This window comes from Nycticebus coucang, chromosome 9, assembly GCF_027406575.1.
Source record: "Nycticebus coucang isolate mNycCou1 chromosome 9, mNycCou1.pri, whole genome shotgun sequence".
Classification (NCBI taxonomy): Eukaryota; Metazoa; Chordata; class Mammalia; order Primates; family Lorisidae; genus Nycticebus; species Nycticebus coucang.
In genome coordinates, this window is record NC_069788.1 from 92,063,412 (window position 1) to 92,175,566 (window position 112,155).

The 112,155-nt window shown below is 38.9% G+C and overlaps 4 protein-coding genes across 10 annotated transcripts; 3 read left to right on the plus strand and 1 right to left on the minus strand.

Annotated features, from left to right (window-relative positions):
* Positions 1-3,951: 3,951 nt before the first annotated feature.
* CPSF2 (cleavage and polyadenylation specific factor 2) lies at positions 3,952-59,574 on the minus strand. 5 transcript variants are annotated; one of them, XM_053601199.1, is made up of 18 exons: positions 57,967-58,042; positions 57,125-57,227; positions 55,044-55,102; positions 51,195-51,254; positions 48,901-49,082; positions 47,012-47,171; positions 46,793-46,898; positions 45,475-45,604; positions 42,115-42,230; positions 39,535-39,722; positions 38,328-38,618; positions 23,268-23,368; positions 22,396-22,596; positions 20,263-20,415; positions 18,770-18,995; positions 17,406-17,705; positions 15,370-15,504; positions 3,952-14,977 (listed from the first exon to the last, which is right to left on the minus strand). In XM_053601199.1, exons 5-18 carry the CDS (start codon positions 49,047-49,049, stop codon positions 14,885-14,887), a joined length of 2,349 nt encoding a protein of 782 aa, XP_053457174.1. In that variant the 5' UTR covers positions 49,050-49,082; positions 51,195-51,254; positions 55,044-55,102; positions 57,125-57,227; positions 57,967-58,042; the 3' UTR covers positions 3,952-14,884. The 5 variants fall into 5 exon arrangements, with proteins under 5 accessions (XP_053457174.1, XP_053457175.1, XP_053457173.1 ...); XM_053601200.1 differs by lacking the exons at positions 57,125-57,227; positions 57,967-58,042 and adding an exon at positions 59,057-59,467; XM_053601198.1 differs by lacking the exon at positions 57,125-57,227.
* On the plus strand, positions 24,797-24,949 carry LOC128593801 (thymosin beta-4-like). Its single transcript, XM_053602140.1, has one exon. It carries the CDS (start codon positions 24,797-24,799, stop codon positions 24,947-24,949), a length of 153 nt encoding a protein of 50 aa, XP_053458115.1.
* A 219-nt stretch (positions 59,575-59,793) lies between the features above and the next one.
* NDUFB1 (NADH:ubiquinone oxidoreductase subunit B1) lies at positions 59,794-67,649 on the plus strand. The gene is made up of 3 exons (XM_053601205.1): positions 59,794-59,918; positions 65,918-66,062; positions 67,533-67,649. Exons 2-3 carry the CDS (start codon positions 65,923-65,925, stop codon positions 67,567-67,569), a joined length of 177 nt encoding a protein of 58 aa, XP_053457180.1. The 5' UTR covers positions 59,794-59,918; positions 65,918-65,922; the 3' UTR covers positions 67,570-67,649.
* A 6,503-nt stretch (positions 67,650-74,152) lies between these two features.
* On the plus strand, positions 74,153-111,857 carry ATXN3 (ataxin 3). 3 transcript variants are annotated; one of them, XM_053601202.1, is made up of 11 exons: positions 74,153-74,227; positions 83,557-83,721; positions 84,330-84,374; positions 86,176-86,261; positions 86,958-87,024; positions 92,670-92,757; positions 94,930-95,062; positions 95,387-95,553; positions 99,016-99,112; positions 105,666-105,787; positions 111,508-111,857. In XM_053601202.1, exons 1-11 carry the CDS (start codon positions 74,204-74,206, stop codon positions 111,600-111,602), a joined length of 1,089 nt encoding a protein of 362 aa, XP_053457177.1. In that variant the 5' UTR covers positions 74,153-74,203; the 3' UTR covers positions 111,603-111,857. The 3 variants fall into 3 exon arrangements, with proteins under 3 accessions (XP_053457177.1, XP_053457178.1, XP_053457179.1); XM_053601203.1 differs by having other exon boundaries at positions 74,164-74,227; positions 84,333-84,374; XM_053601204.1 differs by lacking the exons at positions 74,153-74,227; positions 83,557-83,721; positions 84,330-84,374; positions 86,958-87,024 and having other exon boundaries at positions 86,179-86,261.
* The last annotated feature ends 298 nt before the right edge of the window (positions 111,858-112,155 follow it).

A 112,155-nucleotide genomic window follows, 5' to 3' on the forward strand; every position in this document is an offset into this window, starting at 1 on the left:
CTGAAGCCCTGTATGAATTTTCAAAAATCTGTAGGATGCTGACTTTGTAATAACTCCAACTAATTACCCTTTTTGGGATTAGATGTTAGGTTGAGACCTTTAGGTTTACCACCATTGAAAACTGATAAATCTGATTTATTATGAACAAAACAAGGTTTCAGTGTGAAAATACCTCCTGCGTACAGCCATTTGTACATGAAAGATTTTTCCCTGTTCAGGTTTTTTTTTTTTTTTTTTGTAGAGACAGAGTCTCACTTTATGGCCCTTGGTAGAGTGCCGTGGCCTCACACAGCTCACAGCAACCTCCAACTCCTGGGCTTAAGAGATTCTCTTGCCTCAGCCTCCCGAGTAGCTGGGACTACAGGCGCCCGCCACAACACCTGGCTATTGTTTTTTGGTTGCAGTTTGGCCGGGGCCGGGTTTGAACCTGCCACCCTCGGTATATGGGGCCGGGGCCCTACTCACTGAGCCACAGGCGCTGCCCCCTGTTCAGGTTTAAGGAGATCTACAGTAAATCCATCCAAAAAAAGGGATGTTGGCTGCAAGTACTAAAATTGTGTGCAGTTTTCCCCTTCACTGGGAACAGTGGGCTGAATTAATGTGGTATTTGTTTTCTACACATTTCTGATTGTGATGGTAACCAGTAAGGGGAAAGCCGTGTGGAGGATGACAGTTGTGGAGACCCCAAAAGGCATTCGTTGGCCAGGTCTTACATTTATTGCTAATTCCCCACAGTGTCCTGGATCTAAAAAACAGAATGGCATACCCAAAAGAGCACAATGTATTTGTCTTGGATGACCGAATTGTGATGTAGAAAAGGATCCTATGAATTATCTAGTTGAACCCCACCGCAGGTCCATTTATGGATAAACTGAGGGTTGGAAAGGACCAGAGACTTGGCCAAATCTCTAGTCAGTGTTCCCTCCACACTGAGACACTCTTTTGTTCTCACTCATCATACTTGTCGCTCACATTGGGTGGCTGAGGCGGGACAAGATCACAAATCCCATGTGTACGTGTTCTCACTTGAAACCATGTTCAATATTAAAACCTGTCCAGACTTTTTAAAGGGCAATGAGATGGGCATAGGTAAGACGACACTGTGATGCCTTCAAAGACAGAGGTCCATTTGATGTAAGGGTGGACAACAGGAGGCCAAGGGGCCAAGGGCAATGGTTCTGAGGGCGGTGGGTGTCCCCAGACAGCCTCCCCTGTCTCCCACTCTCCCTTCCCCACCCCTCTTTCCCCATCTCCTCTACTGCCTCTCTCCAGCTCCACTGTGTGCTGGTACTGAGGACAGGGGAGATTAGGATTTTCACGTGATATCACAGTTTCCTTTCAAATTATTCATTGAGGAAAAAGAATTAGTACAATTCATCAGTGTAACCTGGCTTATTGTACCCTCAATGAATCCCTAACAATAAAAATAAATAAATAAATAAATAAAAGAATTAGTACAATTTATTGAATATGTGGAAAATTTTCACCTTTAATGCAGATGTGGATTAGAGTCTTCCCTCAGCTATTTACAGGTCAGAGTTTTAAAAAATGAAATCATACCTATGTATTATTCTGTAACTTACTGGCATTTTAATATACTATAAACGTCTTTCCAGTTCAGTATTTAGTATCCATCTATCAATCTAAATTATTTCTTAATGTAAGTGCGAATATTCTGCAGTGTGAGTATACCATCATCAGCCCAACTACTCTTCTGTTCATGGCAAACAATGCAGTAATAAAATGTCCCGCTGTGTCTGCCAAACATCAAGTCCAAATCTCAAGTTCTCTATCTTCCTTGGCTATTTTGAAGCCTTCATATTCAGAAATGGAATTTGAACAGATGTCAAGGTTAGGAACCAGAAAGACCCACTACTAGGCATTTTGTACATCTCCCCTTGTTGATTTCATAGGTTTTCCTTAGATTCTCAATTTGCATTTAATACTAATCCTTTCCCTACTTTATTTCAAAGGTGGAAATCTCAAAATGTTAAATCTGTCTGAAACAGCTCTAACAGCGGCAGAAAAATGCTCCAAGAGTGGGACAGTAAAGCAGTGTCAGGCTGTGGGAGCATTTAGAACGGGGAACATCATGCGATTCTGAATTAAACCCCAGCTTTGACTAAGACATCCATTGCTTCTATTTTGAAATGGAGGTGAGGAAAAGCAAGTCAAAGCCCTGGAGATAAACAGAGCCTGAAATTTCAATCCAATGGACAGGGAAACATACAAGTTTCCTTTATAGATGGGCAGGAAATACCTTTGTCTTGTTTTATGATGTCTTCACATTCTAACTTTCAATCCATACAACTGACTCCTTCCTCTTTTGAATGCCTATTTGTTGCCTCATTAGGATAGATCTGTAATCACAGTTACTCCTTTGAAGTCCTTAATCGACCCTAGTCTAATAGTGTGAATTTTGGAATACTCAGAAATCGGGATTTGTGACCTATGGGTTTTTTTGGGTTTTGTTTTGTTTTTTAGAGACAGGGTCTCATTATGTAGCCCAGGCTGATCTTGAACTCCTGCCTCAATCTCCATACTGTTAGATTACAGGTGTGAGATACCATGCCTGGCCTACTAATAATTGACACCCACAGAAATTTTTTCAGCCTCCCAGAGTCTTCACCTCCTTGTGAAGTGGGGATAACTCATTAGATCTGGCAAGTTCTGGTATAGGCTATTATGAGGTGTAAACCAAAGCAATGGAAACACTGGGCCTGGTGTATTAAATAGCATATGACATGCTCTATTTATGGCTTGCAATTTATTTGTGTGTCACTGATTTCCTATAGAAGTTAAAACTTTCAGAGCACTCCAGAGCTAACTAGGCTGATAGAGGCCTCACATAGCAGGAAACAAAGTTATGGCATGAAGAATTCACTCAGGACTTAAAGAGCCCTGCTAGTTCCCAATGTGAAACATTTTTAATAATTACTAGCAATAAGGTAATGAGGAGAGTAACCAGTGTAACAAATATTTTTAAAAATTGTTCTATTTCCCCCTAGTTGATCAGGGTCAAATATGGTCTCACAACTTCCGAGAGAGAGAAATATTCAAAATTAAAAACAATACCAAACAAAAACAACCAACAGAAGGCAAATAGACATCATCCACGTATGTTAACACTAGAAGCAAATTCTTGGAACAGTAATGTTTTGGGAGATGGTGGTGGATAGGTTACTGTTGCCCTCATTTAACTGTTGAATGTTGCAGAGTACCACCTCTTCCCAAAGAGTGTTTACTTACATGTATAGCACATAAAACCAGTTCATTACTGGGGATGAAGGAACAAGCAATTTACCTGATGATCAGCTTCTTGGAGGCTTGTAGTGATCCTGAGTCCATTTCTTTGTAAGATACTCTCTCTCCCAAAAATGACCCCTATTGCATATTTCACCCTAAATATCCTTAGTTCCTATTTGCTATGGTTTCCAGGTCCCTCAACAAGCTGGTTACTTTCCTATGGACCTAAGTCAGTTATTAATGTTTGTAAAAAGTGGTACTTGGGCTGTTTGCAATTACTGTATTTGCTAGAGTTAATATCGCCCCTGATGTATGGCTTTAAATGGATGCACAAATGTCTGTATTTCAGATTACAAAGAAAAAACTGGAAACCATCCAACAAGTGGGAAGAGCTAAATAATGATATAGCCAAATCATGGAGTATTTGCAGCCATTCAAAGATGTTTACAAACATGGGAAGATTTTTCTGTAAAGGCACAAAATACAGAATTGTATACTCATAAATTACATGAACATTTCATTGAAAGAAGATGAAAACAGACCAAAATGATAGTACAGGCCATTTTTCTGTTTTGCTATGCCTCATAAACTTTAATAATATGCATTAGAGGGGAACCTTATAAAACAAAGGGGGGAATGTTTACTGCAGAACACCTCTAAGCAGGGTCTTTCTTACTAAAAGAATAAAGCAGGGCCATTACCACCTTTAAGTTTTTATTTTTTATTGATCCATAATATTTGTACATGCTTATGGAGTACATGTTATATTTCAAAACATGCATACAAAATGCAATGATCAAATCAAAGTGTTTAGAATATCCATCACCTCAAACATTTCTTTGTGTTGGGAACATTTCAAATACTTCTATTTTGAAATATACGATATATTATTAACTATGGTCACCCTACTGTGCTACTGTTCTGTGAACACTAGAACTCACTCCTTTTATTTAACTGTATGTTTGTGCCCATCAACCAACCTCTCTTCATCCCCCTTATCATCACACACACACACCCTTCCCAGTCTTTGGTAACTACCATTCTACTTTCTACCTCTATGAGATCAATTTTTTAGCTCCCATGTATGAGTAAAAACATGTGATATTTGTTTTTCTGTACCTGGCTTATTTCACTTAATATAATGACCTCCCGTTCCATCCATGTTGCTTACTGCAAATGACAGGATTTTATTATTTTTTGAGGCTGAATAATACATCAATGTGTATAATACATACTGCATTTTCTTTTATCCAGTCATCCATTGATGGACACTTAGTTTGATTCCATATCTTGGTGACTGTGAGTAACGTGGCAATAAACATGGGGTGCAGGTATCCTTTTCACTGATTTCTTTCTTTCCTTTGGATAAATAACCAGTAGTGGGATTCCTGGATCATATGATAGTTTTTAGTTTTTGAGAAATATCCACGCTGTTTTCTACAACGGCTGTACTAATTTACACTCCCACTAACAGTGCATAAGAGTTCCCTTTTCTCCACACCCTTACCAGCATTTACTTCTTATCTTTTTGATAACAGCCTTTCTAACTGGGCTCACTGTGGTTTTGCATTTCCCTGATGATTGGTGACATTGAACATTTTTTCATAAACCTACTAGTCATTTGTATATCTTTTGAGAAATGTCTATTCAGATCCTTTTTTTTTTTTTTTTTTTTTTGTAGAGACAGAGTCTCACATACCACCCTCAGGTAGAGTGCCGTGGCATCACACAGCTCACAGCAACCTCTAACTCTTGGGCTTACGTGATTCTCTTGCCTCAGCCTCCCGAGCAGCTTGGGACTACAGGCACCCGCCACAACGCCCGGCTATTTTTTTTTTGGTTGCAATTTGGCCGGGGCTGGGTTTGAACCCGCCACCCTCGGCATATGGGGCCGGCGCCCTACTCACTGAGCCACAGGCGCCGCCCTATTCAGATCCTTTTTAATTGAGATGATTTGGGTTTTGCTATTGAGTTCCTCATATATTCTAAATGTTATTCCTTGTTCAAAGAAATTGGTAAATGTTCTCTTCCATTCAACCAGTTTTTTTTACTCTGTCATTTCCTTTGCCATGCAGAAGCTTTGTCTATATATAGTCCCATTTGTCTACTTTTCTTTTTGTTGCCTATGCTTTTGAGATCTTAGCCATAAAAATCTTTAAAATCTTTGTCTAGACCAACATCCTGGAGAATTTCCTCTGTGTGGTCTTCTAGTAGTTTTCTTCTAGTAGTTTTATAATTTGGGGTCTTATGTTGAAGCCACCTTTATTTAAAGTCTATTAGTAATTACAGAGTCCATTAGTTTATTAGTAATATGGCCTTAGTCTATTACCTTTTTTTGGCAGCCACCTTTATGCTCAGCATAGACCAATAAAACTTTTTTTAGAACCTAGACTTCTAGGCTTTATCCTCTCCATCACGTTTGTGCCCTTGGTTTAGAAAGGTGACATTTCACTTTCTCACATTTATCCCACTATCCAAACGTGTCAGTATCCCTTTAGGTACCTACTTTGTTTTCTGTAAGAGCTGCTTCTTTAAGTAGAAGGTCATCTGCAAATTTTCTTAACCTCACCAGTATCTTCAACCAGAAAATTTATTAAACTGTAAAGTAAGGTGAGGATAGAGCCCATGAATTCAGACAAGCACAGATTCATCAACAAGGAACCTGCAGAAACAACTCTGGAAGGGTAAGAAACCTAATTGACCAAATCCTAATACAACCTCACTTTTCCTCTTATCCAAAGATTTTATGGAAAATTGTTAGTTTTAAACATTCCCCGGAAAAAGTTGCTTCAAGATTTGCATGCAGCCTATAGATTTTATTTTTGATTAACAGACACTATTTTCTACTACTCTATAGGAGTAGCATAAAATCAATAGTAAAGATGAAAGAGTATTTCTAGATTAATGCATTATGCATTGACACAAGAAAGTTTGCTCTGTTATACTTCATTATAGGAAATGTCTAAAGATAAAAACGTTTACACCTACATTAGGTCATATAGTATAAATTCCACTGTTATCCAGAGGAAATTCTGAGTAATACATTCAACGTTACTTTGAGGATTCTTGTTTAAAAGCTATTTTTATTAGAGCATTTTTTCTGTAGATCAAGTGGCATGGTGAAAGTACTGATTCACCAGTGATCAGCTAGCTGTGACTTCGAACAAGCCACTTGGGAAACCTGCCCCAACCCCCCACCCCCACCCCAGCAAGTTTCTTTAAGTTGTAAAAGTAGAGGTGATACTTAGCCTTTAGAGTTGTGATAAAGATGGAAGGGGGCAATGTGGCACTGAATAATCATCACCGTGTATTAAGATGCTCACCATAGGCCATACACTCCAAGTGCTTTCCCTGGTTCACATCATTTAATCATGTGACCCTAGGAATGGTATGACAACCATCCCCATTTATCTGAAGAGCTAAGATATAAAGCAACTGGCCCAATCACAACAGAAAGTGGTGGCCCAGGCATTTGAAGCCCCTGACTCTGGAGCCTGTGCTCTTAGCCACTGTATCTGTAGAGTGGATGTTTATTGAGTTTTTGCTTCCCATTCTCCTACCTTTTGGTAACAGGCCCTTAAATTCTTAGGGAGAATTCTCCCTATCTGTATCTAATTGGCAAGACTAACAATCAAGGTGCTCCCTTATCTCTCTCGCCAGAGTCAGCACATAACAAAAACCAAGCTGAAGCCAGCACATGGCTATATTCTCAGCTCCCCTGGAGACTAAGGTGAGAGGATTGTTTGAGCCCAGTAGTTTGAGTAAGACTCTATCTCTCAATTAAAAAAAAAGGCTGATTTCCTTCATGATATTGTATGTTGAGAGACCCAATTTGTAGCTGACACATTCCTTTAGTAGGGCTTTGAAAGACTGCCAGGCCTGAATCCCCAGAGCTATCTGAGGTTACTCTCCCAATAAACTCCTTTTTTTCCTAGTTAGCCAGAGATAGCTTCTTCTGCTCAAAACTGAGTATCTCTAATCAAAACCGCTACACACTGTAACATGTCACACTGAGAACTAGAGGACCAATGACAGACTCTAAGCTTCAGTTTCCTCCTCTATAAATGGGAGTTAATAACAGTACCCACACTGCCTAGTGTTACAATTAAGCAAGACATGTAAAGCACTTACATCATTTGGTATATCAAAGTATTCAATGACGGCTACTATTGCTAAGGGCTCAGTTCTTTTTTAGTAAAAGGGCACTTAAGCAGTTATTCCCATTAGGTGAAACAAATCTCTAAAATGGAAATAATTATGGTTATAGACTCCATTTTCTTACAGGTAGGAATAAGTTCTAATAATTATACAATTGCCCACATTTGTTACATAATTGGACTCCATCCTAAGCTTTCCAAAGAATCATTTGTCCAGGGGTACAATATTATTCCTCCCACAACAAATTGTTAAGATTGAAGAATAACTGACTGTTTAATAAAAGAACACCTCAGCACTCAGTATAGTGAACTTGGTCCTGACACTCCTAAAACTTAAGGGGGTGGATGATCCAAATGATGAAGTGACAGGCAAAGTTTTCTGCAAGGACAGTTATAAAGTAATATTAACACATTATTTAAGATCCTTAAGTGCTAATGTGTTCCAGCTTAGAGAGCATTTTGGATTGAGATTGCTATTCCTGCCATAACCATTACTCCTCTCAAGACTGGATTTATTGTTTCCTTTCTCTTTGTATTTTTCTCCACTAACACCACTCCCTATCATAATTTAGACACTTGCTTTAACATTATATACAAGTAACAAGGAAAACATTTTAATAAAATAAGCAAGACAAAAACCCAGACTATACAGTCCTAGTCAAAGCAAAAATCTTCAGTATCTATGCTTATTTCACCTTTGCTAGAATACCACACAAATTAGAACGTTTGTTTTAGCAATACCATCTGAGCCTAAGGTGCCTTCTTTAAAATACCCACTGTTGGGTTCAATTGGCAGGGTGCTGACATGGATCAGGGAAAGGGAGAGAACTCAGTCCTTGCAGCAACAATATGCACGAGGCTGGGAACAAAGGAGCCAGCCCCATGCTCGGAAGACTGGAAAGTAACAAAAAAGCAAATATACTGAAGACTGTGGGAGCCCAGTTTTTAAACACAGGGTACAAGTTACAAATGTGTAAAGGGAGAAGCCTGGGGCAAACTCTATGGAGTAGAAGTGGAAAGGAGATGAGTGTAGACTTGTGGTTTTTCATATACATAACTGGATGGATGAGGAAACAAACGTAGCTGCATGTATTTCCAAATTTGTCCACTGAGAGGACCTGGACAGCACAATGGCAATGATCACAGCATTGCACCCAGGTCTTGGTTCTAAACCATTCTCCCTTAAAATGAACCAGGACTTTAGGGGAAATGGCTGATTTCAGGACTGGAATAGAGAAAATGAGTCCGAAACATCTTGTGGTGCCCCAAAGTAAAGAAGTACTCAAAGAACCATGAGGAAGACACAGGAGCCAGCTTGAAAATGCTCCCACTAGCCAAATCTGAGACAACTGGAATATCAAAATAAATCACGATCATCCATGTTCTATACTGATAAAAAATTAAATAAGTAAATGGGGAAGAAAAGAAAGTGCTGTCTTACAGAATGCCCGCTAAATGTAGCGACAATGGTAGAATTAGAAAATCACCGTTTAAGGCTGGGTGTGGTAGCTCACACCTGTAATCCTAGCCTTCTGGGAGGCTAAGGTGGGTGGATAGCTTGAGCTCATGAGTTTGAGACCTGCCTAAGCAAAAGCAAGATCCTGTCTCTACTAAAAATAGAATAACTGGCTTGGCACCCGTAGCACAGTGGTTACAGCATGCCAACCACATACACCAAGGGTGGCAGGTTTGAACCCAGCCCAGGCTAGCTAAACAACAACAATACAACAAAAAATAGCCAGGTGTTATGGCAGGCGCCTGTATTCCCAGCTACTTGGGAGGCTGAGGCAAGAGAATCACTTAAGCCCAAGAGTTGGAGGTTGCTGTGAGCTATGATGCCACAGCACTCTACCAAGGATGACATAGTGAGACTCTGTCAAAAAAAAAAAAAAAAAAGTAGAAAAACTGAAGCAAGAAGATCACTTGAGCCCAAGAGTTGGAGGTTACCGTGAGCTAGATGCCATAGCACTCTACCCAGGGTGACAGCTTGAGACTCTGCCTACTCCCCCCCAAAAAAGAAATAGAAAATCACCATTTAGCAATAACTGATTCAGATAAAAATCATCAGTGGATACTCAAACTAGGGATAAAAATTTGAGAAAGAATAGAATATTGGCATAATTTCAAAATAGCTCCCCACACAGTAGCCCTTCCTCATAAACTAATACCTATAGTAATCATTTTGCTATGGATGGATATATCAAAACTCTTTAAATTTATACCAGAAAAAAAAAAAAAAGAAGAAACAAATGTGAGAAAAATAGTAATACTTAGTAACTTCATAGTGGAGAAATTCTGAAGCCATCATAAGCAATATTAAAAATTAATAGCACCAGTAATGAGAAAAATAGACACTATGTGCCTGCTAATAAAATGTGGAAAAGAACATGGCATCGCTTCTCTGGTATTCCTGCCAAAAATTCATAACCTGAACCTGCGAAGAAAACATCAGACAAAGAGAGGGCCATTCTACAAAGAAGAGTGGCCTGCATTCTTCAAAAACATCAAGGTTATAAATAAGGAAAAATCAAGGAACTGCTCCAGATTAAGGAAGACTACAGGGAAAACATAACAAAATGCATGCATTATCCTGAATTGGATCCTAGATCATAAAGGAAAGCTTTATCATCAGGACATTTTGGGAATAAATGACAACATTTGAATGAGTTTATGGATTAAATGGTAGAATTTTATCAAAGTTGGCTTAGTGGTTTTGATGGAAGTATTGTGGTTATACAAGTGTGTCTTTGTTTTTAAAAAATAAACATTGAAGTGTTTAGGACAAATGGAACATCATAACTGCAACTTAGTACCAAATTATTCAAGAAAAAATGTGCACAGAGAGAATGAGAAGGTAAATACGGCATAATATTAACAATAAAGGATTCTAGGGGAAGCATATACAGGATCTTTTAAACTATTGTTGTAACTTTTCTGGAAAAATTTAAAATTATTTCAAATTAAAAAGTTAAAAACTAGGGCCCAGGCATGCTAGCTCACATCTATAATCCTAGCACTATTGGAGTTCAAGGCAGGTAAATTGCTTGAGTTTAGCAGTTTGAGACCAGCCTGAGCAAGAGCGAGAACCTGTCTATACTAAAACTAGAAAAATTAAGGAGGCATGGATTACTTGAGCCCAGGAATTTGAGGTTGCTGTGAGCTATGATAATGCTATGGCACTCAAGCCTAGGCAACAGAGTGAGACTCTGTCTCAGAAATAAATATATAAAATAATAATAGGATAAAATAAGTGGGATGAACTAGATGATTTCATTTTAACCATGAAATCCTAAGATTATAAGTTGTAAATTTCAACTGCTTACCCTCCCCCATTTAAATTGATAAACCGATTCTAAAACGCACATGAAAATGCAAGGTGGGTGATGAATACACTAAAAACCCAGACCTCCTCACTACACAATATATACATGTAATAAAATTAAACATATAACCCCTGAATATATTAAAATTTTAAAAAGGAAAAAAATAGAAATAAAAATGTAAAAGACCCTCAAAGAGTCAAAAACAATCTTGAAAGAGAACAAAGTTGGAGAATTCACACTTCCCAATTTCAAAACTTACTACAAAGCTATAATCAAGACACCATGGTACCAGCATAAAGGCAGACATATAGATCAATGAAATAGAATTATGAGTCCAGGAACAAACCAAACATTTATGGGCAAGTAGTTGTCAATAAGAGTGGCAGAACAATTCAATGCAGAAATATAGTATTCTCAACAAAGATTCTAGAACAACTGGGTATCCACATGTAAATGAATAAAATTGAAATTGTACCCCTACCTCACATCACATATAAATATCAAATCAACATGAATCAAAGACCTAAGAGCTAAAACTATAAGACTGTTAGGAAAAAAAACTGGTGCAAAATTTCATGACTTTGGAAGTAGGAATGGTTTTTTTTTTGTAGAGACAGAGTCTCACTTTATGGCCTTCAGTAGAGTGCCATGGCATCACACAGCTCACAGCAACCTCCAACTCCTGGGCTTAAGCGATTCTCTTGCCTCAGCCTCCTGAGTAGCTGGGACTACAGGCGCCCGCCACAACGTCTGGCTATTTTTTTTTTTTTTTGGTTGCAGTTCAGCCGGGGCCGGGTTTGAGCCCACCACCCTTGGTATATGGGGCCAGCGCCCTACTGACTGAGCCACAGGCGCCGCCCAGGAATGGTTTCTAATACATGGCAGCAACAGTATAAAGAACCAAAGTAAATTGGACTTTATCAAAATTTAAAACTTTTGTGGGACACAATTATAAGAGGGACTTTGCCTAACAATCGGTGCAACCTAATTCTTTGTACCCTCAATGAATCCCAAACAATAAATTTATAAAAAAATTTAAACTTTTGTGTTTCAAAGTACACTATCAAGAAAGTGAAACATAAGCCACAAGTGGGATAAAATATTTTCAATCATATATAATGGTTTAGTATCCAGAACACTAAAAATCTCTTATAACTCAAAAAGATAAACTAATTTAAAAATGGACAGAGGATTTAACAGACATTATTCCAAAGAAGATATATAATCAGCCAATAAGCACACGAAAAGATGTTCAATATCATTAGTCACTGAGGAAATGCAAATCAAAACCTCAGTGAAATACCTCTTCACACACACTAGGATCATTACAAAGCACCATTCTTAATAATAGCCAAAAACTGGAAACAACCCAAATGTCTATCAATAAACTAGATAAAGTGAATGTGGTCCTTCCACACAATGGAATTACACTGATACATGCTACATCAACGAACTTTGAAAACATGCGAAGTGAAAGAAGTCAGATAAAAAAAGACTATATATTGTATCATTCCGTTTTTATGAAATGTTCCAGAGAAAGCAAATTCATGAAGACAAAAAGTAGATTAATGGTTATCAGGGGCTAGAAAGAAGGGAGAATGAAGAGCGATTGCTAAAGGGTATTGGGTTTCTTTTTGGGATGGTGAAAATGTTCTGTAATGTTTATACAACTCTGTAAATACACCAAAACCAATGAACTGCATATTTTTTTTTTGAACTGCATATTTTAATAGTGCATTTTATGTTATATAAATTGCATCTAAATAAAAAAAAAAAAAAAAAAAAGGAGAATGAGCTGCCTTAGAAAATTGATTTCTAGCCAGGCATGATGGCTCATACCTATAATCCCAGCACCTATAATCTCTGGAAGGCTGAGTAAGGAGGATCATTTGAGCTCAGGAGTTTAAAACCAGCCGGAGAAAGAGCAAGACCCCTATCTAAACTAAAAATAGAAAAAATTAGCTGGCTGTGGTGGTAGATGCCTTCCAGCTACTCAGGAAGCTGAGGAAGAAGGATTGCTTGAGCCCAGGTGTTTGAGGTTGCCGTGAGCTAGGCTGGGGCCATGCACTCTAGTCCAAATGACAAAGCAAGACTCCGTCTCAAAAAAAAAACACAGAAAATTGATTTCTTTACCTCCATTTCGGGCCACCTACAGACTCATGAAAAGACAGAAATGTCTGTAACAATATTTGATATTAATATCCCACTGCAACAAATAACTATAATTTCTTTTTAACTGAATTATTTGCAGATAATCAGCTGATAGTCTATATGTTGTACTTAATATCTTGCTTTTAAATAATGAAGGTCTGAAAATTCCTCTGAGTTCATGATTTATTTCACAGTTTTTAAAAATTATATTTTTCTTTTTTTTGGTTTTTGGCCGGAGCTAGGTTTGAACCTGCCACCTCCGGCATATGGGACCGGCGCCCTACTCCTTGAGCCACAGGCGCCACCCAAAAGTTATATTTTTCTTAAGTAACTGAAGCTAAGACAAAAGTCTTCATGTTAGAAATTTTAGTAATATTGTCATCTAGAAATAGGTACAAGCATTACTCTTGCAATGACATTATTTAGCACAGTCATCTTCAAGCAGTAATTTAAAATTAATTCCTGCTCATAGGACAATAAAAAGTCTAGGCAAGAAACAATTTTGCTAGTACAATGTAATACGTATAACCAGATGCTTTAAACCATGAAACAAATGTAGATTTTCTTGGCTCTGAAATAAATACAGGATTATAGGCTTACTCCATACAGTAGTATGAATTTAAGTGAAATTTTTTCAAAGTACTGAAGAGAAAACAAACTCTTTATATTCTTCTTTTCTAACATTGTTTTGTTTATCTGGATTTTTGTATCAGAAAGCTGTAAACTTTGAATTAGCACTATAATCCTCAATAGAGGTTTTGTAAGCACTTAAAATAGAATGAAATACTAATTCTAGTCTGATATCATTGGGTTGTTCTATACATAGTTCTATACATAAGTTAAACAGGAAGCTTGATCCTTCTAAAAATGCTAACTGTAGAGAGGAGGGATTAAATACTTGTGAAAGGAACATCAAGGTCTGCCATGATCAAGCTACTTTCTAAAAAGTCATCAACAGATCATAATAGCGTGAAATGGCTTTCATTGCTTAGCTCAACAAAAATTTCACGTATTGTTCTTACACTCTTGAACATAAGTGGTTTATACCATTACCAGCGTAGTTAGCCACAAGAAAGACATGAACACAGAAAGAATAATCTTACCCAACCACTGCTTGGGTAACCTTAAGACAGCAAAACTTAAGAGATAAAAAGATTTACACCTTTTAATTAAATTATACCGTTACCTTATAAAAATGTGAGGTTCAACATTTGTAGTCTTTAAAACTAAATAGTTTCCAATACAGTAACCTAGTTGATGGTTTACATGTGTCTAAAATGTATGCAGAACCCTTAAGACTTGAACACATTATGGAGTTCTTTTGAATTATGTACAAATGATGGTATCATAATTCAAACTGGAAAACAACACAATTATAATAGAACAAGATACAGGAGAAGTAAAAATTGATTTCTGAACCAAATGTGTACTGTCTTACGTCTAGAGTGAATCACTGGGAAATACGGTCATGGAACGGATATGTTCCTTGTCAAAATAATTGCATATTCAAATTAGAAGAGTCATAGCACATATGCTTTTTTCATTTCTTAAAAATAAATGTCAAAAAACTGTTTTACCAGTTTTGTTTAGTTTTTTTGTGGCATGACTTTTCTAAATAATTCTCAGTTTTCATTCCAGAAAATACAAGAAACAGTTTGCAAGAACTCATGCAAACACATTTCTCTTAAGGCCATGAACTGGTTTGCATTGTTTTATTCAAGTAGAAAGCCCTTCTAGAATAAGGGGTTTGTAAATTAGGAAACCAATCACCTTCAATTCTTGGGCCTATACACTTGCTAGGAGCTCTATCACTCTGAAAGCCAAAAGACAGAATGCTCATTTAAGCATTAGCAAAATGTTCTCTATTTACATTTTTAAAAATCTAATACACGTTAAGTTTTTCTGGCAGATTCTTTTTGTATGTTACAAAACAAAATAGCAAAAGCTTAGCATAAGAATCCTTTTTTCTTAGAAAGGTCAAGCACATACTTCTTGACATCATGTCCTTTACACAATGGCATATTGTTCATATAAAAGGTCTCTTATCCTATAAAAATCTTGACAAAGGCAGCCTTCTAATCCGATGCGACCAGTTTCCGTCTAGAAACCAAGTTAAAAAAAAATTCTTTAGTATATTTTCTATTCATTAATATGCAGATATAATAATCAGAACATATGAAATAGATTTTATGATTGGTCAGGAAATGGGTTTCTCTGATTCACAGAAGATGGATATAATATTTAAGTCATGAATTTTACATAGACATAAATGTCAGAGGATTCAAATTACAAAAATTTACAATAAAATTATGTATCATATCTTCCAGAACCTTCTAGTCAATAAGACTTTAATAAGTCTTCAAGGTCACCATTATGAATATAAATTACCAAACTTCAGTTTTGTGAAATTACCAAGCAAGAATTATAGAATTCAAAATGATAAAACATCCGAAGTATGTGTTTCATTTAGCCATTATTAAAAACACACTTACTCTACGGACTGCTACTTGATTGTTGCAAACAAGCACACCTCCTACAAATTCAGCTTGAATACCCTCCCTTAAAAGAACTTGCTTGAAGTCTGATAGTCTTGGTTCGTTCATAAAAACTGACTGATGTCCAGGAACCTTAGATAAGGGCAGGGGACAAGAATAACTTCAAATAAAACACAAGACACAAGATGTACTGACTTGAATAAAGTAAAACACCACATCATCGCTAAGATATTCTATTATTCCCTGAAGTCCTTTGACACATCATTTCAAGACTGTAAATCACATTCCAAGTTGTTATTCTGAATTTTACCCCACTATTTAACATTACAAAGCCCTTCACATTTTCTGAATGTTTCACCATCAATTTTATTAGTCATGCCTCATAATAAGAGAGATAGTTTGGTAATGTTATGCTCTTCACTCAACCCACTCGCCTAAGGGGGTCAACTAGAGTGCCAGGAAGCAGAAGTGAAGCAAAAACGCATTTTCCAGATCCCAGTAGAGGATAATTCTTCTCTAACCCCATTTCCACTGCCCCTCCATCCTCAGAAGAAATGCAACAGATGTTACAGGTTTTACAATGAGAAAAGAAAGTGGCTCTTACCTAGTGCTGCTCTATTGAAATTGCTTTAAGAAGCACTAGCTCTAATACTCAAAGAAAAAAGATAATTCCTCCTTCCAATTTCAAGAGTAGTATTAGCAGGAAATTCAATGACAGAGGCTATCTCTCTATTCTTAATTTCATTGCAGGCTAAAGACATCACTTGATGTGCACAGAGGACTCTTACGGTTTTTGTAATATTGTTTTAAGGTTAATTACCTAGAATCTTTGATAATTTACTAGATACTGCTTTGAGAACATGTAAATACTCGAATTATATCTATATTTAATAAAATATTTCTAACTATAACAAAACCACAAGTGATTTGAACTGAATTGACAACATTAAAAATGGAGTGCAACAATAAGATGTTCTTATAAAACTGTTAATCTCCTGATTGGAAGCAGGTAGGTGATCCTCACCACCACATTTAGTATTTAAAAATACATACTGTGGCCAGGCACGGTGACTCATGCCTATAATCCTAGCACTCTGGGAGGCTGAGACAGGCTGATTGCTTGAGACCAAGAGTTCCAGCAAAAGGGAGAGATCCTCTCTCTACTAAAAAATATAGAAAGGGCAGCACTTGTGGCTCAAAGGAGTAGGGTGCCGGCCCCATATGCCAGAGGTGGCGGGTTCAAACCCACCCCCGGCCAAAAACTGAAAATAAAAAAAAAAAAAAAAAAAAAGAAAAGAAAAGAAAAATATAGAAAAATTAGCTGAACATTGTGGCAGGTTACCTATAGTCCCAGATACTCAAGAAGCTGAGGCAGGTGGTTCACTTGAACCTAGAAGTCTGAGGTTGCTGTGAGCTAGGCTAATGCCATAGCACTCTAGCCTAGGGCAACAGAGTGAGACTCTTGTCTCAAAAAATAAATGAAATATAATAAAAACCCATATGGAAAAAAAAACCCACAAAATAATTATGTACCTTAAAAGACTGGCTAAAGATTTCCTTTAAATTATTACCTCTAGCCATACAGAACTGATACATACGTAGATGCACATACACAAACACGTCTTGAGTAATCCTTCTTAAGAACTCCAAAATTGGGCGGCGCCTGTGGCTCAGTGAGTAGGGTGCCAGCCCCATATACAGAGGGTGGTGGGTTCAAACCCAGCCCTGCCAAACTGCAACAAAAAAATAGCCAGGTGTTGTGGTGGGCGCCTGTAGTCCCAGCTACTCAAGAGGCTGAGGCAAGGGAATCGCCTAAGCCTGGGAGTTGGAGGTTGCTGTGAGCTGTGACACCACAGCACTCTACTGAGGGCAATAAAGTGAAACTCTGTCTCTACAAAAAAAAAAAAAAAAACCCTCCAAAATTAGGCTAAATATGACATATATTTTAAATAGTTAAAAACAAAAAAGGAAAACTAGAAGGATGACAGATTAAGGAAGAGACAGAAAAAGCACCCGCTTTTTTTTTTTTTTACCTCATGAGGTGGCAAGGGCTCCAAAGTAGGAATGATCTCACTTTCTTCACCTGTTTCTTTCTCATCATCTCCAAACAGACTTTTCATGGCCTTTTGTTGTGCTATAACGCTAGAATCTGAAGGAGCATCTACTTGCATTTCTGAGTCTTCTCCATCATCCTTCAGTTCTCCTTCTTCTAAAATAACTCCTGTGTCCACTTTGGAAACTCTCATGTCTAAGACACCATCTATCCAAGCTAATTCAGCATCTTTTGCTTTACAAAACTGAAGGGAGCTGACCAGTGAGTCTTTTAATCTCACCTAGATATGCAAAGGAAGAGGGAGAAATAAAACCTACAGGATACAGATTAACAAATTAAATATAAGCAAATTAATATCATTTTCTAACTCAGGTAATGTAATTAAAATTTGAAAATCTTTCACTCATTTATCTTCACAATGACCTAACTACCTTTAAGATCATTAGGGCCCCTGTCTACTTGCCAAAGTAGAGGTTCTTAACCCCAACAACAAATTGGAACCACATAGCAATTAAAGAAAAAAAAAAAAGAAAGAAAGAAAGCCAGGGCCTTTTCTCCAGTGTTTCTCATATAATCTGAGTTCCTTTGGCTCCCAGAAAAGCTTCCCAGATGATTCTCATGTGCCGCCAAGGTGGAGAACCACTGGTAAGTCTCATCTTCTAGCACTCGGGGTACTTCGGGAGCACTGTACTGCTTGTGCTTTTCTGAATATACCATAGAATTTCACACCTCTATATTTTTGAAATGTCGCTTCTTCCTGCTCTGCCCAGAATAATTTTCCTGAGTGGTAAGTTCCAATCCATTTCTTCCAGATACAGACATCACTTCTGTCTTAAACTGACTCAGGCTCCCTTTACCAGATTAAGAGTTCATCTCTCCATGGTGCTAGTCCTGTATTCTATACCTGCTTCCACTTGTTTCAATTAGAACCATCTATCTGTGACATCTGACATCTAAAACTTTTGAATTCTTTACACTCATCATTCTCCTCACCTCTGTATTTTTGCAGATATTGTTTTCTCTGCATGGGACACTCTTTCCTACTCTGTCCACCCAACAACCCACCTAATATCCATTAGGATTCTGCTTAGTTATCACTTCTTCTAGGAAACCTTTTCTAAACCTCTAAATTTAAGCGGGGTTCCTCCTCTTTACACTGTCATAGCATCCTAAACTCCTCTCTCAGGGGTATGACAATGTGATAAATGCTATTTCCTTTTTATAAGCCATAGACTGTCAGGGGACCATGTTTGTCTCACTCATCCCTATATTCCTAATATATCTGTCCTAATCTGCAACAAAAAGTATTTATTTCTACTCAGTGCCAACTACCAGCCCACCTACCTGGTAGATGTGTGTTTCACTAGTGGCATCAACTGTTTCATGTAGCTTTGGCATGTACACTTTAATATCTTTCCCACCAAAAGCACGGCAGCACTCAGCCAGATCTTGACTGGCCTCTGGTGGGCCATGGACAATAATCAACTGTCGTGGTTTCATCTGATTAATGATTTTTTTAATGGAATCTCCATCAGAGCGTCCTTCATAGTCTATGTAAGTAACCCTGGCTCTGTAATAAGACATGATTGATTATTCAAGATTACTTTTCTGATAAGTTAATTCTAAAAAATGGCTTTAATAAAATATATATAATATTAACATGAGAATTTGAGAAATATACATGTATTGTGTTGTTAATACATATTATTTAGGTTTTAGCTACACCCAAAAATATGTACTAAATGATATAACTGGACAAATAAACCACTTTATTCTCTGATGACAAAATCCAAAATGATCATTTACTCGTAATATTAATTGTACTAAGTAGAAAGGATGAAAGGGTTTCTTAAATACTTTGGATCACAGAAATATTTTCTAGACATTAGGGCACTACAGATGCATAAGTCAAGGAACATATTTTATGAAACAAGCAGTTACTCAAAAAAATTAAATTGGGGGACAGCGCCTGTAGCTCAGTGAGTAAGGCGCTGGCCCCATATACCGAGAGTGGCGGGTTCAAACCTGGCCCTGGCCAAACTGCAACAACAACCAAAAAAGATAGCCGGGCGTTGTGATGGGCGCCTACTCGGGAGGCGGGGGCTTTCACCTAAGCCCAAGAGCTGGACGTTGCTGTGAGCTGTGACACCATGGCACTCTACTAAGGGCAATAAAATGAGACTATCTCTTAAAAAAAAAAAAAAAGAAAGATAGAAATTGGGCAGGTGTAATGACTCACACCTGCAATCTTAGCACTGTGGGAGGCCCAGGTGGGAGGAATGCTTGAGGCCAGAAGTTGGAGACCAGCCTGAACAAGAATATGACCCTATTTCTACAAAAAAAGTTAGAAAAATCAGCAGGTATGGTGGCACAAATCTGTAGTCCCAGTTACCCAGGAAGGTGTGGCAGGAGAATGGCTTGAGCACATGAGTTTGATGCTATGATGACACCACTGCTCTTTAGCCCAGTTAACATGACAAGATTCAGTCTCAAAAAAAAAAAATAAAAGAAAAGAAAAAATTAAACTGTGAGTTGCACTATTGTCTGTCACCTGCTTCTAAACTTATTAAAAAGGCCAGAAATAATGTTTCCTTATATAAATGTACAATTTAATGTTCAACCTCCATCACCAATTCAATTACTTTGGCATTCAAATATCATTAATAAAAATACCACCACACTTCACAGGTCTCTTCATGGAGAAATTAAATTTTAAGAGCACAAACTTAATAAAGGATATTCAGAAATTTCAATTTTGAAGCTATGTAAATTATATAATTCAAATGCCTGAAATTTAATCTTATAATCTAATTGCAAAGTCCAACAAAAGCACTTACTTTATTTCAATAGACTCCGTAGTGGAAATACACTTAGTAGGAACATCAGATAAATCCTGATCCATAGGTTCATCTCCATTTGTCAAACCAGATTCTAATTTGCTTTTTTCTTCTTCAGTAGCTTGAAGTTCTGGCACTAAGAAATCCTCTGGTCTAAATAATAAGTCTTTAATTAGAAGCAGTAAAAAGCAAGCTAATATTATGTAACATGCAAAACTAACTAGTAGGTGGCATAATTTTTAGACTTCTCCTGTATTTCAAGATCTAAACATACATTTGATCCAAACACAATGCAATTTCCTAATATCAATTATCAGATGACTGGATAATGTTTTTCATAACCATTTAAGTGTGTTCTTTGAAACACACTATATGGACTGGTGAATGGCCCCTAGACAGGCTGTTAGATTAGTGGCTATTACAAGTACTGTTGCAACCTAGCCCTGTATTTTTTTTACTAATTCTTTTTCTCAATTTCTGTGATTTTCTTTGCCAAATTCCAATACTTAACAAATCTCAGAACTTCTCTGACATCCTTAAGACCGCCCCTTCGTTACTTCCTTCCTACCCGAAGAAAGTAGATGACTCTATCTGTACATTATCAAGAAGAGTAGGATAAAATATCATTCTCTCTCAGAAGCCTTGATCTTTATTTCAATGTACTATTAACACATCTATCTTCTCATTTTTACTTCCAATATTAGAGTCCTTTTCTAGTTTAAATTAAAAAAATTTTTTTAAAACATTCTCTCTCTGACTCCTGCATTCGTCATTGCCCCACTCCCACTCCTCTCTGAAAATCCAGGCCTGTATTCTCAAACACCCAGATTGTTACAGAAGCTTCTTAGCCCCTGGAGTACAACATCTCCAGCTGAAATCCACTAACAGCAGCAGCAGTAGCAACTACTTTAAGTACGTTTACTATGAGTCAGGAGTCAAGTTCTAGGCTAAGTGGCTTATAAACATGACCTTGATTAATTCTTATCCTCATTAATCAAATAAGGAAATTGAAGCTAAAGATCACTGTCCACTTTAAACAACTGGTCATTCATTAAGTGGAATATTAAGCAAAATCACCAGTGTTAAGTTGCTATGTTTCCTCTTTATTGTTTTGAAGGGTCAAGTAAACAGTGGAGTTTTTCTAATTAAACCAAAGAATGACCTAATTCCACTATATGCTCAAGATAACATTAGGAAGTACAAAAAATATATAACAAAGGGACCTGAGTGTGTTGGGAGACAGGAAAAGTTTCCAGTATTAACTGAGGCCACATTTAGGACCTAAAAACCTGGGAGGGGAAAATGTAATAGGGCCAAAAGAAAAACATGCAAAGGCATGACATAAAAAGATCACGTAGAGGGTGGCACCTGTGGCTCAAGGAGTAAGGCGCCGGCCCCATATACGGGAGGTGGTGGGTTTGAACCCGGCCCCGGCCAAAAACTGCAAAAAAAAAAAAAAAAAAGATCAAGTAGAAAGAAACAGAGAAAGCTGATACCACCAGAGTGGACAAAGCACACTGCAATATATGGAAGGAGAAACCAGACTGTGAAAGGCATTACGCATCATGCTAAGGCAGCTGACATTTACTAGGGAAGCAATGAGAACCATGAAGGATTTTTACACAAGATGGTAATGTTTTCAAAATTGCTATTAGAATATATGATTTCAGTTGTATTTTTAAAAGTAGGTATAGATTTTCCCTGGCTCCACTCATGTTATCACATATTCTTCTTAATCTCTTACCTCATGAAATTTGTGTTACTATTTGAGATAAAACTCATTCCCCAAATGTAATATCACCAACCATCAAAATTCTTCCTATCTCATGTCTTTCTCTTAGGCATGTCCCTTGCCTCTTAAGTGGGGGCAAAAAAAGTCTTGATCATCTTTCTAAACCTTTCACCCAACTAAGTAATAAAACTAGTAGTTTTCCCTTAATATTAATTCCCGAGATGTTCCTTGGCATTTCTATTTTTATGTTTCAAACTGTAAGTTTTTATATCTTTCAGGCCAAGGTATTCAGAAATTAACACAGTACTTAGTGACAAGAAAGCCCAAATTCACTGAGCTGAAATGATAACATAGACAATAACTCCAATTTGTAAGAATGAAAAGTTTCTTTGCTTACATACTTGATAATCTCTCCATATTCATCCCATTTAATTCTTTCTTCTGGGGCAGGAAACATAGGGTAAGACTTTTTTGCCTGTTTGAAGAAACTTCCTTTACGACTCCCTTCACCTTTCATCATCAGGTCATGTTTTGTCTTATGAGCTGACGGCTGGTCAATATCTTCCTCAATGTCGCTCTCATCACTAGAATCTATATCTGCCCTAGGAGGATTTAGGAACAGGTCAAGGTCATAAAATCCCACCTAAATTCTGAATATTTATAGAATTATTACTGAATATTCACAATTATTAATTCAATATTAATCCAAATGATAATACGATTATATGCTGCATAACATCTCCGTCAACAGCAAACCACATACACAAAGGAAGTTCTGTAAGATTATAATACTGTACTTTGTACTGTGCCTTTTACACAAATACTTAACCATTGTGTTTCAATGGCATACAGTATTCAGCACAGTAACATGCTGTACAGTTTTGTAGCTTAGGAGCAATGAGCTAGACCACACAGCTTAGGTGCATCACAGGCGATACCATCAAGGTTTGTGTAACTACATGCTATGGTATTCACACAATGACCAAATCATCTAAGGACACATTCTCAGAACATATCCCCATCATTAAGTTGCACATGACTAGAATACTATGCAGCATTTTGTAAAACGTAACATTAACTACCAGTTGATAAATATATCATAGTATTATCACTGAAAGGACTTTGATATTCTAGCCATTTGAAAGATTTATGTGACAAAAGTGACAAAGTCTTAAGAAAATTTAAATGTTTTTCAATTAAACATTTAAGTCGCAGAAATATATTCTTCTCAAATTATATACATAAACTTATAATCTGTCTCAAAATGACTCACTCTTTTGACTGCTCGAGTTTTTTAGCAGCTTCTTTCTTTAGTTTTTCTTTTTCCAAGTATTCCTCAAGTTCTTTCCCTTCAAGTTTCACACGCTTCCTCAACTGAAGAAAAATGACAGACAAAAGAAAATATCAATATTAAGGGATTTAGGCAATGGAATATGAGATATGTCATATCATTAAATTGATTCACCATCTTAAATTAAATTTACCTCTGAAATTAATGAAGTTTTCATTACATACAGTTACAGACCCTATTTAGATTAGTAATAAAATTGAGTTGTCACATCTTTAGGATGGGTTTAATTTAAATCAAACTGACTAAAAATCACAGTCAATCAGGAAAGGAAAATACAGTTATGTATTTTTATAGTAGATAAGGTCTATAAATGCAATAAAATCCAAAAACCATAATGGAAAAGGTAAATAAATACAGCAAAGTGAAAGAAATGAATAAAATCTCCTGTTGACATAAAGCTCATGAAATTTTTAAAAAACAAAATAACAAAAAGGAAACTGAAAAAAATATCTGCAGCACTTTAACCACGACATCTTCCAAATTAGTTAAGAAAAGATGGTCAGGCAGGGTACAGTGGCTTACACCTATCATCCCTGAAATTTGGGAAGCCACGACAGGAGAGCTGCTTGAGCCTAGGAGTTCAAGACCAGCCTGGACAACATAATGAGACCTTATCTCCACAAAAAAAAGAGCCAGGTGTGGTGACACATGCCTGTAGTTCCAGCTCCTGGGGAAGCTAAGGCAGGAGGCTTGAGCCCAGGAGTTTGAGGTTACAGTAGGCTATGATCACTGCACTCCAACATAGGTGGAAGAATATGACTCTGTCTCAAAAAAAAAAAAAAAAAAAACCCAAAAACATACAAAGGCAATTTACAAAATAAGACAGAAAAACGACTAATAGCCATAAAAAGATGTTTTACTGATAGTTTTTGAAAAATGTAAAAGTTATAATTGTTTTAATCTACAAAATTGATAGTGCTCATTACTACAGGAGGAAAGTGTATCCTTATCCATTGTCTATGCGAAAATCATTGTCACTGTGTAAGAAGGCAATGTGCTAACATCTGAAAATAAAAAAGCCATTTGTCATTTGATATACTATTTCTACTTCTAGGAATTTTTCCACCGAAACAATCACATAAATATGCAAAAAAAGCACAATATGACAATGTTTGTAATAGTAAAAAAAAATGGACACAACTTTAAAATCAATCAATATGGATGATTAAATCAGTAGTTCTTACACATTTATCTCAGGACTACCTTATGCACTTTGAAATTAGAGAACCCCAAAGAACCCTTTTATTATGGGGGTTATATTTATTAATATTCACCATATCAGAAATTAGAATTGAGAAATTTAAAAAACATCTGTTCATTAAAATATAATAAAACCTTACATGTTAATATTAACATATTTTTACAAAAATAGTTATATTTGATTCGGCGGTCGCCACTGTGCAGACTGGATCCTTCTAGCTCTCGCACCTTGCTCTGCTTCCTCCGTGACCATGTCTGACAAACCCAATGTGGCTAAGATGGAGAAATTCGATAAGTCGAAATTGAAGAAGATGGAAACGCAAAAGAAAAATCCACTGCCTTCCAAAGAAATGATCAAACAGGAGAAGCAAGCAGGAGTTGTACGAGGAGAGCGCCTCCAATAAGCACTGTACATTCCACAAGCATTTCCTTCTTATTTTACTTCTTTTAGCTGTTTAACTTTATAAGATGCAAAGAGGTTGGATCAAGTTTAATTGACTGTGCTGCCCTTTTCACATCAAAGTATCCAGAACTACTGACAAGGAAGGCCACACCTGCCTTTACCATCTGCCTGGCAGGGAAGGAAAAGAACTTGCATGTTGGTGAAGAAAGAATCAGTGTGGGATGACAGTGAAATCTAGAGTTAAAACTAAGCTGGCCCACGGTTTCTTGCAGGCTGTAAGATGCAGTTTAATCAGAGTGCCATTATTTTTTGTTCAAATGATTTTAATTATTGGAATGCACAATTTTTTAATAATGCAAATAAAGTTTTAAAACTTATTTTTAAAAAATTACATTTTCCAAAACAAAGAAAAAGTGGTAAGTATAGCATTGTTTTACATTTTTACAAATCTCTTCAATGCCTAGTTCAACAGAGATACCTGCATTCTCACATCTGCTACTCCACTCAATCTCTTCCAATAGTTGTTTTGGTAAAAGCACAAACACAAAAAGCCTCATACAGATAAGTAGTTTGAGAGGTAAAAATATTTAAATAGCCTTTTATGGATATATTTTTCTGATACTACATTAAAACTCAAAAGGTAGAGTCCTCAAAAAAAAAAAAAAAAAAAAAAAACTCAAAAGGTAGTAGTTTCTTAAAGGTTAGTTTTAACATAGAATCTGAAAACATACTAATAGATTTTTTTGTACTTGCTATATTAAAACGTATTGGCTAGGCACAGTGGCTCATACCTGGCATAGTGGTAATCCTAGCAGCGCTCTGGGAGTCCAAGGTGAGAAGATCACTTGAACTCAAGGGTTTAAGACCAGCACCTGAGTGAGAGTGAAACCTTGTCTCTACTAAAAATAGAAAAATGAGCCAGGAATTGTGGCAGGTGCCTGTGGTCCCAGCTACTCAGGAGGCTGATGCAGGAGGATGACTGCAACCCAGGAATTTCAGGTTGCTATAAGCTAGGCTGATGCCATGGCACTCTAGGCTGGGCAACAGAGTGAAACTATGTCTCAAAAATAAAAACAAAAAAACTTACTGATGTATCTTACATTCTGAATGGACCTTTCATGCATGTGTTATTTTGCATCATGCACTGGCTATTTGGAAAATACTGATTTACCAAGTTATACAAATCTTACAGATAATATTTTTAAAACCACATCTGTAAAATCATCACTAATCTCATCAGAAGTCTTTTCAGTTTAGCTGTCAATCTCAGTGATGGGGTATGAGGTTTTCAAAATTCCAATTTCCACATGAAAGTTGGAATTTCATCAGACTTAACAACACATGTTATCAGTTGTTCCCTTTAGATCAACAGGCTCAATTTATTAATTAAAAAACAAACAAACAAACAAACAAAACAGGCCGGGCACTGTGGTTCATGCCTGTAATCCCAGAACTCTGGGAGGCCGAGATGGGCAAATCGCCTGAGCTCAGAGGTTCAAGACAAGGCTGAGGTAGAGCGAGACCTTGTCTCTAAAAATAGCCAGGCATTGTGGTGGGTGCCTGTAGTCCCAGTTACTTGGGAGGCCGAGACAAGAGAATTGCTTGAGCACAAGATTCTGAGGTTGCTGTGAGCTGTGAGGCCATGGCACTCTACCAAAGACAGAGAAAGTGAGACTCTGTCTCAAAAAAAGGAAAGCTTTTTTCAAAATAAATATCTGCCAAACACCAAAGTCTGAATAATCATGTTATTATTTCAAGTAAATGGTGTTCTAAGAAAAAAAGTGGCTAGTTTACAAACAAATGCACAAGTATTTTTCTTAAGAGTCCACTATTAAGTATCCAACACAAATACTTTATGCATACTTCCCACCTTGCCAATAAATTATTTTTTTAATATTTTACTAAAAGAATTTAGTAATATTAACTTTTCCTGCTTCATCAAGAACATTTTTTTTATTTATTTTTTTTGAGACAGAGCTTCACTATTTCCCAGGCTAGAGTGCCATGGCATAAATCTAGCTCACAGCCACCTCAAACTCCTACATTCAAGCAGTCTTCTTGCCTCAGTCTCCCAAGTAGCTAGGGCTATAGTTGCCCATCATCATACCTGGCTAATTTTTCGACTTTTAGTAGAAACGAGGTCTCACTCTTACCCAGGCTAGTTTTAATCTCCTGGACTCAAGCAATTCTCCTGCCTTGGCCTACCAGAGTGCTAGGATTATAGGTATAGATCACCGTGCCTGGCACACTTTTTTTTTTTTTTGTAGAGACAGAGTCTCACTGTACCGCCCTCGGGTAGAGTGCCGTGGCGTCACACGGCTCACAGCAACCTCTAACTCTTGGGCTTACGCGATTCTCTTGCCTCAGCCTCCGAAGCAGCTGGGACTACAGGTGCCCGCCACAACGCCCAGCTATTTTTTTTTTGTTGTTGTTGCAGTTTGGCCGGGGCTGGGTTTGAACCCACCACCCTCGGCATATGGGGCTGGCGCCCTACTCACTGAGCCACAGGCGCCGCCCCCGGCACACTTTTAATATGTTTTTATTAATTCTATAAATGGCTTGTCCATCCTAATGGAATTTCTAGTAATTAAAATTTTTGAATTCAGCATTTCATATCTGATGAAACTGTTTCAAGTATTTCTAAGCTATTAAATAATCCGAAAGACAATATTTTAGGCTGGTATGCTTTCTCTGCATCTTTACTCAACAATTCTGTATTTATAGAAAATATATATCAAATTTTAGTTACTAATGTAATGCTTTTCTTCAGTAGAGTTATAAGACAAAGATGCCCTTACCACTTGCTTTTAATAAACTAAACATTGCTTAAAATGGCTGCTACGAAGACAAAATGAAAAGCTGTCATCTAAAACATTGCATAAGTCTGGCAGTTAGGAACCATCCCATTCAATTATCAATTGCTATAAATTTTAATAATACGAGGTTTGGAAAATTAATAGATTTAATGGACCAGTTACTAGCAAACAATCTCTTGGTGTATTAGTCATTTAAGTAATTGTCTCGCTTCTGTAATGGGAGATAAAGCGGCAAATGTGGTGCAGGAACAGGTTAGTATATTTAGTGATGGAAAGATAAAGGAATTGCTGTCTCACTTCTATTCTCCATTAAGTTTGAGACAAGGTCATGTGCTATGGATGAGAGCTGAGAGTTGTAGGATCTCTTAGGAAAAGGAATGTATAAAATTGCCATAAGAGAGTGAGAAAGGGATCACTCTACAGAATTTTGAGTGTTAGCATAGGATGCCCTTTTGAGATTTGACGTCATAAAGGTGAAGGGAAACCTGTCCACACAGTAGTGTCTAACTCTAGTAACATGAAGTTGCTGAAGCACAGGTACAGATTAAGCAAATGGTGTAACTAGGGTAAAGGCTTTTCTAGGTTAAGTGAAATAGAAAGGTAAAAGAGTTAAAGGTATTTGCAAAATTATGATTACTAATAAACCACTGACTCTAAATTAGAAGGTGAGCTTCATGACGGGAAGTCTCAACATGCCCAAAGAGTTCTGGCATGCAAGTAATAGAGAGAGTAAGATCAGAGTGGGATGTTTGAAGCAGAGATCTAGAGATGATTTGGCCATATCATGATAAAGTTATGGTATGACCAGGGGAGTGGACAGCATGATAGTGAGAATGGATGGCTAAGGAAGAGTAGAGAAAAATATAATTACAAAATAGATGTCAAGGAACTAAGAGAGTCAATGAACTGGACAGATCATACATCTGCATGTTAAAGTCATTAAGAATGGAATCTTAAGTACAAGTGGACGGGAAGGCTATGAATCAAGGTTTAACATCACCAATGAATGACAAAGAATGATCAGGAGGACAGTAAATGTCAGAAACAAGGAGGGGTCAGCATGTCATCAGGTGAGATGGGATGAATTGCAAAGGGAACAGAAATAGCTTGAAAGCTGCAATACAACAAGAAAGACACTTACCCAACTCAAAGTACATGAAATGAGAAAAGAAAAAAAGAGCACCTACTTGAGAGGGTTCTAGGGAAAAGAATATCATCAGGAAACATCCAGATGTAAGTTAGGGAAAAGACAGGAAAACAACTTTTCAGACAGCCTGGAAAAACAGTATGTATGTTACCCTCTGGGTATGATTCCATAGGGTTTCATGGAAGAGTTCAAGAATGAGAATTAAGGTGCATGTTAATGACCTTGGCAGTGACTGAGCTCATGGACCCTCATCACATCATCAGAGACTGCAAAGAGTGCACACAATCAGTCTGAAGGCCCAATTTGGCATGTGGGACATAGTGTGCTGACCCCTGCCCTGGCATGTTTGAGTAGCAGCAAGTATGGAATAAATGGCCTCAGCAGAATGCTTCAGATTCTCAAGATCACTGATCCTGCCCTCTCCCTGGCTTAGTCATTCTCTGGACTGTAGCCTCTGTGAAGGAAGAAACTAGCTGTGTAGGGACCCTCCCAGACCTCCAGAAGAGCTGCGCTGGGACCTGCGATAGGCACCCTCCCGGACCCCAGTAAGCGCTGCGCCAGGACCCTCCCGGACCTCCGGAAGAGCTGTGCAGGGACCCTCTGGGACCCCAAGAAGAGCTGCACAGAGACCCGTGACTGGCACTCTCCCGGACCTCCAGAAAAGCTGCACCCACCCAGACCCGGGCAAGAACTGCACCAGGACCCGCTACCCGCTACCCGGCTCACTGGGCCTCCCCACGCCCTGACCATGAACTCTGGGAGCCTTGCAACCTCGTATCCTCCCTCATGTACCCTCCCTGCCTCCACACCCACCCACTCGTCTGGCCAGGGACTCTGGTAGCTGCGTGCCCTCCGGAGCCCTTCTCCTGACCAGAGACTGCTGGAGCCTTGGGCCCTCTGTGCCAAAGTCACTGAGTGCCAGGAACTCCCAGTACCGTGTGCACCACCTCCTGTCCTGTACTGGATCCGGGGGTGTCACACTCGGAGCTGCTCCCACAACCAGAACTCCCTGGCTGGAGCAGCCCAGAAGAGCTACACAGGGTCACTCCCTACAAAGATCCGGCAACAATACAGTGATGCCCAAGGGGTCTATCTGGGACACAAACCACCCCAACTCTGAGGACAGCCAGAGGCAACTGTGAGAAACAATCATGAGATGAAATAAAAGGAAAAGCTCTGGCAATATGAATAATCAGAGTAAATCAACTCCTCCAAGGAACAATGGGGCAGACACAGCACAAGATCCCATACACAAACAAATAGCTGAGATATCAGAAATCAAATTCAGAATCTGGATAGCAAATAAGATCAAATTAGAATTCCAAGCAGTAACCCAAAAGATGTCTCAAGAATTCAACGAATTCAAAGACCAAATGACCAAAGATTTTGACACATTGAGACAAGAAGTTGCAGCCCTCAAAGATCTGAAAAACACAGTAGAATCCCTCAGTAACAGAATGGAGCAAGCAAAGACAAAGCTTTCGAAAGCTCCCAAACTCTCAAAGAGGAAGAGAAATGGAGGGTAAAAACAGATCGCTCTCTCAGAGAGCTCTGAGATAATTCGAAGAAAACCAGTATTCATCTTTTAGGGATCCAGGAAAGCAATGAAATGGCTTCACAAGACACAGAGTCCCTTCTCCATGAGATTATGAAACAGAACTTTCCAGACATGCCAAGAGATTCTGAATTTCAGATAGCTGACAGTTTCAGAACCCCAGCACGACTCAACCTGAATAAGACATCCCCCAGACACATCTTAATCAATTTCACTAAAGTTAACATAAAGGAGAAAATTCTGAAAGCAGCCAGCCGAAAGAAAACCATCACCCACAAGGGGAAAAATATTAGAATAACCATCACCCACAAGGTCTCCGCTGAAACCTTTCAAGCTAGAAGAGGATGGTCATCGACTTTTAATCTCCTAAAACAAAATAACTTTCAACCCAGGATCCTGTACCCAGCTAAACTGAGTTTCATTTATGATGAAGAAATTAAATACTTTAATGACATTCACATGTTGAAGAAATTTGCCACAACTAAACCACCTCTCCAGGATATTCTCAGACCTATCCTCCATGAAGACCAGCATAATCCTCCACCACCACAAAAGTAAATGCACCTAGAAACTTTTGATCAAATTCCAACTTCCACAGTCACAAAAGGATTACAAATGTCCGTCCACCAGACTCTTGAAAAGCTTATCAATATTCTCAATTAATGTGAATGGTTTAAATTGTCCTCTAAAGAGGCACAGGTTGGCAGACTGGATAAAAAAAACTCAAGTCAGATATCTGCCGCATTCAAGAATCGCATCTTATATTAAAAGACAAATATACACTCAAGGTGAAGGGATGGTCATCTATTCTCCAGGCAAATGGAAAGCAGAAAAAAGCAGGCATTGCAATCCTATTCGCAGACGCAATAGGCTTTAAACCAACCGAAATAAGGACATTTCATATATGTTAAAGGCAATACTCAATATGATGAGATTTCAATTATTAATATTATGCACCCAACCAGAACACACCAAAATTTATAAGAGAAACTCTAACAGACATGAGCAACTTGATTTCCTCCAGTTTCATAGTAGTTGGAGATTTTAACACTCCTTTAGCAGTGCTGGATAGATCCTCCAAAAAGAAGCTAAGCAAAGAAATTTTAGATTTTAACTTAACCATTCAACATCTGGACTTAACAGACATCTACAGAACATTTCATCCCAACAAAACTGAACACACATTCTTCTCATCAGCCCATGGAACATACTCCAAAATCGACCGCATCCTAGGCCACAAATCTAACCTCAGCAAACTTAAAAAAATAGAAATTATTCCTTACATCTTCTCAGACCATCATGGAATAAAAGTTGAACTCAATAACAACAGGAATCTGTACATCCATACAAAAACATGGAAGCTAAACAACCTTATGCTGAAGGATAGACGGGTTATAGACAAGATTAAGAAGGAAATGACCAAATTTTTGGAACAAGACAACAATGAAGACACGAGTTATCAGAACCTCTGGGATACCGCAAAGGCGGTCCTAAGAGGGAAATTTATAGCACTGCAAGCCTTCCTCAAGAAAATGGAAAGAGAGGAAGTTAATAACTTAATGGGACATCTCAAGCAACTGGAGAAGGAAGAACACTCCAACCCCAAACCCAGCAGAAGAAAGAAATAACCAAAATCAGAGCAGAACTAAATGAAAATGAAAACTAAAGAATTATACAACAGATCGATAAATCCAAAAGTTGGTTTTTTTGAAAAGATAAATAAAATTGATAAACCTTTGGCTAACCTAACCAGGAAAAAAAGAGTAAAATCTCTAATTTCATCAATCAGAAATGGTAATGATGAAATAACAGACCCCTCAGAAATTCGAAAAATCCTTAACGAATAGTACAAGAAACTCTACTCTCACAAATATGAAAATCTGAAAGAAATCGACCAATACCTGGAAGTACGCCACCAAGACTTAGCCAGAATGAAGTGCAAATGTGGAACACGCCTATATCAAGTTCTGAAATAGCATCAACCATACAAAATCTCCCTAAAAAGAAAAGCCCAGGACCAGATGGCTTTACGTCAGAATTCTACAAAACCTTTAAGGAAGAACTAGTACCTATACTACTAAAACTCTTCAAAAATATAGAAAAAGAAGGAATATTACCCAACACATTGAACGAAGCAAACATCACCTTGATTCCCAAACCAGGGAAAGACCCCATAAGAAAAGAAAATTATAGACCAATATCACTAATGAATATTGATGCAAAAATACTCAATAAGATCCTAACAGAATCCAACAACACATCAAAAAAATTATACACCATGACCAAGTGGGATTTATCCCAGGGTCTCAAGGCTGGTTCAATATATGTAAATCTATAAATGTAATTCAGCACATAAACAAACTTAAAAATAATGCAGAAATTATTGATGCAGAAAAAGCTTTTGATAATATCCAGCATCCCTTCATGATCAGAACACTTAAGAAAATTGGTATAGAAGGGACATTTCTTAAACTGATAGAGGCCATCTACAGCAAAGTTTAGATTTTAACTTAACCATTCAACTTCTGGACTTAACAGACATCTACAGAACATTTCATCCCAACAAAACTGAACACACATTCTTCTCATCAGCCCATGGAACATACTCCAAAATCGACCGCATCCTAGGCCACAAATCTAACCTCAGCAAACTTAAAAAAATAGAAATTATTCCTTACATCTTCTCAGACCATCATGGAATAAAAGTTGAACTCAATAACAACAGGAATCTGTATATCCATACAAAAACATGGAAGCACAGCCAATATCGTATTGAATGGAGTTAAATTGAAATCATTTCCACTTAGATCAGGAACCAGGCAAGGTTGCCCATTGTCTCCATTGCTCTTTAACATTGTAATGGAAGTTTTAGCCATTGCAATTAGGGAAGAAAGGGCGATCAAGGGTATCCACAGAGGGTCAGAAGAGATCAAACTTTCAGTCTTCGCAGATGATATGATCTATATCTGGAAAACACTAGGGATTCTACTACAAAACTTTCAGAAGTGATCAAGGAATACAGCAATGTCTCAGGCTACAAAATCAACACCCATAAATCTGTAGTTATAATATACCAACAATAGCCAAGCCGAAAAAACAGTCAAGGACTCTATTCCTTTCACAGTAGTGCCAAAGAAGATGAAATATTTGGGAGTATACCTAACAAAGGACGTGAAAGATCTCTACAAAGAGAACTATGAAACTTTAAGGAAAGAAATAGCTGAAGATGTTAACAAATGGAAAAACATACCATGCTCATAGCTGTGAAGAATCAACATTGTTAAAATGTCTATACTACCCAAAGTAATATATAATTTTAATGCAATTCTTATTAAAGTCCATTGTCATATTTTAAAGATCTTGAAAAAATAATACTTCATTTTATATGGAATGAGAAAAAAACTCAAATAGCCAAAACATTACTCAGCAATAAAAACACAGCAAGAGGAATCACGCTACCAGACCTGAGACTGTACTATAAATCGATAGTGATCAAAACAGCATGGTATTGGCACAAAAACAGAGAAGTAGTTGTCTGGAACAGAATAGAGAACTAAGAGATGAATCCAGCTACTTACCATTATTTGATCTTTGACAAGGCAATTAAAAATATTCAGTGGGGAAAAGATTCCCTATTTAACAAATGGTGCTGAGTGAAGTGCCTGGCAACCTCTAGAAGATTGAAACTGGACCCATACCTTTGCCCATTAACTAAGATAGACTCTCACTGGATAAAAGATTTAAACTTAAGACATGAAACTATAAAAATACTTGAAGAAAGTGCAGGGAAAACTCTTGAAGCAATCAGCCTGGGTGAATATTTTATGAGGAGGACTCTCCAGGCAATTGAAGCAGAATCAAAAATACACTACTGGGACCTGATCAAACTAAAAAGCTTCTGCACAGCCAAGAACACAGTAAGTAAAGCAAGCAGACAGCCCTCAGAATGGGAGAAAATATTTGCAGGTTATACCTCCAATAAAGGTCTAATAACCAGAATCCACAGAGAATTCAAACGTATTAGCAAGAAAAGAACACGTGATCCCATCTCAGTGTGGGCAAGGAACTTGAAGAAAAACTTCTCTAAAGAAGACAGACGCACGATCTACAGACACATGAAAAAAAAGCTCATTATCCTTAATCATCAGAGAAATGCAACTCAAAACTGAGATATCACCTAACCCCAGTAAGAGTAGCCCACATAACAAAATCCCAAAACCAGAGATGTTGGCGTGGATGTGGAGAAAAGGGCACACTTTTACACTGCTGGTGGGAATGCACACTAATACGTTCCTTCTGGAAGGATGTTTGGAGAATATTTAGAGATCTAAAAATGGACCTGCCATTCGATCCTATAATTCCTTTACTAGGTATACACCCAGAAGACCAAAAATCACAATATAAGAAAGACACCTGTACCAGAATGTTTATTGGAGCCCAATTTGTAATTGCTCAGTCATGGAAGAAGCCCAAGTGCCCACCAACCCACAAATGGACTAGTAAATTGTGGTACATGTATGCCATGGAATATTATGCAGCCTTAAAGAAAGATGGAGACTTTACCTCTTTCATGTTTACATGGATGGAGCTAGAACATATTCTTCTTAGCAAAGTATCTCAGGAATGGAAGAAAAAGTATCCAATGTACTCAGCCCTACTATGAAGCTAAATTATAGCTTTCACATGAAGACTATAACCCAACTATAGCACAAGACTATGAGGAAAGGGCCAAGGAAGGGGAAGGGAGGGGGGAGGTTAGGGTGGAGAGAGGGTGATGGGTGGGGCCCCACCTACGGTACATCTTAGAATGGGTACAGGCGAAACTTACTAAAGGCAGAATAGAAATATCTACATACAATAACTAAGAAAATGCCATGAAGGCTACGTTGAATAGTTTGATGAGAATATTTCAGATTGTATATGAAACCAGCACGTTGTACCCCTTGATTGCACTAATGTACACAGCTATGTTTAACAATAAAAAATAAAATAAAATAGATTAAAAAAAAGAAAACAAAAACAAAAAAAAAAAAACAAATGGTGCTGGTTGAACTGGCTGGCGATCTGTAAAAGACTGAAACTGGACCCACACCTTTCACCATTAATTAAGATAGACTCTCACTGGATAAAAGATTTAAACTTAAGACGTGAAACTATAAAAATACTTGAAGAAAGTGCAGGGAAAACTCTTGAAGGAATCAGCCTCGGTGAATATTTTATGAGGAGGACTCCCCAGGCAATAGAAGCAGTATCAAAAATACATTACTGGGCCCTGATCAAACTAAAAAGCTTCTGCACAGCCAAGAACATAGTAAGTAAAGCAAGCAGACAGCCCTCAGAATGGGAGAAAATATTTGCAAGTTATACCTCTAATAAAGGTTTAATAACCAGAATCCACAGAGAACTCAAACATATTAGCAAGAAAAGAACACGTGATCCCATCTCAGGGTGGCCAAAGAACTTGAAGAGAAATTTCTCTAAAGAAGACAGACACACGATGTATAGACACATGAAAAAAAAGCTCATCATCCTTAATCATCAGAGAAATGCAAATCAAAACTGCTTTGAGATATCACCTAACCCCAGTAAGAGTAGCCCACATAACAAAATCCCAAAACCAGAGATGTTGGCGTGGATGTGGAGAAAAGGGCACACTTCTACACTGCTGGTGGGAATGCACACTAATACGTTCCTTCTGGAAGGATGTTTGGAGAATACTTACAGACCTAAAAATAGACCTGCCATTCGATCCTATAATTCCTTTACTAGGTATATACCCAGAAGACCAAAAATCACAATATAAGAAAGACATCTGTACCAGAATGTTTATTGTAGCCCAATTCGTAATTGCTAAGTCATGGAAGAAGCCCAAGTGCCCATCAACGCATGAATGGAGTAGCAAATTGTGGTACATGTATACCATGGAATATTATGCAGCCTTAAAGAAAGATGGAGACTTTACCTCTTTCGTGTTTACATGGATGGAACTGGAACATATTCTTCTTAGCAAAGTATCTCAAGAATGGAAGAAAAAGTATCCAATGTACTCAGCCCTACTATGAAGCTAATTTATAGTTTTCATATGAAGGCTATAACCCACCTATAGCACAAGAATATGGGGATAGGGCCAAGGGAGGGGAAGGGAGGGAGGAAGTTAGGGTGGAGGGAGAGTAATGCGTGGGGCCACACCTGCAGTATATCTTACCCTGTTTCCCCGAAAATAAGACAGTGTCTTATTTTAAGGTGTGCTCCCAAAGACGCGCTAGGTCTTATTTTCAGGGGATGTGTTATCTTTCCTGTAAGTAGGTCTTATTTTCAGAGGATGTCTTATTTTCGGGGAAACAGGGTAGAATGGGTATAGGCAAAACCTACTAAATGCAGAATACAAATGTCCACATACGACAACTAAGAAAATGCCATGAAGGCTATGTTGAACAGTTTGATGAGAATATTTCAGATTGCATACGAAACCAGCACATTGTACCCCTTGATTGCACAAATGTACACAGCTATGATTTAACAATAAAAAATAAGTAAATAAAAATAAATAAATAAAATTACCTACAAGAGAAAAGGAAAAAAACCTTAATAAGATACCCTTTTACATTTATCAGAGTGGGTAGAATGAAAAAGACTGAGAACACTAAGTATTGGCAAGGATGTGGAACAACTGGAATTCTCCCACATTGCTGATGGAAATATAAGAGGAACAAATCACTTTGGAAAAGTATTTGACAGTACCTTGAAAAACTAACCATACATCTGTGTGTGTACTATAAATCTCTATACACCTATATACTGCACAAATGTGTGTGTACTCAGAAATGTACACCATACGTCTTGAGCATGATCGTCCACAGACAAGTATGCTAATAGTCATAGCAGGTTTATTTATAATAGCTCCAATCTGGAAAAACCCAAATATTCCCAATCAGGAAAATGAAGAAATTAATTGTCATATGTTCTTTCAATGGACTGTTATGCAGAGATGAAAAAGAATGAACTATTGATCTGCACAGAACATGGATGAATCACATATACATTATGCTCGGCAAAAGGAGCCACACATGCAGAGTGCCGCTGTGTGAATCATCTGTGAAGTTCAAAGCTAATCTACCATGATGTCAGAATGGCACTACCTGGAGAGATGGGGATGCAATGTTGATTTGAAGAGATGAGGAGAGCTTCTGGGGGGTTAGGTGTGTTGCACATCTTAATCGGGGGTGGGGTGGCTACATGGTTGTACCCATATGTAAAAACTCACTTATCTGTATACTTGAGATTTGTAAACTTTGCTGAATGTAAGATATATTTCAGTTTAAAAAAACATCCAAAAGGATGAAAATAAATTTGAATAACCCAGTGAAAAATAAAAAAAAAAAGAATGAGAATTACCAGTTAAGGACTTTGAAATTTGTGTACTTGGGCGGCACCTGTGGCTCAGTCGGGAGGGCGCCGGCCCCATATACCGAGGGTGGCGGGTTCAAACCCAGCCCCGGCCAAACTGCAACCAAAAAATAGCCGGGCGTTGTGGCAGGTGCCTGTAGTCCCAGCTGCTCGGGAGGCTGAGGCAAGAGAATCACCTAAGCCCAGGAGTTGGAGGTTGCTGTGAGCTGTGTGAGGCCACGGCACTCTACCGAGGGCCATAGGGTGAGACTCTGTCTCTACAAAAAAAAAAAAAAAAAAACTTTAAAAAAAAAAAATAAGAAATTTGTGTACTTAAAGGCTCTCCATTGTTATTCTGATTCTGATAAAACTACTAAAACAACTGTAAGGTTTATTTTTGGTTAATGATTTCTATATATCATACACAATACATCTCCAAACAGCTTTAAGATAAAATTCACATCTAAGTGCTTACCTCTATTTCTGTAATTTTTTCAGAAGGATTATCAATTAGGAAACGTGCTAAAGTCCCAGGAGTAGTTCTGTAAGTTAGAATAATTGAGTTCTTAGGGTCCTGACACCACTGAATAAAGAGATCCCTTGAAAATCCACATTCTAGGTCAGGTTGGCTTGCAAGTACAACTTTTGGGCTAGGTACTCGAGCCAAGTCAGAAAGACCATGACATAAAGAGAGATGGCGAAACTGAAATGGATTATTTCTTTTGTCTTCAAAACATCTCATCAATTTATCACTCATCCATTCTACCTAAAACAGGGAGAAAAGATGACAGTAATTAGAAAATACTATATTGTTACTTCATTACATTTTCTAACAACCAAGTAATTCAAGTTCTATTTTGTTTTAAATCATTTTTTCCCCTGGTTTCATAAATTTGTAGGTTGGACAAGCAGTTTATTTTCTACTTCTATTCTCCATTAGAGCTTCCCACTCTAATTATCCTCCCTAAAAACCTAATTTTGCATTATATTTCCCTTATAATTACCTTAAAGTCTTTTTTTAAAAACAGTGGGTATTTTGAATGAATATTTTACTTGCAGAGTTAGCTTATTCAAGAGAAAGAGTTCATTTAAAAGTAACAAGAACAATAAATTCTGACATTTATATCCTATAGGGTAGATTCTTGTCACCATTTTACAAATGAGATTGAGATACTAAGAACTAGAAGAGTAGCTCATGCCTGTAATCCCAGCACTCTTGGAGGCCTAGGCAGGTGGATCGCTTGAGCTCATGAGTTCAAGACCAGTCTGAGCTACAGGAGACACCATCTCTAAAAATAGCCAAGTGTTGTGGCAGGTGCCTATACTCTGCTACTGGGGAGGCTGAAGCAAGAGAATTGCTTGAGCCCAAGAGTCTGAGGTTGCTGTTAGCTATGATGCCACATCACTCTACTGGGGGAGACAAAGTGAGACTCTGTCTCAAAAAAAAGGAATTAGAAGAGAAGCAACTTGCAATCTCCATTCAATCAAATGGGGATGAAAATAGAAACCACTTCCTATAATATGTAAGGACTGAACACATGTAAGGTACACAGAACAGTAACAGATTATTACTAACAATCTCTTCAACAGAAAAATAAAATTCAAAGGGCAATTAAGATACCATATTCCATAAGCCCAATAACCATAGCAAATTTATTATAAATGATAACATGAAAACAAACCTGGGACTTAGAAAACTCCACCACGTTATAGCTGACATTATTTAAAAGTGCCAATGAGTAAACACCCAGTCCTGCATCTTTAGTTCTCCAAATCTGATCAAGAAGTTGAGCAAGTTCCAAAACTCTGCCTGCTGTGTCCACTGCTATTAATACATTTCCATCACCTCGAAGTGTTTCTAGGACATTTGCTAGAAAACAAGAAGGTAAATTCCCTATAGAACATAACAATACTAGGCTACAAAATTAAAGCTAACTTTATTTTCTTGTTATAAGACTGTACTTTATAAATAAGCAATTACTAGACCAGGTACAAAATGAAAGAATTAGGTCATCACAACTACTTTTGATTCTGTTGAATACGTAGTATATCTTTGTAAGAGTAGAAAGAAATACCATTAACTCTTAATTTTCTTCACTGAAAAATTATAAATCATTGTCCTCAACACCTGACACATCATAATACACATAGAAAATTCTATTTGTATCACTAGGAAAACTGAGTAACAAGGCCAAAGGCAACCAGCCTGGGTTTCCATGGTCTCACTTGACCACTCCAGTGAACTCTATGATGAATTCTTGTTTTATATATATATACACACACACAGATACACACAAAATTATATAGTCATTCCTCAGTATCACAGAGTATTGGTTCCGGGACCCACCTCAGGTACCAAAATCCACACATGCTCAAGTTCCTTAAATAAAATGGCATAGTATTTGCCTATAACCTATGCACATCCTCCTGTATATTTCTAATCATCTCTGATTACTTACAATACCTAATATAATGTAAACATTATGTAAATAGTTGTTATACTATATTTTTACTTGCATTATTTATTGTTGTATTGTTAATTTTCATATTTTTTTCAAATATTTTCAATCCACAGTTGCTTGCATACTGAGATGCAGAACTGGGAACACTGAGGGACAGCTGTATATAACACATATTTTATATGTATGTATACCTATAGAATAATATGTAGATCATGCTCCCATCCAGAACATCTTTATAGATTCCCTTGCTCTAGACCCACTGTGCTGCAAGCACACTGGTGTGCCATGAAAGGATCTTAGCTGTGCCGTGAAAAATTTCAAAAGATCATTAATTAAACTATTTCCAAAAGAAGTTCAAAGCACAGTAAGTATATTCTTTTTTTTTTTTTAACAATTTTTTTGATCAACATAATGTTAAGTGCACTGCAGAAGTTTAACTATAGGTTCAAGAGTGCCATGAGATATAAAAAGGTTGAAAAACAATGGCATAGATGAAAGTCTGCTTGGAAATACCTGGTAAACAAAACTCTAACGACAACAAAAAAACCCCCTAAGAATTGAAGAGCTTCTTAAGATTAGTGTAACACATTGTTCTAGTTATACTTTTTTAGTAGATAGTGGCAATAGTACCTTAAAAATGGATGCCAACTTTTCCGACTGAAATCCCATATACTCAATTCTTATAAAAAAAAAAAAATGTAATGTGAAGAAGCTTGAGTCAAAGCAGAAGCAAGCAGTAATGGCCCAGAGGCACTTCTTCATAACCAAGACTACTTTTTTTTTGAGACAGTCTCAATATGTCACCCTTGGTAGAGTGCCGTAGCATCATAGCTCACAGCAACTTCAAACTCTCAGGCTTAAGCAATTCTCTTTCCTTAGCCTCCCAAGTAGCTGGGACTACAGGCGCCCACCACAACGCCCAGCTATTTGTTGCAGTTGTCATTGTTGTTTAGCTGGTCTGGGCCGGATTTGAACCCACTAGCCTCGGTGCATGTGACTGGCACCATAACCACTGCGCTATAGGCACCAATCCCCAAGACTACTATGTAGTGGACTTCTTACATCCTCATTTCTCTCTTTTGTTTATTTTTCTTTTAGAGTGTTTTTCTAATACATTTTTATGACATCTTTTTATGAGGGTCATTATGAAAATTTTGAGATACACAAAAATCAAGAAATGTAAAATCAGCCAGGCATAGTGCTTTGTGCCTATAATACTAGCACTCTGAGAAGCTGAGATGGGAGGATCACTTTAGCTAAGGCATTTGAGACCAGCCTGAGCATTTCTATTAAAAATAGAAAAATTAGCCAGGCATTATGGCAGGTACCTGTAGTCCCAGCTACTTAGGAGGCTGAGGCAGAAGGAAATGTGAACCCAGGAGAGGCTGAGGTTGCTGTGAGCTAGGCTGACATCATATGGCATTCTAGTCTGGGCAACAGAGTGAGACTCTGTCTCCAAAAGAAAAGATAAAAAGAAAGGATGCTGCTGACTGTGTTTCCTGGAAATGAAATAATGGACCATAACATAGTCTGTCTCAAAACTTTCATAGTGACCCATATATATAGACATATACCCGTGAGTGCCAGGAAGAGGTAGCTATGTGCTGAATAGGAGGGAAAAACCATCCTTACACCTATTATACAAAAGTTAAATTTAACTAAAATAACTTCTTGTATAAAATACTGATAAGGCCGCATAATATTTACTCAAATATACTAGAATTCACCAATGTGTTATGACCAAGGAAAGTGTTCAACAGAATAAACAGTTCATTAAAAAGGACATTATATAATACATACTCAGAAGCTGCTCATCTCTCTGTTTTCTTCTAGGCTGCACATATGTAGCATTAAATGAATCTGTGATAAGCAAGGAGGGTCTGCTTAACATTTCCAGTGAACATCCATTTAAATGGCTATAACAAAGTTTAAAAAGAAGAATATTTTATATCATTTCAAATAAATAACAGCATCTTGTACTTAAAAAATAAGGGACTTCTTTTATAAGGCTTTCCCCCTACCTTTAACTATAAAAGTATATATGGTTTATCCCCTCTAACATATAATAATATACCAAATAAGAAATCTGATTAATTCAAAAAAGTATAAAGAGGAAATTAAAAATCTTCCAGAGTACCATTATTCAGAAATAATTGACAAAATATCCTGGTATACATCCTAAGCATAAACATTTTTTCTATGCATACATATTTACTTTATAAAGTTGACAATCCATATACACTCTTATATACTCAGTTCTTTTTGGGGGTGGGGGTGGGGGACAGAGTCTCACTATGTTCCCTTGGTAGAGTGCCCTAGAGTCACAGCTCACAGCATCTCAAACTCTGGGGCTTAAGTGATTCTCTTGTCTCAGCCTCCCAAGTAGCTGGGACTATAGGTGCCTGCCACAACACCCAGCCATTTTTTTGTTGCAGTTATCATAACTGTTTAGCAGGCCCCGGCCAGGTTCAAACCTGCCTGCTTCGGTGTATGTGGCTGGTGGCCTAACCACTGAGCTCCGGGCGCCAAGCCATATACTCAGTTCTATATCCTTATTTATCCCCATGACATGAAAATGTTTTTCTAAACCTAATTTTTAATAATTATAAAAATTTTCTATTATGTGTTATTACACTGTATTCAATTCGACCATTTCTCTTTATTGCAATTTAGGTCAGTCTTTTTGCCATTATAAATAAATAACCTTTCAAAGAGCACTTTTATGGAAAACTTCAATGATATTCTGCTTATTTCTTTAACTCACATTCCTAGAAATGTATTTATTAGTTTATATAGCATTGCTAAACAGCTTTCCAGAGAGATTTAGTCTTTTCCAGAAAGCTTCAACCATAAAGAATAACGAACCAAGTTAAGCCAGGTGTGGTGGCTCACGCCTGTAATCCTAGCATTCTGGGAGGCCAAGGCAGGTGGATTGCCTGAGCTCACAGGTTTGAGACCAGCCTGAGCCAGAGCAAGACATTGTCTCTAAAAATAGTGGGGTATTGTGGTGGGCACCTGTAGTCCCAGCTACTTGGGAGGCTGAGGCAAGAGAATCACTTACGCCCAAGAGTTTGAGGTTACTGTGATCTGTGATGCCAAGGCACTCTACCCAGGGCGACAAACTGAGACTCGGCTCCCCAAAAAAAAGAAAAGAAAAAATGACCAAGTCACTCTATACTTGCCAGAAGAATATCACCATTTAAAAAAAAAAAAAAAAAACCATTTAAATTGTTTTTTTTTTACTTTATAACTTTTGACCTTTTTGCAACTGATATATTTTCTTTTTTTTTTTTGAGACAAGTTTCACTATGTCGTCCTCAGTAGAGTGCCATGGCATCACAGCTCACAGCAACCTCAAACTCTTGGGTTGAAGCAATTCTCTTGTCCCCACCTCCCAAATAGCTGGGAATACAGGCACCTGCCACAACACCTGGCTATTTTTTGTTGCAGTTGTCATTGTTGTTTAGCTGGCCTGGGCTGGGTTCAAACCTGCCATCCTCGGTGTATGTGGCTACTCTTAGATATATGTAAGTCTTTGGCCAACTTTCTGCAAATACAGCAGAACCTCTATAAATTGACCACCCAATATCCTGTAACAAACTGGTCAATATATGTAGGTGGTCAACATAAGGAATTAGGCCTACTATACTAATACACATGTGGTGCATGTCTAGTCCATGAATTAGGTCAACTTAAGGAGGTAGTCAGTTATGGAGGGTCTACTGTATTTTCCTCAGTTCATTGACTTTTAAGTTTAGCTTAATGTTCTGGACATCTAAAATTTGTATGTAATCAAGTCTATCAGATTTTTCCTTTGTAACTTGGTGCATTACCTTTATGCTTACAAGGTCTTTCCCAAATTAGAGATAAGAGTCATCAATTCTATTTAATTCTAACCCATTTGAAATGTATTTTGCTATATGATAAAAAGATACAGATTTCTTCCCGCAAAGTGGTTATATTCCCTAATACCATTTACTAAAATATCCATTCTTTCCTCATTACTCTTGATTATAAGAATCTAAAATTAAATTTAATGTTGGGTGTGGTGGCTCACACCTATAATTCTAGCATTTTGGGAAGCCAAGGCGGGTGAATTGCTTGAGCTCAGGAGTTCAAGACCAGCCTGAGCAACAGTGAGATCCTGTCTCTACTAAAAATAGGAAAAATTAGCTAGGCATTATGGCAGGTGCCTATAGTCCCAGCAACTCAGGAGGCTAAGGCAGGAGGATTGCTTGGACCCAGGAGTTTGAGGTTGCTGTGAGTTGGGCTGATACCACGGCACTCTAACCTGGAGTAACAGAGTGAGACATCTCAAAAAAAATTTTTATTAGTCTTAAATATTTCTTAACAGAAAGATCTTGAGGACTATAATCCTAGCACTCTGGAAGGCTGAGGAGGGTGGACTGATTGAGCTCAGGAGTTCAAAACCAGCCTGAAAAAGAGAAGGACCCTGTCTCTACTAAAATAGAAAAACTAGCTGGGCATAGTATCACACGACCAGCTACTGGGGAGGCTGAGGTAAGAGGATTGCTCAAGTTCAAGAGTTTGAGGTTGTTGTGAGCTATGATGCCACAGCACTCTATCTAGGGTATCAGAGTGAGACTGCCTCAAAGGAAAAAAAAAAATCCTTGAGGCTACTATAATCTAATACAAAATAGCTATGAAATTACTTTACAGATAAAACAACAACAAAAAACTCATGAGACTAAACACCAGTAATTTTATAGTAATGCTGTGAATACCAAAGGAAGTGTATAAAATTATGACTAGTATTATGTCCCCTTTTAAAAGAAATCTGACTTTTTACAGAGTAGTTATATTAGATGGTAACTACTGACTTCACAAAACAAAACAAACCCATACACAAAGTTCTGCTAGAGAGGTCAAGAGTATACAAAATATAATTTAGTATATAAAAATCCATCTCCTTTGCAACATACTTATACATTTTATAGAGTACATACTTAAGTGTAAATTTAAAAAAATCTCTTTATGCCTTAAACCAAACTTTTCCCCTTACTATACAAATAATTAATTCTGAAAATATTCATTATTTGATAATTCCTGATCTAAAAAATCCAACTCTGATTTTATTTTTCCCTCCAAAGAATGAAATACCAATTACATTGCCTTTAGCTTTTGTTTCAGTATACCTACATCTCCCTCTTGTGGTTGAAGTCAACTGCATAAACAATTTCTTCCTCTCCATCTTTGACTATTTTCCATATTGTTCCACCTATCATATGACCAGCTGGCAGAGGTGTGATAGACAAGCCATGTCCTTTACCTGTGTCAACAAGATAATGACAATATTCAGGTTTCTTTTATAAATCTAAAGAAAGGTTATTTATTTTCATAGGTAATACTGTATCTGTGACAAAATTCAGAAGTAAAAATGCATATGGTGAAAAGTCTCATCCTCCTATCCCCCATCCCTCACTGGAGGCAGATACTCTTGTTATTTTATTATGTTCTTGCAGACATATTTGTGCTTATAAAGAGAAGGCTAAGATGGCTTTCTTGTTCTTCTTAAAGATGGAACTAAAAAGCTATCACACTGAATTACTTAGTATAACTAATAAATTTTAATATTTATATTGTATACACAATTATCAAGTATTTCTATTTTTGCTAACCTCTAAACTGACAGAATTAAGAATTCAAATTTCATTATGGTGAAGAATTTATCCTATAGAAAAATTAAGTACAAGGAAAATGATTAAAGACCATTGTGACTTCTAGGCTAAATCTTTAAGAGTCCATTACAACATCATTTTTTCAATGCTAAGATTCATTTTTATAAAAACCTCTAATATAATTCTCTCTCTAGATCAGCGGTTCTCAACCCCTTTTTAACAATGAAAATACATCACGGCATTAGGAAGGTTGAGAACCACTGCTCTAGATGATATAGATTACTATATGCCTTCCTAATCTAATTAAATAATTAACTTTCAATGCCTAATTGTAGACTTCAGTCATTTTCTACTCTGCTACCATAGCCCTTCATTTAGTTCAATCACTACATTTAGCCATCTCAGCTGCTGTCTCTTCAATCTAACTATAAGCTCAGAGGAGAAGGATCTGGCCGCATTAACTTTTGTACATTATACACACTAAACTAAGTAAGTCTTTTCCAGGTTAATATGAAAAAAGACCTACACAATTAACTTTTTTTTTTTTTTTTTGCAGTTTTTGGCTGGGGCTGGGTTTGAACCTGCCACCTCCGGTATATGGGGCCGGTGCCCTACTCCTTGAGCCACAGGCACCGCCCCACAATTAACATTTTGTTAGTAATTTAGTCTGAAATTATTGTAAAATTCTAATGAAGTTCAGAGTTCTATATCAAGATAGAATATGCTAATTTTCTATTCCTCAGACCACAGTGCCAGTTATTTTTCCAATGAATTCTCAGTATTTTTTAATAGGTTAAATACCACTAGTCCAACTATTTACCATTGGAAACATATTTTACCTTTCAAATTCACAATTTGAGAGAATTTTAGCTGCTGTATTTTATCAAATGCTGCATCCACATCATCTAATGTAAACAGTGTAAAGTCTTCTGTATTGTGTCGAGACTAAAAGAAAAACATATTCATGTGATTATAAAAGAGGAGAAATTAAAAAACACCAATTATAAAAAGTAATCACTGAAGTAGTGTTTAAAAATTTTTTTAACTGCTTAAATTACCTGGTAAAGATCATACATAAACATCTGTCCCATTTTATAAACAGGAATGGTTGCATAGATAGCACAGTTCAGACCCAGCTTTCCGACAGCGTATGGGAGAGCACCAAGATGGAGAGGATCCGGATGAGACAATAGTACTGCATCGATCTGGTGAACATGCCTAAGGACACAAGCAAAGTAACTACTTTCTCCAAACTTGTTTTTTCAGGGTATACACAAGATATTCAAAACTACTCAGGCCGAGTACAGTGGCTCACACCTGTAACCTAATACTCTGGGAGGCAGAGAAGGTGGACTGCTTGAGCTCAGGAGTTAAAGACCAGCCTGAGCAAGAGTGAGACCCTGTCACTACTAAAAACGGAAAAACTGAGGGAAGAAGATTGTTTGAGCCCAAGAGTTTGAGTGTTGTGAGCTACAACGCCATGACACTCTACCTGGGGCATAAGAATAAGTCTCAAAAACAAAAAAACCCCAAAACACCGTTCATCAATTCTGAATAGAGGACTATGCTGGGATGGAAGAGCAAACCTAAGAGCTAAAATTATGATACCTATGAATAAAATAAAAAAATGAAATAGAAAAATAACAAAAACCAGGAGACAACACAATTAAGTTGATTTTGAATAGATATCTTGTATACTATTAATTTAAATACAAAGAACTGAGCTAGAATTTCAGACTTTTTTTTTTGCAGTTTTTGGCTGGGACTGGGTTTGAACCTGCCACCTCTGGCATATGGGGCCAGTGCCCTACTCCTTTCAGCCACAGGTGCTGCCAGAATTTCAGACTTCTTTTCTGAGATAGAATTTTATTGTTGCCCTCCGTAGAGTGCTGTGGCATCATAGGTCACAGGAACCTCAAATTCTTCAACTCAAAGGATCCTCTTGCCCCAGCCTCCTGAGTAACTGGGATTATAGGTGCCTGCCACAACACTCAGATAATTTTAGAGATGGGGTCTTGCTCTTGGCTCAGGCTGGTCTCAAACTCGTGAGCTCAAGGGATTGCCTACCTTGGCTTCCCAAAGTGCTGGGATTACAGGTGTGAGACACCACAATTGGCCAATTTCAGACATTGTTAAAAAGAGAATTTTTTTTTTTTTTTTTTTGAGACAGAGACTCATTTTATCCCATGCTGTCCCAAAAAATCCTTCTACCTCAGCCTCCTAAGCAATTAAGACTCTAGGCCCAAGCCACCAAACCAGACTAAGGAGAGAATATTTAAATGGCCACGTATTTATTATGGATATTCATCAGCTTTTTAACATGGTGGCCAGCAGCATACTCATTATAATAAAACTTCAATTAATCAGAGAAGCATATGTTCTTATTGCCAAAAGAAATTAACAAGATGGCGGGGGTCGGGGGTGGGGTTTGGCTTCAAGTTCTAAGTTTTTAAAATATTTAAACTTTCCTCCCATAATTATTATAATACTGCAAACATAATTGAATTTTTTAATGGATTGGGATCCTTTTGTATTTCATGATCATTATTCTGAGAACCAATTCACAATTTTTAGCATTAAAAGGTAATAGAAAATAAGCCAATGTAATCCAGCTACTGAACTTTGACATGAAAATATTTCCTCTCCTCAAATTCTTACGTAGTCTTACTCTTTCCTAAAATTAGGGTACAAAAATTTCTACTGAAATCCATTAGCCAAGTAACAACTTAAGATTTTGCTCAATTTCTAGAAAAAAGCTTAAAATTTAATCAAAACTTTATAAGATAAAATGGTCACTATTTACTTTTTGGCATTAAGTAAAACTAAATCTTTTACCATAAACTAAATTAGTGCACAGAAGCAACTCTATGTAACATCAAAATAGTATTACATTGTAGCAAAGAAAAGCTGACTTAATAAAAGCCTAGAAATATGAAATGTAACTTACTTTCTCAGGGAATCTATAATATCCATAGAAAAGTGCTCATCCCAGCCACAGTCCAATAAAAATCTAAACTCATCAACTTGGAGAAGATAGCAAAGAGCAGATTCTTCTTGGACCCCAGACAGGGTAGTCAATTTGATAATAGATGTCATTTTTTTGGTCCAGTAATAACAAACTAAAAGATTCTTTAAAAAGAAATGAAATCACAATGAAACATAAAGCACAGTTTAACATATGTAATAGACACAATAAAATAACTTCAAGTTGTAGGTGTATCAAAAATTCCATAAACATGGAAACCAAACACTTTAAAATCCATTTCTACTATGGCCAAGTTAAAAAATATAAACATAATTTTACACTCTTTTGTTTACAATGAGTCCTTCAAGGCTCCCCAGTAGGGTATAATGAAAAGTAGTGGATTCTGTAGTCAAACAGACCCTGAAGTGAATCTACTCCTGTGAGATTTGGGGGTTAATTAACCTTTCCTCACCTATGTACCCCATTAGAAACACAGAACATTAGTATTAATATATACGTGAAAGGGATGTTGAAGGATTTCGAATAATGTATAAATTACCTGGGATAGAGACTACTACCACATTCAAGTTCCTAAATAAATGTTACTAAATTAATGCACTCACCCTTCAAAGAGAATTTGTTCTTTTACCTGTGGGCCCTCCCATTAGACTCAGTGGCTCACGCCTGCAATCCTAGCATTCTAGGAGACCAAGGAGGGTAGATTGCTTGAGTTCACACCAGTAATCCTAGCACTCTGGGAGGCCAATGCAGGTGAACTGCTTGAACTCAGGAGTTCAAGATCAGCCTGAGTAAGAACGAGACCTTGTCTCTACTAAAAAGAGAAAATAAAAAAAACTAGCTGGGTGAGGTGGCACGCACCTATAGTCCCAGCTACTCAGGAGGCTAAGACAAGAGAACAGAATTTGAAGGCTAAGAGTTTGAAGAAGTTACTGTGAGCTGTGAGGATGATGAGGCACTCTAACCAGGGTGACAAAGAGAGACTATCTTAAAAAAAAAAAAAAAAGACAGAAAAACCAAAAAGCACATACACATAGGAATACACAGAAATTCATGTATTTTTCAGAGCATTTAATGCTAAGAACACTTGCACTGGAATGTAAGCAACAAAAAATAAGACAGGGCCAGGTACAGTGGCTCACGCCTATAATCCTAACATTCTGGGAGGCCAAGGCAGGTGGATGGCTTGAGCTCAGGAGTTTAAGAACAGCCCCAGCAAGGATGGGACCTTATCTCTACTAAAAATAGAAAATTTAGCTAGGTTTGGTAGTGGATGCCTCTAGTCTCAGCTATGTGGGAGACTGAGGCAGGGGGATCACTTGTGTCCAGGAGTTTGAGGTACTGCAGTGAGCTATGATGATGTCCTGCACTCTACCTGGGTGACAGAACAGGACTCTCTCTCAAAAAAACAAAACAAAACAAAACAATAAAAGCAATGGTAACTTATGTTCGTAATTCCTAAAACAGAACCTGATGAACCCGACACATTTAAGTCCTAACATATATCTGGTTGAATGTGTGTTGAGATGCCTACTACATGTATTTCAAGAAAATGTAACATGAACACATCTACTGGGATTAGGACCTAAAACTGTGTGCTATTAAGCAAACGTTATCAAAATATTAACAAGGTTCAATTCCACAGAAACATTTCAGATTTTAGCTCCTCAAAATAAATTAGACTTTTTTGGTTAACTAAACAAGTAGGAAAGAAGGCCACCGAATTACCTGATGATCTCTCCCCAACTACCCAAAGTCATCAACAAACAAAGGTAAACTGGGCTCAGTGCCCATAGCTCAGTGAGTAGGGCACTGACCACATACACCGAGGCTGGTGGATTTGAGCTGGCCTGGGCCAGCTAAACAATGACAACTGCAACAGAAAAAAATAGCTGCGCCTTGTGGCAGGTGCCTGTAGTCCCGACTATTGGGGAGGCTGAGGCAAGAGAATCACTTAAGCCCAAGAGTTTGAGGTTGCTGTGAGCTATGATGCCATGGCACTCTACCAAGGGCGACAAGTAAGACTCTTACTCAAAAAAAAAAAAAAAAAAAAAAAACAAAAAACAAAACTAAGGTAAACTGTCAGGGGTAATCCCACTGTATCTTCCATATTTTTTACCTGGGTTATAGCCCCAAATCCAAGACTCTGAGGTTATCAATTATCACTGCTGTATACATCTCCTAATTAGACCCAATTCCTACCTCTTCTCCCTCCCAAATCCTTTCAGTGTGCTCTCTGAAACTACAATTATACTCACCTAGAACTTCAACTGCTCCTCTGGAAATTCTCTTCACCTGTTTGTCTTCACAGATGTTCCCTAATGATAATATTTTTGGGATTTTAAAAAAAACTCTTATATCCTCTATACCTCAAAAGCAGCATGTATGTGTTCCTTGCTCCTCAATCCACCTTTCAAACCACGTCTTCTTCCTCTTTCAAATACCTCAGTCCCATTAAAGCTTATGCCACCTAGAAGTTCACTACCACCTTTCCACATTTCCTCCTCACTGTGGCATCCATTAATCTGACCTTGTTCATTGACAACTTTAGCTCACCACATCTTCCTTTCAGTAACTTCAATGTTAAACTCTCAGTTCCTTGACTTTCTTAACTCTAATAATCTTCTTCATTTCACTTCAGTCCACCCCCCACCATGGTTACACCCTAGGCATTATCACTACCAGTACCTGCAGTTTTCCTCTGGGAACCAGGTTTGTAATGTAGTTTAAGCCAGCATTTCTGGACGGGCTTGTTGACCAGAGTTCAAGTTTCTCAAACCCCTCAAGGCTAGCACAGGATGTCTGGCACCTGGCAGGCTCAGAGCTAGGATTCTGGGGGTCTCGTTGACCACAGTTCAAGATCCCATGCCACCTTTTTTCTGGGCCACAGATGGCCCTATTGTTACCTGGTGGCTAAGAACAGAATGCCTAGCAACCAACGATTACTATCATCTGAGTCCTGCCCAGACATATATAGAAATCACTGAAGCGAGTTAGGAAAGTTTATCCTCACCCAATTTGTAAAGTTTTAAGTTGTAATCACATGGTTAGCCTACATGATTTTCCCTTCGTTTCCCTTCTTATAATTTTTTTTTTTTTTTTTGAGATACAGTTTTACTATGTCACCCTTGGTAGAGTGCCATGGCGTCACAGCTCACAGTAACCTCAAACTCTTGGGCTTAAGCAATTCTCTTGCCTCAGCCTCCCAAGTAGCTGGGACTACAGACACCCACCACAACGCCTGGCTATTTTTTGGTTGCCATTGTCATGGTTGTTTAGCTGGCCCGGGCTGGGTTCAGACCGGCCAGCCTTGGTGTACGTGGATGACATCGTAATCACTGTGCTACAGGTGCCAAGCCCCTTCTTGTGATTATTGATTACATGAGGTACCTTGCTTTGAATAACTCAAATTAAGTTTATGCATTTATTTTTGAGACTAAGAGAGAACAGTCTGGTGCTATACTTGCTGGCTGCACTTGAGATACTGCTAGCTAAGTGTATGCCTCTCACTGGCTCCCATCGGTTATTTCAGCTGAGATAACTGAGTCTGAGTTTTGTCTCTCGTCAACTACCCTCAGTGCAGAACCTGGCAAAGGTAGTGGGGGATCCAGGCCCTCACAACTTCCAAATTTCACCTTTAAGCACCCCACTCTATCACCTCCACCTTACTTACTCTAGCATTCCCACTGCAAAAATCCTTTGGATTCACTGGTATCTCTAAACACTGACCACTTTTTCAATATACATGAGCCCCTCTTTTTTCATGATCCTTTACGATTATTTTGCAAACACTCAAATAGCTTGTTCTTCTAGTCCCCCCTAAAGAATGTTGCCAGATTGAAAAACCAAAATCATGCAATTGTGCTGTTTGCTCTTTAAATTCATGGCCAAACATCTCAAAACAGGCACAAAGAACTACCTGTCAATCCTACTTTTCTTGGTAGGTCGACTTTTAACCCCTGAAACTACTATTTTACAGCTCTTCTTTTCTGCTCAAGCATCACCCACCCCAACCTCTACTCTTAGCTGATAATCTCCCCTCATTCATCAATCAGAAAATAAAATTAGACAGTGATTCCTCATTTTCCAGACACTGTATCTATTAACCTATCTGCACGTACACTGTTGTGCCTCCTATTATATGGCATAGCTCTGTTTCCATCCAACACCAATACCTGTATATGCTATTGATCCCAAAAGTCTGAAAGACTTAATTTCATTCTTTCCCCTGCATCAGTGTATCACTTGGGTTCCATTCCCATGAGTACATGGAGATACTCTCCCAACTTATTTATTTATTTATTTATTTAGAGACAGAGTCTGTCTTCATCACCCTTGGTAGAGTGGCATAGCGACACAGCTCATAGGAACCTGAAACTCTTGGGCTTAAGTGATTCTCTTGCCTCAACCTCCCAAGTAGCTGGGACTACAGGTGCCCATCACAACACCCAGCTATTTTTAGAGACGAGGTCTCGCTCTGGCTCAGGCTGGTCTTGAACCTGTGAGCTCAGGCAATCCACCTGCCTTGGCCTCCCAGAGTGCTAGGATTACAGGCATGAGCCACTGCACCCAGCCCTAGAATTTCCCAACTTATAAGAATCTTCTTAACCCAGCAACCACAGCATCATTTGTTTCCCATCCAAAGCAACATTTCTCAGAATATTTGTCTACAAATATGTCTCCACTTCCTCACCTCTCATTTATACTACCAAACTGAAGAAGCCAAAAAAATATCCATTGGCTTAAGTTGTACAGATATTTATCAATGACCTTTATAAAAATCTTCTCCTTTTATCACTACGGTTACCAAGATCTATAACTGGGCTTGGTGCCCATAGCTCAGTGGTTAGGGTGCCAGCTACATGCACCGGGGCTGGTAGGTTTGAACCCAGCCAGGACCTCCTAAACAACAATGACAACAATAACAAGAAAATAGCCGGGCACTATGGCAGGCTCCTGTAGTCCCAGCTACATGGGAGGCTGAGGCAAGAGAATCTCTTAAGCCCAAGAGTTTGAGGTTGCTGTGAGCTGTGACACCACACCATAGCACTCTACCGAGGGTGACATAATAAGACTGTCTCAAAAAAAAAAAATCTCTAACTGGTTTGTATATTTACCCTGCCTCCAATTTATTATCTCAGAGACATTCTCTGATCACCCTAAAGTCCTTTTCCACTACAGTTATATTTTATGACATCATCCTATTTTCCTCAAAATACCTAGTGCTCACTATAATTGCTATTTATTTACTTTGCCTCTTTTCTCCTCTTGACCTTCACACAAGAATGTGGACTCCAACAAGGTAAAGACCTTGTCTACTGGCTCGGTGCCTGTAGCTCAGCGGCTAGGGCACCAGCCACATATACCAGAGCTGGCGGGTTCGAATCCAGCCTGGGCCTGCCAAACAACAATGTTTGAGGTTGCTGTGAGCTGTGACACCACAGTACTCTACTGAGGGTGACACAGTGAGACTCTTGTCTCAAAAAAAAAAAAAAAAAGACCTTGTCTACTTTGAACACAGGTACATTCCAAAGCCTCCACAATACCTAACACATAATCATGGTCAGTGTCTCTTCTATGAATGAAGCACAGAAGGATTAAAAGAGCTTAGTGCTCTTACCACACCTATCTACCTGTATTTTCCTTGCTTGGGAAAGCTCTGAGTGCAGGACTAAGCTTAACCCATTTTTGTATCCTCAGAAAATGCCCTGCACATAGTGGTTGTTCAATAAATGTTGATTAGTTAAAATTTTAAATGTATTGACTTAATATGTTCTTATCTGAGGTATGAAAAGTACAAAGACATTATCTATTTGATGAAAAATGTTTAGAAATGCAATTTTGGAAAGGACACAGGGAAGTTCTCTGCAAAGAGCCTCCTGTGCCACAATTACTTTAATGCCCTAATAGAAATTTTTTCTACTCAAAGCTTCCTTAATTTCTACTTTCTTCATTTAGATTCTGAAGTAAAAATACAAAATATCTTACAGCTAGAATTGAATGAGTTCATGTTAAAACTTTTTTATAGAAAGCCAGAAAATGAAAAGACAGTTTTCCTACAATTGCTCATAATAAAGCTATATCATTATTAGACATTCATTACTTACTGATAACTTAGTTGTATATATGATGAAACACTCTGAGTTCAGAAGAGTTCTCTAGAAATCTAAAAAATAAACAAATAAGAACCTTATGAATATGGTATGATTTAGTTCTGTTTATCATTATGTTTAATTTATCTAAGGCACCAGGAGCAGCAGCAAGTAGTATAATACATGGCCCTTTAAAAAAATTGTCATAATACTAGGAAGCTTAAGCTTACATAAAACAGGAATAAAACAAAGAACACAAAAACATAAAAATAAAGAACAAAACTGGTTATAATCAAGAATCAAATATGCAGTTTAGAAAGTAACATTTCAAAATTGTCATTAGCTTATGTTATTGAGAATCATAGAAGAAGTGGGCTCTAAGATTATTCATTAAAGATTGGAAAGACCTGGGTATAAACAGAGAAAACCAGCGGTTTCTCAACCTGTGGGTCATGACCCCTTTTTAACAATAAAATATACATTCCTAATACATTAGGAAGGTTGAGAACCATTGTTCAAAACAAAGGAATAACAAGAGTATAAGCGCAAAACAGAAAACTTACAGTGTACCAGTGAAAATGCTAGCCTGGCATACTTTCACATAGCAAAAAATTATAGACCCAATGAACATACAAGGGCCAGACAATGAAGGGCTTTGGGAACTCTATGGTAACAGAGAAACATTTTTTTTTTTTTTTTTTTAATTTGGCCGGGGCTGGGTTTGAACCCGCCACCTCCGGCATATGGGACCGGCGCCCTACCCGCTGAGCCACAGGCGCCGCCCAACAGAGAAACATTTTAAAATTCATTACCAAGGCGGTGCCTGTGGCTCAAGGGAGTAGGACGCCAGCCCCATATGCCAGAGGTGGGGGGTTCAAACTCAGCCCCGGCCAAAAACTGAAAAAAAAATAAAAAAATAGGGCGGCGCCTGTGCCTCAGTGAGTAGGGCGCGGGCCCCATATACTGAGGGTGGTGGGTTCAAACCCAGCCCCGGACAAACTGCAACAAAAAAAAAAATAGCTGGGTGTTGTGGCGGGCGCCTGTAGTCCCAGCTGCTTGGGAGGCTGAGGCAAGAGAATCACATAAGCCCAAGAGCTGGAGGTTGCTGTGAGCCGTGTGACGCCACGGCACTCTACCGAGGGCAGTAAAGTGAGACTCTGTCTCTACAAAGAAATAAATAAATAAATAAAAATAAAAGTCATTACCAAGTAGAGAGTGGCATGATACAGATATTTCTGTATTTTAGGGAAAGCAGCAGTCATGTATGATTGATTGGATTAGAACAGTGGTTCTCAACCTTCCTAATGCTGTGACCCTTTAATACAGCTCCTCATGTTGTAGTGACCCCCAACCATAAAATTATTTTCGTTGCTACTTCATAACTGTAATTTTGCTACTGTTATAAATCGTAATGTAAATATCTGATATGCAGGAGACCCCCAAAGGGGTCGCACCCAGGTTGAGAACTGCTGGATTAGAAGATAAAGCAGGGAGATAAAGAGGAAGTATTTAGCACACAACTTTCTTCTCTAACTTGGCTGGTTCTATTTTGGGACTAAATATCTTTAGCCTCAAGTATATTTTGTAATTCTGTGACAGCAATTATTACTTAAGTAACCAACACTTGAAACTTCACATGCTGATTCTTCCCTTTACTTCTTAGACAGTCTGTTAGCAACTCCCTTTCTTCCCTCAGAAGGCCTTGCACACATAACAATCCCTCTCTATTCCTATTGCCAATACGTCAACGCAGGGCTTTATTACCTTACATTTGGGTTTCTCTGTCTCCAGCCTTTCATCTTTTTATTTCACCTAAATATCGCTGCCAGATAGATCTTTAGAAACACCCTTGCAGGGTAGCACCTGTGGCTCAAGGAGTAGGGCGCCGGTCCCTTTTGCCAGAGGTGGCGGGTTCAAACCCAGCCCTGGCCAAAAACCACAAAAAAAAAAACAAAAAAAAAAACAAAAAGAATGTTAGAAACACCTTTGCACATATTACTCCTTGCTCAGAAATCTTTGAAATTTTCTTAGTTTTTGAGAAAAACAAACTCAAAACTGAATCCCTTAACTGGCAATGGAGGGTCTCAGGAAGCTACCTTGACATCATTGCTCAATGACTCAAGGAAGAAATGTCTCAAGCTTCCAGCTCATATTTCTACTTCCTTACAAATTCCATCATTAGTCTAAACTGGAACAGCTCTGTGAACAGAAATACAATGCACGCCACAAATGTAACTTCAAACTTTATAGACACACTGAAAAGCAAAAAAGAAACAGGTGAAATTAATTTTAATATATTTTGACCCAATATATCCAAAATATTACCCTTTAAAAAATGTAATCATTTTAAAAAATGAGATAATTTACATTCTCTCTTTATACTAAGTCTTCAAAAATCCAGTGTATATTTTATATTTATAGTACATCTCAATTCAAACTAACTATGCTTCAAGTGCTCAACAGCTACATGTGGCTAGTGGCTACTGTAGCCCAGGTCGAGACTCTATCAGGGGTCCTCAAACTTTTTAAACAGGGGGCCAGTTCACTGTCCCTCAGACCACTGGAGGGCCGGACTATAGTCTAAAAAAAAAAAAAAAAACTATGAACAAATTCCTATGCACATTGCACATATCTTATTTTGAAGTAAAAAAAACAAAACAAGAACAAATACAATCACACCGCCTCATGTGGCCAGCAGGCCGCAGTTTGAGGACCCCTGCAAATGCTTTAGACAGCAGAGCACTGAGTTCTGTCACTCCTAAAGTGCAGGTGGACACCATTCTATTTTTATGTACATGTCTCAGATTGGATTTTAATGGTATCAGCTCAAGTCACCTTCTTACAAATTGGCAACCACTATTTGAATCCTATTTTAAGATTTACTTGATGTCTGATACCCTTTATGGTCCTACCTCCATGGAGGTACTCATTGCCTTACCTGACAGACTGCCAATTTCCTTTCATCTAGTTTTCCTGGTCCCAGTTGATCCTTCATACAGCTGTCAGAGACCATCCTAAAAAGCAAATATCCTCATGCCCACTCCATGCATGAAATATCCACCTGCTTCCTGCTAACTACTGAAAATCTAGACTCCTTAGGTGGAAATCAAGATCCTTCACAAGGTGATCTCAACGTACCTTTTGCTTCACCAATTACCCTTGCATTAAAAATGCTCCAGCACATTTATCTCCTCACTCTTCCTAAATATGCTAAAGCTTCTTAAAGCTCACTCTCCCTAAATATGCTAAAGCTTCTTAAAGCTCACTCTCCCTAAACATGCTAAAGCTTCTTAAAGCTCTGTATCTCTGTGCAGTATCCAGGCACAAACTTCTTTTAATCTTTTGTGACCCAATTCAAATATCTGACCCTTTATAAACGTTTTCATCGCCCCCAGGCAACACTGGTTATTTTGTGTCACACTGGGGGTACAAAGCAAGTAGAGGTAATCGTCTTTGTATTTCCAATATGTGCTCAAGGCAACATAAATGGATACTGAAGGAAGGAGGACTCCTCCTAATACTGTGTAAGTTCTTCGGGGCACTGATTTCGACTGATGCTAACTACTTCATCTCTAAGGATCTATCGCAGTTAATTGCTCTTTCAATAATGACCGTGCATATTAAAGACAACTATGCAAAAAAGTAGAGAAAATTATAGAATCGGGGTAGCCCTGGGGCTCAGTGATTTGGAAGGGTCTTCCCGGGTCAGTTCTGGAGTGGGGAGTAGCGGTTGCCTAACAGGGTCACAGGGGTTGCAAAATTAAAAATAAGGGATGGGCAAAAATGATAGCTCAGGTTCGTCTGGTCACGGAGGCCAGACCTGCCAGGGTTAGAGCTAGTCTGACTTCTGGTTTTCTGAAGAACACGTAAAATAGTATGAAGTCTTGGGAAATTGCAGTGATAGTGGAAGCACTCCAGGGTGAAGGCGGGAGGGCGCCGAGGCCAAGACAATGTTAGTAAAGCATCGGAAGGATATTTGGAGTCAACGAACTAAAAGGACGCCTACTCTGGCCCCAGTGTTTAGTTACCTCGTAGTCTCTCAACCCACGACTCGGAGAGGCTAGGCTGTGGCCACGAGGCGTAGGAACCAAAGCTGGAGTCGGGTTAACTCCTCCAGCCGCAAGAGTGAAAAGGCGGGGGAAACAGGAAGGAGGGAAGGAGAGCAAGGGAGTGAACCCAACGGACTGCCACAAAATAGCGGGAGTTGTAGACCCATAAAGAGGCCACTTCTTCCCTCGCTGAGCACCTCTGCCAGGAGCAATCAGGACAGTCGCAACCGAAGCCGCGGGGGCACGTCCTCTGGGTAAAGCGGGTAGGCAGTCAGAGCCCGGCTCTCCCGGAGAGTCAAAGACGCCCCTCCCCCATCCACAGGCCCTCTCCTTTCTCCCGCCCCACTTGCCTCGTCAAGCCTCCCCCAACGCCGTCCACTGCCCTTCCCAACCCCTAGACGAATCCAGGTTCAAGAGGGACAAAAGCTGGTGGCGTTCATTCAGCAGCACTCGCGGAGGTAGGCCGGCAGGAGGCCCTCCGTGGCTGCCGCCATTTTGGATCTGGAGGCGAGCCGCTGAGGCGGGGGAGACCGCGGGCCGTACCATCCTGCTGGGGGCCCGGGAACAAAGCTGCCGGAGGGCGACGGCACCTAGCCCAACGATTCTCATCACTTTGGACCGGAGTTTTAAAGACGAAAGTTATTTATAATTTTTAAAAGCTAAAAAATGAGAAGATTCAAACATCATAAGGAAGAAGAGGCATAACTTGTCGGTACCACCCCTCTCCTCCGCGCGGGCGCGGCGAGTGGCGGGTCCCGAGGTCGCAGTTTCCGCTGGCTGGTGGCTGAGCTGGTTCCCTCCAACCTTGGTCGTGGGGTTGTTGTCGGCAGCGGGGTCGCAGGTGCGTCTAGGGATCCAGGTTGGCCGCGGCGCCGCCGATCGCGGTTATGGAAGTGGGAAGGGTTGCAAGAAAGGTTTCAGTGGCGTGTTATGTAAAGGGTGGTCTTGGCTTCCCCACGGGCTTCTGAGCGAAGGTGACGGGGAAAAGAAAGGAAAATGGGGGTTTCCTTGGGTGGGTAACAGGTTCAGGTTTCCCACCTGGCAAAGGATAGTCTGAACCTGTCGTAACTGAAAACGTCTTTAGAGACGACCCGGTGATCTCCCCCAGCCGGATTGCAAAGGAGACTGGCGAGGATCTCACTCGTAACCTGCAGCAGGCGAGGGGCTGCTTCGCCGGGAGCATCTTACATAGGTCCAAGTCTCAGCCTTCTGTCCCCTGGCGAACCTCACCTTCATTTAAATCCCAGACCATTCCCCCCAAACATGCACTCACATTCTTTTACTTTTTAAAGACGTGATACTTAAATTGTGCCTGGTTTCAAGGGTGTTTATATCACTGAAACCTCAGAGTTTCACACCTCGAGGAATTTGATTCCATCAGGCATCCAGCACTGATTTCATAGGTTTAGTCAACACTTAGAGCAATACAGAGTGCTACGGGGGACAGAATCTATCTATTTCCAACCTGATTTTGGAGTGACTTACAAAAATGAGATACACAACAGATACAGTTTTCAGTTAGTAGTTAAGGGGGGGAGGTTCAAGAAAAATATTAGGAAAAATAAGATTAAAAATGAAGTTGATGTAAACGCTCGAGAGAGTAAAGCCCAGGAACTTGGACCTGCCGAGGCGGAGGTCGCTCACGCCTGTAATCCCAGCACTTTGGGAGGTCTAGGCGAGAGGATCTTGATGACAGGAGTTGAAACCTGCCTGGGGAACAGCCAGACGCGCCAAACCCCCAAACTTTGTTTACAAACAAACAAACAAAAAAAAAAAACGATAAAAATGAAAAAGAGAGCTGAGTATAGAGGTACTTCCCTGTTCCCCTTAGCTGCGAGGAGAGACCAGAGGCGAATCCCTTTGAGCCCAGGAGTTTGAGGCTGCAGTGAGCTTATAATTACAGCCACTGTGCTCCACCATGGGTGACAAGAGTTAGACCTTTTCCCTAAAAATAAAACAATTTAAAAAAGAGCGTGTACCGAGGAACCAGCAGACTGCTTGGGTTCTAGTTGCACCTCTGCCATTAAACTGCATCTATGACATTAGGTGAAATATTTTACCAGGATTGTCCCTGAATTTCTTTATCTGAAATAATATAAACCTGTTTCATTGTAGACCTATTAGTTGATACATTATAATAAGTATTATTGTGAGGATTATGAGTTGATTATGAAAAGTAGTAAAAACTGTGCCTGACATTGCTTTGAGATTCAGCTCTTAACTAGACTGTAGACAAAAAAAATTGGATCATTTTGGTATCCAAGGATACCTGACTGGGTACGTGATTCTTTGAGTCCATAAGACAAAACCCAGTTCGTTTTTAAGGGACTCCTTAGCTACTCCTGTTTCTGAAATAAAAGCAAAAGTCTTTTTAAAGAGTCTTCTTATAAAGAAGACATTCATAATAATAGTACAGTGCTCTAATGGGCAACCATGTGGATATTGCCCCATGAAAGAGCAGTTTGTCCTGTTCTATTAAGATCCTTCTCTCATCCAAAACCTAGGCTTGCCTCAACGGAGGGTACTTCACTGCCACTTGTCTGTCAGATACGGCTCTCTCAGGGTCTTGGGGCCATGACCAAGAGCCAGTCTATACTCCTCCCCCAATCCATTTGCCAGGAATCATTCACTTCTTTTTTTTTTTTTTTTGTGGTTTTTGGCCGGGGCTGGGTTTGAACCCGCCACCTCCGGCATATGGGACCGGCGCCCCACTCCTTGAGCCACAGGCGCCACCCATAATCATTCACTTCTTATGTCCTAAATCTTAGCCCTCACTGGTCATTCACTCCAAGTACAATAAACAGGATGAATTATGTTGAGTGCACTGTCCCAAAGACTTAAATAGAGATTGTACATTTGTTGTGTGAAATGCTTTTAGAACTAAGATTTATCATTTACCTCTTAGGGATGGAATCACGGTTCCTTCATGGTAGTTCAGTCCAACTCTGTATTGTAACTGTACAGAATCCTTTTATCTAACAGTCACCAGTCCTTTTATCTGGAGTCTCTGTAAAAGCCTATATGCAGCAAGAGCCACAGGGCTTGTCTCATCTCTTCTGCTCCAAACCACTTTCTTAGTTTCTGGTCCTGTTGAAAGAATGGCCAACAGTAATGGCTCATAGCCCGCAGGTGGCCAGGGGTTTATTTAAGACTGTCTTGGGCTGGGAATCAGAAGTACTTTTTTTGGTAGTGGTTAAATACAACAGTCAGCTGTGCCAAGGGTAGAATTGACCTCTCTTTAAGAAATGAGGATCCTAATAAGGACAGATGGCAGAATAGTAAGACCCTTGAGTTTACTGAACTTGAACACTGAAGGTCACATGAACACAGAGACTTAATATTGTCTAGTATTTTGCAGTTTAATGCTTTCAAAGTTACATACCATTTAAGGTGCTTATCCTTATTCCTATACTGGACTAGCTCAAGTCTATAAAGTAATTAAGCCACTAACTTGGTGGACACTCAGTATCACAGAAAGTATTCTAACTGCAAATAATGTTACTTAATGAAGGCACCATCTTAGGAAATAAGTTTAAAGTTGGTGTTACATTTTATACACCCAAGAACAATTTGCATGAAAATCAGCGGAGGAGTTCTTTCAAGGGCCTCACCGTGGAGGTAAGGCCAAGGAGACTTTTAAAAAAGGCTCCCCAGGTGATTTTAATGTTGAGTCAAGTTTGAGAACTCCAGCTGTAGACGATAGACTAAAACCTAAAACTGATACTAAATTGTAAATTATATTTTTAAATATGTCATTTACTTACATCATAATTTTCTAGATAAGTAATGTTCACACTAGAACTTACTGGGTGCAGTATTACACTTTATGAAACACAGTATCTATATTATTTGATTTAAATTTCCTGATCATTTCCTAATCTGGGGATAGTGGGTGTTTAATTGAAGTTTAAGAAATAATTAGAATTGTGTAAGCATGTGAACTACTGTCAGAAAGAAGGCAGGAATTCAGTCTGCATAGTCCTAGCACAGCTAAGTGCTAAGACCCTTTCATGACAGTAGTGTAGTAATCTCTTTCTAGGGTGTCATCCCATGTCTTCTCTGGCATTGTATATAATGCATTCGTTAGATGCAAGTGCATACAGTGTGGTTTTATTCCATCTGTATGTACAACATTTTACAGAACATTGGCCATTCGACTATGTTTTTATTGAATTAATGCAAATTTGCTATTTCCCACATGATAAAAATTACAAGTTTAGAATCCCTGATACAAAATGTCAAAATCTGAAATGTTCCCAAATCTGAAACTTTCTGAGCACAGATGTGTGGAGAATCTCACACCTCACCTCATTGATAGGTATAAAATTACCTTCAGACTAAAGTGTATATGAAACATGAATGAATTTCATGTTCAAACTTGGGTCTCATTCCCAAGATATCTTATGTGTACATAGATATTGCAATATCTGAAATCTGAAAATTTTCTGATCCCAAGCATTTTGGATAAAGGATAATTTAACCTTTAGTTCTAGTCTTCCTCCTCCTCTGTCTTTGGAAACTCTTAGAACTTAAAATATTTTAAACAGCATAAATATTGATGTGGGGAAGGGTCTCATAGAGAGGCAATGTGATATAATTAAAAGGGGCCAGAGCTTTGGAGCAAACCTGAATTTGAATTCCACCTCCGTGTTTAATTGCTATTCGGGTTTAGCTGTTTCCTTACCTGTGAAATGGGGGATAATAATAGTTATTTCACATTGTATATAGGCATATATGATGGCCCTGATGCCTAGTTTGTAGTTATTTAATTGATATTACAATCTCCTGTGACATTATTGAATATTGTTTTTTATGTTTCTCTTGTATCTTTTTTTTTTTTTTTTGTAGAGACAGGGTCTCACTTTATGGCCCTTGGTAGAGTGCCATGGCATCACACAGCTCACAGCAACCTCCAACTCCTGGGCTTAAGTGATTCTCTTGCCTCAGCCTCCCGAGTAGCTGGGACTACAGGCGCCCTCCACAACACCCAGCTATTTTTTGGTTGCAGTTTGGCCGGGGCCAGGTCTGAACCCGTCACCCTCGGTATATGGGGCCGGCGCCTTACCGACTGAGCCACAGGTGCCGCCCTCTCTTGTATCTTTTAATGTCCTTTGTTTGATTTAAATTTCCTGATCATTTCCTAATCCAGGGATAGTGGGTGTTTAGAATATATATTCTAAAATTAGTTTTCAGTAATTAGAGCTTTACCTAAGAAAGCCTCTTTTACAGCCTGAGCCAGAGTGAGACCTTGTCTCTAAAAATAGCCAGGTGATCATATCAATGTACACAGCTATGATTTAATTAAAAAAATAATAATAATAAAATAAAAATAGCCAGGTGTTGTGACAGGCACCTGTAGTCCCAGCTACTTGCAAGGCTGAGGCAAGACAATCGCTTAAGCCCAAAAGAGTTGGAGGTTGCTGGTAGCTGTGATGCCACAGCACTCTACCGAGGGGAACAAAGTGAGACTGTCTCAAAAAAAAAAAAAAGAATGCCACTTCTGGTAAAGTAGTATTATTAAGTTTGTTTTGGCATTGTGAATGGTCCTAAAGATATTTTATATATGCAAAAGTTCTAAATCAATACAAAGAAGGTGAAAAAAATCCGCTTTAAAGGTGGGGTGTAGTGACTCATACCTGTAATCCTAGCACTTTGGGAAGCCAAGTTGGGAGAATCTTTGAGACTAGCCTGGGCAACATAGCAGGACCCCTGTCTCTACAAAAAGTTAAAAAATTAGCTAGGCATGTTAACCATGACTGCAATTGCACCTAGTCAGGAGGGTAAAGCAAGAGGATTGGTTGAGCCTAGGAATTTGAGCTTTCAGTGTGCTATTATGATGCCTCTGCACTCTAGCTCAAGCAATACAGTAAGACCTTTTCTTGAAAAAAAAGGCTGGATGTGGTAGCTTACACCTGTAATCCTACTCTGGGAGGCTAAGGCAAGTGGATTGCCTTAGCTCAGGAGTTTCTTTTTTTTTTTTTTTTTTTTTTGTGGAGACTGAGTCTCACTTTATCGCCCTCAGTGGAGTGCTGTGGCATCACACGGCTCACAGCAACCTCCAACTCCTGGGCTTAAGCGATTCTCTTGCCTCAGCCTCCCGAGTAGCTGGGACTACAGGCGCCCGCCACAACGCCCGGCTATTTTTTGGTTGCAGTTCAGCCAGGGCCGGGTTTGAACCCGCCACCCTCGGTATATGGGGCCAGCGCCTTACCGACTGAGCCACAGGCGCCGCCCAGCTCAGGAGTTTCAAGACCAGCCTGAGCAAGCACGAGATCCCATCTCTACTAATAAGAGAAAAAAGAACTGGGTGTTGACTGGCATCTATAGTCTCAGCCACTTGGGAGGCTGAAGCAAGAGGATTGCTGGAGCCCAGGTGTTTAAGGTTGCTGTGAGCTATGACACCATAGCACTCTACCCAAGTGACAGAGTGAGACTGCCTCAAAAAAAGAAAAGAAAAAAAAGTAAACTGATCCCTTTCTATAGCTTCTGTGGCTGTCTTAAAAAAAAAAAAAAAAAGAATCAGCTTTTGCAAGTAGAATTTTTTATACTCTCCATTTCTCTGCTCTATATCATATTAGACCACTGGTGAAGCTAGAAATAAAATTGAATAAACAGACTTTAGTGCAATATAATCTTTATACTAATCATTGTCACCTATATAATCCTCATCAATTACATTTTAAATACTATACTATATTCTAATGCCAAGCAAATTTAAAGAGGTTTATTATGCTTTTAACGTCTCTCTCGTATCCAGGGCTATCTTCTTGTTTCAGATGCAATTTAAAAGATTTGAAACATTATTTCACTGTCTTTCTGTTAATCTGTTTTTTTCTCCAGCAATCATGGTGAACTTACTTATAGTTGTGCGTGACCACTGGGTTCATATACTTGTCCCTATGGGATTTGTCATTGGATGTTATCTAGACAGAAAGAATGATGAAAAGCTAACTGCCTTCCGGAACAAGAGTATGTTATTTAAAAGGTCAGTATGTGCAATTTTTTAAATCAGCAATTGGCCAGCTTTGGGAAATATTCTTTTTAATATTATATGTCCCAAAAAATCAGGAGGGATAACTTTTCCCCCTGAGGACCTAGATTCAAGTAATACTATTTTATAGTCTTGTTTGTTATTTGACCCTTGGATATAAAACTGCTATGGTTACCTCTGGAGTGGAAAGGTCTTCAGTTTATGAACTGGCTATTTCAGATATTTGAAAGTCTCATTGTTCAAAATTCAGAGTGCACTTTAACATAGAAGCAAAGTTTTAAACCACCTGTACATACATATACAGCTTTCACATAGATTGTCATATAGTTTCTTAAGTCATGATGTTGCTGAGATAAGCAACAATACCCAAGAGCTTTAGAACTTGGTGGTTAAATGATAGCAGCTAGTAGCTGCCTGGTCTCACCATGTCCCTAGACATGGCTCCTCTGGCAGCAGTCAGTTAAGAGTTAGCAAGGCAGGATATCTGTCTGCCTCCAGGTATGCTGCTGCATTGAAGGAAGCTCAAGGGGCAAGAGAATTGAGCAGCATCCATAGTCAGTATGTGGAAGTGGGAGAGATGGTTCACAAGTCAAGGATTTTGAGAAAGATAAAATGAGCTGACAGAAGTCTAGAAAACATTAAATGAACTCAGTTGAGTAAGATAATAGTTTTCATTTAAAGGTAAACTAAGAAATTACAGTTCTTTTTTTTTGTAATCAACACATAATAAGTATACATATGTATAGGGTACATAGTGAATTTTTTTTGTCTTTTGAGACAGAGTCTCAAGCTGTTGCCCTGGGTAGAGTGCTATGGCGTCACAGCTCACAGCAACCTCAAACTCCTGGGCTTAAGCAATTCTCTTGCCTCAGCCTCCTGAGTAGCTGGGACTACAGGTGCCTGCCACAACGCCTGGCTATTTTATTTTTGTTGCAGTTGTCATTGTTATTGTAACTGGCCGAGGCTGGGTTTGAACCCGCCAGCCTCCGTGTATGTGGCCGGCACCCTAACCACTGAGTTATGGGCGTTGCCCCATAGTGATAACCTATAACGTATACTGATCAGGTCAGGGTAATTAGCATATCCATTATCTCCATCATTTATCTTTGTGTTAGGAACATTCAACATCCTCCTAGCTATTTAAAACTGTATTATAGTTAACTAGAGTTATCCTATGGTGGTAAAGAATACTAGAACTTATTCCTCTTATCTAGCTGAAATTATAGTTCTTTCATCTAGAAAAATGAAGATTTGGTAAAAGTCTAAAATCATGAAAGAATAGCCTGAGTATGATCAACTGAGTGTAAAAAGTTTTAAATGGGTCTGTTTAGTAGAATATAAAATATTGATCTGCACAAATCTTGATGATAAAAAAACTAAAATATTGAATTTATATTCTTCTGACTTCCTATTTTATTTATCCCTTCATCAAAATTTATTTACTATTTTTTTCTTTCCACACAGGGAATTGAGACCCAATGAAGAAGTTACCTGGAAGTAAAAACTGGCTGAATTACAGAATGTTCACATTTTAAAAGTTATAAAAGAAATAAAAACATGTTTATTATTTAAAAATTTGAAGATTTTAGTATGGTTCTTTTTATACTGAGGTAATCTTTCAAGCATTATAACAAGCATACTTGGCTTAAAAAAAACTATTGGAGCCACATATGGTGGTGGATGACGGTAATCCCAGCTACTTGGGAGGTAATCTTTCAAGCATTATAACAAGCATACTTGGCTTAAAAAAAACTATTGGCGCCACATATGGTGGTGGATGACGGTAATCCCAGCTACTTGGGAGGCTGAGACATGAGGATCACTTGGCCAGGAGTTCAAGGCCAGACCCGTCTTTAAAAAAAAAAATGTACTTGATTGTATAAGTTGGTGTTAAATTTATAATTGGTATTTAATTTTTTGTTTCTCATTTTGTACTGCAATGCTATTAAATTAAATAGCCAATTTTTTCCTTAAGATATTTTTCAGAAAAAAATTTTTTCAAACCATGTGTTTCAAGAGAATTTTTAAAGGATGATGCTAGGATTTTATTTTGTAAAAGTCACTTAGCTGAAAACTTGAGTGACCTTGGGTTTGGCAAAGATTTTTCAGATACAAACACGAACTATACAAACATGAACTCAAAAAACAAAAACATGTTTTAAAAATCAGTAAATTGTACTTTACCAAAATTTAAAACTTTTTCTCTTCAAAAAACACTAAGGAAATGAAAATGCAGCTACAGATTGGGAGAAACTATTTGTAAAACATAACAACTTATATCTAGAATTTGTAAAAAATCTTTATAGCTTCATAATAAAACTACCTAGCTTGGCACACAGTATAGTGGTTATGGCGCCAGCCACATACACAGAGGCTGGTGGTTGGAACCCAGCCTGGGCCAGTAAAGCAGCAATGACAACTGCAACAGAAAAATAGCCGGGTGTTGTGGCGGGCACCTGTAGTCCCAGCTACTTGGGAGGCTGTGGCAAGAGAATCGCTTAAGCCCAAGAGTTTGAGGTTGCTGTGAGCTGTGACGCCACAGCATTCTACTGAGGGCAACATAATGACACTGTCTCAAAAATAATAATGATAAAACAACCTAGTTTTTAAATAAAAGTAAAAAATTTTAACATTTTACCAAAAAAGATGCAAGTATGGCAAAGCAAATGAACAGATGTTCAATCTCAGTAATTACATGCAAATTAATAATGCCTACTCAGTCCATTTGCATTGAACTGAGGGACCTGAGAGGCCAACACCAGCAAGCAATCTGAACCACCCTCCTGTGTTCCTGACTGGCTTTTGTTGAAATCTCAAGCATGCAAAAATACAGCATGGTGAATGCTTCAAAGAGAGAGTAAAGGTTAAAAAACAAGGAGTTTAACACTTAACACATTCTGTTTACTGCACTTCTGTCTTGCCTTTTTCTTATCACTGCTAATTTATTACTTAGGGCTGAGACAGTATGCTGTGTCTAGCAAGTATTGTTTTTAGTACTCTTGGCCAGCAGTGATACTTGGCTTTTTCCCAGATTTTGTCCCTAGTGCCTACCACTTTCAACCCTATGCTCTATCCTGCAACTAGGGAAATGCAAATTAACAGCATAATGAGAAAGTACTACACACCTATCAGAATGGTTAAAATTAAAAACTGACCTTGCCAGAGCAACTGGAACTCACATACTGCTGGCAGGAATGTAAAATGTTGCCACCAGTGGTTGAATCACTTTGGGAGTAAGTTTAGCAGTTTCACAGTTAAACATATACCTACCACAGGACCCAGCTATCCCCGCCTGAGATATTTACCAAAGAGAAATAAAAGCATATATCTACACAAAGACTTACATGAATGCTGATAGCAGCTTTATATGTAACAGCCAAACAGTAGAGATAACAAATGTCCATCAACAAACGAGTGGATAAGTTGTGTTGAATCCATATCATGGAATATTACCCCACAGTACAAAGAATGTTCAACTGTGTAGTGAATTTCTGGCAATCCCAGTACTTTGGGAGACCAAGATGAGTAGAGCATTTGAGACCAGGAGTTTCAGATTACAGTGAGCTATGATCATACCACTGTACTCCAGCCTGGGTGACAGAGTGAGAACCTGTCTCTTAAAAAAAAAAAGAATAATATGTTGATCCACAACATGGATGAATTTCAAATTAACTGTGTTGAATAAAAAGCCTGACCAAAAAAGAGCATACACTAATCATTCCATTTATATAAATACAAAATGTATAAACTGCAAACTATAGTAATAGTTTGCCTGGGAGATCAGGGTCCTGGGAGATCAGAACGGTGTTGGAAGAAAGAATTACAAAAGGGCATGAGGAAATTTGCATATAATGTGTTCATTTTCTTGACTGTGGTGATAAGTTTCATAGGTGTGCATGTCATCTGTTTGTTATATGTGTGTGTTGAGATTTATCAAAGTGTATGCTCCCACGCTTCTTTATTCTGCATACACTTCAAACGCCATAAAGGCAAGGATTAGCCTTGTTCACTCCTCTTCAAATTTTATTGTAGCAACATAACATAAAATCTACTACCAACAAAAAAAATTTTTTTTTTTTTTTTGGCCAGGGCTGGGTTTGAACCCGCCACCTCCGGTAGGCCAGCGCCCTACTCCTTTGAGCCACAGGCACCACCCTACAAACAAAATTTTAAAGGTACAATAAATATGTACTACTATTAACTGTAAGTACAATTTTGTACAACAGATCTCTAGGAATTATCTTGCCTAATTCAAACTTTATGCCCATTGATTAGCGATTTCTCATTTTCTCTCTCTTTGCCCAGTGCCTGGTAATCACCATTCTACTCTGATTCTATGAGTTTGGCTATTTTAGATAGCTCATAGAATCCTACATGATTCCATGTCCTTCTACTGTGGGACATTGACTGGCTCATTTCACAGTATACAAGGTATGGTGTTAACACAAAGGATTTTTCCTCGGTGAACTTTCTAGAAGCCGAGGGAAGAAGGTGGTGTGACTAGAATCGTGAATAACTGGTAGAGAAGGAATTTGGGGAGAAAAATTGGGACAGGTGGTTGGCCCAAATCATAAGAGCTTTTTAAGCCAGTAACAGGATGGCAATGGGAAGCAACTAAAGGATTTAAGAGGATATGTGTACTTATTTAGGAATCTCTCACAGTTTCATGAAGGTAAGACTGTCTTTTTTGACAGTCACAGTCCCATTGCCTGATACACCATAAGTTTTACTCATTAAATGAAAGAAAAACTAGCAAGATTTGCCTTTTTCTTTTCTTTTTTTTTTTTTTTTTGAGACAAGAGTCTCATTATGTCAATGTCACCCTTGGTAGAATGCCATGGTGTTATAGCTCACAGCAACCTCAAACTCTTGGGCTCAAGCAACTCTCTTGCCTCAGCCTCCTGAGTAGGTGGGACTACAGGCACCCGCCACAATGCCCAGCTATTTTTTGTTTAGCAGGCCCAGGCCAGGTTCGAAACCACCAGCCCCAGTTCATGTGGCTGGTGCCCTAACCACTGAGCATAGGCGCCGAGCCAAGATTGGCATTTTTGAAAGATCACTGACAGCACCATGAATTGGACATCTTGACTGGATGACCAGTTCAGAGATCCTTGGACTGGACTATACAAGACACCAAGAGGGCTTAAACTAAGTAGCAGCAATGAAGACAGAGAAAAGAGAGGAGGGGACACGTAGGGGACTTGTTGGAAGAAGAGGTGAGGTGGAGGAGTTGTGGGGAAAGAATCAAAGATTCCCAGATACTCAGTGTTATAGTTTGAATGTTTGTCTCTCTCCAAAATCATATGTTGAAATATAATGAATATAATCCCAATGTATTGGTATTAGAGGCGAGGCCTTTGAGAGGTGATTCGGTCATGAGGGCTAATGGGATTAGTGTCCTTATCAGAGGTCTGAGGAAAATTGTTTGCTTCTTTTCTCTGCTACCATGTGAGGACACAAAGAAAGTGCAATCTATAAGGAACAGGCCATCCCCAGCCACTAAATCTGCTGGAGCCTTGATCTGGGACTTTCCAGCTTCTAGAACAAACAAATTTCTATGTATATGTTATAGGCAATCCCCAAATTACAAACATCTGACTGATGTATAATTCACACTTACGAACGGAAGCTATTTAGGTAATAGGTAAATGTATCTGTGCCAACTTACATACAAATTCAACTTAAGAACAAGCCTACAAAACCTATCTCATTCTGGGGATTGCCATCCCCAGATTAAGGTATTTCATTACAGTACCCTGAATGGACTAAGACATCTGGCTTCATTAATTCATTTGAAAGATACCAAGGACAACTGAAAAAAACAAAGAAACAGAAAAAATCGTTTGCAATTTTTATTCACTTGATGAGATTTCTCTACAGGACTGTGAACTGTGCACAAAAAGATGTTGAAAAATGGCAACTGAATCCACCTGGTCCACACTGACAGTCTGCATTCTCCTGCCTCCCACTGCCCCTTCTGCTCCTCCAAACTGGTCTCCATAGCAACACCAGCACATGGACCCTTGTAAATCCTCATGTTGCTGACTTCTTGGATGCAGCTGAAACTGATTGCTCCTTGAAATTTGCCTTCCCAGGGCTCCAGCACTACTAGACTCTCCTGCTGTTCCTCCCTTCTCCTTCACTACTGTTCCTCTGACATTGGGACTCAGTTCTGAATCCTCAGTCTCTTTCTTTTCCCTTAGACGACTTTATGTATTCCTATGATTTTAGTTACCTTTTGATGCCAAAAACTCCCCATTCTACAGCTCAAACCTGCCTCCTGAACTCCAAACCAGTATCAAATCATTACTCACCATAATTACCAGAATGTCTCACAGGTACCTCAAACTCAGTATCTCCAAAATGTAAACTCTTTGTTGTCTTCTCTTCCCCAAACCTTGTTCCTCCTCTAGTGTTTTCGATCTCAGTGAATATAGTTCCTGTCACAGTGGCTGCCTACACCAGAAACAAGCATCATCACCCTACCACTTGTATTCCTCATTCTGGAATCCTCTTCAATCTCTCTACTTCCTAATTATCACTCAAAATGGTCTATTCCACAGCTACAGTGATCTAATAGGGGCATCTGACCATGTTTCTTCTTTTAAAATCATTTTACTACATATAGCTGCCCACTGCCTTTAAAAAGTACATCTTATTCTGGTTTCAAAGTGGCACCTTACTACCTCCACTCCCTCCCACTTTACCGGACACTCACACCTCCCAACTTGCTCTTTAGGGACAGAACGCTTACACTAGTAAGAAGCAGCGTGGATTTGAATCCTGCCAAGGCAACTTGCCACATGTATCTGATGTTCAATGCTATGCTGTTCTAAACCTCTCTGAGCCTCAGTGTCATGTGTACGTGATACCATACGTGAAACCAGAATTTCTCTCTTCAGTAGGTTCTTGGTCTTGGGATTCAAAGAATGAATCCGCAGACCACAGATCAGTGGTAAGAAAGGATTTATTTACAGAAAAGAATACAGAAGCGCCAGAGCTCCTGGCAGAGAGAAAAAACCCAAGTCAGGAGAGAAAAGCTCTCTCTCTCTCTGTTTCTAGGCTCTTTGTCTAGGGGAATATATATATATATATATATATATATATATATATATATATATATATATATATGCCGCATGGGGCACTGGGTAGTTAGATTTAACGGGGCTTGGTAGTTACATTGGCATGTCTCGAACATCGTGTCTGGGTCTCAGTAGTTACATTTAGTGGGGCTTGGTAGTTACATTTGGCATGTCTCGAACATCGTGTCTGGGCCTCAGTAGTTACATTTAGTGGGGCTTGGTAGTTAGATTTAGCAGTGTATGGGACATCGTTTCTGGGACATTTCTGGAACAACGTCTGGGTCGCAAATGAATGACGACAATCCCTTTCATTCCCAGGCTTAGGAAATGGGCCCCCACTGCGCACCCTCGAGTCCGCTGGCTTTGCTGCTTGCTGCCACCACACCAACATTGCCAAGGTGGAAGCAACTGGTCCACGCTCCCCTGCTGCATGACCTGGCTGGGATGCCACTTGTCCTGTATCATATGGTAGGAATAATATCCACACCTACATCAAAGGTTGCTGTATTAAATTCGTTACTACATGCAAAGCACTTAAAAAGTGTCTAGCCTATAGTAAAACATATAAATATTATCATTTTTTACACAAGTGCTAAGTTTGGGGAGAATACAATGACGCCTTTTTCTTACTGAAGATTTCAGTGGGGGAGGAGAAAGATATTAAGTAATTATATACAGATATAATAAGTAGAAAATACAAAGTAATGTGGAAAGCCAAAAAACATACAGAACTCGAATGGGTGGTCCAGACTTGTAGAAACCTAAGAATCCATACAAACCGCGGGAAGCAGAGATCCTCCGGGCAGCAGGCGGCGCTGAAGCACCCTGCAGATCGCCAATAACAAACTACCAACCATCTCATGTCCCCGCGTTTACCGCCCAGCGTCCGCGCGCTCTTTGCTGCACATGATTCATATCCTCGGGGGTGATTGGTCTGTGCGAGGCACGTGGGCAGGGGCGGGGCGGGTGGGATGGGTGGGCGGGGGAGTAGGTCTGGGGGGCGGGGCTGGAGGGGGGAGTTCGTGGGGGGCCGTTGGCTCCAGACAAATAAACATGGAGTCCATCTTTCACGAGAAAGTGAGTGTCGGCGTTCGGTGGGGAACTGTCCGCGGTGCGGTGGCGGGCGTGGAGTGCAGCATCGCCGTCTCCTGGAGGGCTGGGTGGGGCCCCAGGCGCTCTTATACCGACCTCGCCGAGCAAGGTGGGGACGTTCGAGTCGCCTGTTTCTTCGGCCCGGGAATGGGAGTTTCACCGACGGCCCCATCGCATCCCCAACCGCAGAGGCCCCTGCCGGGGAGGCAGGAAGGACTGCAGGCAGGGTTAGGGGCGTCTCAGGACGCGGGAGCGGGTGGCACCGAATGGGTTAACTTCTGCCTTTCTCCGCCACTTTCCGTCGTCTTTTCAGGGGATTCTTTCTCCCCTTCTCTCCCTAGGGTCTAGGTAGAGTCACCTCCGGGACACCTTCCTCGACTCTTCTTTCTCGGTTCCACTCTACTCCCGCAGTCCCGCCCCAGCAGAATTTTTCTTCTCTGGGCTCCTCGATTCTCTATTGGAATCTCCCATGCCCCTTAGATCTTTAGAATTTTGTTCATGTCCAAACCCTGCACTAGATTCGTGAGCCTCTCGAGGGCAGGAATCTTGGTTCGCCCATGGTGGGGCCTTGGCACTTAGTAAAGTGGGAAACCCCTCGTTCTCCTAAGCAAGGACGTCGTCACTACAGTTTTTATTACGGGATGTTTTGGTATACCCGTCTTTCCGGAGCAGGAGGCCAGGTTTGTTTTTAGGTATGAGGGGTCGACTGGAATAATTTTGTTGCAGTCTGCTTAGCTGTTGTGACTTTAGTTCCTCAGTGACCACGCACTTTAGGATACTGTGTGGTATGTGGAGAAACTGGTCTTTTCGCACGTACGATTATCAGGCATTTGGGTGTGAGTGAAACCTTCCTTAATCAGGACACCTTTGGCACGTGTTATCTTGTTTCATAATAGTTTCATGTCTGGAAAGGGTTGCTGGTAAGGCTGTTATTTAGTAGGAGGGTGCAGGGGTTTTTATTTTATTAAATACTTGTGAATGATCATTTATTTATTTTAGAGATTTAAAAATTAACACGCACATCAGTCAAAGACAAAAGCATGGTATAAATCTGTGGTGTGAATCTAAACAAATCGTTAAATGCAATGCTTTTCTTTTTTTTTTTTTTTTTTTGTGGCTTTTGGCCGGGGCTGGGTTTGAACCCGCCACCTCCGGCATATGGGACCGGCGCCCTACTCACTGAGCCACAGGCGCCGCCCTAATGCTTTTCTTTATAGAAAACATCAGAAGCTTTTGGAACTGGAACAGACTGAATTTTGAGTGGAGGAAGGACTCTTTAGTATAGTTACCACTAATTTTTGACTTTATTGACATTTATGAATCATGGATGGACAAGAGAGATTTAGTTGGTTAGCTAAAGAGATTGGTTGAAAAGTAAACATGTACTTACTTTTATTACTGATTTTTCCATGTCTTTGGTGTAGGACCATATTTCAACATAGAAGATTTTAAACATTACTTCATGAGATTTGTACAGTATATTTTGATTGTATCCAGTTTGGGTAGATTTCAATGAAAGTCCTCAACCATGATACCAAAAGAAGCTGACACCAGCCTAAGGAGTATCTACTTATTTGAAGGAAGTCACTCTTAATTATCATCATGTGCATAGCTTTAACTGTACTTCATAAATACATTTACTGGGGCCGGATGTGGTGGTTCATGCATAAATACATTTACTGGGGCCGGATGTGGTGGCTCACAACTGTAATCCTAGCACTCTGGGAGTCCAAGGTGAGTTGGATTGCCTGAGCTCATGGGTTGGAGACCAACCTGAACAAGAGCAAGACCCTGTCTCTAAAAATAGGTGGGCATTGGGGCAGGTGCCTATAGTTCCAGCTACTCAGGAGGCTGAGGCAAGAGAATTGCTTGAGCCTGAGAGTTTGAGGTTGCTGTGAGCTGTGACGCCAGGGCACTCTTCCGAGGGTGACAAAGCAAGACTGTCTATACACACACACACACACACACACACACACACATATTTACTAATATCAACTTATAAGTCCATAGCAAATGAACTCTTAACAGATTAAAGTTCTTTGATCATATTTCAAGAGTATGAACCTATAACCATTGGGTCCATTGGTAAACTCCTATGTAGTCCATTTTGGGGATGTCTGTGTTTAACATGCCATTTTCCAATGCTCCCTTCCACTCTACAATACGCCTATAACCCTTGTTATTCTCTGGGTTGAAGAGGCAGACAACCAACTTTGGTCCTAAAGAAGCTATGTAGGTGGGGATATCTGCCTACAAAGGACCTTGCAACCACTTCTTGGATTGATCATTGGTTTTATTTATTTATTTAAACAGAGTCTTACTCTGTTGCCCTGACAGCAACATAGTTCACAGCAAACTCAAACTCTGGGTTCGAGTGATCCTCTTGCCTTAGCCTCCCGAGTGGCTGGGACTATAGGTGTAAAACCAGCTGGTTTTTGTATTTTTAGCAGCAATGGGATCTCAGTCTTGCTCAGGCTGGTCTTGAATTCCTGAGCTCTGACCTGCTTCAGTCTCCCAGAGTGGTAGGATTACAGGCATGAACCACCATGCCTAGCCTGGTTTTCCCATTTTAGAGTCGTCACTTTGAGAACCTTTTATTAAGTTAAAATGTGAAGAGTTTTTCACTGATATATTTTCAGTGTCTGAGATAATAGTTGACACAAAGTAGGTGCTCAATAAATACTTGACTGGATCAAGAGAAAGTAGGTGCTCAATAAATAACTTGATTGGATCAATAAATACTTAAGATGCATGAGGTGCTGTTTATCTGAAGTCAACAACTTTTCTGTAAATATGTTAAGTCTTTGCAGGCCATATACCCTCTGTCCCGTATTCTTGTTTGTGTGTGTTTTCTATTTTTTTTTTTTTTAAGAGACAGAGTCTCACTCCATTGCCCTTGGTAGAGTGTACAGCTCACAGCAACTTCCAGCTCTTGGGCTCAGGCCGTTCTCCTGCCTCAGCCTCCGAAGTAGCTGGGAACACAGGCACCTGCCACAACGACTGGCTGTTTTTTGCTGCTGTTTAGCCGGGGCCAGGTTTGAACCAGCCACCCTCAGTATATGGGGCCGGTGCCCTACTCACTGAGCCACAGGCGCCGCCCTTGTTTGTGTGTGTTTGTTTTCTCCAGCCATCTAAAAATATAAAATCTGTTATTAACTATTGGGGTGGATTGAATTAGGTTCAGGGGCTAGAGTTTGCCAGTCCCTAATTTAAACCCTAGTAATAAATGACCCTAACTGCTGGGGGTTTTGTTATTGTTTGTTTTAGTTCTGGTGTCTGCTGTCTGTCATTTTGGTTATGACTTCTATTGCTAACTACTTTTAGTGTAACTATGCCATTTGTATTAGTACTTTTACTGTGAATTGAGAATGATAACCAAACTGGTTGGGCTTACGGTAAAAATTAGTGAGAAGTTTGAAAAGATGCTGAGCACTGACTTTATGACATTTGTCATTCCCTTTTATGTTTGCTGGCTGTTGGCCATCATTAGGATATTTGAGGTTCAGGAAAAGCCAAATTCTAAATAAGTGACTTGAGGAAGTAGTAACACCACAGACTTTGAAACCTCTGCCCAAGTTTGAATCCTTGCTCTGCCATTTACTAGTTGTATGATCCTTACTTCTTGATTAATATCTCTGTGCTCCATTTTCCTCCTCTATAGTATAAGGAAAATAACATGACTTAGAATTATTAGTACTTAGAGGGCTTCCTTGGCAGGTAGTGCTATAGAAATGCTGGCCATTGCCATTCCTCAGATGCTTGTGTTTGCTGAACCTCATAATAAGGGGTGGGAGAGCACTCAGAGTAGAGGAAGAAGTGCTGATGGATGGATTGTGTGTCCCTGGTTATCCCATTTCTCAGAGCCCCCTTAACATTTATACTTGGTTTCTGAACTAGTTTCAGATTGATCCTGAAAACTTGGGGGGTAGAGGGGGAAAGGTTCGGTTGTAGTTCCCTTTTATAGTTTTATGAAATATCTTGGTAGAACTGCAGTTCATTCATCCTCTAGCCAAAACATCGAAGTCTGGGTCTGAAATCTTGGAATTTTGATACTGCTGAACTTTGGTTATTATAGCTTTGGTTAAAACTTGATGAGAAAGAGATGGCTGGGGGATAATTTGAGGTGGAAGTTGGGAAGAAAAAATGCATACTCTCAGGTGAGGTCATTGTACAATTTTTTTGGTCCCTGTAGAATTTGATCCATCTTACGATGTGATTTTTAACTTTGGACTGAGCAGTTTTTTCTTTCCTTCCATTAAATAATATTAGAAAGACAAAAGTTAATACTTCTGTAGCTATATGGTTTTATTTGGACAAGGTTTGATTTCAAGTGTTTATTTTTCATAATATAAAGCTGTTTTGTATATAGTGAAATTTTTTTTTATTTGTTTTTTGTAGAGACAGAGTCTCACTGTACCACCCTCGGGTAGAGTGCCGTGGCGTCACACAGCTCACAGCAACCTCTAGCTCTTGGGCTTACGTGATTCTCTTGCCTCAGCCTCCCGAGCAGCTGGGACTACAGGCGCCTGCCACAATGCCCGGCTATTTTTTTGTTGTTGCAGTTTGGCCGGGGCTGGGTTTGAACCCGCCACCCTCGGCATATGGGGCCGGCGCCCTACTCACTGAGCCACAGGTGCCGCCCTGTATATAGTGAAATTTTAATCAAAATTTGGGTTTCTCTATTTCTTTCCTTTTTTTTTTGAGATAGAGTCTCATTGTGTAACCCTCAGTAGAGTGCTGTGGTGTCACAGCTCACAGCAACCTCAAACTCCTGGGTTTAAGCGATTCTCTTGCCTCAGTCTCCCAGTAGGCTGAGACTACAGGTGCCTGGCTATTTTTATTGTGGTTGTCATTGTTGTTTAGCTGACCTGGGCCGGGTTCAAACCTGCCAGCTTTCATGTACGTGGCTGCTGCCGTAACCACTGTGCTGTGGGCACCAAGCTGTGTGTCTTTATGGTAACCATAGTTTGTGAACCCCAAACTGAGGCATATAGCCTGACAGCAGGACAGAACATTTGTGTTGGGACTATTGCCAGAAAATCTAGTGTGTGGTCACCATATTAGGTAGCTCTTGATGTGAAGAACAGCAGAGGCTTTTTTCTTGTTTGAATTTTTTTAAATTAAGGATAACACATAGAGGAGTACACAAATCGTAACAGCTCAGTGCACTCAAAGTGGGTACGTACATGCCTGTAGTCCTAGCTACTTGGGAGGCCAAAGTGGGAAGATAGCTTGAACCCAGGAATTTGAGAGAAGCCTTGGCAACACAGTGAGACCCAGTCTCTTAAAAAATAAAGAAATAAAATAAATTACTTTAAAAAATAAAGAGTACAGGTGGCTCACACCTGTAATCCTAGCACTGTGGGAGGCTGAGGTGGGTAGATTGCCTGAGCTAATGGATTGGAGACCAGCCTGAGCCAGAGTGAGACCCCGTCTCTAAATAGCATAGAGTCCCAGCTACTATGGAGGCTGAGGCAAGAGAATTGCTTAAGCCCAAGATTTCGAGGTTGGCTATGAGCTATGAGGCCACGGCACTCTATGGAGGGTGAGAAAGTGAGACTCTGTCTCAAAAAAAAAACAAACCCAGAGTATAGCTCAATGAATAGTCTAAATGTGAATACACACATAAACAATACTTAGGTCAAGTAACAGAAAATTTACCTGCATCTTATAAGCCTCCCTAATGTGTCACAGATTAGTTTTGCTTGTTTTTGAGTTGCTATGAGTAGACTCATACAGTGTATACCACTGTTTTCCTTTTTCATTTTTTTTTTCTTTGAGACAAGCTGGGTAGAGTGCTGTGGTGTCACAGCTCACAGCAACCTCAAACTCTTGGGCTTAAGTGATTCTCTTGCCTCTGCCTCCCAAGTAGTGGGACTGCAGGCAGCTGCCACAATGCCCGCCTATTTTTTTGTTGCAGTTGTCATTGTTTAGCTGGCCTGGGCTGGGTTTGAACCCACCAGCCTTGATGCATGTGGCTGGCGCCCTACCCGTTGAGCTACAGGCGCTACCCTGTACCAGTGTCTTTCTTTTTCTTTCTTTCTTTTTTTTTTTTTAGAGACAGAGTCTCATTTTGTTGCCCTTGGTAGAGTTCAGTGGCATCACAGCTCACAGCAACCTCCAGCTTGTGGGCTTAGGTAATTCTCTTGCCTCAGCCTCCCGAGTAGCTGGGACCACAGGTGTCCGCTACAATGCCCGACTGTTTTTTGTTGCAGTTTGGCTGGGGCTGGGCTTGAACCCACCACCCTCAGTATATGGGGCCAGCGCCCTACTCACTGATCCACAGGTGCCGCCCCTGTACCAGTGTTTTTCAACTGTTTTTATCTCACAACACACTTGAACCTATAATTAAATTTCTGTGATCGCCAAAAAGAGAGTAAAAAAATATATACTTACTGTGCTTTGAACTTCTTTTGAAAATAATTAATGATCTTTAAAAATTTTTGTGGCACACCTAAGATCCTCTTGCATACTGATTGAAAATCACTGGTGTAGGCTTGGTGCCGGTAGCTCAGTGGCTGTGGAGCCAGCCACATATGCCGGGGCTTACGGGTTCGAATCTGGCCTGGGCCTGCTAAAAACAACAATGACAACAACAACCAAAAAAACAGCCGGGCACTGTGGCAGGTACCTATAGTCCCACCTATTTGCGAGGCTGAGGCAAGAGAATCACTTGAGTCCAAGAGTTCGAGGTTGCTGTGAGCTGTGACGCCACAGGACTCTAGTAAGGGCGATATAGGGAGACTCTGTTTCAGAAAAACAAAACAAACAAAAAAAGAAAATCACTGGTGTATACTCTTTTGAGTCTGTCTTTTTTTGTTTAACGTTTGAGAAATTGATCCGTATTGTTCCAGAGAGTTGTAGTTAATTCATTCTCATTGTTGTATAGCATTCCTTTGTGATTTCTATTCTGCTGTAATCCATACTACCTATTTGGCTAGTTTCTAGTTTCAGGAGCTATTATAAATAGTGCTTCTATAAACATTCTTAAAAAGCTGGGTGTGGTGGCTCACATCTGTAATCCTAGCACTCTGGGAGGCCAAGGCGGGTGGATTGCCTGAGCTCACAGATTTGGGAACAGCCTGAGCAAGACCCCGCCTCTAAAAATAGCCAGGTGTTGTGGCAGGTACTTGAGCCCAAGATTTTGAGGTTACTGTGAGGTATGACGCCATGGCACTCTACCCAGGGTGTCAAAGGGAGACTCTGTCTCAAAAAAAACAAACAAACCATTTTTATACATATCTTTTGATGAGCCAGTCTTGCATTTTTTGTTGTTTGCATTATGTACCTAGTAGTGAATTGCTGTATCACAGGGTATGTATATGTTAAGCTTTGTCTGTAATCCTCTCCAACATTTTAGCCATTCTGGAAGTTTGTAGTAGTAACACATGGTAGTTTTAAATTACATTTCCCTAATGACTAATTAAGTTGAACACCTTTTTTTGTTCTATTTAGCCATTTGACTGTCCTCTTGTGAAATGCTTGTTTGTCTTCCCTATTTTTGAATGGAATATAAATAGAATATCTGTATATCCCTTTAATTCACATATTATTCAGTAGGAGTTGCTCTCTGGTGGTAGAAAATACAGTAGAAGGAAAAAGGTGGAAACAAAGTCACTATTATAACTGTGACTTGAGGGTTGCTGGGCTCTCTAACTCCAAGCTACTAATTTCTTAACCAAATTATACAGATGCACTGAACTTAGCTCTTTGTTTCAGTCAGAGATTGTCTCAATGCTGCCTCCCTATTCCATCAATATACACATTCTCTTATCTTAGCAGCTGAATTTTGTTCCTAAAAAATTGATTCATTAGGAGAAATACCTGTCTTGCAAGGTGGTACTCTTTAGGATCATTATCTCCCATGTGACATAGCTCAGAATAACTCGTATGATATTAGATAGGTTGGGTTGAGGAATAGACCTTGTAGGGGAAAGAGAGAACTTAGAGGACCAAGGTTAACAGGAGAAGAATGTTCTCCTGTCTGTTGTCATCTTACAGAGAGGCAAACCTGGGGTCTGTGTTAACAGGGATGAATCTCATCCATTTGTGAGTCTTCCTTCATATAGGGCAACATGGGAAGGCAACATTGTTGGGGTAAGGAGGGTAACAAGCAAGCTACTCAGTGCCAGGTGGCCTGGAGTTGGATTCAGGATGCCAGTTATGTAAGAAAACCTGCTGCCTACCACCTGGAGACTCTGGACCCATGGAAAGTTGTTACCCATCTCCCATGAGAAGGATGCCAGTGATCTCATGAGGAGCTGAACTTGGGTACTTGGGTGTACTCCCTCTTGCTGGCTTGTCCAGGAGTGAGCAATAGGGTTGTTCGGGACAGTTGAGTTCATTACACATTACATATTGTAATGTTATACCTATACATGTTGTAATGTCATTTGTAGAGGTTCTGTTTCTTTACAGAATCAGAATCTCTACAGAAGATTGTGGAAAGAATTCTGTTGTCTGTACAGAGTTCCCTGAAGAGAGAACCTCAGCTTTACAACTATAAGTCTTAACAAAGAACAAATTTTTCTCTGACCTGTATCAATTCTTGAAATTTGAAATTCCATGAATAAGCATTTAGATTGCATAGATTCTTGTTAAAAGAATAAACGTTTTAAGGCTAAGATTGTGGCCCATGCCTATAATCTGGCACTTTGGAAGGCCAAAGTGGAAGGATTGCTTAAGGCCTTAAGTTTGAGAACAGCCTAAACAAGAACAAGACCCCATCTCTATGAAAAAATGGAAAATTTAGCTGGGTATAGTAGTGTGTGCCTATAGGCCCAGCTGCTTAGGAGGCTGAAGCAGGAGATGTCTTGAGCCTAGAATTGTAAAGTTGCAGTGAGCTATGATGAGGCCACTGCACTCCAGCTTAGGCAACAGAGTGAGACCTTGTCTCAAAAAATGAATGAATGAATGAATGAGTGAATGTTCTAGGGATTAAAATTTCCTTTCAGCATATAGGTAATTTGCTGTGGAATCTCCAAAGATGTATTTATTTTAGGTACTGAAAATGAGAGAAGCTAAATGTTTTATATAGTAGTTTTTAGGTAAATACAGTATTTTGGATAGGTGATATGTGTTTAAAATAAATCATTTTAAGTTTTTGATCATATAACTAATAGTTTTATTAATGGTAGAATTATAAAATACACGTGAACAAATGAAATTGCATGTACTCATGTTAATCATGCTTGTGTAAAGCTAAAAAGGTTCAGTTTGCTATGTTAAAAGTTAATGATTAAATTTTTTAGGGGAAGATACTGTACAAATCTGTTTAATAATCACATTTGAACTTTTTCTTTTGGAAATATTAGCAAGAAGGCTCCCTTTGTGCTCAACATTGCCTGAATAATCTGTTGCAAGGAGAATATTTTAGCCCAGTAGAATTATCTTCAATTGCACATCAGCTAGATGAAGAAGAGAGGATGAGAATGGCAGAAGGAGGCATCACTAGTGAAGACTATCGCACATTTTTACAGGTACTGTTTTTAAACACACTAAGTCACATTTTTTTAAAAAAACCTGGATACTGGGGGTGGCACCTATGGCTCAAAGGAGTAGGGCACCGGCGCCATATACTGGAGGTGGTGGGTTCAAACCCAGCCCCTGCCAAAAATTGAAAAAACAAACAAACAAACGTGAATACTGGGCGGCGCCTATGGCTCAGTGAGTAGGGCGCTGGCCCCAATTACCAAGGGTGGTGGGTTTGAACCCAGCCCTGGCCAAACTACTGCAACAAAAAATAGCTGAGTGTTGTGGTGGGCGCCTGTAGTCCCAGCTACTCAGGAGGCTGAGGCAAGAGAATCACCTAAGCTCAAGAGTTGGAGGTTGCTGTGAGCTGTTGACGCCATGGCACTGTACCGAGGGTGACAAAGTGAGACTCTGTCTCTAAAAAGGAAAAAATAAAAAAAAGTGCATACTGTTTAAAGAACACTCTTTCTATAAGGATCTGACTGGTTAAATAACAACTCTATTCTTGACTTTGTAAATGGGAATGCACAAGATCATATTTTAAACATGCACACTAATGACATTTTATCCTTTCCCCACCCCCACTCCTGCTTCAACTACCTATCAAAATGAACAGCAGCCTTCTGGAAATATGGATGACAGCGGGTTTTTCTCTATTCAGGTAAGTAGTAACCAGAATATATTAAGCATTGTTTATGTAGTCACTGTAATGATGTGACTTTCAGAAGTTCTTCCAGTAGATTGTGTATACAAAATATCAGACTATATTCTACAGCTTTGGTCCTCAACCCCTCTGCAGTGGACTGGTACCAGTCCATAGCCTGTTAGAAACCATGCTGCACACTATCACCACCTGAGTTCTGCCTCCTGTCCCATCATGCCCTCCCTGCCCTCCACTCCCAGTTTGTGGAAGAACCATTTTCCATGTAACTAGTCCCTGGTGCCAAAAAGGTTCTGGTTGTGGCCTGTTAGGAACTGGGCCACACAGCAGGAGGTGAGTGCAGGCAAGCGAGCTAAGTTTCTTCTGTATTTACTGCTGTTGCCCCTCTGAGCTCTGCCTCCTGTCCTGCCTCCTCACCCTCATGTGTGGAAAAATTGTCTTCCATGAAACCAGTCCCAGATGCCAAAAAGGCTTGAGACTACTGCTTTAGAGTGCTAAAGTTTTATATAGACAAACATGAAAATCAGGATTGTAGTTTCTTCATTTTAGCACAGTGCTCTAACCAACTGAGCTAACTGGTCACATGGAATCTTCGTTATGGAGGAGGGCTTTAAAACGTATATCAGGATGCTAATAATATTAATTCTGATAAGACACACTGTTTCAAACTTACTGTTTCTTGGGAAAATTTGAGAAAATGCAATACTTTGGTACTTTCCGTTTAAATCAGCCTACCAGGATTGGATTCCTTCCTATGGTTTGTGGCTTTTGATTTTTTTTTTTTTTAATTATAGCTCCCTTTGAATTCTATCATTGTATATATAAGTACTTGTGAGATTCTTTTATCTTGAGTTTTTTTTTTTTTGTTCTGTTCCTAATACTGTGAGATATATCCAGAGTTCTGTCAGAACCTCTCCAGAAGAACCTACTTCCGTAGATATTTTCGTTTGTATTTTTCCATGTTGTGTTTCATTGTGCCACTGTAACGGGTAGTGGCTACTGCAGGGCTAGAATCCGCGGTCAGAGTTGGCCCAGCTCTCACCATTTCTTGTCTTTGCTGTGCTGCTCTTGGTGCCAGACCACATTTGTCCACTGGTGCATTCATATTTTGTGCATGCTAATACCTGGTTCACTTGTTTCTTTGTTGAGTAGGCAGTGAATTTTCCAAAATTTCCTTTTTTTTTTTTTCCTCAAATAGTTTGAAATCAGCTTTGCCTTTCTTTTTTTTTCTACAACTAAAGAAATCTAAACACATGAAACTTTCTGTTTAAATACCCAGGGAGAACTTCTTTTATTAGACATGTGATTATTGACTTTGTAGGTAGTGAGTTGAATATAACTTTTCTTTTTTTTTTTTTTTTTTGGCAATTTTTGGCCAGGGCTGGGTTTGAACCTGCCACCTCTGGCATATGGGGCCAGCACCCTACTCCTTTGAGCCACAGGCGCCACCCCCGAATATAACTTTTCTAAAGGAACACCCACAAGAGCCAAGTTATTAGATATATGTTGTGGACTAGTTTTAAAAACAGCACTTCCTTATAGAATATACATATGGATTTTTGAGGCACTTTCGTCAAGGTGTGGTTCTCTGGAACATCTTAGAAATATAGTATAAAAAACACTCTTTATGTGTACGTTATTTATGGATTTAGTGATATACCTGTACATACATACTTTTTAGACCATATTCATCTTAATTTATACATTAAGAACGATTGTTTAGATAACTAACATGGCTATACTGCTTAAATTTAAAATTGAATGGCTTAGCTCATAAAAATTGCTATTTTTTTTTTAACAGGTTATAAGCAATGCGTTGAAAGTTTGGGGTTTAGAGCTAATTCTGTTCAACAGTCCAGAGTATCAGAGGCTCAGGATCGATCCTATGTAAGAGTTTATTTTGTGTTTCCTATATATCTTTTCCTAAATTTCATTTTTAAAGTTATGCTTTCTTAAAGCAGAGAAATACACTATATTTTAAATTCTTTTGTTTTGACATTCCCTGCTTCCTGTTTCTTCCCTCAGACTTTACTATTTCACCTTTTTTTTTTTTTTCAATGAGGCAGAGTCCCGTTTTGTTTCCTGAGGTAGAGTGCAGTGGCATCAAACCCCTGGGGCTCAAGTGATCCTCCTGCCTCAGCCTCCTGAGTAGCTGGGACTACAGATGTGCACCACCATGCCTGGCAAAGTTTTTTATTTTTTGTACAGATGAGGTCTCACTATTGTCTAGGCTGGTATCAAACTCCTGGCCTCAAGCAGTCCTCCAGCCTTGACCTCCCAATGTGCTAGGATTACAGTTCTGCCCCAAGTTCACCTTTTTGATGTCCATAAGTATCTGCCCTTTGAGCCTTCCTGAAACCCAGTGCTTTGGCCATATAACTCCCCTTTGAGTAGTATGTGAGGCTGTCGTTTTGGCATGGCATCACTAGGTTACTGTGTAGGGCTCATACAATTGTGTAAGTTTGTAAAAATCAATGATAACTGTAAATATAAGCTTTAAATTACCACAAATTTTATATAATACTTTCTAGTAAATTAATATGAACTCAATATTTCAACTTAATATTGTGTATTTTTTTCTAGAAATGAAAGATCATTTATATGCAATTATAAAGAACACTGGTTTACAGTTAGAAAATTAGGAAAACAGGTAATATTTCTCCTCCTTCCCTGTCTTTTTTTCTCATTCTATACTCCATTCAAAACTCAAAACGTGAGGGATTGATGCCTTTGAAAGAGGAAACTGACCAGTAATGTGGCTGTAGCATGATTTCAATCTTGGTAGATAGGAATTTGCCATTTTAAAGGATAGTGTCATTTTCTCTCATATTTATTTGTGATAACCATAAACAATTAAACTATATCAGAGAAATTCTGTATGAAGATAATGCAAATATATTTACTTTTAAATGGGTTTTCATGTGATGGATATGTTCTGTCAGTTAATTATTACATTTACATATTTATATTTAGCATAGTACTGTCAAAAAGCCTGAAACAGGATCAACATGAATAAAAATCATGTTGGGTTTTCTTTCTTTTTTTTTTTTTTTTTAAGAGACAGAGTCTCATTTTGTCGCCCTTAGTGGAGTGCTGTGGCAACCTAACAGCAACCTCCAACTCCTGGGCTCAAGTGATTCTCCTGCCTCAGCCTCTCAAGCAGCTGGGACTACAGGTGCCCGCCACAATGCCAGGCCATTTTTTTGTTGCAGTTCGGCCAGGGCTGGGTTTGAACCCACCACCTTCGGTACATGGGGCTGGTGCCCCACTCACTGAGCCACACGCACTACCCAACCATGTTGGGTTTTTTTTTTTTTTTTTTGGCCGGGGATGGGTTTGAACCCACCACCTCTGGCATATGGGACCCGTGCCCTACTCCTTGAGCCACAGGCACCGCCCCCCATGTTGGGTTTTATATAGCAAAGTTATTCATATGATTCCAAAATGCCATGTAATATGTAAATCTACATAAAATCACTTCTTAACAAAGACATGGGATGTGTTCTGAGCAAGCTATTTTAAGAAACAGAATAAGTTGGGCAGCGCCTGTGGCTCAGTGAGTGGGGCGCCGGCCCCATGTGCCGAAGGTGGTGGGTTCAGGCCCAGCCCTGGCCAAACTGCAACAGAAAGATAGCCGGGTGCTGTGGCGGGCGCCTGTGGTCCCAGCTACTCGGGAGGCTGAGGCAGGAGAATCGCTTAGGCCCAGGAGCTGGAGGTTGCTGTGAGCTGTGTGATGCCACGGCACTCTACCGAGGGCCATAAAGTGAGACTCTGTCTCCACAAAAAAAAAAAAAAAAAAAAAAAAAGAAACAGAATAAGTTAAATTCCATTATATTAGAATTTTGGTTTTTTGGCCACGGCTGGGTTTGAACCCACCACCTCTGGTATGTGGGGCCGGCGCCCTACTCCTTGAGCCACAGGCACCGCCCTATATTAGAATTTTGATTCTTTGAAAGAGGGTTATTGAAAATCAACTAGTGGCTCAGCGTCCATAGCATAGTGGTTATAGCACCAGCCACATACACCAAAGGTGGCGGGTTCGAACCCAGCCCGGGCCAGCTAAACAACAGCTAAATAACTGCAACAAAAAATAACTGGGCGTTGTGGCAGGTGCCTGTGGGCCCAGCTGCTTGGGAGGCTGAGGCAAGAGAATTGCTTAAGCTGGGGAGTTTGAAGTTGTCAGCTGTGACGCCACGGCCCTCTACTGAGGGTGACACAGTGAGACTCTGTCTCAAAAAAAAAAAGAAAAGAAAATCAACTAGTACAATAAAAAGAAATGAACTATTGATATAGGTAGCACTATGAATGAATCTCAAAATAATTGTGCTGAAAGGAAAAGCCTTTCAGACACAAAACTACTACCTACTGTGTAGTTCCATTTATATAAAAGTTTAAAAAAATTGAACTAATCTATAATGACAGAAAGCAGATCCACCAGTGGTATGTGGATGTGACGGGGGAAGAGGTATAGGAAACCTGGCAGTTAGGCATGTGTTATGAAACCATGGTTGTAGTCATGGTTTCATAGGTGTACAGCAGGTGTCCTCAAACTTTTTAAACAGGGGGCCAGTTCACTGTCCCTCAGACTGTTGGAGGGCCAGACTATAGTTAAAAAAAAAAACTATGAACAAATTCCTATGCACACTGCAGATATATTATTTTGAAGTTAAAAAACAAAACAGGAATAAACACAATCACTCCGCTGCATGTGGCTTGCAGGCTGTAGTTTGAGGACCCCTGGTGTACAGTGTACAAATGTTAAAATGTTTCAAATTATATACTTTAAATACTACTTCAGTTTATTGCATGTTGGTTACACCTCAATCAATAAAGCTGTTTTAGGTGAGGAGTGGTGGCTTATACCTATAATCCTAGCACTCTGAGGGGGTGAGGCAGGGGTATTGCTGGAGCTCAGGAGTTTGAGATCAGCCTGAACAAGAGCAAGAGCCTATCTCTACTAACAATAGAAAAACTAGCCAAGTGGTGGTACATCCCTATAGTCCCAGCTACTTGGGAGGCTACAACAGGAGGATTGCTTCAGCCCTAGAGTGTGAGGTTGTGAGCTATGATGACACCACAGCATTCTAGCCTGGGGCAACAGAGGGAGACTTTGTCTCAAAAAGAAAAAAATATATATATATGTTTTTTAAAAAATAAAATAGGTCATGGCATAATTTTCACACTAGGAGGCTGAGGCGAGTAGATTGCTTGAGCTCAGGAGTTGAAGATCAGCTTGAGCAAGAGTGAGACACCATCTCTACTAAAAAAAGCAGAAAAACTGGCTGGCACGGTGGTGCATACCTGTAATCAATCCCAGCTACTTGGGAGGCTGAGGCAAGAGGATTGCTCAGGCCTAAGAGTTTGAGGTTGCTATGAGTTATAATGCCATGACATGCTACCCAGAGCAACAGAGTGAGACTCTGTCTAAATAAATAAATAAATAAATAAATAAATAGGCACACATGGTGGCTCATGCCTATAATCCTAGCATTCTCGGAAGCTGAGGCAGAGGACTGCTTGAGCTCAGGAGCTGGAGACCAGCCTGAGCAAGAGTGAGACCCCATCTCTACTTAAAGTAGAAAAACTAGCCGGGCATAGTAGCACATGTCTATGGTCCAGCTACTTGGGAAGTTGAGGCAAGAGGATCACTGAAGCCCAAGAGTATGCTGTGAACTATGATGATGCCAGGGCAACAAATGAGACTCAGTCTCAAAACATAAAAAAAAAAAATAGAACCAGGCCCGCTCAGCATGTAACCTGAGGACTCTGGGAGGCCAAGGTGGGTGGATTGTTTGAGCTAACAAGTTTGAGACTTGCCTGAGCAAAAGCAAGATGCTGGGCTCAGTGCCCATAGCGCAGTGGTTATGGCGCTGGCCACATACACTGAGGCTGGCGGGTTCCAAGTCTAGTTCATGGCTGCTGAACAACAATGATGATTGCAACAAAAAAATAACTGGGCGTGTGGCGGGCCCCTGTAGTCCCAGCTTCTTGGGCAGCTGAAGCAAGAGAATAGCTTAAGCCCAAGAGTTTGAGGTTGCTGTCAGCTGTGATGCCACAGCACTCTACCCAGAGCAACATAGTGAGATTCTGTCTCAAAAAAAACCCAAAAAACAGGATGCTGTCTCTAAACATGGGGTATTGTGGTGGGCACCTGTAATCCCAGCTACTTGGGAGGCTGAGGCAAGAGTATTACTTGAGTTTGAGGTTGCTGTGAGCTATGATGCCACGGCATCAGGGCCACAAAGTGAGATGGTCTGAAAAAAATTTTTTAAAAATAAAAACAAATAAGTAAATTTAAAATGGTAAATAAAAAGCAAAAAAGAAAATAATGTCAAGCAAGAGTGCATTGAGTTAAATCAGTAAAAGGTAACTCAAGAACAAAACCTTGTTATTCAAATTAGCCACCTAGAAACAGCTTTTTCCTAAATGATTATTAAAGTTCTTCTTGAGGAGCCAAGAGCAAGTAAGGAACTGGGATGTACAGGCTTACAGTAGAGACTGATCCAAGTGGGCATAAGCTCTTGGGAAAAATGAGGATGGAATGCTGCAAAGATTATTTAGCCTCTGAGTTTTATTTGTAACTTTAAGAAATTATGATCTAGGTTGGGCCTGGTGGTTCATGCCTGTAATCCTAGCACTCTGGGAGGCTGAGATGAGTGGATTGCTTGAGCTCAAGAGTTCAAGATCAGCCTGAGCAAGAGTGAAACCCATCTCTAAAAAAAAAATAGCCAGGTTGCATAGTGGACACCTGTAGTCCCAGCTAATTGGGGGGCTGAGGCAAGAGGATCACTTGAGCCCCAGAATTTGAGGTTGCTATGGAGCTATGATGCCACGGTACTCTGCCAAGGGTGTCAAAGTTGAGACTCTGTCTCAAAAAAAAAATAAATAAATAAATAAAATAAAAAATAAATTATGATATAGTATTCTTTACTTTCTGTATAAAGTAAGCACTGGATTTTTAAAGTCTGAAGACTTAGACTCCAAAAGTTCTTTTTTTTTTTGGAGACAGAGCCTCATCATGTTGCCCTTGGTAGAGTGCTGTGGTGTCACAGCTCATAGTAGCCCCAAACTCTTGGGCTTAAGCAATTCTGTTGCCTCAGCCTCCCAAGTAGCTGGGACTACAGGCGCCCACCATAATGCCCAGCTATTTTGTAGTTGCAGTTGTCATTTTTTTTTTTCTTTTGAGAAGAGTCTCACTATGTGGCCCTCGGTAGAGTGCTGTGGTATCACAGCTCACAACAACCTCAAACTCTTGGGCTCAAGCAATTCTCTTGCCTCAGCCTCCCAAGTAGCTGGGACTACAGGCGCCCGCCACAACTCCCAGCTGTTTTTTTTGTTGCAATTATCATTGTTGTTAGCAGGTCTGGGCCAGGCTCAAACCCGCCAAACTTGGTGTATGTGGCCCGCGCCCTAACTGCTGAGCTGGGTGCCAAGCCCTCCAGAAGTTCTTTTGCTTTGATTTACAGAGGGGTGTCTCTTTTATTATATTGAGAGGTTTTTTAATTTTTAGTTTTTCAAAATTGAATTTTCTCATTTAGAACTATTTTATCTTTGACAAATACTGATGTCAAACTTTGGTTTATCATCTTTGGTTCTAATTTGTACTTTTGCTTAAAATTGTATTTTTCAATATACTGTGTCTGAGATTCCTATATAATGAAAGAGGTGACTGAATAAAGTATTATCAGCAATGTCAAAATCAAAAATTGGATAGTTGGTCACAGTATTGACAGTGAAACTTTTTGTATCTTTCAGGTTAAATTAGGATTCCTATGTGGTAGTGATAAAAGATGCTAATTATGTGATGGTAGTTTAGGGACTTTTTAAAAACATTTCGCTGATTATAAATTCTCTTCCTGGGATGTCTGATTTTCTCATAATTGGAGTTTTTGATCAAAATTATCATGAATGGGAAAACTTTACGTACTTTCCTTCAACATCAATATGATAGATGTGATTGGAGTTGTTGGACTTTGAAAGAGATTTAATTATAGCTATTAATAAAGATACCTCAAAATTAATATTGACTATTAGACTCTATTTTGGGGAGATTTAAAGTGTATAGTTTAAGGCAAACTTTTGTTTTTGAAAAGGCATTTAATAGTGATACATCTGTAATATTTAATTTCATTTTTTTAAAATCAGGCAGTTACTTTAAAAATTTCGTGGTATATTTCCAGTGTAGACAATATCTTACTAATTTAGATGGATTCTATCTATTCTTAACTTGTGAAACTTCCTTATTATCTATAATGCACACTAACTTAAATATTGACTTTTTTTTTTTTTTTACAGTGGTTTAACTTGAATTCTCTTTTGACGGGTCCAGAATTAATATCAGATACATACCTTGCACTTTTCTTGGCTCAATTACAACAGGAAGGTAAATAAAGACAGCAGATTTTGAAATGTTATCTTTGGGAGTAGCTAAATAAAACTGGCTTATTAGCTGTGAGTGTTAATACCATTTTTCTGGCAGTGGGATTGAAATAATCTTTATATTTAACTTGGTGAACTTCAGGCTGTGATTCATGTGAGCTGCAGAGTTCTCACAGACACCTGCCCCTACTCTGAGAATGCTGCTTTCTTTGCAGTCCTTCTCAGTACAGGCAGTCCCCAGGGTGCGAACAGGATAAGTTCTGTGGGTTTGTTCTTAAGTTGAATTTTATATGTAAATTGGAATAGGTATATTTACCTATTAACCCGTGATAGCCTCCATTCGTAAGTGTGACTTGTATATCAGTCAGGTGTTTATAACTTGGGGACTGCTTGTAGTGGCTTTTTTCTTCTCAGCATTACATACCATAGGACTCAGGAGGGGTAGATACTCTTCCTGTACTTCCTCTCCCCTTGTAGGCCACTGGTCTTCCTTATAACTCCAGCTAAACTTTTGAAATACTAAACTACCCTCGGCCCTTTTGCAATCATCCACGAGCTTCCTCTTTTTTCATTGACAATTTTAGGATCTTCTGCTTCAACTCCTTTTATCATTCTTAACAATCTCTCTCTCTCTCTCTCTCTCTCTCTCTCTCTCTCTCTCTCTCTCTCTCTCTCTCTCTCTCTCTCTCTCTCTCTCTCTCTCTCTCGTTAGTAAATCTAATCAATCTAATGCCTTGCTTCTTACTTTAAAAGATTATTTATTCTTATGTAGCTATTATTAGTAACCATAACCACCCATAAATCCCAATTGCAAGCTTTTTGCTCTTTGACTACCACCTCCTGTCTTTGCACCATGTTTTTTCTGTTTTTCTTCCCCCACCCCATAATTCTTTTTTTTTTTTGAACAGGGTTTAAAAAAATCAATATGTTGCCCTGGCTGATCTCAAACTCCTGGGTTCAAGCAATCCTCCTGCCTCAGTCTCCTGAGTCCTATAATTATAGACACTTGTTTTCTCATTTAATGAGATGTTTCAGCTTTATCTTATATATTTTATGCCCTGTATTTGAATTCTTATTTCTCTGAGATCTAGCATTCTTACTGCTACTGGGTTTATTGTCATGTAGTTATTTTTAATTCACATTTAGTATTATAGTGTTTTTATTTAACTTCTTTTTTTTTTTTTTTTTTAATTTTTGTAGAAATGGGGTCTCACTGTGGTGCCCAGGCTGGTTTTGAAGTCCTGGTCTCAAGCAGTCCTCCTGCCTCAGCCTCCCAAAGTTCTAGGATTAAACTCCTGATCAACTTCTTTGATTTTATATATTTGTTATGTATTCATATCTCTTTTATAAACTAAAATTTGATTCCTAAGTATGTCCTCTCTTCTTGAAACGCTGTCTCTCTTGGTTTCCAGGCCATCCATCATGCTCTGGTTTTCCCGTTTTAACAGATTTTTCATTGTACCTAGGTTACCCATTATTGCACACATTATTTGATTATATCCTTATAGCAAACTATGAAGATACCAGTGTCAAGTGTTTTAACAACTGAAGAAACCAAGACAGATGGGTTAGTGATTTAAAGAAACCTGGCAGCTAGGAAGTGGAAGAGCTGGAAATTAAACCCAGGCAGTCAAGGAACATGGTGGCCTATACCTGTAGTTCCAGCTACTTACTTGAAAGGCTGAGGCAGGAAGATCACTTGAACCTAGGAGTTCCAGACTGCAAGATGCTATGATGATACCTGTGAATAGCTACTATATTTCAGCCTGGACAATGTAGTGAGACCCCATCTATAAAATATAAATAAGTAAATAAACCCAGGCTGTCTGATTCCACATCCTTTGCTTTTATCTACTCCTTTACCTGTCTCTGATACTGTTTAGTGAGTAGCCTACTTTGTCAGACACTGTTTTAATAGGGCCTTTTACAGACATTGTTTTATTTACTTTTAATAGTCACTCAATAAGATGATTACAGATGGGGAAAGTGAGGCTCAGAGACTAAGTAACTTATCCTAGGTTACCCTGCTAGTTAGTGTAAGAATCATTATTTGAATCCAGGGCTTTCAGAATCCTCAGCTTATATATTTTTCATCATACTGTGCTTCCTCTGCTATTATTTTAAATCAGTTTTGAATCTCTTAGTAACTGTTTTTCCTTTTGGGTTTTCTTTTTAGGTTATTCTATATTTGTTGTTAAGGGTGATCTGCCAGATTGTGAAGCTGACCAACTACTACAGATGATCAGGGTCCAACAGATGCATCGACCAAAACTTATTGGAGAAGAATTAGCACAACTAAAAGAGCAAAGGTAAAAATTAGGCCTGGAGTATAGAATATGTGATAGTGTTTTCATTATAATAATTACATTTTTATGCTTATTTGGGGTATGTGGTTCTTTTGTTGTTGGTGATGCTTACATTTTAATGAAATTTATTGGTTCAAACTTGAGTCAGCTCTTTGAATTACTTAAATATATTAGATTCAAATTACATCACAATCTTTATTACTAAACCTCATCTGTCAGAAAATGTTTAGGTTTTGACTTAACGTAAAATCTTTAGATTACAAGTATCTTTGTATTATTTATCAACTACAACACTGGTCTGTAGTTATCAGTGCTTTTGTTCTTTAGAGTCCATAGAACAGACTTGGAACGAGTTTTAGAAGCAAATGATGGGTCAGGAACATTAGATGAAGATGAAGAGGATTTACAGAGAGCTCTGGCACTAAGTCGCCAAGAAGTTGACATGGAAGATGAAGAAGCAGATCTCCGCAGAGCTATTCAGCTAAGTATGCAAGGTATAGATTTCAGTGTGTATTTGACCTATTGTTGAAAATTGATTGTTTTTAGTTTTTCTAGATGTTAGTAACATTAGTAGTTTTTTGACAATTACATTTCTTGTAATGGCAATCACTTTTTACAACCTATATTAGAACTAGTTGTATTTTTACTTCCGGTTATTTTATTTGGTTATAATACTGTGCTAACACAGTAATAATGGGAGGTTAATCTTTGTGGGTGTCAGTTGGCCCTTACCCATACCAGCTTTTTCATTAATGTGTGCCATTCATTGGATTTGACAGGAGGGCCTGGACTTGATTTTACAATCCAACACTTACTGGCATGCAACATAAAGCTTAAGCCCACTTTGGTGGGCCCACACTGTCTGTGCTGTAAGCCCATCTAGACAGAGAGAGTTGTTGAGGCATATCTCCCAAAGTGGCTTAATTAAAAGTATGAAGTGGATTTTTTTGGTAGTTTTTGTTTTGGGGACAGATTTATTCTCTGTTTCCCAGGCTAGTCTGCAGTGGCATCATCATAGCTCACTGCAGCCTAAACTCCTGGTCTCAAGTGATCCTCCTGCCTCAGCCTCCCAAATAGCTGGGACTAGAGGCACTCACCACCATACCTGATTAATTTTTGTTTTTCTATTTTTTGTAGAGATGGAGTCTCACCCTTGCTCAGGCTGGTATCAAACTCTTGGCCTCAAGTGATCCTCCTGCTTCTGCTTCCCAACATGTTAGGATTACAAGCATGAACCACTGCACTCAACCTGTTCTTTGATTTTATGTAATTCATATGAATTTTCTTCTACATTTTTTACGTTTTATTTATTTATTATTATTATTTTTTGAGACAGTCTCACTATGTCGCCCTTGGTAGAGTGCCATGGTGTCATAGCTCACAGCAAACTCAAACTCTTGGCCTTAAACGATTCTCTTGCCTCAGCCTCCCAAGTAGCTGGGTCTACAGGCACCTGCCACAATGCCTGCCTACTTCATTTGTTGTTGTTGTTATAGTTGTCATTGTTTAGCAGGCCCAGGCTGGGTTTGAACCCGCCAGCCCAGGTGTATGTGGCCGGCGCCCTAACCACTGGGCCACAGGCACCAAGCCTACATTTTTTTTTTAAAGAGGAGCAAATGTCAGAAAAATCTGCTTCTACTTTTTGAAATTGTTCATTAAATGAATTCCTTAAATATATAAATAAAATTGAGATTCCATTAATAAAATTATTTTTATCCTGAACTTTTCTTGCCTTTAGCCTCACCTCTGAGTATTTTATATGGTGTGCAATCCCATTTTTGGTTAATCGAACCCTACTGGATTAGCCCAGTAATGGCCAGAAGTTAGCTTTTCATAATTTCAGGCTTTTTTTTTTTTTTGAGACAGCGTCTCACTAGGTACCCTCAGTAGAGTGCTGTGGCATTACAGCTCACAGCAACCTCCAGCTCCAGGGCTTAAGTGATTCTCTTGCCTCAGCCACCCAAGTAGCTGAGACCACAGGCACCTGCCACAACACCTGGCTATTTTTGTTGTTGTTGTTTTAGTTGTCATTGTTGTTTTAGTTGTCATTGTTGTTTTAGCTGGCTCAGGCCGGGTTTGAACCCGCCAACCTAGGTATATGTAGCTGGTGCCGTAACCACCACTATGCTACGGGTGCCAAGCCAATTTTAGGCATTTTTATATAATCCATTCTTCTTGCCACTTTATAATTTGTGTAGAATCTCTGGTTAGAATAGTTTTCTTTCTTTTTTTTTTTTTTTTTTTGAGACAGAGTCTCATGAATGTCACCTTTGGTACAGAGTACCATGGCATCATAGCTCACAGCAACCTCAAACTCATGGGCTTAAGCAATTCTCTTGCCTCAGCCTCCCAAGTAGCTGGGACTAAAGGCGCCCACCACAACAACTGGCTATTTTTTTTGTTGCAATTGTCATTGTGTTGCTTAGCTGGCCCAGGCCGCGTTCAAACCTGCCAGCCTTGGTGTATGTGTCTGGCGCTGTAACTACTGTGCTATGGGTGCCGAGCCTCTGGTTAGAATAGTTATCAGGTGAGAACATGGAAACATTTAAGTTGTTATACCCGAATGTTTAAGGATAGAGGAGACCAGAGAATAGATTTGTTTTATCATCATCCACTTTATGTTGCTTTGAAGACATCTACTCTGTGTTGCTTTGAGGACTACTGTGATTTTTTTTTTTTTTTTTCTGAGACAGAGTCTCAAGCTGTTGCCTTAAGTAGAGTGCCGTGGCATCACAGCAACCTCAAACTTCTGGGCTTAAGCGATTCTCTTGCCTCAGCCTCTCAAGTAGCTGGGAGTATAGGCACCCACCACAATGCCTGTCTAATTTTTTGTTGCAGTTGTCATTGTTTGTTTGTTTGTTTGTTTTGAGACAAAGTCTCAAGCTGTTACCCTGGGTAGAGTACAGTGGTGTCACAGCTCACAGCAACCTTAAACTCTTGGGCTTAAGTGATTCTCTTGCCTCAGCCTCCCAAGTAGCTGGCACTACAGGTGCTCGCTACAACACCCAGCTATTTTGTTGTTGTTGTTGTTGTTGTTGTTGCCATTGTTTTAGCTGGTCTGTGCCCGTTTCAAACCTGCAAGCCTCCATGTATGTGAAAGGCGCCCTGAGCTACGGGCTGCCAACTACTCTGATTTTGAAGGTGTAGATTCATTAGATTAATGAATCTTACCATGTTAGTTGTTAGTTAGTTGTTAGTTGTTCGACTTACATTCTCACATCTTCTGCCTCACAGATGGGTTATAGTATTGGTTCCAGTGGACATACATTAGAGTTGGACTGCCTTAATCAAATTTCCCCTGAGACTTCCATAGCTTTTCATTTATTTTTTAATTTTTTTATTTTTTGAGACAGAGTCTCACTTTATCGCCCACAGCTCACAGCAACTTCTAACCCTTGGGCTTAAGCAATTCTCTTGCCTCAGCCTCCCAAGGAGCTGGGACTCCAGGCGCCTACCATATCATCTGGCTATTTTCTTGTTGCAGGTGTCATTGTTGTTTAGCTGGCCTGGGCCAGGTTTGAACCTACCAGCCTGCGTGTATGTGACCTGAGCCTGACCCACTGAGCTAAGGTCCTGCCCCATAGCCTTTCTTATAAGTCGTAGCAACAATATTTTTTTTTCTTGAGACAGAGCCTCAAGCTGTCACCCTCACAGCAACCTCCCAACTCCTGGGCTTAAGTGATTCTTTTGCTTCAGCCTCCCAAGTAGCTAGGACCACAGGCGCCCACCACAACACCCGGCCATTTTTTTTGGTTGCAGGCGTTGTTGTTTGGCGCACCCAGGCTGGATTTGAACCCGCCAGCTCAGGTTTATGTGGCTAGCGCCTTAGCTGTTTGAGCCACAGTAGCAACAATATTTTTTAAAAATAAAATTTGAAAAGCTTGCTTAAGTGAGTATAAACTTACTGTTTTTTGAATTATTAAATAAAATGATTATTTTGGGTGTTTTGTTTTCAGGTAGTTCCAGAAATATATCTCAAGATATTCCACAAACATCAGGTACAACTCTTACTTCAGAAGAACTGCGGAAGAGAAGAGAAGCCTACTTTGAAAAGTAAAGTAGTTGGTACAAATTAAAATTGCATATTTAACATTTGCTTTGGCTATTTTGACTAGTTACTGCCTGAATTCTGTGAGCATTTGGATATATTTGTAAATTTTTACAGCCAATAATGTGTGTGAAATAAAATATAGTTTTAGGGAAAAGTTTTGCCCCAATATTGGATAAATTTACATGAAATAGCATGAAGAAAACCTTATAAAATTTCATTTGTTAGAAAGAAAATGGAATTAGACAAGGCAGGAACAATGCCTATTGATCTTTTGAATGTGCTTCTTGGTTACCTAACTGCAAAACTCTTTTTATCAATCAATAGGAAAAGAGCTTTTGAGGTAGGGGAGCACACTCAAATAGAAGTGATAGTTCATTGTCCTTTCTGTTGCCACTTGGGGGGGGATCCTGCAGGCCGGTCAGTATCAGAGGCAAACGTAAGTCTGAATCAGCTCCTAAAACTTACTTTGTGCCTAGCTTTATAAGTGCTCACTAGCTTTGTTTTACTGTTTTACCTTCTGAAAATATCTTTCTTTTGGGTAACTCATTCACAAATCATCGTCTCTTTTTCTTTTTTTAAAGAAAAATGAAACTCCATCTTATAGATCATGAAATCTTTAATAGATAATCAGATCCTCTGATCCCAGGTCAGAAAACAAAAGACCAGTGGCTGAATCTGACCTATTATTTGCTATATTTCATCAATTCTAAGATACACATATTTTTCACCTTGTAACATCTCTGAAATCGAGAAGCAATTTACAATCATAATTGACAGTATTTTAGTAGTATCTAAAATATTGGAGCATTTTACATTTGATGATATAAAGATAATATTTACCTTTTCTCTGTTTTTTTTTTTTTAAGTCACAACTCAGAAGTACATGAAGGAAAGTTCTGAACAGCTGACATCCTCTTAATGTGAGATATTTCTAGTCTTTATTCAGTGATAGATTAATGGATTTAATTATATTTAAAATTTCAAAGTAGTGTTTATTAGTGATTTTCACTTTTAAATTTTAAAATTAATTTTTAATTCCCATAAAGTTCAAATTTGTACAAAAGTAGAAAAATTGGCATAATTACCCAGATTTAACAAGTATCATCACCATGCCAATCTTGTCTTTTTATGTTCCCATCTTTCATTCTCCCACCTGCAAACTTAGATTATTTTGTAGTACATCTTAATCATCATATCATTTAATCTCTAGCTATTTTGTGTGTCTCCAAAATATATTGATTTTTTTTAAGCATAGCCAAATGTTGTCATCAGGCAATAATAATCACATAATTATTAATGATAACTCTGAATCATCAAATATTTTGTTAGTGTTAAAAATATCTTAAACTTAATTAGATAAAACTAATATTTTACAGTTACAGTGCTAGCCATATACACCAAGGCTGCAGGGTTCGAACCTCTCCTGGGCCAGCTAAACAACAATGACAACTGCTATACAAAATATCCAGGTGTTGTGGCAGGCGCCTGTAGTCCCAGCTACTTGGGAGGCTGAGGCAAGAGAATTGCTTGAGCCCAGGAGTTTGAGGTTGCTGTGAACTGTGATACCACGGCATTCTACTGAGGGCAGCGTTGTAAGACTCTGTGTCTCTAAAAAAACAAAACCAAAAACTAATATTTTAGAAAATTTATTTTAAGAAATACCAACATTAAAAGAAAGTATACTCCCACCATTCTTCACTAACTGATGTTAGTATTATGGCATATTCTGTTCTTGTCACACAGATACACTTATACTGTTAGACCCATTTTCCCCTGATAACACGTAGGGTTTGTGGCTGGGCAAGGTGGCTCACACCTACAATCCTAGCAGATGGATTGCCTGAGCTCAGGAGTTTGAGACCAGCCTGAGCCAGAACAAGACCCCATCTCTACCCAGCCAGAACAAGACCCCATCTCTACAGGTGTGGTGGGCACCTGTAGTCCCAGCTCCTTGGAAGGCTGAGGCAAGAGAATCCCTTGAGCCCACGAGTCTGAGGTTGCTATGAGCTGTGATGCCTCAGCAGCCAAACTGAGACTCTGCCTCAAAAAAAAAAAAATGTTGGTAACAGGCTGCATAATATTTCATAAAGGAAATAGATATGGCCTAATTTATATATGAACCTTGTTATTTTTGCTAGTATACCTAATATTATAATAAATAATTCTTGTACTGGGTCTATCCTTCAAATCTCTCATTTCTTTTAATTATTCTAAGGATGTCAGATTATTGGAGTAAAAGATATCAACATTTTTAAGGGCTTAGTATGAATTTTTGAATTGCTTTTCAGAACAGGTCCCAAGTGATAGTTCTACCATGTTTATTTCAGACTTTTTTTTTTTTTTTTGCTGGAATAAAATGATTTAAACAGATATTCGTCTTAGAGAAACTATAAACTTCGCAAGTACATTTAAGAAATGGAAAATATCTTTAAACAAATTTTTTTTAGATTTTAGGGGGATTAAAAACATAAAACTTCCAATAAATTGAACTTTTTATAGTATTAGTAATAAAGTTAATTTGTTAACATTCTGTATTGACTAAGTTATAACAAGCACAATGCTAGCAGCAATAACTCATGCTTTTTAGTGAACAGAGGTTTTAGTCAACCAGTACCTTTTTTTAACATGTGTGGTATCCGTAAACTTCATTCCTAATTGGAGGGTAGTTGACTGGAGAGGAAAGTACACGGTGATGGGTACCAGCTTTAGCGTTCTGGCTTGACCTTAAAAATACTGGTGAGAACTTGGAGAGAGAGAATATTTTACATAGTCACATGATGCTGAGAAGAGTTAAGAGCTAACTTTCTGGTGTTTATTTTTAACAATGGAGAGCTTTTCAAAACATTATAGAACTCATTAGTAGAATAGCTGAGAAACTAGTATTTGCTTTTCACTCAAATTCCTGATCATTCGCCTAGATGGGTCTTTGTGTTTCTAGCTTCTATCTTTGGGAATTAGCTCTAAGGTTAGCAAGCTAACTCTATGTTCTCTCATACCCTCCCCAAGCTATCTCTGGTGCTAACATGTTACTCATACAGTTTTGCAGTTGTTTATTCCCCATTTTCAGTATTTGAACTTGATACTTAATATAGTAAACACAGTATTCATGCATAAAGAACATAGGATTTCTCTCTATTGCAAAAAAATACTGTTAAAAATGTACCTATTACAAATCCATAGTTAGTAAATAATAGTTGTTCAGTAAAATTTTCATAGCCTTGACATTTTTTTAAGCAGTCATCTTGAAATCCATTTTACCTGTCATAAGATCCCAAACAGAACTCTATTAATCAGCTATGTCACTATAAAACCTGCTGTAACTCACATGTTATGAGCATCAAATTAGGCAATGTATATATAACTGTTTTATGAAGTGTAAAGTATTCCACAGATAAGTTAGCATTCTTAATGTCTTTTCTGGGTATATATTTGAAATGATGCATTATCCTTTCTGTGAAGCAACAAAAGTAAGGAAGGATGAAGATGGATACTGTATACTACGAGTAAAGGGAAAAATACAACAAGAAGACATTTCAATCCTAAATATCTATGTGCTCAATTCAACATGCTCCCAGATTCATAAAATCAACCCTAACCCGTCTGAACAATACAATATCCTGCAGCACCGTAATAGCCAGGGATTTCAACACTCCACTGACAGAACTGGACAGATCCTCCAAGTAGAAGCTAAGCAGAAAAAAAAAAAAGATGGACTTAAACACAACTCTAGAACAAGTGGTCTTAACAGACACATACAGAATATTCCACCCCAATAACATTGAGTGGATCATTCCAGTTCATGGATCATTCTCCAACATTGATCATATCCTAGCACACAAAACAATTCTCAACAAATTTAAAAGAATAGAAATTATAACTATGTATCTTTTGTTTGTTTGTTTTTTGAGACAGAGTCTCACTTTGTTGCCCTTGTTAAGAGTGCTATGGCGTCATAGCTCACAGCAACCTCAAACTCTTGGGCTCAAGCGATTTTCTTGCTTCAGCCTCCTGAGTATCTGGGACTATAGGTGCCCGCCACAACACCTGGCTACTTTTAAGAGATGTGGTCTGGCTCTGGCTAAGGCTGGTCTCGAACCACCCACCTTGGCCTCCCACAATGCTAGGATTATGGGCATGAGCCATGTGCCTGGCCTTTATACCATGTTTGGACCATAATGGAATAAAAGAATTTATCTCCAACAAAAACCTTCATCTCCACACAAAATTGTGGAAAGTAAGCAACTTTATGCAGAATGACAGCTGGGTCAAGGAAGAGATTAAGAGGAAAATCATTAGACTCCTTGTAGAAAACAACATTGAAGCCACAAGCTATCAAAACATCTGGAATACTGCAAAAGAAGTACTAAGAAGGAAATTTATCTCATTAAGTGTCCATGTCCAAAGAACAGAAAGAGTACAAATAAACAACCTAATGAATCATCTCAAGGAACTAGAAAAGGGGAGAGTAATACAATTCCAAAACTAGCAGAAGAAAAGATGTACCAAAATTAGATAAGAATTTCAGATCCATGAAATTGAGAACAAAAAAAACAGTTCAGAAAACTAATGAAGCAAAAAGTTGGTTCTTTGAAAAGATAAAATCGATAAACATTTGGCCAGATTAACTAGAAACAAAAATGTAGGATCTCTAATAACCTAAATCAGAAACAAAAAAGGAAGAATAACAACAGATACCACAGAGATAGAAAAGATCACTGATCACTACAAAAAACTATTCCCAGTAGCTGGGCATTGTGGTGAGCACCTGTAGTCCCAGCTACTCGGGAGGTTGAGGCAAAAGAATCGCTTGAGCCCAAGAGTTTGAGGTTGCTGCGAGCTATGATACCACAACACTCTATCGAGGGTGACCAAGTGAGACTCTGTCTCAAAAACAAACAAACAAAAAATGCAAATCCATAAATGTCATTCACCCCTTAAATGGAAGCAAACTAAAGACCATATATCCTCTTCTCAACAGATGGAGAAAAAGCTTTTGACAAAATTCAGTATCTTATAAGAATACTTAAGATATCTTTTTCTGAAAAGAACACTTAAGAAAATAGGCCTAGAAGGGACATTTCTTAAACTGATGGAAGGCATCTATGACAAACCCACAGCTAACATCATAATGAATGGAGTAAAAGTGAAAGCATTTCCACTTAACTGGAAGCAGACAGTTATAACTATGGTTATTGCTATCCAACATAGTGTTGGGAGTTGTTGCCAGTGCAATTAAGCAAGAGAAAGATGTCAAGGGCATCCAAATGGGGACAGAGGAGATTTTTAAAAACTATGTCTTCTCAGATTGTCAGCTGTTTTTTGAGTTTATATATACGAAATACAGCTTGAGCATCCTTCATTCAAAAAGCTATGAACTGTTTCAGATTTTGGATTTCTTTATAGGATTTTGGTATTTTTGCCTTATATGTGAACATACCAAATCCAAAAATCCCAAAATCTGAAGTGCTCCAGCGAGCATTTCTTTTGAACATAATGTCAGTACTCAAAAAGTTTCAAATTTTAGAGCATTTTGGATTTCAGCTTTTTGGACTTGGGATGCTTAATCTGTAATTTCAATTTTACATAAAAAAAATAGTACACAGAGCTACTTATACCTTTCACTCAAAGTCCCCTATTATTTCTGAACCACTTAGGAATAACTTGCAGACATGATTTTTTTATTATATCTCAGTACCTCAGTGTATATTTCCCAAATATAAGGATGTGTGCCTACATTATTTACAACATTAATCATGTTTAAACATTTCAAAATGTGGATATTTATGACATTGTTTTTCTTTTGAAAAAGAAATACAGGGGAGCTTAATGCAATAGATACTATTTTTTTTTGAAATAGAGATTATTGAAAACTTAATAATGTGTGGTAAATAGTTTTCATTTTTTTCATTTGTCAAGTATTTGGTGAATGCCTACTATGTGACAGGCATAGTTTTAGGCACTGGTGAAACAGATAAACAAGATAAGGTTTGTGTTCCATTAGCTTACATTCCAAAGGGGGAGACAAACAGAAGAGTACAGGTAGCAGATGATGATAAGTTTAAGGTGAGAATAAAAGGAAATGCTGAGATAGTGAGAATGCCAGGTGGCTATGTCAAGTGGGTGGTCAGGAAAGGCATCTGGGTGTTATTAAAGCTCCAACTTGAATGACAAGGAGCCAGCTATGGAGAGATCACATTAACTTACATGGTAATTTGAGATGCCTTGTCTTCTGAAAGGTGCTTATTTTCAGTGGCTTCTAACAATTTTGAGGATCTATAAACCAACACTGATTTGCATAAGAGTAGTTACCAATGAACTTTTGTGGTGAAAATATTTATCTCTCAATTTGTTTAATAAATTCAAATTTTATATCTAGGTTTCCTAGGATCAGCACTTCTATACTCAGACTAATTGCTCTTTCTTTTGTCATGTTCATGCCAGTGACTATTTTGATTTGTGGAACAATTTATTTTCCATGTGAATAGTCTTTCCCATGGTATAATTATATTTAAGTTTTGTTTTTTTTTAACATATGTTCACTTTTGAATGTTTTAGGCAGCTGCAGCAGCAGAAGCAGCAGCAGCAGCAGAAGCAGCGGGAGGTAGATCCACCAGGGCAGATTTCACATCCATGTGAAAGGCCAACCACAAGTTCAGGAGCACCAGGGAGTGATCTAGGTACAGCCCTTTGACCATTCATCATGTTTGTTGCCTGCATGTTCTGTTGACACACAGATTTTATTTTGTAATATTTTTTTCTCTTTTTAATTATATTAAATCTCTTTAATGAATTTGTAATCTACTGAATTTCTCTGAGCACACACACTAGAGATTCAATGAATATTTCATTTTAATATAATACTTTCAACTTCACAGTAATTTGTATCTTCTCCAAAATTTCCTCAGATATCTTACATGTAGTTTACCACCTAAAAAGTGGAAAATACTTGAGTGTAATCTCAATAACAACAAAGAGTATTGAGGTACTTATCAGGCTTTGGACTTAAGCATTGGCTAGTTATTGGTAGTTGAAGTCAAGTGAAAAGTAAACTATGTCTGACAGGATTTGTAAGAAGAATATGTAAAGAATTCTCATACCTGAACAATAAGAAAATAACTCAATAAATGGGTGAAGGACTTGAAAAGATTGTTCACCAGATAAGATATAAGGATGATAAAAAGCACATGAAAAGATGCTCATCACTAGTCATTAGAGAATGCACATAAAACCACGAGATACTGCTATACACCTATAAGTATGCCTTAATAAAAATAATGACACTAACAATACCAAGTACTGGCAAGGATCAGAGCAAGTGGGATTCTTGCACACTGCTGGTGAAAATGTAAGAGGCTTGGCGCCTGTAGCTCCAGCAGCTAGGGTGCCAGCCACATACATCGCAGCTAGCGGGTTCAAATTCAGCCTGGGCCTGCCAAACAACAATGACAATTACAACCAAAAAAAAGAAAATAGCTAGGCGTTCTGGTGGGTGCCTGTAGTCCCAGCTACTTGGGAGACTGAGGCAAGAGAATTGCATAAGCCCTGTGAGCTGTGACACCATGGTACTCTACTGAGGGCAACAAAGTGAGACTCTGTCTCAAAGAAGAAAAATATAAAGAGTATAGCAACTTTGGGAACCAGTTTGGCTTTTTTTTTTTCTTTTTTGTAGAGAGAGAGTTTTGTTTTTTTTTTTTTTTGGTAGAGACAGAGTCTCACTTTATCGCCCTCAGTAGAGTGCTATGGCATCACAGCTCACAGCAACCTCCAACTCCTGGGCTTAGGCGATTCTCTTGCCTCAGCCCCCCGAGTAGCTGGGACTACAGGCGCCTGCCACAACACCCGGCTATTTTTTTGTTGCAGTTTGGCCGGGGCTGGGTTTGAACCCACTACCCTTGGTGCCCTACTTACTGAGCCACAGGTGCCGCCAAAGAGAGAGAGTTTTGTTTTATTGCCCTTGGTAGAGTGCTGTGGCATCACACAGCTCACAGCAACCTCCAACTCCTGGGCTTAGACAATTCTTTTACCTTAGCCTCCCGAGTAGCTGGGACTACAGGCACCCACCACAATGCCTGGCTACAGTTTGGCATTTTTTAATAAACTTAAATTAACCATGTGATCCAAAAGTCCCACTACTATGTACTGTAACCAAGAAAACAGAAAACTGAGATTCAAACAGAAAGTTGTATTTGAAAGCTTATAGCAGCTTTATTCATTATTGTCAAAAACTGGAAACTGTCTAAATGTTGATCATCATTTGGTGAATGGTTGTACAAGCTATGGTACATCTAAACAATTGAATTCCTACTAAAAGGAATAAACTGAAACTTTTTCCTACACCTCCTGTTAAGTATAATTAAAAACCCTGGACATTTGTGTAAAACAAACAAAATCTCAAAGGTAAAAAGAAGACAGATTTATCTAGAGACTTTATGATCAGAGAAACAACATGGTCTGGATTTTCTTTTTACCTCATATATTGTAAACTTGGTGCTAGAGTCGTTTCAGGCATAGACTAAGAGAAAATTCCCAAGTAAGCTGGTTCCCTGTAGCCAAATGGGACTTCCTAGCAAGACAAAACCTTTTAGATAGTAAACATGTTAGTCCAATCAAAACCACAGAATAAACTATCTCTGGAGCCCAGATGTGTACCCCACTCTGGCAGAAATGATATACACTTCTCCACTTCCTCAGCCAGCGTGGTGTCAGAGAAAGCCTTTTATTCCCTCTATAAGGTAATGAGGCTCCCTTTCCCGTGGTATTAGTGGTCACAGGGAGCCAGGTAGTAAGTAGGCATCTCTCTGGCTCCCCACATGGGTGATGTCACTGAAGATGCCTAGTAGGGAATCAAGACTGTTACATACCTACCAGTGTCAGTAGAGGCCACATGGGGATCAACAACAAGGGCTTCCTCTCTTCCCAGAGAGAGATCAATGGAGGACCAGTGGGGAGCCAGACCTCCTATTAGCATTCTATGGCAGTGGTTCCTCACCACCACCACCACCACCACCCCTCATCATTAGAGACCTTAAAGGAACCAAGACTTCTATTCTTATCCGGCAGTAGCAAGGTGGCTCTCCCTTTTTCCTGCCAGTGCTGTGTCAGAGTTTGGGAAATCTTGCTACAACAAAAGATTTAAGTAAGACATAGCATAGTACCCAAAATGTCTAAGATGCTGTCAAAAGTCACTCATCGTACCAAGAACCAGAAAAATCTCAACTTGAATGAGAAAATACAATCAGCATATGCCAACACCTGTGATGGCACTGAACTGCCTGATGAGGATTTGCTTTCTCTTTTTTTTATTCTTTATTAAATCATAATTGTGTACATTAATGCATTTATGGGGCATAATGTGCTGATTTGATATACAATGTGGATGAACATAACCATCTCCTTGCTTATTTATTGTGGTAAGACATTTACACTCTATTCTTTATAGTTTTGAAATGTATCATTGCATTATGCAGATTAGGTGAGGTCCCCATCTATAATCATTAGAGAAATGCAAATCAAAACTACTTTGAGATATCATCTAACTCCAGTAAGATATGCTTTCTCTTTTCTTCAAGAATAGTCAGCTTTCTATTTTTATTTTATTTTATGTTTTGATCTGGGATTTTGCTTTTTTACCCAGGTTGGTCTTGAACTCCTGGGCTCAAGTGATCCCTCCTATCTCAGCTTTCTGAGTAGCTGGGACTATAGGTGTGGGCCACTGCACCGGGCTCTCATAAAGATTTTTAAAGCATCCATCATAAAATTGCTTCAGCAAGTAATTATAATGAACATGCTTGGGGCAAATGAAGAAATTGAAAATTTTAGTAAAGAAAAAGAAGTTACAAAGAAGAATCCCATACAGATTTTCAAACTGAAAAATAACAATAACTGAAATTTTAAGACTGCAAGGTATAGACTCAACAGCAGAATGGAAAGGACAGAATCAGTGAGCTTGAAGACAGAACAATAGAAATTACCCATTCTGAGTAACACAGAGTAAAGAGACTGGAAAAAGGAATGGAGCCTTAAGAGACCTGTGGCAAAAAGACCTAAATCTGTGTCAAGAGAGTTTGAGGAGATGAGAAAGAGGGTGGGGCTGAAAGAGAATTTGAAGAAGTAATGGCTGAAAATTTCTCAAATTTGGCAAAAAACAAAAACTGATAGATTGAAGAAGCTGGATGAACCTCAGATAGCCCAAGAAATTTATACCAAGACATATCATAGTCAGATTTATGAAAATTGAAGAGAAAATACAAAAATTTTGAAATCAGTAAGAAATATCCTTACCTACCGTGATTTGAATGACAGTAGATTTCTCATCAGAAATCATGGAGGCCTGAAGGAAGTGGTACAACGTTTTTTTGGTACTGAAAGAAAAAACTGCTAAGCCCCCTGAAATATCCTTCAGGAGTGAATAGAAAATGAACAGAATTTGTCTTCAGTAGACCTAGCCTAAAAGAATGGCTAACGAAAGTTCTCTATAAAGAAATAATAAAAGAAGTAATTTTGGAACATGAGAAAGGAAGGTAGACACAGGTAACCACAATAGACTTTTCCCTTTTTTTCAATTTTCTAATTTACCTTTGACGGTTGAAGCACAAATTAGAACATTAACTTTTCTTTTACAGTATGTGTATAGGAAATATTTAAGGCATTTGTTATAAATAAAGGAGGGTCAGGGGACATAGAGGGACACAAGCTTTCTATATTTCATTTGAACTGGTATAGCCACTTTGGAAAAGAATTTCTTTTTTTGAGATGGAGTCTCACTTTATAGCCCTCGGTAGAGTACTGTGGCATCATAGCTCACAGCAACTTCAAACTCTTGGGTTCAAGCGATTCTCTTGCCTCAGCCTCCCAAGTAGCTGGGATTACAGGTGCCCGTCAGAGCACCCGGCTATTTTTAGAGACGAGGCCTCCCTCTGGCTCAGTCTGCTTTCAAACCCAGGCAGTCCACCTGCCTCAGCCTCCCAGAGTGCTAAGATTACAGGTGTGAGCCACTGCACCCTGCCAAGAATTTGTTTCTTAAAAAACTGAACATACCCTGACCATATGACACAACATTTACACTCCTAGGCATCTGTCCCAGAGAAATGAAAATTTATATCCAGACAAAATCCTGTACACAAATGCTTATGCATAGAGGCTTCATTTGTCATAATTAAAAACTATAAACAACCAGAATGTCCTGCAGTAGATGAATGGTTAAACAAAACTATAGTACATCAGTAACATGGAATACTACTCTCAGGATTAAAAGGAAACCAAATGTTGATACCAGGGGCAAGTTGGGTGGATCTCAGGGACAGGGTATTATGCTGTATCCAAAAAAGTCTCAACAGGTCTCATACTGTATGATTCCATATATGAAACATTGTAAACATGGCAAATACATAAAAAAAAAAAAAAATTGGTGATTGCCAGCAGTTAGGGAAGGTAGGTGGAAGAGAGGCAAGTGTGAATATAAACTGATAGCAGGAGGGAGATCATTGTGTTTTAATTGTGTTGGTGGTGATTACATGAATCCAAGGTATAATAAAAAATTCTCCGCAGAGAATTATAAACATTATGCCAGTGCAAATATCTTGTTTTGGTTTGACTTAGATGTAACTATTGGATGAAATTAGGCTAAAAAGTATATAGTATCTCTCTGAACTATTTTTGCAACTTACCTTGAATTGGTAATTATTTCAAAATAGTGTTTTTCAAAAGCTTGAATTTTTGATATAACAACACATCCCAAATGCATTTGCTAAGTGAAGGAAATTATTTGCAAAAGACTACATACTTACTGTGTAATCCCGTTTATCTGACATGCAGGAAAAGGCAAAACTCTCAGAGAACATACCATTGGTCATCTGGGATTGGGGATTTGGCCACAAGAGGGCTATGTAAAGGAATTTTCTGGGTCAGTGGAACAGTTCTCTATCTTGATGGTGCTGTTTGTTTTACAACCCTGTGCATATATCAGAAACTATAGAACTATAAAAGCGAATTTTACATGAATTATTAAATCAAAAGGGCCAGTCATGGTAGCTCACACTCATAATCCCAGCACTTTCAGAGGCCGAGGTTGGAGGATTACTTGAAACCAAAAGTTTGAGTCTGACCTCATAGTGAGACCCTGTCTCTACAAAAAGGACAAAAATGAGCTGACCATGGTGATGCCTGCTTGTAGTTCCAGCTATGCAAGGAGGATTGCCTAAACCCAGGAACTGAGGTTGCAAGGAGCTTTGTTAATGCCACTTGTACTCTAGCTGGGGGAACAAAGTGAGACCCTGTTTCCTGCCCTAAAAAGGAAACTTGTCCTCAAATGTGAATACATTTTCTAAGAGCCTACCTTTTTTCCAAAAATTTCTTAAGAAACGTGTGTGTGTGTGTGTGTTTTTCTTTTTCCCAACAGGTGATGCTATGAGTGAAGAAGATATGCTTCGGGCAGCTGTGACCATGTCCTTAGAAACTGTTAGAAATAATTTGAAAACAGAAGGGAAAAAATAATACCTTTTAAAAAATCATTTCACTTATTCATACTTTCCAACATTACCCTGCGTGATTACAACATAAGGTTCATTTTGGTAATGTGTCAAATAGATGAGAAAATTAAGACTTTTAGGTGGGTTGCAAACAAATTGATGACAAAGTGGAAAAATGTGACAGTGGTTAAGACTAAATAATGATCCTTTAAATATTAAACAGTGATCCTTTCAATACTAGCCAAAGAGGCATTTAGCAATTAAAGAAATTTAAAATAGTTTTCTAAAGGTTCCTTTTCTATGTTTTTGAGTGTGCAATATCTAGCATGTCTAAAATTAGGGCATTGTTTTGAGGATTTTTGCAGACCAACTAGCTCTTGCCACAAAACTTTTTTCATAGTTTGGTTTTCTTTTTCTCTCTTCTGTTACAGGTAGTTTGGCTCACTTTCATCATAGTTGCCTCTATTTCTCATTAACCAAATTAACCTTTCAGGAAAGTGTGTCTTTTCTGTGTTGATAATAGTAATGGTTCGAGAAGGATAAACGGTTCTCCGTTCAACTATGTATCGTGCACTTGA

Bases quoted from the DNA above. Each gene is read 5' to 3' on its own strand.
- NDUFB1 (XM_053601205.1), top strand. From the start codon at position 65,923: ATGGTGAACTTACTTATAGTTGTGCGTGACCACTGGGTTCATATACTT. The intron at 66,063-67,532 runs GTCAGTATGTGC...CTTTCCACACAG, and splicing joins AAGAGTATGTTATTTAAAAG to GGAATTGAGACCCAATGAAG.
- ATXN3 (XM_053601202.1), top strand. From the start codon at position 74,204: ATGGAGTCCATCTTTCACGAGAAA. The intron at 87,025-92,669 runs GTAATATTTCTC...TTTTTTTTACAG, and splicing joins TTAGAAAATTAGGAAAACAG to TGGTTTAACTTGAATTCTCT. The intron at 105,788-111,507 runs GTACAGCCCTTT...TTTTCCCAACAG, and splicing joins AGCACCAGGGAGTGATCTAG to GTGATGCTATGAGTGAAGAA.
- CPSF2 (XM_053601197.1), bottom strand. From the start codon at position 49,049: ATGACATCTATTATCAAATTGACTACCCTGTCTGGGGTCCAAGAAGAA. The intron at 46,899-47,011 runs GTAATTTAAGCA...TTTTTCTTTTAG, and splicing joins TTATGTATGATCTTTACCAG to TCTCGACACAATACAGAAGA. The intron at 18,996-20,262 runs GTAAGTGCTTTT...GTCTTATTACAG, and splicing joins ACGGAGTCTATTGAAATAAA to AGCCAGGGTTACTTACATAG.
- LOC128593801 (XM_053602140.1), top strand. From the start codon at position 24,797: ATGTCTGACAAACCCAATGTGGCTAAGATGGAGAAATTCGATAAGTCG.